The sequence below is a fragment of the Drosophila obscura genome, unplaced genomic scaffold, assembly GCF_018151105.1.
Source record: "Drosophila obscura isolate BZ-5 IFL unplaced genomic scaffold, ASM1815110v1 contig_109, whole genome shotgun sequence".
In the NCBI taxonomy this organism is placed as follows: Eukaryota; Metazoa; Arthropoda; class Insecta; order Diptera; family Drosophilidae; genus Drosophila; species Drosophila obscura.
Window position 1 is genome coordinate 1,090,761 of NW_024542690.1, and position 136,474 is coordinate 1,227,234.

The window sequence follows — 136,474 nt, forward strand, 5'->3', positions numbered from 1 at the left end:
TATATTGTATAATCCATAAACAAAGATGCTGAGCTGCTGACGAAAAGCCATCAGGCCATGTCCTGTCCGTGACTGTGTGTCGTGTACATGCATGAGCAACGCCCTTGCAGGGGACGGGGACTCGTCATCCTCAATACTTGTGACAATTTATTGACCAAATTTCGTCAAGCGATGAACCTTACAGCGAGCATATTCAATTTACCCGCCTGCCACATTCCCCATCGCCAGCCACAAAAGCTTCTCCCGCCCCCCTCCTCCACTGTCCTCTGGTCTCCTCCGGCAGGGCTGGGAAAACATCAAAGGGGAGGGACGGAACTGGATGGGGCGCAACGGGTCTGAATGGATGGACGGATAGAGAGTCGGCAGCACACCTGCCTCCTGCAGCCATGCCTCCTGACAGGGATGACGACGCCGTCGCCATTATCCTCTAATAAATATTGATTTCGGTGTAATAAAAGGACATGACAGAAGCCAACAACATCCTCGGCGGCATTAACGGCCATCGGGAGATTGCTTGGCCGGGCTGGGACCGTGGGAGTGGGGACAAGCAACGAAATATGTGGATTAGGCACGAGCGCTCCTTTACAGCCAGGAGCGGTGAGGACACGCTTCCCCGAATTACAATATAAACCGCCTGAAAATATTTGCAACGAATCCGAAGAATTACTCAAAATTAAATATAACTACCGCATTCAAATTATGTAAATTTGGTGCCGTTTCTCCTCTCCTGGTTGTTATCCCTGTTATTAGTCATTTTCGAAACGTGCCTTCTTGGCCACAGCGTGAGAGCTGTGTTGGGCGGGGAGGGCTTGGAAAGCTGGCCTTGAGCCGGACTCCCGTGTTGCGAGGTTACGATATGTATGTTTGGGCCGCACGAGACTCCCAGCACATGGAGACAAATATGGAAATGTCATGTTTACAAGCTCTGGCAATAAGTGCCATGCCAGTCGACAGAGGACAGATGACTGTAGACCGCATTGGTCCGCTTCTTTAGCTTCGCTTCAGCTTCAGCCTAAGAGAGGGAATTTCCGAAAGAGAAAATTTCCCCAACAAGCGAGTCACTTCAACATGCCGGCAAGCCGGCTGCCTGTCGAGCTTCTCTAGGTCTGTGAACACCTCGAACCCCACTCCAAAAACCATTCAAAATGGGAATACCCAATTACCTGTGACTATGACTGTCGCATTGTCCGCTGCATTTGCAATGTAACTTGCGAGTGGATTTGATTCTCCTGCACAATATACTCGTACTTACTCGTATTAGCATGCTAAAATCGGGCTGAGTGTCGCAGTTAGTCAGACGTCCGAGTTGGCTGGGCAACTCAACTGTTGCTTCTGGCACTCACAATGGGTGAAGCACCAGCACCTGCACCAGTAGGTACGGCAGCTCTTCGTTTCCGAATGTAGGGGATCGCTGGGCGGCCACGACTGCATTGCATGCATTTGGAGAGCGCAATTAACTTTCCACGGAGATGGCCCGGCTCATCATAATTAATTCATGGCTTATATGCGAGACCAATTTCCCGTCCTCGCATCCACACTTGGGGCACTTCGCCGAGACTCCATGGAGGTGAGAGTGAGCTAGCCACGTACCCGCATAACTTTTTCATTAGGGGGCGACGCAGTCCTTTCTTTTCTTCGCCGTCTCGACTCATTTGTGCGATGGGAGTATTCTGTGGTCCTGAGCTAGTCCTAGACAAGTGGGTGAAAACGACTTTGGCGCTGTCGCAATTAATAGACTCTCCATTCCCTTCCGCAGTCTGGATGCCAAGGCAGAGCGCCAGTCCTAACGCGTGTTCCCCATTAAAGCGACCTTAACATTCTTTAAGCGCTAAGCGCGCCTGCCGCGTGGGCTCTTCAGCAATTGGAATATTTAATGAACTGCCTGGCAGGAGTTGGCTCCACTCGGCGAAAGGTCAGCCTCCGTTTCAAAGGCAGGAAAAGTTCGGTGAATAGTTTGATCCTGCTGGATGATTTTTGGAAATTGGTTTGTTGCGCGCCCCTCAGCTAGGTTCCTTTTATGTGCACCTATCGGTACTTCATTTCCAAATATGCATGCCGGCAGACACGGGTTTTACAGACAGTACAGGCTGTACACTCGTACCGTACCGTGCGGTACAAGCAGGCACACATAGTAATTTCCTGTCCTGCTTGATAACGATGACAACGCCCATGGTGACGGCCACGCCCACGCCCATGACCACGACCACGACCACGCCAAAGTCCATGTGGACGATGATTTGCTGCAGCAGCAATTTATCAAGCATATAATTCAGACCATGGGCCCGATGCGGAGGGTGAGGGCGTTGCTGTTGGTGTTGGCCAGCAGTGAGTGGCAATTAAAGCAAACAACAACAAGCGTAGGAGCATAAATAATCCCACAGACACACTCAGCACGCACCCGTACTGGGCCGTACATGCCTAGTTCCGTGCTACGGGAGAGCGAAGCAGCCGCACTTTGGGTCTGTTGCACGAGCGGAGCTGCCTTGGCTTTGCCCCAGCCTGTTCTGCTGCTGTGGATTTTCTGCAGCACTACTGCGAATCTGTCACTCTGTCCGGCAACCCAAACGAAACCAAACGAATCCAAACGAAACGAAACGAAAAGAAGCCCATTGTCAGCATTTTGGCCCAAGGACCGGGCAGCCGAGCTGACGAAACAGGCGAAGGCAGTGGCTGAGGCGGAGGCGGAGGCGGATGCGGGACTGGACGGGACTCGGTGCGTATGAGCAATTTTATAAAATACCAGTACACGCTAACAGACGTCCAGACAAGGGAAGGTGGCGACGACCCAAAAACACACCCAGCAGTGGAAATTGTGTCGGAAATTTGGGCCAATGCCTTTGTGAACTTCGTTAGCAGGCGGAAAATAAAAGAATCTGCAAAATTAAGAGACAGAGACAATGACAATGACAACGGCCTCGCTCCGAGGCTGGATGATGCTGGCCGAAGGGATAGTGGGCACACGGACTGGTGGCCCCCCAAAACTCAAAAGTTTCACTCAGCTACTCATCAGCTGCTCACGTTTTCCCCAAATTTCCCATAAAGTTATCCGTGCTGGCACAACTGGCACAATTATGCTTTATACACGAAGCGAGTCGGAAGACAATTAGAAGATTTCAATTGGGAGCGCCAACTGCTATGGTCGTAGTTACTCTAGGGATAGCATAGCTGCTGACGATCTCCTAGAGGATATCTAAGTTCGGAGGAATCCTGGCATGTCCCCAATTGCAAGTATGTATTGTTTTCGACCATTCGTGAGCCCTGATTGTTTCAGACTTTTGTAGTAAATGCTGCAGAATTTCATAATAATAATTGTTATTACATTATTTTTCTTATTTGTTAACTGGAACGAGGCTGGTCGGTGGCTGACGCTGCTGCAGCTCCATGTGCGTTGACAAATAATTTGTTTCCGGCTTCGGGTTCGGCTGCACAAAATGCCACACATCCTGTTCTGGCTGGTTGGATCAGATTGTGGGGCAGCCGTTCCCAGCTCGACTCGGCGGAGTTGAATTATTTGGAGAGCACAAATGCGGCCAGAGACTTAAATTTCCTGCAATTAATTTACGAGTATAGCCCGAGTATGTATGTACAGTGCACATACGTTTACGTATGTGCCCAGCATTCAGAGTTGCAAAAGTGAGTGAGCAGGCCAATAACCTCCCTCTCCGTGTTCAATCGCCTCCTGCTTGCAGAGTTCAAGAAAGAGCCAAAAAGAATGGAGCACTCAGACATATGTACATACTCGTATGTACATACGTACATACATAGGTATGGTATGTCATGGATTGGAGAACGAAATGGGAAATACACACACACAACAGAGTCTGTGGCCCGAGCTTCTGCCCATATGTCTAGAGTTTCGGGAATGGAAGGCACATAAAACTTTTTGCTCCACGGTTGAATGAAGCAAAATTCAACAAATCATTTACGGCCGATGTCCGGACTGGGGCCCAGCCCCACTCGAGGAAATCGCCTCTTTAAAGTGCTTAGGCAAACTGTGCAGAAGTCAAACGTAGAGGCGCTCGATCCAGATGTCCGGCTGTTCACATGGTATATCGGTGTGGCAAGTGTCTGCCATGGGTGGGCTGAGCTGCTGGAGAGTACTGGTGCTGGTGCTGGTCCTTGTGCTGAAGCTGGTCCTTCTGCTGCTGTAATCCTGTTTGGGGGAGAGGAGGGAGGCGGAGACTTTGGCAGAGCCTTCGCAGTGGCAGCTCATTACGTGTGCGAAAACTTTGATGGCTCCCATTCAGGTCCATTGTGCTTGTATCCACATTTAATCTCAATCGAGTCCCGTCCCTGAATTGAGATCGAACAGTGGTTCAACATGATTGAGCAACCCACTCCACACACTCTCAGTGCTAGCACTTGCTAACACTCTTTAAACTCTTCACAGCGGAATAAGGGCATTAAATTCGCAATACCCGTGAGTTTAACTGGTATAATGGTTGACCTGGTGGCTCGGCCGGGACCTTAAAATCAACCAGACTAGCGACGACAACTACGCAAAGGTTTTTTAAAGCTCTGGCTTCCTTGGAAACAATACTGATCCATCACCAAATGTTGACCAAAGCAACGGCAGTCAGGAGCTCTGTGCTCGTGAAGGACGTGAAAAAACACGTTCTTAATGAAAGGTTAACTTTGGGTCTGTGTCTGCAGAGGCTCGGTAATCGAATAGAAATGGGAGCCAAGGACTCAACTACCTATAGTAACGAAAATTATTTATCAATGTGTTCGATACTGTTCTTAATTACCAGACATTTCGGAACAATGTTTGCAATGTTTTAGTTTCCTTTACATCGTCCCATAGCAAAGTGGCTTATATTCCGGTAATAAGAAAGACATTTCAGAGACTAAATTAAATTTAAGGATCACTACGACTATAACCAGGTAGTTATTAAGCAAACAGGAAAAACATTTACTGAAATTATCTTTCTTGTTCAAACAAAAATTCAGGGCTTCCAACGGCTTTCACTGGAGGAGTACTGTTGGGTCAACAGTTTCATTTATTCATTCATAGTTGAGTTTACGTGCCTTTGCCGGCTTATTAACAATTAGACGCCGCAAGCCAATCGGGCGGGAAAAATGGTTTAAATAGCGTCATTATCGGATATGGATGCGCCCGACTGGAAACTGTTAAATGGCTTGGTCCGACAATGCTACGATAGCTACCGTCGATGTTGGGCCAGAGATATCGGGCGGCAGGTGCTAACAGCGATACCAACGGCGAAAACTTTGCAAAGTTTGTGGAACGCACCTTTAAAAACTTATTGCCAGATAGCCGGGCCGGGATCGATGCAATTTAATGTCGATAATGGGTCGCACAGTTTAGCATTTTAGCAAACAATTCAACCGATTTACCATAAAATAAACACCACCCACAGACAGTGACATCCAATTGGGGTCGGCGACAAGTTCCAGCGCAAGTTTGTGCGCTATTCCAGACACTCCGGAGGGTCAAAAGTTATCAGCCACTTTCCGGGCTCTCAGCCGGAACCGTTCCACTTACGGTTGCCGCTATTCTCGTACTTCTAAGATGTCGCAAAGGGAATGCCATCAAGAATTAAAACCCTTCGGGAGACAAATGTAAAACTCACAACCTGGTCGCAAGGCCGATGAGTCAGGGCCGAGTGGCCTCCATCTTGGGCGTTGGACTCCAATCAGCAGCAGCTGGCCAACTTTCGGGCATTGTGGGGGAAGCAACGAGAAGGTTCGAGGGCGGCGTCGATAAAGGCTGCCAGAAATGAGTGAAAGCTCGTCGAGACTGTTGCTCGGCAGTGGAAGTGCAGACAATGTTTGAGGTGGGCTTGGCCTGGCCTGGGGAGGAGGCCGAGACCAGTGTGGCAGAGAGTCAGGGAAAGGAAATAAAAATTAGATTGTTGAATAAAACTGCTTGTTCGCCCCGAAACTGGCAACAATAGTTCTCATTTAGTTGCCACAAGTGTTTGAGCTCTCCCAGACTTACGAGGCGGAAAATGAACAAAAAGCAGTCAAGTAACCTAAGACGACGAAAGGCGAAGGACCTGGCGGAAGAAGACCAGAAGCAGCCATTCAAGGCTGGCCGGACACGCAGGAGGCAGCATAGCAGCATAACAATTGGAATTGGAATCAGCGGAAGGCACTCCAGTTTGTGCAATTTAATTTTGTAGTAAATTAAGCAGGGAACAACTTCAACCAGCATCTGGTGCAAATTCGGGCAAACGTTTGCTCGTTCAGCATTCCATCCGTCGATGAAGCATCCCTCCGCATCTCCCTCCGCTCGCTGTCAATGGGGCTGTCTTTACGGGACGCCTTTGCCACACTCCCTGCCGCAGTACAGGCCACAGATACTTGACTGCCACATTTACATTCTTCAAGAGGGCACCTCTTAATCTTCTGTTTACGCCGCAGCCTCTGCGGGGTGGGGAGCTCTTAATCAGCTGGGGCAGGACAGGACGATGGGTATTAATTACGCGTACAGCGTACAGTGTGCTACGAGTACAAAGTATTCAGCAAACGGCTCCTCGGCATGGGTCTTTCATCAGGAGAAGTGTAGCTTGTACGAGAGCAAACGTAGCAGTTGGGAGTACGTACGTAAAGAAAAACAACCAAAGATCTTCATTGGGGGGACCCACCATCCACCATCCACCACCCACTTAGCCACAAAGCCAAATCATCTCTTTTGTCCGCCGCCGTCTCCAGTGCAAAATGGATGAGGAGGAGGGAGGAGGAGGCCATCTAGGACAAGTTGGAATCATTTCCCCGTATCACTTTTGTCTGGAGACGGTTGGTTCTCTGCATGCATTTCATTAACGCCTAGCAGTGGTCGATTGCCTGGCGTCTCCGTCTCTGTCCCCCAGGGACCAGCGTGTTCCTCCTGCCAGTCCGCAATTGCGGGTAAGTGGCTTTTGATTTCCGCTCTGCGAGCTCTGGGAGCTCCGCTAGCCGCAACCACAACTTCTTGAGTACCCCAACCCACTCGTCACTCGCCACCCCATCTGCCTTGTAATTTCATACATTGTACTTTGTCTGTGGGCCCTTAGCTTTCCTACCGTATTTGATTCCGTCGTAATTGCTGCTCCGAGCGCTGAGGTATGGTACCGTACGGTACTGCAGAAGCACACTGGGCAGAAGCAGCACAAGTACTTACATTCATCCCAGCCCCCGCTGCAGCAGCAGCTGCAACAGCAGCGGTCGTTGCTAGTCCACTCGCTCGCTTTAATTGCTGTCCAACAAATTAATGCGATTATTTTTACGTGGTGAAAATAATCCGGCTGTAAGCGCATTTGACAGTTTCACGCGCACTCGTGTCCGATGCGACACGACTTCACACCAGCCCAGTCCAGTCCAGCCCAACCCAGTCCAGCCAGCTCCAATCAAATCCGCGCGGGAATCGAAGCCCCGCATTATTTCAAAGGAACTCGGAGCCCGACCGTTGTCACGAATCTTTCATTCCGCTCTGCGTGTAATGCGCAGTCCGCATGCCACTTAAATATTCTGATGGTTGACTTTGACTTTGACGTGGGCAACGTTTAATTTCGTTATTTCAATGACGGGGGCCCGGACCTGGGTCTGGACCTGGACCCGGACCCGGACCCGGGCCCTCTTTCATTCTGCTTCGGTTGGATGCATACGGCTGGGCCGCAGTGTGACACCGACTTTGTAGGTTGGAAATCTAAAATCCAACCTATTCATTATGTTAATTTATCTGACATTGTTAATACTCGTACTTGGTAACGTGGCTACACAACTGTGACAAGTGGAACCCTTTCCACCTCAACTGCACTGTGGCTCCAAGATGGAGAGATGAACAGGCCCGGGTGCCGAGGGGAGCACAACGAATGGCAAGAGCATAATTGATTATACATATCTGAATATGTAGAGATCTATGGCTTAGACCACTTAAATTATCCGCTCAGAACTTGGCTCACAAGTTATTGGTGGTGTGTGAAATGTGGTTGGCAAATTACTGTGCCTAACCGTATTTGCATGGTTCACCTGCGGCTGTTCCAAATGACACACACGTGTGCTCGTACGAATCTGATACTTGTTTTGAGGTTCAGGAAACAAATTTCCCAGCTATGTTTGCTTTTGGCAAGGGTAAATCAGATATTCCGATATCCGTCCGCCCAGCTGCCGACTGTCGATGAGCCTAGTCAAACACATCTTGCCTGCCTCAGTGCTTTCGTCTTGTGGGAAGAGTTAACGATATTGGCATAGGAATCCGAGGACACGCGCCCCCGTATATCAACTGTTTGCACTCGGTCTCTTAAGAATCCTTTCGCATTCGGAGACCGGAGACCCTTCGCTTCCCCGCGGGTCTTTGAACTTTTCAAATTTACACGCTCTACGGGCAGGCATTAGCAACTCTGCCGGTGACAGTAGTCGCATGCCCATGCCCATGCCTAAGCCTATTCCCATTATTCGCCATTAATTTGTATAAAAGCAAACAAAGCTGAGATTACTTTGCATACTGCATGCCACCGGGAATCGGCTACAGTCGGACGGTGTGGAGGTGGAGCTGGAGGTGGAGTCAAGCTGATGATTGAAGGCTGGATGCTGGATGGAGGATGGAGGATGGAGGAGGGATAATGATTAAAGAAACCCCTTATGCGAAATAAAACACCCGGGGACATCAATCCCATGTGCGCATACATAATTGACGTCGAATTCGGATTCACTTTAATCTTTGCTCTGATTCGGATTTGTTTTGCTTCTTTCTGAAATCCTTCGAGTGTGTTCCTGTTTCGTTCGCATGTCTGCTCATGAAAGATTTACATTTCCTCAACGCTGCGCCGCTCAGGGCAGGGCAGGGTACGTTTCTATCTTCATCACCGATTCCGCATCCGTGGCGACAGCCGGAGTGGAGTCGCCACCGCAACTGAGGCAGGAGCCAGCAGTGTCGAGTCGCCATTGTTTGTCTTTAAACACATTTCACCGAGACGTCTGTCTTTGGTTATCTTCAAATGTATTTGAATGGCGCTAGTATTCGACTGGGACTGCGGCTGAAACTGGGACTGGGACTGGAAACTGGGACTGCACTGACTCTGGGGAGTATTTCCAAAAGGCACTTTTAAAAAATTGTATAAATCAAACAGAAAGCAATGCCATAAATTCTTTATTCATTAATAACGTAGACACCAAACTGAGCTTTAAGCAAGCCATGGCCTGGGCCGTGGGCCACCGTAGACACAGATACAGAGCCATACCCAGGACGAGGACGAGGACCAGCCCACGGCATCAGTTGACTTGACGTGGGCCTCGCTTCGGTGCCAACCCGCTCGCGGTTTGATCAACGTCATTTTTCGATTCGATGATTAATTGAACGAAATTCAATATTCACAATTGAATTACTGCTGCCTGGGTTGCCGCTGGCTGGCATTGTTCGGGCTCAAACAATGCCCTGGATCCCTCGAAGCCCTCAGTCCCAGCGTCGGTGGCATTGCCGCCGGTGATGTCGCCGCTCTCGTTGTTGTTCATTTTCCGTGGCCCACTCACAGGAGGGCAAGGGCCAACAGTAAGGGAGCTTAAACTCAACCGCAAAATATATGTACAAATATGTGTACAAGAATTTCTTAAATTTGTGATATTTCTGCATGTTTCCAAAGAGGAAACGAGCCGCAGTGCATATACATATTTACTTTACTTGCGCGTAGTAGAGCTATCGATGTAGCCGTGTCCGGGCACCCATCATCAATCCGAAATTATACTTCGCTTCTGTCAGGCTAGCCTAGGTCTAAAATCAAAACGAGATGTAGGTCCCAGTCCCAGCATTCAGATACCAAGTATTTCCGTGTCGAGTCCAGTCAGTTTCGCCCAGTTACGAATACGTACGAGTACTCGTATTATGCGGAAATGATATGCCAATGCAAGAAATAAATGTGTAGTCGAAACATGGAAAATCCATAAGCCTGGATATGTTTGGAATTTTCCAGCTGAGCTCACTCCCCACGCATTTCGGAACGCCATATTTGAATCAATTTGCTTGCTATTGGCAGCAATGCGTTCGGTCCAATGAATTTCAAGGGTGCCCAAGTCCAAATAGAGAAGTACGAATTTCAGAGTGGACGAAATTGAAATGAAGTTCAAAATTCGCAGTCATTAGGCAAACTCATGTTTCGTGGTTCATCCCGATTCATCATCGTCGAACCTAGGCGCAAATATTTATACGAGTACGAGGGTGTACGACAGATGTACCAGTGCCTGCCCCAGTGTACTGTACCCGTAGTAGGAGTGAATGGCGGGTGGATGGGGTTGGGGTTGGGGTTGGGGTGTGAGTCAACATTTGTGTGCTCAATAAATGGGAATTATGCAATAAACTTTTTCAGCGCGCTTTTAAGGGGCGCTCCGTTACAAGGACTCTCCTTGCGTTGGCCCAGAGCGCGGTACAAATGGATCGAATAACTTGCCGGCAAGCAATATGGCAAGCAAGCATGGCCATCTGATTTCTGAAAAAACGAATCAATCGCTTGTGCAATGCCAAAGTGCTTGTATCTGAGTCGATGTCTGTATAAAGCTGTTATAATGACACAAAGCTAAAAATCGAGAGCGGTGACAAAGCGACACCGAAGCGGAACTCGAAAGAGGGCCGGCGGCGGCGCTCAATCGAGATCCGCGCTCACTCGCACATCCGTTTCCGGCTCGGCTTTTTCTCTATCCCCCTCGCCCCCTCCACGACGACGCACACCCCACGCCCCACACCCACCACTAACCACCCACGCTAGCCCGTGTCCCTGCCCTTTAGTCGTAAAATTACAACTGCGCCACTTTTGGCTTTTACGGTGCCATAAATCGAAACAAAAGTGTCGTTTAGCAATTGAAAACGAAAAACAGAAACGAAATCATGGACCTGGGACCGGGACCGGGACAGGGACCAGAACGAACTTGGATGGCTGCTGTCTGCGTAGGGTCGATGTCCCCACACCTCACCCTTAGGCACAGCACCACCCCCCGCCCCAATCAGCATTCCTATACCATCAACCTCGCCCTCAGCTGGCAGTGCGACAAATGTTGCCTCAGCACCGATGAGAACTCTTCATCCGAATTATAAATTCAAGTGGAGGAAAATGTTACTGGCTTGTTATGACTTTTAGTGGGACGATGGCCGGCAATCACAATGGCAATCCCAATCACCATTCTCGCCATTCGCAGCTCCGTTTGGTCAGCCGGGTCCGGCGTAATGAAATTAAATCACAGCCTGACCGCACTGAGAACCGAGTGCCGGGCACCGACTCAACCAAATGGGTTTACATGCCGTCAGTGGCCAGCAAAGGGCTGACGTCTCACCAACACTTAATTACTTTTGATACGTGACAGCTTAATCCTTTGACCGGGACGTTGCGACGGACCGAACACCGATGGCGACCCGCCACTAGAAGCAACCACTAATCGATGTGGGGTCGGAGATTCAGGAACATTTAACCAAAAACGGTCCGCACAACCGTCAATCCCAGCAAATGGTGGCCAATTGAGAGAAACCGCAAATCTGTGCTCAAAAGCACTGCTTGGAATAAGCAAATTAAACCTGGTACCGTTGCTTTGAGCATCAATCAACGACAAATGCCAAATCCCAAATCCCAAATTCAGGCATTAGCATATTCATTTCATAACTTCTCCGAAACAGTCCCCCGACTATTCCACCTCGTTGATAAATGGCGTAGAATCCGTGCTATCCAATCCCACAGAATTAATTTAATTAGTAACTGGTTACTTTGCTTACTAGCATAAGAGTGCAGTACGAAAGCTAGTCAGACTGAATATATACGGAGTAGACTATAAAGAGTGTCAATATTATAAATCCTTTTCTATGTACATATGTATGACTCGTATATTATACACTTTCCCACATTATGAGTGTAGTTGCGGAATACTCTTCAAGAAATTTCCGATCTGGGGGAACACTTTTTCGACTGCTTTAAGTTTACTGATTCGAGGGTTCACTGTACGAGAATGAGTGCTCAATGTGCCCTGTTGAATTTTCGATTGAACATCTTCTGATGAGCGACTGCTCGCTCTCAGGGTACATGGAAAATGCTGAGGACTACCACAGAGGGGTGTAAGGCGCCTCGGCAGGTCCGCAGTTCCGCAGGAGAGCGGAGTATTTTTTTAATCACTGCACTATTATTAATCATTCAATTGTAATCCCCCGGCAATTATGTTAATGCGCAGCACATTTTTAATTAACCGAAACACACAGGACCGCAGAATGTACGCAATCACTTTGTGAAGCCGCAGAGGCATGTGTGCGATGTGATAATGGCCCAGCAGGAGGTCACGGGTACGTACTACGCACCGTATGTGCTCCATATTCCAGTCGAATTCCTAGGTGCCTTGGAACTGCGATGAAAAGTTCAGTTTCAAACGAACTCTGACTTTCAATTAACCACGGCTTGTTCTTGAACGATGCGATTATGGGAGCCATGTGGGCACTTCTCCTCAAAGAACGTGGGCGTATCGTGATAAACTGGTTTTCGAACTTCATCCAAGGAACTGCGACAATCCGTTACGAATTACCCCGTTGTAAGGGCACAAATTAAGAAAAATAAATTAACATAATGCCAGCCAGCCAGCCAGCCAAACCCTGTGAAGAGGCACTTACGCAGAGTCACAATATAAATGGCTTCCCATGTCGCGTTGTATTGTTGTTGATTATGTTTGCGGAGAGTGCACACAGACCCAAGGACAATGCGGTGGAGAGTGGGCTGCCTCGGAGTGGTGTCTCTTAATATTCAAACGTCAAAATGTTAATTTCCCCGTATCTGCAGCAACTTTTAAGCGAATTTCACATAAAAGGGAAAACTTTTCACATAAACGACGGAGACCCACTCATGCTGGAAGACTTACAGCCCCCCTCCCCCACTACCCACCACACACTGGGACTGTCACACAAATTGCTCCGCATTTACATACTCGTATTTGCGGAAACATAATTGTCTGCCTGACATGCTTAGTTCGTACTCATACGAGTATCTCTGCCTGAAACGAAAGTATTGCCTTGGCCATGTGCGCGTCCGAGAATAAAATTTCAATGCAAATGAGCTGCCTCCGCTCCCCCTCCGCTGCCGCAGATACTTTTGATCTGGCCCCTCTTCCTTTCTCGTGCACTGTCCTGGCAATATCGAAGCTAAGAACCGAGTGAAGAAAGGAGAGTCAACATTTTAACAGCAGTTTCATTGGATATTTCTATTTTTGTTTCTTATACTATATTTACGATTGAGAAATGAGTAGACATGACAACATAAGTAGCATGTACAACATTTAGGAGTGCGAGTACATGTACCTATGTATATGTATAATTACTTCGTGTAAGTGCGTCGGACCACTGGTCATTGAATATACGCAGTTTCTTCTATACTTGGAAATCTGTGGCCATCGGTGAAAGCTCATAGGACAGCATCTTCCCCTGCATAAACAGTTTCATAGACTGAACAGAAAACCAATGTTGCTTGGGTTGCTTTTTTTGCATGGCGATCTGCCCAGAGCAATCCATTTGTTTGTTTGAAATGCACTCATAAACAAATTGCAATACATTTAAACGTGTGCATTTGACAAACAGAAAAACTTGGTCGGACGAGGGAATGGCTGGGGATAGCTGGGTATACACATATCCATACAGAGCTCCAAGGGACATGCAGAAATGCAAATCAAAGTTCGCAAGTTTGGCCCTGGGTCTCTCTTGGCCCGAAAGAAGGGGCACCTAAGTGCAGAAACTTGCACCTGGGGCACCGACATTTATACTCGTATATAAATATATGGATATGTGAGCTGCAGGTATGCAGATATCTAAATTGTTGGCAACGGAGGTGGAGGAGCCCGGGCACCGATTATTCAACTCATAAGGGCAATCGATTTTCGATTACCAGCAGCCGGAGCAGAAGGAGCAGCCGGAAGCCCCGCAGGGTGCAGAGCTCCTCGTCCATGAGCTCCAATTGAAATTTCCACCTGGACACCGAAAGCGCCACCCTCCGTCGAGGGTGTTGCATCGAAGTGTTGGGGCCTTCTTCGAATGTTGTGTCGAGATAAAAGTGGCAAACTATCGGTGAATGTTGCTCTAGCAACACGCACTTGCACTCTCGCCCCGGTACGAGAGCAGATGCAATGCCATGACACGTGTGTGTTGTTATCGATGGGGAAGCAGCATTGTTATAAATTTCACATGCATTTCGAATGGGTTTCGGCCAGGCCGCCCCGGCCTGTTTACTGTTTACGAGTATTGGCCAGGTCGACAATTGGTTGAAGTTAGCATTTGGCTGAGGATTATTGAAAAATAGAAACAAGCCAAATTAAATTTCGGCTTTCCAAGTACGTGACTGCAATGCAAATGGCCACAGAAAACAAAAGCCTGCGGCAGGCCGTTGTGGGCACGATAACCCACGTGACAATGTGCGGAAATGTCCTTAAAGCGATATGCAGAACGAGTATGTAGGTGGCTGTGTGCGACTCCCGTACAAAATCAACTTGCGTGTGGGAAATCCATGCCGGGCTAACGGAAAACCAAAGCTTTAAGCTACGGAATATTTACTACAGTGGGCCATTAACTTTAACACTGCTTCGGCCAGGGATAGTGGTAGTCACAGTCCGAATCTCCATTATAGTTAAGAGGCCATTAGGATTGAGGGACTAAAGGGGCAAAATATTCAGGGATATTCCATGCAAAATTTATGGGTTTAAATACTTTTCCGGTTCCTCTTCAGATCAATGGCGTATTTAAGCGTGCAATACACAATAGAGAGTCACTTAAACTAGCTGGGATACCCACACCATTAAAGTCATTAGAAAATCAGTAGAGACTGCTTCATCATCAGCGGCTGTGGATAGTCGACAGTCGACAGCCGACAGCCGACATCATTGTCGATGTCATTGTCGGTAGCATTTTAATTGCGCCAAGCAAGGACGTTTTCGCAATTTGAATGACACAAAGCCAGAACGTATACGGACTGTGGGCGACGTCGACCCAGCTCCCATCATATGCAATCACTTGCGGTCTGGTATGCGTGAATCGCTCGACTGCTTGTATCGACACTGGAGACCTGACCTGCCTGTGTCAAAAGCATCCAAATACCCGTACGTATAGTCGTACATATGTGATGACCCAAGCCCACCACCACCGCCGAGTCTTGCCTTGCCTCGCATTTGGAATGCAAATCAACAATGACGTTTGGGAGCACGGCCGATCCACGCTTTTTGTGCATGCTCTCGACTCGAGCACTACATTCGTCGAAGACTTTCAGCAACGAGCAACAGCAACACCGGCCGCAGCTAACAGTGACAGTGATTGCTCGAATACTGATTGGCCGTAGTTTGTTTGCCGTGGAGGCTTTGATTTCATAAAACTACAAATAGCCAAATGACAACGATGAGAAACGTGTCTGGCATCTGCACTCAGAGTGCGTAAATTCCACAATTAGTGCGGTTTAGTATACCCATTAGTTGAGCCAAAAAATATTTGCTTATTAATTTTATTATACCCGTACTCAAAAAAGAGTTAAGGGGTATATTAGATTTGTGGTAAAAGTGGATGTGTGTAACGCAGAGAAGAAAACGTTTCCGACCCCATAAAGTATATATATTCTTGATCAGCATAAATAGCCGAGTCTATACAGCCATGTCCGTCTGTCCGTCTGTCCGACTGTCCGTCTGTCCGTCCGTCCGTCTTGATGAGCGCCTGGATCTCAGAGACTATAAGAGCTAGAGAAACCAAATTTGGTTTCCAGACTCATGTGATATCACACTGCTACAAGTGTATTTCAAAATTTCGCCCCGCCCCCTTCCGCCCACACAAAGGACGAAAATCTGTGGCAGGCACAGTTTTAAAGATACGATAAAACTAAAAACGCAGTATCGTAGAGAACGCCCATATCTACCAGATTGCCGAATCTGAATCAGATCGGGTCATAATTATAGCCAGAATGAAGAAATTAATTTTCAGTTGCTTCCCCTCCCCCTCCCGACGACGACATCGCAGCTCATTTTCCTTCTCGCTCGCACACTCTGCCGCGTTCAGTGCGCGAGCAACCCCTAGCGGAGGAAATGTAGAATCTAAATGTTACATGTATAATCTACATGTTAGATGTATAATATACATTGTAGATGTAGATATCAGATGTAGCAAAAAAATGTCAAATGTAAATTTTTTTTTTAATTCTAAAATTCTAAAAAATCATATGCTCATCAATGTATATACTGACTGAGTACGGGTATAAGTAGAGTCGCGTCCCCAGAAGCGACTCACACGTTCCTTCTCGTTTTATTTGATTTTGTTATCTTGGATTAGAAATTAATATAAGTGTGTTTAAAAACTATACATTTAACAAAAAGATTTAATTTTCCTTTTATTGTAGAACAAATTTTGTGTAATTTTATTTACTAACAAAAAAAAAAAATACGGAAAAAGATACGGAAATCCGCTTAAAAAAACAAGCAAAATTTTGTTGCCCAAACCCATGCATGGGTTACTTCAATTTTGACTAGATAATTGCAGCATAGAAGGAAGTTTATCATATTCGACCTCATAATGTACGAATTATATGTATTCTAACAAAATTGTGCCACGAGGCGGGCCGAGCGGATTTTCCTTTCAGGTTGGGGAGGCGGAATGATAATGAAGGCTGCAGCCTAAACTTAGTGGCCTATAGTAGTAGTCTATTCCTTTTCCCCTGGTCAAAGTCTGGGCGTTCGAGATGACTAACGATAGGCTTACTATCGATAGATAGAGTCAAGGGCTCTAAGGGCGCTTAACTTAAAATTCGATATTTCGTTACAGGATGTATGTATCCGTATCAAAATCGGATGACTATCAAATTCCCACTTATCGATCTATCTACAAAGTTCTGGAAAGCTTTTGTGCGCGCAGCTTGTTTACATGTGTATTTATGCAAAAGCTGTACACGCACACAAGCTGTATCCATTACTACTATATCTAGTCAATAAACATACATTTAAACATAACCTTTCACATTTATTTCCCAGGGTCCATTTATCGGTAAGCTAACATTCAACTTTTTTAAAAGACTTTAAACTTATTAAGTTTATAAAATTTGTAAATTTGTAGAAAATGTGAAATGGGATACGTATCGAATAGAGGGAGATGGAGTCATGCCGGACTGTCTATGGAGATATGGATTTATAAGTTAATAAATTAATGTGTTCTACAAGTGCGAGAGTTCTGGAGGGCGCTATATGCCGCTTTACTTGAGTTGTCTTCAGCCAATTGTCAAAGCGATTTTCGTTTACTTTAGAATTCGTTTATGGATGCAAGTTGTGCTTTCTGTTAATTACTTTGACAGCAATCAAAGTTGTCCCCTACACTACATCAAGTAACCAAGTAACTTTTGCAAAACTTTCACTGCCAAATGACGTTCAAAGGACTGCACACACACTTGATGAGCACTCTCCGAGATGGCGCAGCAGCTCTTCGGAAGTCCTTAACTGCAGCCGGAAGGAGATTACAGTTGAAGGCAAAGTTTGTTAGCAGCCTCAATATATGCCAATTAATCACTTCCAATGCCATGGTTTCCATATGGCACACGACAGAGTCAGGGCGCGCATGTGAATACAGGATATTCAGAGACAACACAACAGTACTATTCGGAGGCTTTGTATCAGGTCGCGTCGAGTGCAGACGGGTGTGATATGACAGGCCAGGCCAGGCCACGTCTCAGTAATTTTACTCAATTTGAGGGATTTGAGGCTCCAGCTGCTACTGCTTGCTCTCCCTTCTCTCCCTTCCCCCCGTCGGAGTCTGATCGGAGGGTGGAGAATGCCTGGCGCCAACATGAAATTAATAGAGAGCGCTATCATCCGCAGCTTCTAAGCTCTGATGGAAAATTCATTGCTGAGCGGACACAATTTGAAACTGCTGCGGGTTGGCGGGCAACCGCATAAATTTAGAAGATGAAACACAAATATTACGAGCATTGCATCAGGGCCAGTAACGACATAAACTAATTTGTAGTAGAAATCAAGTTGCCGTTTGGGCAACTGGGTTATGGCCATTCCGCCGTACCCATATCCAATATTAAATCAGATATGTACGAGTATGTGAATTCGGATGGCGAAAAACTTCGTTCCCGGCTAAGGAGCCCTACATCCACACGGCCCCCACGCATACACAAAGACAATATAATAATTGGCAAGGCAACAAAATGCCTTTGTGATGCCCATAAAAATGGAGAAGAATGCGATGGGTGGTGGTGGGGGGATGTGCGGGCGCATGGTCTGGCAGACAGGAGATGCCGAAAGCCTAGGAAGCCCAAACGGGCAATCGAAACGGAAGAGACCGGCCTCATCATTATGGGAGAAAATTGTTTTTGAAAAAGTAAATCGAAGACAAAATGACCAACAGCCGCCGGCATGACAACGCCGCAATGGCCCAAATGAGACAGACAAATAGCCCCGAACAAGGACGGGCTAGGGGAGGTTGGAAGGGGTAGACTTAGGGGGGCGGATGTCTAACCATTATTCCCTACCCGATGGCCGATGGTCGATGCCCGACGCCCGACAACCGATGGTCGACTGCGATGGGTTAGCGCATTTATTTTTGGTCTTTGGGCTAAAAGTTTATTCAGCTGTGAAAAATTCCCTTAAATTGTTTGTTGTCGCTCCGATGGATGGCTGGTAAAAAAAGAATTTAACTTTGAGTTTCAGTCAAGCATAAATTCCATAAACATTGCTATTAATTTCCCCATATAATGCAAATTAAGCCATACACCCCAACCCCATCCGAACGGGAAACGGGGCCCATCCGGTAGCTTCTGGGGAATGCAACATGCAAAGTCCATTTGTTTCGGCACTCTCAATACGTTCGAGTACGGCACACTCGGCATCCAAGTACGAGTGCTGCTAAGCACACCAAATACTACCTAAGATGATAAGAACTCTTCAGTATTTCTCGCAAACTCGAGGCCCAATGCCAGCTCCGCCATAAGCGAGCTCTTCAATTTCAATTTTAATGCCAAGGCGCAGCTCGATTGCCCCGTGGATCCCATATTGGCATATACGGCAGCGCTCAAAAAACTCATGCATTGAGAGTCGTTAGCCAAATACGACACTCTTTATGCACACTCGGGCAATCACATTCACATTCGCATTCCTATTCCCATTCCCACCGCCATTCCCGCTCTCATTCGCCCACAGCCTCCGTAATGTAGTTTTCTGATGCCAACGCACGTGTGACAGGTGGGCGCTGTGGGCGAGGGGTGGCAGAGGGTGGGAGCGACCCAAGACAAGCATGGACGGGACGCCGCAAGGAGTAAATTGAAAGCAAACGCAGGGCAAAGCGATTTCATTAAAGCTCGTCAAATATTAAAGCGCATTCGGGGTGGCTGGTGAGAGGTGCCTACCCAGCTTTGGCAACACGTCTGGTAGGCTGGGGTAGGCTGGGTAGGTGCTGGGGTGATGGGGTCTGGCGTTGTTGTCCTTATGGCTGGCGTGGTTGTCGTGTGCGTGTCTGGTACGTGGTACGCAACGTCTCCGCTGTCATCTCGAGGGCGACGGCGAGTGTCTCGATGTTTTCATTCCCTTTGTTGTCGCTGAAGTCATCTTTTATTTCATTTCGTCTCTTAAGTGTCAGAGCATGGAACGGACAATATAATTTACATTCAGTATGCAAATGGACCAGCCCCACACGCACAATACAGCAACCGAGGAACCCAACCCGACCAAACATGTATCCGTGTGTCGCAATTGCGTTCGGAAATGGCAAATTTACAATAAGAATACAAAAGTTTGAATACGTAATTTTGTAGAAGGCAAGCAAGGCTCTGTTGGCCCTGTTAGCCCTCGGCAAAAGGGCACGACTCCTCCTTCCAGACTGAGGTGGGAGCCCGTTGGAGCGGCACCCACAAGTTTTCTTCCGACAACTCAAAGCCACAGTGGTTGGGTAAGCGGCAATCATTTTAAGCCACAATGATTTCCCACCTATTTTTTTAGTTTTCAGACTTTTTCCATTTTATAACAATAACCTCAATCCGAAAATCAACAAGGTATTTTGTAGCATCAGTCTGTAAGTTAGATAAATATTTTAGCAGTGTAAAATGTCTTTTTCCCCACTATGGTGCAGTAAAGTACATGCTAATAAATATAATAAGAACACTGAAGTGGAAGTGGACAACTCTATTATTAATTCAATTCATTCAAGTGGCTTGTTTTTTAATGAAAAACAAAGAGAACCAGCCGCACCAATTTCCTTGACAATCAGACCATGCTGATGTTTACCTCACATCCAAACTATGAATAAAGAATATTTAATAAAATACTGCCGATGGTCCACCCGTTGAATAGTCTCAAAGGGCGCACAGCCTGCACCATTAAGCCGCCCAGGATCGTAGGCAAAAGCTGCACTTGGGGTTGTCGTGCCATTTCGCAATGATCCATCATAGAACTTGGCACTTCTTGGCGATCAACCGCCCGCATAGGTATTACTATATATTACAGGAAAAGGTAAGAACAAATGATTTTGATTTGTTTAAACTCTCGTCTGCCACTGATCGAAGTGCAATCGCATGCATTACATTTACATGGGTACTACATAAAAGAGACCAGTGAAAATATTTAATGACCGACAGACAATGGCAACACTGGCGCCGAGCGCTGGGCCCATTTGCAGTTTTAAGTTTCATTAATTTACTCTCAAGCCCGCGCTGTTTAACAGGTGGCAGCACAAAAAAACAGTCCGCAATGTCAATATTTTGGAACAGGGTGTTGCTCTGGTCCCGGTCCCCAACTGCCAGCAACACGCCTGTTCGTCCTTCCAACTATATGATGCCTCGTAAATATAACGATTGTACATTTAATAAGTACATTATGTATGAACCTCATTTATTAGATATGGCTAAACCAGGGAAGGTTAGCTAACAACACCGCAAAGATTATTAAGCTTACGGGACTCTGAAACAACTTTCAGTATGAATATACTAGTTGGATCCCCTCATGCTCGTGCTGATGAATATGTTGATGATACTCTCACTCGTCCTCGTACTGTATGGGCTCAGGAATTCTTGTTTTTGCTAGTTATATCCACATACACTCCACGAGTACGGGTTACAATACACTGCGACCAACAACAGTCTGGAACAGCCCCCATCTGCATCCATGCCTAGAGCGGCAGTAGCAAGAGGAAACACACAAAAATGTAGGGCAGAGCGGGGCGGGGCGGGGAGAGCAACAATGGAATGATGGGACGAGGCGCCACAGACGAAGCGATGTCGGTCACGCCGCCGACACCACGCCCTCCCCCAGCACCCGTCGCGCCGAAAAGGCAAGTAAAACAAAGCCACCCCCGGCCAACGTAAACGCAAACAGCCGTGGTCACTCGATAAAAATCGGAACCACTAGCCGCACCAAAAAGCAAGGTTCGAACGGAAAAAAAAGCAAGGAAAGTCCCGGCGTTAAATTGGTGTGTTTGGCATTAGTCCCTCTCGGGATAATTTTAATTAACGCCGCATCGTGTACACTGCATCACAACCGCTCTCGAGCGTAATTAGCACCAACAGCGCGATAAGTTGTTCTGGTTGATACACCCAACGCCCTCTTAGCTAAGCGTTTTCTGGATCCGATCCATGCCCTTTATATTGTCAAATGTGCCGAATGAAAGACCAATAACACAATCATCGTTCTTCCTATGCATAACGTTTAGGTAATATATGGCTATATGAATATATATGAATGCTTTATAAAATAAATACAATTGGCTGGTTTCACATCCGGAAATTCCCCCAACAACTTCTATAAGCTTCATCTTATAATGTCAGCTCAATCATAGTGGTGCAGCTTAACGTAAATCCCATTTATTGTTCTTTATTTGCACTGCCCACTGTACATACTTATTGTTGACCGCATATTCTTACACTGATAGAAAAGAGGCATAGTAAAAATAACTACAATCATATTTGAATTTAAAATGCCATTTTTAAATACAAACATAGTAAAATATAATAGAATTCACTTTGATTCAAATATAAATGTATTAAAAATGCTTTTTTAATACGGTCATATTTAATCTAAATACAAAACACTTCAAAATAACTATAATATATTAAATTTTTAGTTTAATATGTTTCATATTTAAATTGAATATTATTATGACTTGATTTCAAAATTTTTCTTTTAAATCAAGGTTTATTTAAATATTCAGTTAAATGAAATCAAATATTTTTTGTATTTATTTTAACTATGTTTATATTATTTTTTTATGTCCCTCGAATTCCCAACTGGTTCCAGCTGCTGCCGCCTTGAATGCACAGTAAAACGAGAAGGAACGTGTGAGTCGCTTCTGGGCCTTCCCGTACTAGTCAGTATATACATTTTTGGGCTTATGATTTCTAAGAATTTTAGAAAAAAAAAATTTTACATTTTACATTTTTTTGCTACATATTCTATCTACATCTACATATACAATGTATATTCTACATCTAACATGTAGATTGTACATGTTCCAATTAGATTCTGCATCTCCCTCCGCAGGGGTTGCGCGCGCTCCCGCTGAACGCGGCAGAGTGTGCGAGCGAGATGGAAAATGAGTTGAGTTGTCGTTGGCTGGAGGGGGGGCAGGAAAAGCAACAGAAAATTAATTTCTTCATTCTGGCTATAATTATGATCCGATCTGATTCAGATTTGGCAATCTGGTAGATATGGGCATTCTCTACGATACTGCGTTTTTAGTTTTATCGTATCTTTAAAATTGTGCCTGCCACAGATTTTCGTCCTTTGTGGGGGCGGAAGGAGGCGGGGCGAAATTTTGAAATACACTTGTAGCAGTGTGATATCACATGAGTCTGGAAACCAAATTTGGTTACCCTAACTCTTATAGTCTCTGAGATCCAGGCGCTCAACAAGACGGACGGACGGACGGACGGACGGACGGACGCGGACAGACAGACATGGCTATATCGACTCGGCTATTGATGCTGATCAAGAATATATATACTTTATGGGGTCGGAAAATTTTCCTTCTCTGCGTTACACACATCCACTTTTACCACAAATCTAATATACCCCTTAACTCTTTTTTGAGTACGGGTATAATTATCTTAGCGCAGGGGCAAAATCACAACCAACGCAGTTCTACTCATGTTGCGATTATTTCTAGTTGAAAACTTTAACCAATTCACACCATGAGGACTTGAAATGTAATTTGCGTACGCAAAATAATAACCAATTAGTTAAAAATGAATATAAATATAAATATGAAACATATTTGATTTAAATATTAAACATATTAAATTTAAATATGAAGCATATTAACATTAAATAAGAAATATATTAAATTTGAATATGAAACATATTAAATTTGAATATGAAACATATTAAATTTAAATATGAAACATATTAAGTTTAAATATGAAACATGTTAAATTTAAATATGAAATATATTAAATTTAAATATTTCTATATTAATATCAAAATTTAAGTGAAAAATATTCAATTTTAATACAACCACTCATTTAGTCTTTAAATGATCGTCATAATTATCGCACTCATGTTCCACCGTCTTGATCTGGTCCTGAACCCGCAAGAACCCACTATACATACATAACTGCATATTTTCGGTCTTTTATACGGACATACGAATCGCGGTATACCTTCACAAAATAATCTCGATCATTGCCGGCCCTTCTACATAGCAATAAATAACTAAATACACTAGTCGACACGAGTTTCCCTTAAGGAACAAAACCAACTTTTTCTTAAAGATTTTGGGCTTAGAAATGGTTTGATGATATTTTTCTTGTTATGGCAGAACTTTTTTTGAATAATTTTTGAAAACTGTTATTTTTGTAAAGCTTTTTTCTGAGGTAGCGCTTCCTTTTTTCACATAACTCTAGTATCTTACGTCTGGTTGTATAGAACTTTGCTATTTTAAAAAGATAATTTAAACAGCTAGCTAGTTAAGCCCAAACACTGTGTGATTTCAGCTTACCGTCTGGGAAATATAAAGCGTTGAAATGCAAAAATTATGATTTTTGTGTGGTATTTCTTACGAAATTTTGACTTTAAAAACTCAGGAGAAGTCGAGGACACAGGATATAATTTTTTTTCAACAAAATTACGGGACGAAAATTCTTAAAAAAAAGTTCTGCCATAGAAAAAAAACATAAGTGCGGAGCCGATGCACTTTTTTTTCTTCTTTCCGACGAATGTCCTATTTTATTAGAATTTTAAATTATTTTATCTGTTTCCATTGTTACGTTATTTCATTACTCTCTCTCTCTCTCTCTCTCTCTCTCTGTTTTTTCTCACAACGAGAGACACTAGAGAGAATGAGCGCCGCGCATGATTTCCCAGTCCTATGGGACATTGTGCACCTGCGGGCCAATCCGGCCAAAAAGCATACGATCGTGGATACGGTACTGGACCTTTGATATTTATTGTCACATGTTTTGTGTAGACGCTGGAGCGACAACCAATTAGGACGACGAGAATTAATCAAAACGAAGGAAGACGGAAAAGTCGAGAGTATGGGAGCTACAAAGTCTACAAAACTAGTGGCAGTACTAGCAATTTGGCGGACCATTTAAAAAGGCTGCAAAAATAGAAAACATAAAACCATCGGTAGGTACAATCGAAACATATTTTCACCAGAAATATGAAACTGCATCTGGATATATAGTTTAAGCCAGATCTTGATTTTTTTAAGACATCGAAAAACATCGAGGTACGCAAACATCGATGTTTTTGCAGCACTACCACCCATCCCACTCCACCCCGGAGTTCCATTTCATTATCGGTCCTTTCCAGGGCCACCAATAAATTTGTCGGAGAGTGTACATATTTTCATATAGAAATATTTATATTATATTATAGTATAAATTAATTATTTTATTTTTTATCTTTTTTTATATATATATATATATATTTTTATTTTTATATTTATATTTTTTTTATCTATATATATATAAAAATGGAGAGAAAAAATGTATAGTGCTGGGCAGATTTGGTTTAAATTTTGTTTAGTTATTCGTATTTGCCAAAGAAATGTTTTTTGGACAAACCAATCAATGAGTTCTAAACTCGAGATATTATTCATCAATTGAGTTATAATATGCCTGCTTTTAGACGATCAAACCTTGGACGACGTGCACGTCGTGAAATAAGTAATCGGAATATCTCTATTAATGTAACAAAAGAGGAACGTGCAGAAGTAAATGAATGGACACGTGCACATGTTCGGACTGCACAATTAACACCTCAAATTCGACCAGTAGACTTGAATCGCGCTGTTTGCGAATACGATTGCACAATAGCCTGCCAAGATATTCGCTGCGTTGATATCGGTTCATTATCCGCTAGTAATTTATATATATAAAAAAAAATAATAATTTACTTATGTTATAATGGAATTTTTTTCTTATTGCCAGATTATTATAGCTTTAAAATTTTATTCATATTTTGTATATTTTTTATACCCGTACTCAAAAAAGATTTAAGGGGTATATTGGATTTGTGGTAAAAGTGGATGTGTGTAACGCAGAGAAGGAAACGTTTCCGACCCCATAAAGTATATATATTCTTGATCAGCATCAATAGCCGAGTCGATATAGCCATGTCCGTCTGTCCGTCCGTCCGTCCGTCCATCTTGTTGAGCGCCTGGATCTCAGAGACTATAAAAGCTAGAGAAACCAAATTTGGTTTCCAAACTCATGTGATATCACACTGCTACAAGTGTATTTCAAAATTTCGCCCCGCCCCCTTCCGCCCCCACAAAAAACGAAAATCTGTGGCAGCACAATTTTAAAGATGCGATAAAACTAAAAACGTAGTATCGTAGAAAATTACCGTATCTACCAGATTGCTGGATCTGAATCAGATCGGATCATAATTATAGCCAGAATGAAGAAATTAATTTTCTGTTGGTTCGCCCGTCTCCTCAGCCAGAGAACCGCTACTCATTCTCTTTCTCGCTCGCACACTCTGCCGCGTTCAGTGCGCGAGCAACCCCTAGCGGAGGAGATGTAGAATATAAATGGTACATGTATAGTCTATATGTTAGATGTAGAATATACATTGTAGATGTAGATATCAGATGTAGCAAAAAAATGTAAAATGTAAAATTTTTTATTATTCTAAAATTCTAAAAAATCATATGCTCAAAAATGTATATACTAACTGAGTACGGGTATAAGTCGAGTCGCGTCCCCAGAAGCGACTCACACGTTCCTTCTCGTTTTATATGTATATGAATATAAATAAATAAAATTAATTTAAAATAAACAATTCGAATTTCCGCGCAAACTTTAGCATTGAATTAACATGGACTTTCAACATGAACATTTCGACATTTAACGAGGTGCACAGTGCCATCTAGTGCTGAAGATCAGAACTAGAAAATCGACTGCGCCGTATGGTTGATATCTGTAATTAATCCTGAACTAGATGGCGCGACTGAAACGTAAGGAAATCCGATAGCTGGCGCCAGTTAATTAGTTTTATAAAACACGCTAGAGGCGCCCCAGCCGTTTTTCTTCCTATTTTTTTGTTTGAAAACCAGTTTAGCCGAGTTTCACACCACCGTCTGCAATATACCAAACAAATACCAGGCTAAAATGCTAGTAGTTCGGGCTAAAAAAATTATGAATTATTAATTTTTTTTTTTTTATTATTCAGTTTGGCGGTCAATTTGAAATGTGTCTCCACGAATTGAGAGCGAGTTTTGCAAACTCTCCACGAATTGAGAGCGAAAAATGTCAGTATTTTTGGTGCGCTAAATTGAGTTTGGCGGTCAATTTGAAATGTGTCTTAATATTTGGAAAAATAACTTGATTTGTTTTGTCGAGTGACCTCAGAAACCGACTGGTTCTCGATCCGGGGCTGAATCGTTCTCGTATTTCTCGAACAGGAAATAACCTACCACGAACAGGAGGTGGCCTGCGAGCAGCACACGCAGTGCGTAAATCTCAACGTGGACGTGTCCAAGATCAACTGCATAAGGCGCTGCATATCGCCATCCTGCTACCAGGATACATATATATGCCTTCAACGAGGTGAGTGGAATAACCAGAGGACTCGTTTTCGGAACTCTCATCCCCATTGTGTTTTTGCTTTAGCTGGAGGAGGGTGAAATCGATGTGAGACTGAACTCCTTCAAAGGGTGTGTCATCCAGAGAATGTAGCAAAAGTCCCCGCTCCTGCACCATCTATATCTCAGGGATTACCTGCAGGAGATGCAATGGAAGATCACCGAATACCTTCGCCAGTGGATCCCCCTGGCCTAACCCTCTAGCCATTGCCTAAAGTACTCAGAACGAGAGGGGTAGAGGGACAGAGTGCGAGTGACAAGCGTTTGGAAAATTAGCCAAATGCGTTATTTGGCCGACAAGCAGCACGTTCAGTCGCTCACGGAACGTCCTGGCGTTTGGCCGCAGAAAGAAATCAGCTCAGCCCCAGAACGGCACGGAATAGACCTCCGAGAACTGCGTGGGAAGTGTTATGTTACTTAACCATGTTCCATTAGAGCTGATTTAATGGTTGGTTCTCAACTGAACGATGTTCTTATTGCCATCCGAAACAACATCTGGACATAATCAACTGATAAATTTATCAATTAACTTGTCTGCTATCAGTCGCGGCTAACAGCTAATTAGATTGTGTGTGTCTGTGTGTGTATTTTGGTGCAACAGGTCTGTGTGTCTAATAAAATAAATATGCCAGATAATTGGGAAATGGAATGCATATTAATGAGTGCCCTGGGACTTGGACCTCCGCCTTCGCTTCATAAACTTCTGTTGGTGCTGCGCCAGCTGTTGTTCCTCCACTCCAGTCCACCTTTACCTCCAGTCTTAATAGGGCATAACCTGATGCCGACTTTTGATGAATCATAGCGAGAACCCGTGTGTCTAATAATTTCGTTTATGTTTGTACCTAATTATTCAGTTTTACTCATCTTTACCATACCTTACCGTGTGTTCTATCCAATATATCTATCTTCCGTATTTTTTCCCTCTCAGCCCACTCTCGTAATCATTTTATATCAGAATTTTCCAAATATTTTCCAAACAAAACCTCGAAATATATAGTCCGAATTTAACTAAATCACCGTGAACTATGTGAATGTTTGGTTGGATCAGACCACTATTTTATATAGCTGCCATACGAGAGGGAACGTTGTGAGTCGCTTCGGTGGCCGCGACACTGCTTTTATATTCAGTCAGTATATACAAACTACATATGAGCTCATGTCTATTACATGCTGTCATCTAAACTCTTATACCTCCGCAAGAGGGCGCACACTGCACGTCGAAATTTTGACATACCCTTGGTCTAGATTTTAGATCTAGGCGCTCATCTAGATGAACAGACTGACAGACAGACAGTCATGGTTATATCGACTCGGTGTTTGATGCTGATCAAGAATATATATACTTTATGGGGTCAGAAATGTTTCCTTCTGTGCGTAGCACACATCTACTTTGTTAAACCGTTAACCCTTAACTCTTCAACTACGGGTTTTTGTTTTTTTTTTGTATCAGTTTATTATAATTAATATAGGGTAACAGTAAAAATGGGAGAATATTTTACAGATCATTTAAGGGTGAGAAGGGGTGCCAGAATAACTTGCCGGACTGCAGCGAAGAGCCCTCTTTCTATGCCGTTGCGCAGCCGTTCCAGCCCTCTCAGCTTCCGCATGACATCGATGCGAATTCAGACACCCGTAGCATCTTGCTCGTGAGGACACCTACGCTTAGGTGTCGAGTCTCCACCTATGTCCAACTGCTCCAACTGCTTGGGCAGGTGAAGAGTATGTGCTCCGCGGTTCCCTCTACACCGCACGTCGGGCAGTTTGCATCATCGACGTGCTCAAATCCATGGAGAAAGCTTCTAAAGTAGCCGTGCCCGCTTGGGTTAGCCAACAAGGGAGAAGTTGACTTCTCCATACCTCCTGGGAACCCACCTACCGATGTCTGGTAGTAGACTATGCGTCCATCATTCCTTTTGTGAGATGGCCCAGCGGTTCAGCCATCTATCTAGGCTTTTTTCCCTCGCCGCCGTCTGTATACGTTTCCTAGCTGCCTGGGAGTGGTTTTTGTGTGGATACGTCGAGCTCCAACGAGATTTCCCTAACTTCCTCGGCTATGTCCACCACTGGAAGAATTCCGGCGATAACCAATGCCGCATCTTCCGGTTCTTCTGGTTCGATAGCCGCAGCAGACTCGCAGGGCTCATAACCGGTACGTCACGTCTAGCCCTCTCCTGTAGGACTTGACCTTGACCTCGCTGCCTCAGCCCAGATCGGGGCTGCGTACATCATGACCGACTTTCGGACTGACTAAAGCAGAGGTCTACTGCCTTGTTTAGGTCTCCTCGTGTTCAGCTTCAAACGGGACAGTGCCCCGCCTAGAACTGCTGCCTTCTTGCTGGATGCCTCAAGATGCTCGCGGAAGGAGAAGCTAGTGTCCAGCAGTGCCCCAAGGTAGCGGATTGCTCGGGTGGCTTTTGAGGCTTCGGCAGCAGGACTAGCTTCTGGAGCTTCCAAGGTTTTGGGAAGACTCCTTCACGGAGGCACATGTTGAATACTTGCGCGAAAGCCGATGGGTGCGCGGTCATAGCCAGCTTGACTCCGGTGTCGGGGATGCCATCCGGACCTGGCGCCTTGCCGGTTGGGGTTGCAGCAGCGGTTTCCACGATCCAAGAGTTCGCGACGGGCTGACAGCTGGGCCGACAGTGGGGAAAAGGCATTCACCTTCGTCTACGGGTATAAAAACCAAATAGTGTCTCAGTTTGAAAGATATCTCGAAATCGCTGATAGTTTGTGGGAATCGTCCGGAAGTCTCTATATTACATACATATACATACATATATATGTACATTAGGCTGGGACAAAAAAAAATTTTTTCGAAATTCAAACGTGCCACCCCCTTTTTTTGTTACCTTGGATTAAATAGTAATTTACATGTTTCTATTTTTATTTATTTTTTAGAGGCTGCTAACGAATTTTACAAAAAAGTTTCAATAAAAAAAAAATAAAAAAAATTTTGTTTGAATAAGTTGGATAATTGGTGAAATCTATTGCACATATGTATGTATATTGATACCATTCATATCTTCATTAATCAGTTATTGGCAGTAAAAAACCTGCACAAGTTTTTGCGAACTAGTTAACTGAATACAACTGTATATCAACCTCAGCTGAACTTCTCAGATTTTACCAATCGTTAATTTTTTAACAGTAACTAAAAATAAAAAAAAAATACCTGATTGTCAATATGAACAAGTTTCTAAGTTTCAATATTATTTGAAAAAACCGACGAATTCAATTTGTTTTAATGTATATTTACCCAAAAATTTGTATTTTCTTTTCGTGGTAGCAACCCCCAAACATTAAACTAAAAATTTGAAAAAAATTGTATAATTTTATTAAATAACGAAGAACAGAACTGGGGGGTGTCTCCGTGAAAAAAAAAATAAAAAATTGTTTGTTCAAATTTTGGCCCAGCCTAATGTGCATAGATGCTTGCTTTGCCAAGAGACTCCGACATTCTTGTGCAAATTAGACATAGAGACAGGTAGAATTCAATTGTGCCCGAGGACAGCCCAGCTGCCCCGCAGGCAAATTATTTCGCGGAATTAGGGATATTGGATGTGGATTATTGTGCGTACTATCCATTAGGTAGCCAAATCACAAGTGATTTACTTGCTTCACCTTCGAAAGAATCCTCCTTTGAAAGATAATACTTTTCAGCTGAGCTGCGAAGAGAGCGCAGACATTGTATATTACCTGCTCTCGTGCGGCGTACGTCGATCAGAAAAGAAACAGGTATTGGATCTGGTCTGGCTGAGAGCGTCGAGCGACTTCGACTTCGACCAGACTCAGACAGCGGCCTCAGATCGCGATTCATTCCTCAGTGAGACACGGTCGCGTGCACAAGTTCCAAGCGGTCGACGATCCGAAGACTCAAGAGATCCGAGCCGATCCGATCTGATCTAAGCCAAGCCAAGAAGGCCAACGAATCAGCAGACATTGGGCTACAACACCTCATTAGCATTCAACGGCTGAAAAGATCTATAAATACGCAGAGTGAATGCAAAACGGAAACCTGAAAATCAGAATCCCATGACGCCATATTTGTTTTTGACTTGATTGAGCGCCCGACCCGAGACTCTACTGTGTACTCGTACTGTGTAAGTGAGTCTCAATCTCAATCTCAATCTCTCAATCTCGAGTGTCTCCCCCCAGTGAGTGTGTTTGAGTGTACGCGAGTGTGGGACTGGAGTTGGAGCTAGAGCTAGAGCTAGCCGTCGCAACTAGACTATTCCAAGTGAAATAAACGCATTAAGAATTCTTAGAGCCAAATTTCGGGAACGAGAATAAAGAATAAAATTGAAAAGCCAAGCCAAGCCCAGGGCTGGCCTGTGTGTGTGTGCCGCCTCTTTCTACACACCGCTATGGACGAGTGTGCGTGTGCCGCCGCGAGTGTTGGTGTTGCCCCGATATTGTGTGTCAGTGTCCGTGTCCGTGTGCCCGTGTGGTTGTGTCAGTGAGTGCCCAAGAAATACCGCTTACATCAGCGAAAAGTTAAGAACGAACACACACACACACGCACACACAGACTTGGCCAACACAGAGAAAGAGAGAGAGAAAAAACCAGAAAATCCACATTGTTCGGGTTCGGGTTCGGTCTCCGTCTCCGTCGCCTCCGTCACTGCCACCCTGCTGCCTGCTGCCTGCTGCCATCAACAACCATCTCAGCTCGAAGCTCCGCTACGTAGCAATCGCAACGTAAGCCATCCCATCCCATCCGGTTGTGGTTGTTGGGGACGGACCTTTGTTCTCGCCCCTAGGAATCTTCCGAATACTTCTGAGAATGGGAGACTCCACGCCCATTTGCCGTTGCCGAGTGCTCTATTTGGGCAGCGCGGTGCCGCGCCAGAGCAAGGACGGGCTCCAGGGCATTCAGGAGCCGCTGCGCAGTCTCTACCCCTCGGAGGGGGCCGTGGGCGCCAAGGGCATCGACAGCTGGCTGAGCGTCTGGTCGAACGGCATTCTGCTGGAGAACGTGGACGAGAACCTCAAGCAGATCACGCGCTTCTTCCCCATCGAGTCGCTCCACTACTGCGCAGCCGTGCGGCAGGTGCTCATTCCGGAGCGCAACGCTCATCCAGAGCCGAAGTTCCTGCCCCTGGATTCGCCATTCGCCCGCATGCCGCGGGCCCAGCATCCGCCCATCTTCGCCGCGATCCTGCGCCGCACCACTGGAATCAAGGTGCTCGAGTGCCACGTGTTCATCTGCAAGCGGGAGGCTGCGGCCAACGCTCTAGTCAGGTGCTGCTTCCACGCCTATGCCGACAACTCGTACGCCCGCCAGCTGGAGACGGGCAGCACGGCCGGCGGAGGCGGCAGCAGCGTCTACGGCACCCTAAAGAGTGCCGCCGGCAGCAAGTCCAACGGCGACCTGGCCAACGGAAACGGACATGGAAGCCATCATCTGTCCCTCGCCGCCCAGAGCGGCTGGCGGTCTCGTGCCGGCAGCACCACGACGCTTAACAGCCTGGGGCGGGCCTCCAACGGCCATGCCCCGAACGGGTCCGCACTTGGCATGAACGGCGGCAGCACCGGCAGTGCCGCGGAGGGCTACACATCCGTCAAGAACTGTGAGTATCTATCTGCATCTGCATCTGCATATTGTGTGTCCGTTCAGTCTTTTGTCAAGTCCGCTTGCGTCATCTGCCACAGCATACAGTTACGCGGAGCTGGTACAGTTACATGCTGATGACGCGCCTGCTAATTATTGGCATGTGACGACGGCCCACCTTCGGGTGCTGGCCGTCGCCGAGATGAGCCTCACCTTGAACGTTGTTGGTACTAACACAGAGGTACAGGTACAGGTACAGGCACAGGTACAGGCACACCATTAGAGACCTGTCTTGGGCACTCGGACACACCTTTAACGCTGTTTTGGAAAATACAAATAGTTGGCCCGCGCTGGGAGTACTTGGGTGCAGTCCAGGCATTCCGTATTGACGTTCATTTGCTGGACACTCGTCTCCAGCGAGAGCAGGGCCCATCCCATAGACAGAGACAGAGACTGGCCGCGATGGATGGTGAAACGATGACGCGAACGACAATAGCTCTGGTGACGACTCCAAAGTCTGGCAACAGAGAGAAACACTTATCGGCTGTTTCGCTGCGTCCCAAACACTTTCCACTCATTTAAATTTCAACGATGGCGACCAGACAGAAAGACAGAAAGACAGACAGACAGACAGACAAACTTACGGACATACGGACAGACCAGCTACGCGGACAGAAGCCGGGATGAAGAAGGTAAAAACTCACCGGTTTACGACTCTGTTGTTTCTCTGAGCCCCATTCTCCGTTGCCCCGGCTATGGCAAAGTTATGATAATTACCATGTAAATTGCTGAAACTGAGGAAAGCAGCTCTGTCTCTGCCTCTGCCTCTGTCTCTTCCTCTGCCTCGTGTCTGTTTCCTAGCACATCTCTGACTGCCGCGAATGCAAACAAGCGCGATCGCGATCGCGATCTCTAGCTTGGCATTCGAATTAGCCGAATTTCGCTTTCGACTTTGACTTGGCTAATACAAAATCCCACTCCCCAGTCGCTAATTTCCATGTATATATGCACCGTATCGTATCGTCGCTGAGTTTGCATATAGAAAGCACAAAATATGAAAAGCATTATCGGCGGTCTGCGTAAAGTCTATCCACCAGATAAATATAATATTTTCGTTTTCATCAGAGAGTGAAACTACATCAAAGTACATACATATACATACATATGATATGTAATTGCTAATCACATTTAATGAAACTCGATGAAACTACCTGTTAACTACAACATTGTGTATTTACGAGCATTGTATCCACTTGGAGTCCCATTAGCTAAACTGGATTTTGTTTAATTGGCGGAAATATACTTAAAACGCACATTTCCTTCCTCTTATTGTAATTGTAATTAGAGTATTTATAACATTATTTTAATCCATATCGACCAGCGTAAGCTCCGCTAGCTAACGTGTGTATTTACATATGTATGAGTCTGTATCGATGTACATTTGTATGTGTGTGCGTATAATCGATGTCCACTCGTACGACTGGGGAAGAAAGGCAAGCGGTTGGGTCTTAGCGAACTATGGGCGTGACTTCATTCACATGCTAATTCCTCGGACTTTCGCATCTTCATCAGAACCGAATCAAGTGACTTGCAGCAAGCGGTCGCTAATTAATGAAAGCCCATTCCCAATCCTCCGCTAGTGATTTATTACAGCAAGACGTTTGTTTGCTTTTCTTGGTTCTCACAGCCTCTTGGCCACTCTCTGGCACTCTTGGCCAGGGACACCGACACCTCCGGCCTTTCTGCGCCATGGACGTGGCTCCTCGAGAACTTGGACGCGACATTATGTATTGCCGGTGCGGCAAGTTGAGTGGCAGGCTGAAGCTGAAGCTGTTGGGAACTGTGGTCGCGTGCAGATTACCGGTCGCCGACATTGGTGCCTCCAACGCAGACGCGAGGGAGCAGCGGAGACTGGAATTGGGATAGGTGGCGGGGACATGGGGCATGGGGCAGTGGTATAGCATACATATATATGTATAGTATACGCTTGGGGAGTACGTAAATCGAGATGAGCTCGTGAGAAAATATTCGGCTAGGGTTCGCTACTTTCTTATGAGCATGGTCTGGGGCCCCGCTTTCATGAGCCATTCGCTGCGATCGGTGGGAAGGCAGGTGGTACATAGCCATGCCTATGTATGTATGTATGTATGTATGTATGTATGTATATAATGGAAGTCGCGAGGGGGTCGACAAAACACGTCAATGTGTGAGTTTCTGAGTGAAACTTTAGACGAGAAATGATCAAATCTACCGTGGAGCACGCTCATCTCCATCTCCATCTGCGGCAATCCTCTGGTATACGAGTAGACAGCGTCTGTGTGCGAGTGTACGATTTTCTATTCATTAACATTTTTAATTTGCCGCTGGCTGTCGAGATCTTTGTGACTGGAACGGGGTCGGTTCTCTTCGGGTCGGGTGGGGTCGCATCATATCGGATCGAGGTGGGAATGTCAGGTAATTGCGTTTTGCTTTCATTAGAGCGACACTTACAGACTTGCAGTGGATCGTGTTAATTAGCCAGACCAATTCCAATGGATTTTAATGGCAAGAAAGCGTGCTGAGCTTCCCCTGCCAATTAGATGCAGATGCAGTCCGGCAAGTCCATTGACAATCCACAAGCAAACACTTCTGCTCACTTCTCTGCCCGCTCTCTGTTGATCCAAATAATTTGCAGGTGGCTCTGACGAAAGATCCGTGGTCACATTTTGGGGGCAGTGCAGCCAGTCAACAAATAGCAACCAGAAAACAAGTTTCTTGCTGCTCGCCACGAGTCAGGCTCCAGCTTGGGTGCAATCCGTAGACCCAGAAAACAAATCAGAGGCACGTTCAAAGCTCGACTGCTACTCTTATTCAATATTTGACATCTTGGCATTATCTTTTTTGTACGAATGGGAAAACATCTGACAAAACTTAGCCGTGGTGGATATTGTGCTCGTGCTTGTGTGGGGAAAATGAAGAGAAGACTTTTGCCTTTCCAGGGTGGCACCTAATGGGATTCCTGTCAGGGGTTCTACATTTCCGTTTGCAAGAGCGCAGAGTGTGGATGAAACCATTCATTAGGTTTGAAAGTGTCGCTGGCTTCCACTTGAGACTGGCGAATGCCCGACCACTTGACCATGACCAGAGTTGGTACTCGTACATTTTAGAATACTACCTGCTGGTGGTGCTGCTGCCCCTGTTTCTTGCCAATTCCTAGACTCCAGTTGCAGCCAGAGAGAGAGAGGGAGAGAGAGAGACTGGCTTCCGCTGGCGATGCAATATTTCTGCGCGGCTATTACGATCAGCGTCTGCATCCATCTGGCAAACGATCTCTGCGCTGGCTGCTGCTACTGTTGCATTATTATTATGCAAAGTGGCTGCAAAGAGATAGGGCTGGGGCAGGGGAAGGGGAAGGGGATGCTGATGGAGAAAATAGTAGTACACGAGGGGCAGCAACAAAGACGGCGGGACACATTAACCGAAATCCAGTTGCAGTTGAATGACTCGGTTGCATGCAACAGCCGGGCCGGCCCGGCCCGCTTGGCCACCTTGCAACATTGTGTTGCGGGTAGGCGCAGTCTCTTCCGAGGTGCTTTTCATCGTAACTCGATTATAAAAATCTGACTTTGCGTTCGAAGTCCATCAGATTTGCCTGTAATCTCGGTTCCATCCGTACATCGGCGAGTATCTCATGTTTGACCCACTTGCAGTTCCCATCTGAAATCGTGGTTTCTCTTTGTCTCTCTCACCCTCTCCCTCTCCCCCTCCCTCTCTCACTGTCTCTGTGTGTGAAGGCATTGTCGTTGACAATTGAGGTATGTACGATATACAAGTTTATGAACAAACATGCCTACATACATACATATATATATATGTATGTATATGCATGTACAGGTGTGTACTGGTATCTTATGATGAATAAGTAGCTCATGCACTGCCACTGCCACTGCCACTTTGCATAATTATTTTAATTTGGATGAAATGGCTGTGGAATTTACAGTCGCTCTTTTTAATGCGATCATAAGAAAAGTTGGCGGAAGACAATTCGTGTCGAAAGTGACCTCTCTCTCAAGGCATAAGATAAGCACGGGATATCCAAACGAAAGTTCTCGTATTCATTCATATTCATTCATTCAGGCCTTCTGGGATACGTATGTATGTATATACATACATACACTGTACATTCCGTTTTCATTTGATTGTTTTCGGATCACTCGTACTCCTCGTACCGATACCGGGCTTGGCTTGGCTTGGCTCTCAGAGTGCGGTGCAGTGTTGGGCTGTTGGGTTAGTCATTCGTCTGGCATTCCACGCCGCCATGTTCGGCCTAGATTTCGCTCTGCAGCTGCGCCTTTGGGTTCGAGCCCGCAGATCTCCAAAGGCAATAATGGAAAATGGTCGGAAAACTCGGCTTGCTCGCCGCTGCACTGCACCAACGAAAGGCGCAGTGGCTGCTGTTGCTGCTGTTGCTGCTGCTGCTGCTGCTGCCACTCCCCTTCCGCCGCCCGACCGAGTGGCTGGAATTTGAGTGGATCGGCTAAATGCCAGCGAATGCCAGTGTATTTTGGCGAACTTTGGATACGTGATATTTCGCCTCGAGTTGCCTTTTCCATACAGTATGCATATCGGCGGCTGGTTCTCTCTGACAGGCACCGAGCTCGCTCAGTGCAACGTGGAAATACGATTTTCACGCACGCATGCCCACAGGCCGCTCTCCCCAGTCTCCCCATCCCACCCCTACCCCTGTTCGTAAGTGAGAGTCGCAATTTTACTTTTAGCTGGAGCTGCTTCTACCGCCATCGATTATGACATAAGTCCAAGTGGAGTAGTGGGGAGTGGGGAGTATGGAGTGGGGGGACAGAGCAAGGTTGTTGAAACATTTTCGCGTAATGGCCCCGAACAAAACAAAACAGGAGCGCGCCAAATGGGAAATGATTTGAAATCGACTCCCCGGGAGTGCTCGGGCCAGGCCGTAAAAGTAATTAGCTCTTCGCACTCTTTTGTGAGCTCTGCGAGTCGGAGCCAATGCAGTAAGCTTGCCAGCTTGGCAGTCCGCCGGACTTCCGCCACTACTTACCTTAAGCGGAAGGAAACAGATACACATACATATGTATCTGTATATAGCTTTACGGTGTGCTAGACTTTTATGTTCCATTCATGGATCTACAACATGTCTGTGTGTGTCCCTGCGCTCATGAAACACTTTCCGCTGGTCGGAGAGTTTACTCCACTTACTCAGCACAAGCCAGAAGGCGACAGTGTTGTCCGCAGCTGGGGGTCAATATACCTCAGGCCGAGTCGAGTGGATCTCTCAGGGCGTATGAGTATGAGGCAATCGAGCCACTGAGTAGAATAGCCAGCGAAAAGCCAGAAGAGCCGAAAGCACACAGCAGACAACAGTGAAAAGACAAAAAGAAAACGCTGGACGCAAAACCAAAATTATGCCATGGCTGCCACGGAAGAGGCAAGACGCAAAATACGCTCACAAGGTGACTCGTCGGTTTGTCGTTTACCGAACAGAGTGGGCCGTGGGTCCGGGGCTGGGCTGGGCTGGGCTGGGTCCGGCGTTGCGACCAGACGCTCGGGACTGGTTGGCTCTGGGTCTGGGGCTGGGGCTGTGACTTGGACTGGAGCTGGCACTGACAGTGGACCGAATTGTGCTGGGTGTGTGCAGGGGGGGGGTCAGGCAGGGGGTGTGCGACAGACAGCTGCAGGTGTAGCCGTAGCCACGTTCAAGTTATTAAATTACCGTTATTTATTACAAAACCGTTGCCGCCGTGGCCCAAATGCGATGCAGAACCGCGACAACTGCGGCCACTGTGTACGTACACATGTACCCATGTATTTGTGTCTGTATATGTGTGTGTGGCTGTGTGTGTACCCGTCGAGTACGTTGTACGTTGTACGTTGCTCAACTTAACTGAACGATTGAGGCGGCCAAGAAATACCAGAGTCGATCGCACTCGACCAGTCCATTTGAATGCTTCTGCCGCAGCGGCGCTCGGCGGTCTTGGCCTGTTTCCGTTCACTTGGATTAGACGCGCTCAGCTAATTTTCAGTATTTTGGCTGATTTGTATTCCGATGCCTTGCACAGAGCTCCACCACCACCCCACCCTGAGCTCTGTGCTTGGCCCGTGAATCAGCGATTTGCCTTCAACGGCGACAAGTGCCCCCCCACCCGTTCACAAGGTTTCGCGCCCTTGTTAAATCCCTCAATGAATATCAATAGTTAAGTAGCATTCAGCATTCAGCATCCATCGGCCATGAAGGTCGCGAGAAGTCATACAAAGCTGCTTTTCCATTAGCACTTTGCCTCACAGAAGAGGATAAGTTTACTTTACTTTACTTTACTTTACTTTACTGTAATCACTTCGAACGCAAAACAGCAATTAATAAATAAATAGATTCGGCTCTGAGTCGTTTCAATTATACATTAAACTACGGGTTCCGGGGATCCGTGGGGAACCTCCACTTGTGGCTTCCCTACCGAGACACTTCTCGTGTCTAATTTAATTTAGTTTGATCTCCTTTATCCATATTGAAGCAACGCATTTGGTATTCTTGCAGTTTACGGGAGCAGCGCTGACCTGAATGTGACAGGGGACGACGGCGACGCTTCGCTGTACAACGGCGATGAGAACCACAAGGTGTGGAGTGGGTCACAGGATCAGCTGGACAGCATCGGGCCCGCTGAGAGTCCGTACGAAATTTACACCGGAAACACATCCACCCTGGGCAGGCCGCTGCGGGCCCGCCAGATGAGCGCCCCCATCGATGTGCCTCCGCCCCCAGTCAAGGAGGAGCGCAAGCAGAAGCGCGACAAGAAGACGTCCAAGTCCAGCGGGAGCCAGAGCCTGTCGGGCACCCTCATCCGACCGAAGCCTATGCACCCTGCCGCCATGCATCGCTCTGGCCTCCAGAGCTCTGCCGGTCCCGGCAGCGTCATCTACGGTCCCGTCTCCGGTCACGGACATGGGCCGCACTCGCACTCTGCCCGCTATCACACCATCAGTCATCGGGGTTTCCCGCCGGGCCCGCCGCCGCCCAGTCACATGGTCCACCATCCGCCGCCGCAGCTTGCCCACCAGCACCACATGATGCAGCATGCTGCACACCAGCATGCCAGCATGGGCGGCATGCCACCCCTTCAAATTCCTGTCATGCTGCCGCAGCAGTACGCAACACTGCAGCCGTCGCGCTCGACCAGCAAAAAGAAGAAGAAGGACAAGAAGAACGGGGGCGGCGGAGTGCCCGTCGGCATGCCCATAGTGCCCCCCATCTATGCCTACCACCAGCAGCAGGCGATGGGCGGCGTCCCGCCTCCCCAGATGGCGCAGTCGATGATTGGGGAGCCGCGTCCGCTGGGAATGTCCAGCCGAAAAATGGCGGCGTCGATGGGCAACGGCCTGGACGACTCTGGCAACTCGGGGGCCGAGTCCCCGTCGCCCGGAGGCACAGGAATCTACAAGGTAAGTCAACCTCTAGCTCCGTCTATCGTGGGCTCTCGCTGGGGGACAAGGCGGGCTCATCTGATCCCATCGATGGGTCTCCTACATGCTGTGATTCAAGTAAGTCTTTCGTTGCAGCGCAAGGGGCACTTGAACGAGCGGGCCTTCAGCTATTCCATCCGGCAGGAGCACCGCAGTCGCAGCCACGGCTCGCTGGCCAGCCTGCAGTTCAACCCACCGGACATGAAGAAGGAGCGCGAGATCGCCCAGATGGTTGCGGGTCTGGATCTCAACGAAGGAGAGCGACAGATGGGGCCGAGCACTCTGCAACGCAAACAGGCCGCCATGACGATGACGAACGGCGGAGGTCCAGGACAACATCCGCATCCCCACGCGCACCCCCCACATCCGCATCCGCATCAGCATCCGCATCCACATTCACATCCGCACGCCATATACGGGCCCCTGGGGCCATCAAGTAGCTTCGGCAAGCCTCGAAGATAGGACGGGGCGGGCGGATCCGCGTCCTGCCGTATATGCGTACATGCGGCTGGGACGACGCGAAGTGCATTGACATGTACATAGAATTACACAACGTTTAGCGATGCTGGTCAAATTAGAAAGGGAACCAATCGAAGCCTCGGTCCCCCACTACAGCAACAAGAAGCGGTCAGGTCATCCACCATACATACATGCATACATGCATACATACATACGGCAGATACATACATACATGTACGAGTAGAGAGCGGAGACAACGGCCCAGCGAGAGCGCGGTCCTGGGAATTCCGACATTGAATCCAACATAATCAATGAATATGTGTGCCTTATTAGGTTTATACTATAAGTAAATCAGCCAGCGGCTAACCACGAATACATATGTACATGCAGCACCGTACTCTGTACTCTAACCATCATAATACATAATGTAGAATAATATAACACGCCTGACCACGGCAAGCGAGCAGGCTCTGGCCGAGCGAACAAATGAACAAATAACTTCTGAGGGGAGTGTCGTGGAGCTTGTTCCCCTGGAGAGTGCTTGACTCGGATGAGTATCTCCTCGTGAGAACTCGCGCATATCGTTCTGTCCATATTAGTATCGTAAAGTAGGGTCAAGCAGCAGCAGAACTATCCATATACCAACCTATACATAGTGCATATACAATATTCGTATACATTTCAATATTTACAATAAATATAATAACTTGTTAACGGAAACACAAAGCACAAAAGCAGTCTTTAGCTCTCCTCCCGGTGCGTCTAGTGCTGGCCCAGGCTATCCTGTCACACCCACGAGCCAATTAGGATGCGGGAATGCGACGCTCAACACGGATTGATTGGCACCGAGCCTCGAGGCTCGGTCATGGCACATGGACTGGCCTCCCACAGCTAGCGAAGAATGCTGTCCCGACTTGGACTTGGGCTTGGGCCTAGACACTGTCAGCAGTCATTGTACAACCATCATGCATAATGCTATGCCTATGCCTATGCCCACTGCATGCAAATGCGCCACAGCGCTCGCATTTTCATTTGCATACGAATGCGCTGCGACTTGAAAATGATTATTTCTGAGGAATGTTGCCAGTGGACAGGTATGCAGGCGTCTAAAAGTAGCAGAGACCCGGGCCTGCCAGCGGCCCAGCACAAAGAAACCGTCGAAGCAGGAAAGCTAAGCTACAGCAACATACAGCGTCCCAAGGAGTTTTGAGAGTTACATACGTGTGAGGCTGGATGGGATGGGATGGGGTGGGGTGGGAGAATTTAGCTCAGGCTGTCCAACCGACTGTCCGATTTCACTTCCAGTTTCACTGTCGACCCCGAAGGGCTGGCCGAAGTTTTCACAATGTGAATGGGATGGTAGGGGGAGGGTTGAGGGAACAAGAGATTTGTTTACTTCGGGCAGAGGTGAAACTTGTGCTCCTCCATAATGGTCGCACCCGAGCACGAGCTGAGCTCCACAAGCGGCATTACCTAATGTCAGCAGGTGCGGGACTTACTGCGGGTATGTAATGTGAATTTCAGAAGACAATCACGTAAATCAAAATCTACAGATCGGAGAAGGGAGTTGCTGTGCTGTGTCTGCTCTCTGCTTTGGCGGTGTCTGTGCAATTTATGGGTCTGGTCTGTCTCCGTTCACGCATTGCGCAATACACACACGGGCATATCTTCGACCAAGAAACGCATATGCCATATCGCTTGCCGCTCCGAGTCTTGCCGTCGCCCAGGGTACGGGTACGCGCCTGGTCACTTCTCTCTGTGTGTCAGCGGCACACAGGCTTTATGGAAATTCCACATTTTATGAAACGAGAAAATGCAGCATTCCGTTTCCAGTTTTACTGGTAGCCACTGGTAGCCAACATGGCCAGCTGGTCAAGCAGGCAAATTGCCAACCCAAACGCAGGCCGCTAACATTTCCCACCAAAATCCAAATCCAGTCCAAAATCCATGGAACCATGGAAATCCATCCATGTTGAACCCGAATGAGCTTTAAGGACAAAAAAGGATGCTGCTCAGCTTGGCCACTGACATGAAGTAATAACAGCCAGACCCTTCATTCTTCTCACAATTAATCAGGTAATTGGTCTCCGCTTATCTGTTTTCGATGTGGGGCTAAATCTGCAAAGAAAGTTTTGAGACATGCACTTTGGGCGTCTCTCACGTATTCTACAAACTACCAGTACTGAGTACTCAGTACGACAGTTCTTCGAAGAGGAGCTAGAGAACACCTGCAACTCTACGAGTTCGAGTACGAGTACGAGTATGTCCAAAAAATTGACCCTCCCGCGGCCATTGCAAATACATTGAGTGCGTCCCAAAAGCCGTTTGTACGTTTGAGAGGGTCTAGTGGATTTCGTCTCGCTTCTGGTGCTCTCTGAGCAAGCCCCGCTGTGTCCGCTTCTTGGGCTTTTACAGTCTCAACTCAGATCCAACTCTTCGCCTGGTTGTCGACTATCCATTGCCAACTTACTCGTATCTGCTTGTGTTGTGTGTGTGTGTGTGTGTGTGTGTGTGGAATGGAGTGGAAGTTGGAAGTCGCCTAGACTGCAGCAAGCAGTGGGCTTGGGCTTGGATTGCGGTTTGTTTATTGATCAACCCGTAGATACTTTTCTGTATAGCTGTTAATTTGGTCTTTTGTGCAGACCTGTGTGCGTGTTTCTCTCTATGTGTAGAGACGAACTGTTCGATTGAATCTGTGGAATGCGGACAATCCGGTCGCCGAGTGGAATTCTTTACACAGTCACATATCGAAACTGTTCGGCGTGGCCGATAAGCAGGGGGTACAGGGACGGGCACGGGGACCAGCACTTGACACTCCAATCTTGACCAACGGAGACTGGATTAGCTTGGACTAGGCGGCTTACATTCGATCGCACCTCTTCTCAATGGAAACAGTCAACCAGTCATGTCATGACAATATTTTTCTGCTCCAAAACATGATTCCACACTTTGGTTCATAGCCAGTGGATTGCGGCTTGCTTTACATTAATTAAATCATTTTGGGTATCTCAAATTTATTTAAAAAAATTTAAGTGCATTATTTCTTGTTGAGATTGAGCAAAGATATTCTTTTGTACTGAATATGCAAATTTGTTGTAATATTTGACCTAGTTAGTTTCTCGCACTGTTCGTACACATACTTAATTTAAGGTCGATTGGACAAAGCATACTTTTTCCCACTTTCGTCGACAGATACTATTTCCAAATTGTGGAAGTTATGGTTAATAGCGTGTTCGCAGCGTAAAAAACTAACTTTAATTAATAGCAGGAGAGTAAGAACAACTCATCCCATCAAGATCAGAAGCAGAAGGCAACAATAACACAATCAAAGCCACTTGCGCTGTCCACCCAGTCCAGACAGCAGCAGCGACAACAGCCAGCTCCACAGCTCTGCAGAGGCGTCGGACAGAAAGACAATGCACGCTCTAATTTCACAGGGAGCTGAGACTACCCCCGCTGAGTAGGATATTTTTTATTCGGAATCTCCAAACAATTTGCTACAAATATTAATTTAATTTTTCCTTCAGGTCTTGGCTAGTGGGTCCATGGGCATTTCAGCGTACAGGGCCATCAGACAAGCAACGCACAAGGAGAAGGTTAGCCCGGCGCTCTGGACGCCAGATAGAGAGACGCAATGCCGCCACCAGCAGATGTCGGTGAAGGAGATGGACCTATTGCCCTAGATCTTATCGAACGCTTCCTGCTTTATCGGCGATATCCTTCGCAGGAACGATCATGGTAGTAATGTAAAACGGAACTGAAAAATCGTTTGCCTAAAAGTATGCAGCAGCTCATTTGTGAGACACTGAGAAAATTGTTTCTTCTTCTTTTTTCCTATTAGAAATTTCATGTAGCACTCATGTCCGCGACGGCCACTTCTTGAACTAACGCCTACCCTACAATTCTCGCTGCTATGAAATTTCAAGTTGTTATTTTTTCTCATTCTTTAGAAAATATTAATATTTATTATTGATTATAATCAGTAGGTTATTTTGTTGAGAGGTTAAAGCCACTAACATTAAACATTATCATTAAAAATGATGGAAAACTTCAATAAAATTCTATCGAAACAATTCAACCATCCTGTGAAAAGTCCTGCAAGATTTTTTTATTCATAAATTTTGTTGATACTGCGCTGTAGATGCCGATACTCCGATGTAGATACTCCGCCGCAAAATGGCATCGGGTGCAAGATTGTCTTGGCAAAGAGACAAATTACTCAAAACTATCAAAAGACACGCAACGCCAATGCTCCCATAGATGTACTTAGCAGCTAACTAGCATTCAATATATTATATAATAATATATAATTATAATTGCATTATTTAATTACTAGTTTCATTATTCTAGCAGATCTAGCTAAAATAAAAAAGGTTTGGTCGCAACGTTTGTATGATTTTATATTAATATGTATGATTTCTTTTTAAAAGCTAAATAGCTTTTAAACCAAAAAATAAAATGTATAATGTAGTCCCTAATCAAATATTTACCATAATAAGAACAATTTTATGGGCTCTTTGAAAACTGGAAACAATTTTTGTAAATTGTTACTTTTGGCTCTTCCGTCGCAGAAGGCTGCCATATAGATTTCAATATTTTTTCTCATAAGCCAAGGACAATTTAGTTATCTAATGATTTATTTAAGGCTCATGTATCAAGGATCACCTGGTATGGCTTGCAGTTTTAGAGCTTCAGAACTTACCTACGTACTACTAGTAGTAGTAGTAGTATTTTATTTTAATTTGTATTAAGGATAAATATAAATAATTAAATTAAATTTAAAATTAAATAATTAAATCGAACTATTCTGTTGGCGTGGCTACGTACTACTACAATAAGTATACTTTTAAATCCACATTTGTATATATGTATGTATATGTACAATGTACATATTAAATAACTTTGTTCTATGTTGCTATTGACAGTGGCAGGAAAATAAAAATCCAGTTTCCTATGCATAATAAACTATTCAAAATGCACATATGTATGTACATATATAGATTTGAAGAAGTGTGAATTTCTTTAACATATAATTTTCGACTGGTAAGGACAAAAAGTGTAGCACTTGTATGATTATTTTATTTACTTATTTTTCATGTATTATTTCGTGATGATGCAAACCTGGATAGCTACCACAGGAACTATCGTAATGACGGGAATGACTTTGGTGAAGGCGCATATAGTACTTTGTTTGGCTTCTTTGAGGCTCTAATATTTACACTTCTAAATAAAAATGTTTGCATAAATGTAAGTCGACGTCTGCACGTTTTAGACTTCGTCGAATTGACGTGTTCCTTCAGGACAGCAGCATTCTGTGCTTGGATGCTGATTTAATCAATCACGTCAATCATATGTCAAGCCCGCACAAGGCTAATTCGATTGAGCCGTACTCGTACTGTGGACTGTACTTCTGCGGCCAGCATGGCTGCGGAATATTAAAAACAGGAAGGGAGGAATTATCTGGGGGGATTCCGGATAAGTCCAGACGACAGATTTTCTATAAAAAGAAGATGTTTCTGGTGCAGTCAACCAGTCTTGTAAGGGCGAAGACGAGAATGGGACACAAGAGCTGCGTGCATTTGGCCACCTTGGCGATGCCATTCTGGGCCTTAACATTTTATCTTCTGGTGGTTGTGCCCGTACCGTCCCAGACAGCCACAGCCAGCTTGGAGGTCGGAAAGGAGGAACGGCGACTGCAAGATCTCGAGCCCAAGCAGGGAGCAGACGCGCTAAATACGGACGGACTCTCGTTGGCACGCTTCGGCAGCAGACGCCACCAGAGATCCATTGGGTTCGGGCACAGAGTTCCGTTAATCTCCCGGCCAGTAGTACCCATCGAACTTGACTTGCTGATGGACAACGAGGACGATCGGACGATGTCAAAGCGCTTTGATGACTATGGGCACATGCGGTTCGGAAAGCGGGGCGGCGACGACCAGTTCGATGATTACGGACACATGCGCTTCGGTCGGTAAACGCAACTGAAACTTTTGGCTATGGATCAGAGGTCCCTGAGTTGTCTGCTTCTGTAAATATTACCTTAAATTATTATATGTCCAATACCACAGTAACTATAGTAAACATAATATACAAGTAATAAATATGCGCATTCCCAAAATGGACTACTCACCCACAGTTTTAATTTATTTTTTGGTAAAATGGTAACAGCAGATCGCATTACAAAATAAATAATAAGTTAAGGTACATCATGATGCCGCTAGAAACTGACCGTCCCCCAGATCGCATCATAACTAATGACTAGAGAAATGACAGAGGAACAGATAAAAGAGTCGGCTGTGTTGATGCTTATTTGGGTTTCACTAAGCTCTGAAGAATATACGGTATATTCCCTTTGAAGTGATATAACAATCTACAAAGAAACATCGGAAACGAAAAACGTGCTTACATATCTTACAGCATCCTCGTATCTTATTACGTTGATGATCTTATCTTATTATTCATGTAACTTGTACAATATATTCCTGCACCCCATCCGGCCGTTATATTTTCTCACTCGAACGGCGGCGAAAGGAGGAGTCAGCCTCTTTTCAGAGTCTGCTCTTCTTTTTGTCACATAACTTATGTAAGTATCTTACATTTGGTTCTAATGAACTTTGCCATTCAGAAAAGCTTATTGTTGCAGCTATAAATAAGACCTCAAAAATGTTTGATTTCAGCTTACCGTTTGGGAAATATTATGTTTTCAAATGCAACGAGAAGGAACGTGTGAGTCGCTTCTAGGGACGCGACTCTACCCGTACTTTACGCGTCTACCCTATACCTTTTTTGTATTAATATAAAATGCTTATAAAAACATTTTATATTTTGAAATACAAAAAAATTTTTTTTTTTTTAATTTATTTTGAAAAGTTTTTAAGTTAAAAAATAAAAGTTAAAAAATTCTGCCAGATTGGCAGAATTGACCACTGTGCGATACTGCGTTTTTTGTTTTCTCGTATCTTCAAAATTGTGGATGCCACAGATTTTTGTCCTTTGTGACGGCGGAAGGGGGCGGGGCATAATTTTGAAAAAAACTTGATTCCTCTAGCTTTTATAGTCTCTGAGAAATAGGCGTCAAACCAGACGGACGGACGGACAGACGGACATGGTTAATATCGACTCGGCTATTGAATATATTTATTTTATGAGGTCGGAAACGTTTCCTTCTCTGCGTTACGCACATCCACTTTTACCACAAATCCAATATACTCTTTTGAGTACGGGTATAAAAATAATGATATTTGTGTAGTATTTTGTACGAAATTTTGACTTTAAAAACTAAGGAAAAGTCGAAAAATCCTGTGTTCTTTATTTTTTTGCGTATAGGTAATTCACCAAATGAATGCCATTTGGCGTCGTGTAAGGTATTGCTCATTAAAATCTATGGAGAGACGGCGAATCTAAAATTGGTTGACCAACCCTCCGAAAATCATATTTTACCATTTTTACTGTTGCTGGCTCACCAAGCCAGTATCAAAATTTGAATTACATACCAAGTAAAAAAAATGTATCTTTGTGATATATAGCTATATATATATGATATATACCTATACATTCTTTGAACACTTTTATTTTGTTATGAATAGATGCCGGTAAAAAGTTCATGTCTGAAAATAAAACCATACACTACGAAATTTTTAGTTTATTTTTTGTATTATATTATTATTTATTTTAATTTATAAAAGTAGAGTCGCGTCCACACAAGCGATTGTCAACGTTCCTTCTCTTTTTTTTAGTTATTTCAATATCTTCCTTTAATAGATTCAGAAAATAAAATCGGGGCAAAAGTAAAAGGAAATTTGTTCTTATTGACTTTTCATTATTTTTGGCCTGGTGGACCTTTTATCGGAACTGCCCATATGCATATAAAAAAGGAACCTCTCTTGTTACTCAGCTTACCTGGATTAAATATTCATTGTCTGGTCCTCTGCAGATTCGTACTGCTGCACTGCGACAACTCTGCCGGCAGCTACGTGTTTTCGTTATCCCGTCAGACTCTACGTGGTAGCAATTGCAAGTATTCCCACCAATTATCGAACTGCCATCTGATATTTTCCCCACGCCCAGTCGAACTGATAAGCTCGTCGACATGGGCTGGAGACCACAAATGGCTGGCTGGAAGTGCTCAGTAATCGAAGCGAGCCCGGAGCTCGTAGAAGCGTAGAGTGCGGAGCCCCAAAAAAACCAAAGCACCAGAGATAAGATTTTAATTAAAGCCAAATAAAGAAACCCGTATAAGATGGTAATCGGCTCAATAGCTAGTTGTCCAGAATCGAATTAAATATGCTCAGGATATTGTTCCCCTTTTGCGTGGTGCTAATCGCCCTCCACACTCTGGATGCCAAAACTGTCCTCGTGGAGGAGCTTACAAAGTGGACATTGAGGAACGCAACCTCTTGTAAGTAGCTCCGTCTTTGTACGAGTATACGCGTAATTGATTGAAGTATCCCATGTCGCTGCGATTGATTCATCATGGGCGGCGCGAGTTTTGCACGGGCCTGGCCTCCCCGGGAGTGTTTGTACTTGTGATAAGATTAAAGTGCCGTCGTCTACGTTCAGTCTGTGGTAGCACCCCATTTGCGCTAATTAATTGCTTGTAAATACTGCTCTCGCTAGCTCTGATTTGCAATCCAACTCTTTGTTTACCCACCGAATCACTCTGTATTTTCAGCACTCAAGATCGACGTTGCCCGGTTGCCGAGCGGTGTGTATACGGCGCTGAAGGATACATATGGGGACCTGCTGGAAACTGAAAACAATGTGGCCCTCAGCTGGATAGCCAACCAAACGTGGACTTACAGCACCACCTTCGACAGTAAGTAAATGGTTCGCTCTTCATTCATCCGCTCTGACCATCGATCTGCAGGCGTGGAAATGGGCCAGGACAGTTTGGTGAACCTCACGCTCCACGGAGTCGATACCGTATCCAAGGTGTGGCTGAACGGAGAGCTGATCGGCGAAACGGACAACATGTTTGTCCGTTACTCGTTCGCCATCGGGCACTTTCTGCTGCCCAGTCCCAGCCAGAATACCCTGGAGATCGAGCTGCTTTCGCCCCTCCAAGAGGCCCACAGACGCGCTCAAAAATTGGAGGAAGAGGGCTCCCCCAGTGCTCCTCCCAGCTGTCCAATGGCGCTGGGCTATGTCGAGTGCCACCGGAACATGCTGCGCAAAATGCAAATGAGCTTCGGCGGCGAGTGGAACCCTGCAGCCCTTTCGTCTGGCATATGGAAGCCAGTGGCCATCGAGTACTACATGGTGGGAATCCTGCGCGACGTCGATGTGGCCATCAACCGCAATGACACGCACTGGACGATGGACTGTCGGGCCTTCATCAGCTCACCTGCATCGGAGAACTTCTACGCCCAGCTCGTGGTGTATGCCAGGTATTCAGAGCTAAATAGAAAGTTTCTGTAGGCAAATGAAATATCCATAATAATGATAATGACATTTCAGTGAGCTCTTAGACGAACCACTTGTTCTGGATCAGCAAGAGGTTAACTACGCGTCCGCCGTTCTGGAGTTCAAAATACACATTCCCCAGGTACGTTCCAGAAGATGATGATTCTTTCGGTATACCTCGGTTCTATATACTCGTATGTACCTTCATCCCAGGACCGAGTAACTCTGTGGTGGCCAAATGGCTATGGCAAGCAACGGCTCTACCCGATGCTGTTTTCAGTGAAGTGCTTCACCAGCGAACAGGGCCCCAACCTGAGCTCGCGCACGGAGTCCCAGAAGCTATTAAAGATCGGATTTCGCACCATAGAGCTGGTGGAGGACATGGACAGTGAGTAGGATTAATTTTGCCCGTCCAATGATCACCTTCATCTCTTGTGTAGGGAGCGGCAGAACCTTCTTTTTTCGTGTAAACGGCCATCCAATTTTCATGAAGGGTGCAAACTATGTGCCGTCCAATACTTTGCCAGAACTGTCCGCAGAGGCGGATACGGGTGAGTAAGTGTTTAATATTGCACAGATGCAGAAGTTTGCTAATCAAAAGTTGCAACTCACAGTGAAGCACTTGCTGAAATCGGCACACGACGTCCACATGAACATGATCCGCGTATGGGGAGGCGGTCTCTACGAGTCGGAGACGTTCTACAACTTGGCAGACTACTACGGCCTCCTGGTATGGCAGGACATGACATTCTCTAAGGCAGCTTACCCCCTAACCGACGATTTTGTGGCTTCTGTGTGCCTGGAGACAGTTCAGAACGCGCAACGGCTCTCGTACCACCCCAGTCTGGCGTTGATTGCGACGAACAACGAGATCGAGCTCTTCCTAGTGAAGAATCGTTCGGAGTTCGGAGAAAATGCAACTCGCCTTGAGAAGGACTATCAGGCTCTATTTATGGGCACTCTGAAGCACGAGCTAAGTATCATTTCCCGCAATGATTTCAATCCGCGCCCCGGCCCATTGGTCTCCACGCCATCGCTGGGTATTGAAGAGTCTGGCAAGGAGCTGGCCAAAGATCCTCAAAATCCGAATTTCGGCGACAGTAAGCCAACTCTGCTCCCAGCTATGATAATATTAATCATACATTTTTGTCCTCACCTCAGTCCACTTTTGGGAAGACGACAAGGACGGCTTCGACTCGGAAACCTACCCACACGCTCGGTTCGTATCCGAGTTCGGATATGCCAGTCTGCCCATGCTCTCCGCCTGGCAGCGAGCGTTGGGCAATAGCACAGATGTCTCCGACGCACGCATAGCCTCCCTGATCCGAAGCCATCAGCACGATCCCAAGGGCTTCATACCGATACTTAAGCTGATTGCCCTCCAATTGCCATTCGTGCTTCACAATTGGGATGAGAACATTCAGGAGTTCATATATTTCTCCCAGGTCTCCCAGGCAATGTCCGCCAAGACGGCCGTCGACCTTTTCCGCACCCTGCGCACCGAGAACCAGACAATGGGTGCCCTAATGTGGCAGTTAAATGACGTGTGGGTGGCACCCACCTGGTCGTGCATCGACTTCTATGGCAACTATAAGATGGTCTACTACTGGGCCAGGGACTTTCTGGCCCCGACGAGGGTGATTGCCCTGTACGACAAGAGCACGGATAGCCTCAACGTGACGCTCACAAGGGAGGACTACATGGAGCATGCTGATACGCGCTTATACCACGTCCAAATATACACCTATCTCTGGACAGACTTCATTGCTAAAAAGACTATAGCCCGTGCGTTCGCTCTGGTGAGTTTACCCGTAAATATAGTCAGCCATTACCTCCAGAAGTAGACCCATCAAATATACTTACGTACGTATGTCTCCAGGGTTCCAATGAGCTGGAAGCGCGCCCAATACCTCTGGACACTTTTCTATATGAAAACCACCCGAAGGAGGAAATGTTTCTGGAGATTGTCTTGGAGGATAACAACGGTGGGACAGTGGCTCGAAACTTCTTCTACCCAGTGCCTATAAAAAACGTTAAAGGCATCAAAGATCCGGAGCTAGCGGTGAGTGCGGATGCCATAATATAAACGTACTTGTATTCCCATCACGTCTCCATTTATCCCCAACAGCTGGAAGTGGTGGGTCCCGACTGCAGCACGGCCAAGCAACCGTACACCAACAGTTTCAGCCTGCGCATCACAGTGAAATATCCTGCTCTGCTTGTGTACTTGGAACTCTCCCATCCTGACTATTTTAGGGAGAGACACCAGTTCTCGACGAACGGCTTCACCCAGACGGAGCCCAGGAAAACTGTGCACCTGGAATTTGAAAACTCTTCCGAGTGCCTGAAGCTGACAAGCGAGCACATCAAAGTGCAAACGATGAATCAATATTTAATCTGAGTACAACTCGCAGCATAAATTTGTACCGACTTAAAACATTCAGATCGCTGTAGCCCAATGTAGAAACTTCTTGTCGATCGTTTTAAAAATATATTTAGTGGATGAAATCCCGACATTAGCTTCATTCTAAACTATAAACTCTTGTGTTAAAATCGAGGGGTCACGTTGAGTCGCATATATTGCCGCGACTCTTATTTTATTACCCGTACTCACTCAGATTATGATTTATATGAAATTTTTAAAGAATTTTTTTTTAGCGCTGGAAAAGCCTGGGTTAGAAAGAGAAAATTTATTTCTTTATTCTGGCTATAGTAATAATCCAGCCTACCACCTACCCTTTTTTTACGATATATCTTTTTTCGTTTTCTCGTATCTTCAAAATTTCGTCTATTGTGGGGCGGGGCGAAATTTTTAAATACACTTTTAACAGTGTTATTAACATGTGTCTGGAAACAAAATTTGGTTGCTCTAGCTCTTATAGTCTCTGAGATCTAGGAGCTCATCGAGACGGCCGGACAGACGGAAAGACCGGCAGTAGTCGTGTCGACTCGGCTATTGATGCTGATCAAGAATATATATACTTTTTGGGGTCAGAAACGTTTACTTTTGTGCGTTTCGGGTTACGGGTATAAAAACTCTTTTTTTGTACAGTATAAGGAACAGATGAATCTATTTCTTTTGAGAGCCCGTGACTGACTAGAAAATTTAAACAATATAAAACAGAAGAAATCCCATTGCATTTGAAAATCGAAGAAATCAACGAGGTTTACAATTTAGGCTTTAATCATTTTTGTTTTCATTACGTCCTTGAACCGTCCGGGCAAGAATCAATAAGAGAATAACCCTTGAACCACTTGCCAAAACTTCTGGTTGAGGGATTTTCAGTTGCTACAATGCATTTTACGGATCCTCTTGAAAGGTATATATGTATGTATAGTAATGTATGTACTCAAAAAACAAAAAATCTGAATAAACAAATGTAATCATGGCTGTACACATACATATGTAAGTACGTAAATGAGTCTATAAAAATGTTGTGTGTCCAGACAACCGATATAAAATAATATATACATGTTAACTTGATGTTTAATTTAAGTATTAAATGTACTCGTAGGCTCGTCCTTTCATTTACAAGTGATTGACGACAACGATTAATTGTGCATTTTGACATACGCATTGGGCAAATAGATAACCATATAGTACATTTGTAGATGAAAGATTACCAATGATGATACAAAAAAAATAATTAGCTTGGTGGCATTTTTAAAAAATAAATATAACAAATTTCGTTTGGGCCTGGTTCTGGTTCTGCCCCGACAATGGCAAAAGTTTTATTATTTTGCTTTTATTCTGCGCTTCTGATAATATAACAAGTCGAAACATAAGTCTTAATGGATATCCTACTAAGCTCGCAAAACAAATAGGCATCAGTTAGCAACAAAATACGAGAAGTGACAAAGCCGCAGCACTGCAATTTCGTCAGATCTCAGTCGAAGCAGCAGTCGCAGCAGAACCAATGTTTCGCCTCGGCTTTAATCGCGACTGTAGTCAGAATATTCTTTGCTTTGTTAATATATTTATACCCGACCAAAAAAGTTAGGGTTATTAGTTGTGGTAAAGTGGTGTGTGTAACGCAGGGGACGTTTCCGCCCCATAAAGAAAATATGATCAGCATCAATAGCCGGTCGTGAGCCATGCTGTCTGTCCGTCCGTCCGTCCGTCCGTCCGTCCGTCCGTCTTGTTGAGCGCCTGGATCTCAAGCTATAGTTAGGGTAACCAATTTGGTTTCCAGCTCATGTGATATCACACTGCTACAAGGTCAAACCCCCCCCCTCCGCCACCACAAGGACGAAATTGTGGCAGCCACAATTTAAAGTACGTAAACTAAAACCAGTATCGTATAGTTCCATATCTACCAGCTAGATCTGAATCAGTCGGATCATAATTATAGCCAGATGACGAAATTATTCAGTGCCCCCCCCCCCCCCGCAAACGCAACACAACTCTTTCCCCGCCCCCTGCCCGTTCAGGCGCGGCAACCCCTAGCGGGGGATGTGATCTAAATGAACTGTACAATCTCCATGTTAGTGTAGAATAGACTTGTATATGTAGATGTATCTGTAGCAAAAAAATGTAAAATGTAATTTTTTTTTAAAATAAAAAATCATAGCTGTATACTGACTAGTACGGGTTGGGTCGTGTCCCCAGAAACGACTCACACGTTCCTTCTCGTTAAAATTTGAATACCCCTCACTGATATAATAGTATTTGTGATTTGTATACAAAAAGTAAGAATTTCCCGACTCAAACACAGTCAACTAGCACTTCATATCACAACCTATGATAACAGGCTAGTGCCTACACCTTATTTCTTACTCATAGATGGGTATAGGAGATGGGTATCTCATAGTCGAGGCACCAGTCGCTGCCACTTTAGAGAGTTCGCTGCTATTCTCTCGATCTTTCGCTCTCAAGCCACACAAAGAACAGCTGATGTGTGCATAAGAGCATGACACTGAAATTAATTTCATTATCGATATGAGCTCTCTCTCGCTCTCCCACTCTCCCACTCTCACTTCCCCATGGGCCGTGGAAAGGCAGACGATCAGTCGGCTGCCAGTCGCCGGTGCCAGTGTTCGCCATTTGCAGTTGGAGTGCCATTGGGGGAGAAACTTCGCGCTTCGTGGGACTGATTCGGTTTGGCGTTGGTTGGTGTGCGTGCCGCGAGGGGCTACATACATATAGGTTTCTGATATTATTTATTGAGGAGACGCAGCTACTTTAGTCTACTTTAAAATAGCCCCCAGTAAATTAGGCCGAATACTAATTGCCTGATGAAGTGCCGGCCTGGGAGTGGGTGCCGCGACGGGGTCGCCGCCTGGAGTCTGTTGGCTGTGGGACTATGGTGTGGATTTCTTGTTCATGGCATCCAGGGCGATGCAGTGGAAGTCATCGAGCTGGGGAGCAATTGGAGTATAACTAACCAGAACGGATGTGAGTACTGCACAGCTCCCTCCAGGGTGCTTATTGGCGAAAATCGGCTTGTCTAATCGTGCGGACCTGTGATTCTAAGATAGACCCTAAATAATAAATGAAATTACTGTGTTTTGTGCGCAATCAGCTGTACTTAGAACAGATAGCTCCAGCTGTTTGTTTACAAACCATCAAAGAACCCTTATCGAGGCGCCATTTCGGTGTGTGCACGATATGCCATCGGCAGCGGAGCGGAGCCCTCAATCCAAAATTAATTTAACTTTACAGCCCTGTCCATGGCCGACCAAACACTGCCCTCCGGCATATACAGCGCCTTTGGATCCCAGGTTCTAGAGTCCTACAATGACATCAAACTACGCTGGCTGGCCTACGACAATTTTACATACACGAATAGCTTTCAGTGTAAGTCATAACGTCTCCACACACGTATGCGTACAATGATAATAGATTCCCTTTTAAATTTGCATAGTCGACATTCATCACTACAAGCGGGGGCACATAAACCTGACGTTCCATGGGATCGACACCATAGCCGAGATTCGTCTGAACCATCAGCTCCTGGGACGCACGGACAACATGTTTGTGCGCTACTCGTACGACGTCAGTGCAATCCTCCAGCAGGAGAATGTCCTCGAGGTGGAGATAGTGTCGCCCGTGTGGGCGGCCCTCGCCAGGTCGCAGGCTCTGGACGCGGAGAGTTCTGTGCCGCCGGCCTGCCCTCCCATGCGCTACAATGGCGAGTGCCACGTAAATATGCTCCGAAAGATGCAATCGAGCTTCGCCTGGGACTGGGGTCCGGCGGCTCCCTCAATGGGCCTCTGGAAGAACGTGCAGCTGGAGATCTACGAGGTGGCGGTCATACGCGACATCGACGTGGACATCAGCCGCTCCGCCAACGGCTCGCACTGGAACATGCACATCCGCTGCTACATGGATGCGGTGGGCAGGCAGAACTTCTACGCCACCCTGATCCTCTATGCAGTGTAAGCGGCCTTGGCATAATCGAATTTCAAACTGATCAGAACCTGCTTACAGCGAGCTATTGGACCATCCGGTTGTGGTCAACACATACACCTACCAGCCCATCAGCTACTTGACGCCAGTAATTGAGTTCGATCAGGCCGTGCCAATTGTGAGTATCCCCGTAATTGCGTTGCCCGGCAATTATGACTATTATGCTGGTGACTACCCCGCATACACACACATACTCGTACATCTCGGTGTCTATTTCTGTGTCAAGTGAAATTGTTGATCCGCAGGAGAAAGTCACTGCCTGGTGGCCCAATGGCTATGGTGACCAGAAGCTTTATCCGCTTCACTTCACGCTCAAAGCCTGGCTAGGGTCTAACGGGCCCGAAGTGCGCTCAAAGACCAAATCGCAAAAGTCGCTTCGCGTGGGCTTCCGCACGCTTGAATTGGTAGAGGTGCCAGCGGCAGACAAGCTCGGCAACACCTTCCTCTTCCGGGTCAACGGACTAGAAATATTCATGAAGGGCAGCAACTACATACCCTCCCACATCCTGCCGGAACATCAAACGAAGGACCAAAGTGAGTGCATATGTTTGTGTTTATTATACCTTTTTATGTTGTGATATTTTCCCAGTTGAGCATCTGCTGAAGTCCGCCAAGGAGGCGCATATGAACATGCTGCGCGTGTGGGGCGGCGGGGTGTACGAGTCGGACTATTTCTACAACCTCGCCGATAGCCTTGGCCTGCTCATCTGGCAGGATATGATGTTCGCTTGCGCCATGTACCCGGTGGAAGAGGAGTACCTGTCGTCGGTGCGCGAGGAGGTGCGCCAGAATGCCAAGCGCCTGTCGCACCACCCCAGCATTGCGATTTTTGTCACCAACAACGAGAACGAAGCCGCGCTTGTGCAGGACTGGTACCAAACAGCCTACGCGGAAGTGCGCTTTGAGTCTGAGTACCGGGAGCTCTACCTGGGCAACGTCATCCACGAGCTAAAGCTTGTCTCCCACAAGTCACGCCCTCAGCCGCTCGTTTCCTCGCCGTCGAATGGAAAGGCCAGCGCGGTGGACAATTACATTTCTGAAAACCCCCAGGACGACTACTATGGCGACGGTACGAGTGTTCTTATCTGCTTAAGGAATTTCTAAATAATTTCCTTCGCACAGTGCACTTCTACGACTACCTGAAGGACGCCTGGGATCCAGGGATCTATCCGCGCCCCCGGTTTGCCAGCGAGTACGGCTTCCAGAGCTTGCCCAGCTTATATTCCTGGCAGCGCAGCAAGAACGATGACGACGACCTCCGCACTCTGATGAACCACCGACAGCACCACCCTCTGGGCAGCATACCCATCATCAGCCTGGTGGAGCGCCATCTGCCACTGCCTCTGCCGGAGGACGACAACTATGCAGAGGCGCTCATCTACTTCAGCCAGATCTCGCAGGCCATGGCCACCAAGGTGGAGACGGAACTGTATCGCAGCTTGCGGGACACTGCTCATAACACCATGGGCGCTCTCTACTGGCAGCTGAACGATGTCTGGGTGGCGCCCTCCTGGTCCGGTATTGATTTCTATGGCAATTGGAAGGTGAGCTTGCCCCAGTACTCCACTGGCCCAGAGTCCAGAGTAGTATTTACAACCATTCTTCCAGCTTCTACACTACTGGGCGCGAGACTTTCTGGCCCCCATCGCCATCGTTGCACAGCACGACAAGCCCGAAGATTCGCTCAACATCATCCTCATATGTGATGAGCCCCAGGTGGAGACGGAGGGGCTGATCGTGGTCGCCAACACCCATCTTTGGTCGCAGCTGCTTCCGAGCAAGTCCATCAATTGGACGGTCACACTGCGGCCCAACGGCGTTCAGTATGACAAGGTCATCCCCATCCAGGATTTGCTCCATGGGGAGTACAATAGGCGCAATGCCTTCGTGGAACTGGAACTGCGTCGTCGCCAGGAGGTGCTCTCCCGCACCTACTTCTTCCCCAGCAACATTGCCGCCGCTGTCGGACTCGAGGATCCCGGCCTAGAGGTGGGTATTCCATGAGCCAATGAGCTGCTCGTCGTCTTAACTCTCCTACGATTCTGCAGTACGAGATCGCCTCGCGGACCTGTCTCACCACTGGCAACGTCATCCGGAACAGCCTGAGTATTACCATCCAGGTGAAGCGGCCCGCGGTTTTCGTATACCTCGAGCTGCTGAAGCCCTATCAGTACAGATTCTCAGAGAACGGCTTCATGCTGACCACGCCCGTGCACGTGGTGTATCTTACCTTCGATGCCACCTCCTGTGCGCGACTGCTGCGCAAAACAGACCTCAGGGTTCTGACCGTAAACGACTTCATGCCCTAGACCCACAGACCGCCGTGCGTCTTCCTTTACAGGTTTAGTATAACATTTATAGATAACTTAAACAATGAACAAATCAATAAATAGCATAAACATATATGTATGTACGTATAAGTAATATACGCGTGGGGCCATCCTGCCCGGCACACTCGTAGTCGAGCACTAAGCACCCACAACCGAAACGGGAATGGAATCCACTTCGCATCCATGCCTTCGCATGCCTTTGCTCATCTGTCGAAGCTGGGCATCTGGACGCGGGGCGGCGTGTAGCCCTCGGGATATGGCACCAATTGATTGTTTAGGACTCGCGCGTTGCGCCACGTCTTCACCTTGTCCTCAGCTGTGTCCGGCACTCGGACGCCTTCGATGAGCGTCACGGCGGGTCCGTCCACTACGCTGTGGGTGCTCTGGCCGATGGGATTGCGGTGCGGACTCCCACTATGAACTGCCCCCGGCACTGGTTGCCGCCTGCGGCTGGGCGTGGCTGTGGGCGCGGCCACGCCTGCACTTGCTGTGACGACCACGGAGTGCGGCATGTAGCTCACGAACTTCGACTTCTGCGGCAAGGCGTTGTAGTTGTGCTTGGTGATGATATTCTGGGGACGGTACCTCTGCGGCGCTGGCGATCCGTTGCTGGGATAGGAGCGCGTGTCCCTGACGTTGGTAAAGTACTGCCCTGGCTCGGAGGCAGCGTACTGCATGTCCTGCGGGAAGCTCACGACCGGCCCTTGCGCCTGACGCTGCACCCGGGGCTGGGCCTCCACCGAGTCGGCGAACATATACTGCTGCCACTGACGGTCCGCCGCGAACGAGAAGTTCCTGCGAGGACTCTGCTGCGCCGGGACATATACTGGCTGCCAGGCCACATCTGACCCTAGCTGCCGGCCTCGGCGGGAGTCGCCCTGCACTGCGTGCTGCTCCAGAATCTTGCTCTGCGCCTTCGCCAGCTGCAGCTGAATGAGCTTCGCTTGGCGTTGCTCCACCTCGGTCCTGCGCTGGCGATAGGCCTCCATCTGCTGGGCCAACTCGCTTTGCTTGAGCAGGGCCGGGCTGTGCTCGAAGGTAAGTTGGCGCCCGCTGGCATTGCTCTTCGGCTGTATTACGGGGCGCTTGACGTCCGAGCTGCGCACGAAGAAGGAGCCGGACGCCTCCTCGGCCCGAGCCTTGCGACTGTTCTTGCCGACCAGGATCTCCACATCATCGCCCTTGCTCGACTTGACGCTGACGACTCGCACCTTGGATGGGTCCAGGTTGCGACCAAAGCGCAACTCCGTCCGGATCAGGGCGGGCTTTCCGGTCACGCTTGTGCTGCCACGGCCATTGTCGTTGCTGGCGTAGCCGTGGGCCGCCACAGAAAGGCACACAGCTAAGCAGCCCATCAGAGCCACAGCACTCCATGCCGAAGAGCTTGTCCCTCTCATTTTCAGGTCAGTGCTCTGTTGAATACAAAGAAAATTATGGAAAATTAGTATTACATAATTGAGTGTGTGTTTTTTGCCAACTTATTATATCCGCCAGCCGCAAAACACAATTGTGTCTTCCACTCATATAAGTCATACATACATATGTACATACTGTGTATGTGCTCTTTTAAATAAGTATCTAAGTGCCCACAGCGAATAGTAAAGGTAAGTGTAGTCAAGTACAACATATGCCTGGCCGAACTCTGAATCAGCATCTACAATTTAAATCGGGTTAGTGTTACGACGGAGGAAAGAAAGGATTACAAGTCCAAACTGAACCGAATAGCTCCTCATCCTGATCAAGAACTGGATGGGAACATCTCAATCAATGAATTAAAAGACTGTTACAATTTAATATATATGTGAAAAAAACCATAAGTAATATTTATCAAATTTTCTTAGTCTATTATGCTGCTCTTCGTCCTTTTTGTTCTTCTAAGTATTTGGCTTCCTTATTATTTGTACTGCATTTAAAGAACTTCAGTCACGTCAATCAGCAGTGGCCTATAGCAGATGAAGCATTTCAAAAAAGAATTAAACAACAGTGCCGTGCCCCTGTAAACACCAAAGATACTCATATGCGTACGAGGGCTGTTCAATAAGTTCGTGCCGTTTTAAATATCCCGCCTCTTAATTGATATGGCATTACTTTTTCTACCAAAAGGCTGATTCTAGCTGATTCCTGTCATTTGAAGAAGCTGAGCCAGTTTGTTTGTGGTTAACAGCCATTGATGGTAAGCTGCCCTTATTTTTTTGGGGCAAAACCATGGCGAAGTGAATTAAATTTGAAAAATATGATTATTGGCAAAAGAAGGGTTTTCCAACAGGACAGTGCAAGGGTGCAGACATGGGCAGTTTCCATTGCAATAATCCATGAATTATGCTTCGAACTGCTTGAAGAGCTAAAGAAAGACTACGACTCGTATGTTGAAAAATGTAATCATTTTTTGTCCAAAAACCTGTTTTTGAACCAAAAGGTCACGGACTTATTGAACAGCCCTCGCACTATTATGAATGTCCATCGAATGTCACTTTATGACAACACAACACCCCATTAGACAGTAACTAGCTTGTTGGGTCGGTTCCCACCGATCCATCCGTCCCTGGCACTTGTACGAGTATGTGTATGTGTATGTGTATGTATCCAGCTAATGAGCCGAGCGTCATGCATGCCCCACTCTGTGGCGAAACGGGCACCTGGCCGGCGCGACGAGTGATCTCCTCCAACACCTGCTCGGATTCCGCCCCCCACTGCCGGTAGTACTCGAGTACTCGTAATTTAATTATCGACAAGAGGCGCGATTGCGGCTGTGGCCGCGACGACGGATGGTTGCACGACTGCATCGCCAGCTACGGAGCTCTTGTTGCACTTGCGTGTCTGGTGCTGGGTGCGTTGGGCTCAGAAAGCGAAACATCAATTAAAAACTGCAACTTTCGATTGCAGCTCCGGCATGAGGAAATTATTAATAGTCGTAAAGTCGCCGGCATGGGCGCTTGTCCAATGACATTTGCGACGGTGACAATAACCTTTCCTACCAAGCCGAGCATCGCGAACATTACAAATATAATTATCTAGCTTGTTGGGCAGCTTGTCCTATATTGAAAGCATGTCCTATATTGAAATTATAAAAATAATCGGATGGAGCTCTTGGAGTTTAATTTTATTTAAAATCAGAATATGTCAAATACATAAAGGTAACTACCGAAAAGTGGTAGCCTACATACCAAATAAATTCAGATTTGGCAATTAACGTACGATTATCAACATTGATCGAGCTTATTTAAAGTTGTAAACATCTAAAAAGACCCATAATTTAAGAAAAAACACAACTTTATCCTCCCCGCATGGAAGATCGATTGATCGTTGCATGAAATAACCTAACCTGACCGACGAGTGGCTCAATGTAAACTATCGGGGGTGTTTGTGTGACGAATGTGCAACGTTTATCTGCTGATTATCCAATTTTGTGATTGGGTGCAGTCCATCAATACGAGTATTACGCATTAAGCCACTAATGAGGGAAAATTTGCCGACAAAATGCGAAAAGAAACAATTAAGTAAATTGTAAATTGTAAATTGCAATTTCAATATAAACGCGCGCGGCAAAGTTCACGGCACGACAACGACTCTGATTGGGATTGGGTTTGGCAGAGGCTGGAGCTAAAGCTGAAGCTGAAGCTCTGGGTGGCTAAGTATGGGACTGTGCGCGCCGGCCCAAAACGCGACTTTCACTTTCAACTCGATGCGGCCGACTGCGCCGACTCGCGGCTGCTCCCCAGTGAACCCGCTCTGGCAGCGGCAGCGAAGTCTTTGCTTTGGCTTTTTGCTTTTCCATTTGCTTTTGTTGTTGTTACGAAACCGTCCCACTGTAACAGCAACAAAATGAAATAAAAACGAGTTTTGCTTTTTGCACTGCCGCAGCAGCACCAACATGAGTCAATGTTTGCCATTGAGCGCTTGGTCTCTTTTCCGCTCCTCTTTCTTGGGGGGGGGGGGGTGGCTTTCGCGTTGGTCAGCGTTTTTAGGCCGCTGGCCGGCAACTGCAGTGACGTCGACTTCGGCGTCGGCATCGGCATCGCTGCGCGCGCGCTTCAATGTCACGATTGTTTTTTTTTTTTTTTTTTTTTTTTTGCTTTTTCGGCAACTCTTGCTCATCGGCAGTTACGTCACTCGGTGGGCTATGAATGAGCGCCATGTGCGTAGCGTAGAGACGGCGGCAGTTAAACGTTTTCGGATCGAGTGTTGAAATGCAGACTGCAATTATAATCCGATCTGCCGCGATTTGTTTCGCTATCCGAAGAGCTTCAACTTCAGTGGGAGCTCGGCTCGCCCCCACACGTGCTTCAGTCGCCTTTCTTTCCAGCTGCCATGCCTGTTGCATATAAACTGCGGCGTGACAGGCGACGCACAACTAATAAGAAGGCGAATTTCTCGTCCGATGGGGCAACTTTGGCTCGAAATCTCTAGGTGAACTGCGACTCTTGCCTCCATTCTGTGGCAGCGCAGCGAGGGTAGAATCTGTGGCCCCAGAAGGGCAACTCTCACTTATCTGCCGACAGCCGGCGGGGCCCTTCCATTAACTTCTTCGGCCTCTTGTCAGATTGTCAATCAACTTCAACATCGCGTCTGACAACAAAGGCTGAATTGAAATTACGGTTACGCCCACAAATTGCTCTCCACTCTACTCTACCCTACCCCCTAACCGCCGCTCCAGAGCAGTGCATTGAATGCATCCAAATCAGGGGGAATTGAAGTGGGTAGGTGCTCGGTAGGTGCTGTCATTGGTAGTCGGGCCGATTCCGAAGACGTGGCCGGGCAGCAATTGAACGGTCGCTGGCTCCGCCGTTTATTGTTATCAACGATTGCTGTAATTTCTGTTGCTGCTGCTGCTGCCGCTGCCACCGCTGCTGCTGCTGCTACTATCATGTGCGAAATGCAAATGTGGCGTGGCTAATGCGGTTTATTGCTGCTGCTGCTGCTGCTGGTGCTGTCGACACTGTATTAATTTCACTTTTACTTTTCGTGATTAACATTTCCCACCCAAAAGTGAGAAACTTTACATGATTTTTTCCTGCTGTTTGCCTATCCCCACCCTCCCCCTCCTTCCCCACCATTCCCATCCACATTCGTACTGGCTGTGCCTACTCCCCACTCTCCCCTTCGGCGGCCGCTGCTGCAATGAAATGTGAAATTTCATAGATCGTAAAGTTTAGAGATGCTGTGCACTTGCTCTTGCTCTTGGCCTCTGCGTCTGCCCCTCCGGATTATGGTTTTTGCCAGCATCTTTTTTGTTTCTTTTAATTACATATGCGGTTACTCAGCACCGCACTGTGGATGATGATGATGCCCTCTGCAGCTTAGGATAGGTCCGAGCTACCCCGGGTGCCGGGTGTCGCAATTGAAAGTGAAACTCTTCTTACTTTCGGTGCGAAGTGCGAAGTGCGGCATCTGTCTTTCTATCTGCCTCAGATTTGTGGGTTTGACGTCACTCGACACTCGTCACCCGGCACAAAGCGGTGCCGCCGCCGCTGCTGTTTCCTCTTCATCTTCAGCGTAATCTTGGCCCACGCGCCGTTCAAGGAGTGAAAAGTTATCATAGCATGGATGGGGGCAATGGAGAGCCCTCGAAAGCACTCGAGAGCAACGAAATTCGAAGCGGGGATTGAGGTAGGTCGGGTTTAATCCGAAAAAGCGGGGCAACATCTTCTATAGGAAGCTCAACGGAAACAGCATCAAAGGAGTCTTCTTAATTATCTATTATCCCCATTTATAAACGAATTCCTGCTTAGGGGCGCTCCAGTGCACTCCACGGCAAATATTACGCATACGACACTTTGGCCGATGTCAACTTACATTTGTGTCTGGTCGCTTCGGATGGGGGATATTCCAATATAGTAGTGTTCACCTCTCAGAGTGGGCTCCTAGACGCTGCTGCTGCGCTGTGGGGTACGAGGGACTTGTTTCCTGGGACACGACGACGAGTCTACTGAGGTGTGCGACAGATCGCGGCGCGAACCGAAATACAACTGACGGCACATGAAAAACTTTTGCTTGCAAGTAAAAAAGCAGCGAGCTGGAAAACGACAGAAAAGTAAAAATTATTATGTATACACATGTATGTTTGGAGGCCGACAGCGACGCAGCAGCAGTAACAGCAGCAGCAGCTAAGGCTGAACCACTGATGCCAACGCCACCAACACTCTTGCCAGTACTCACACTCACGCTCACAATAGACCGGGCCGATACGATACGAGACAAGTCGAGACGAGACGAAACGAAGACAGGCTATCTCTCTAGCCAAAGCAAAATTACTCTCGAGCCCAGAAACAGAGGCGGAGAGGCGGAGATGCGGAGAAACATTGGCCGAGACTGCAAACAAAGCCGGAGTATGCCAAAATAAAAGACGCAGTCGAAGTGAGCGAGCAATTGCGCAATTGCCACAAGCCCCAAAAACGACATGGGCCTCAGCTGATCTCCAGCCCCAATGCGCCAAAGTTGTTGGTGAAGAGTGCGTGTCTTTCTCTCGGAAACACAGCCTCGCTTAGCTTTTTGGCAATTCGAAAAGAGGCTGAACGTCCTGCCACTCAAGCACAACATGTTCACTGCACCTGGCCGATCCCTCAAATAGTAGGTTTCCTTTAAAGCAAATTGAGTGAGCTGCGCTCTACAATTGCCTGTGTACTCTCCACTTGCTCCGATCTCATGGTCCATCAGCCATCAAAGAACATCGTTATTCCCCACCGACCATTTGTGTCTTCTTAGCTGATCATCATGATTACATCCAATTAGAATATGCAACAAAGCTATCACTCTTTAGCTTGAAGCAGGCAGAGGGTACGTACTCCTCTTAATGACTTGGACAAGAAACCAAAAGCAGTCCCCCGGGCCATCTGCCGCGATCTTAGAGACAAAGATTAAGCAAAAACGAATTAATGTTCAAAGATGCAGAAAGAAAGTACAAATTTAAGTTGCGTGGGGCCGAAATAGCCAAAGGCTACTAGGGAAACACCACGGAATGGATGTCAATTAATCAAAGTTAATATAACATTAAACTATCACGCACCAAATATAGGGCAGAATTTTCACAGTCCAGTTGTCTGTCCCACACAGACCATCTATGATCATATATAAATGGCAGATCATCAATTTATCAGACGTATTAATTAGTATTAATAAAATATGTTGGACTAATCTGTAATAATTTATTCTACTCGAAGCTTACTGAACTCGTTTTTCATGGTCTATTCGGTATGTCGTAGGGACACCCTACGGATCTACCACAACAATTTAGGGGGTCGAAAGTCTGCGTCTCCGTCTGGGCCAGCCCTAGCCTCGCCTCTCCTCCATTCGGAGCATAAGTAGTCAGGCAGAAGATGCCTCAGATGAGTGCGCCGATAGCGACCAGAAAAATAATTGCCATGTGCGCGCTCGTTAACGAAAGTGGCCAGAAGTAGGTGTGTTGTACGAGTAAGAGTAAGTATATACTATATTGTAAGTATATTTTACACTCTCATGCAGAGCAGAAGCCTGGGTGCACAGTGTGTGTGTGTGTGTGTGTGTGCCATGGCTGAGATACAAATCTGAGGCAGTCGCATCATCGCTCACACAAAACCGAAGTAAGGCTCGAGTTTTATTGGCAATTTTCACAATTTTCATAGCGCTCAGTTCGTCAGCGCTGGTGAGGTTGGGGCTCGGAATAAAAAGCTTTTTAATTAACAGAAATTTCACTTTTTCACTTAACGTGTAATACTCGTAGAATGAGGCATGGAATGGAATGGATCATGATGAAAAATGGTAGACAACAAGAGAAAGACACACATTAGATGGGATGGAAATCCAAGCGGCTGCCAGAGGCCAATTTGTCATTAGCGAGATTGAAGCGCTGGGAGCCCTGCTCTTGTGCTTGTGCGTCCATTTTCTTGTCCAGCTCCACTTCCACGGCCTGGCCTTGGCCTTGGTCCTGGTCCTGCTGTTGCGAGTCGGGCACAAAGTACACTCCATTGACTCCAAAGCGGATGCAATTGAAGCGATACTCGAAGAACTGGCTGACCAGCACCTTGAACACCACCGAGATGCAGACCTGCACGTTGCCCTCTCCGTAGGCCTGGATGTCGTAGAGCCGTAGGCAGCTGAACAGCGGGAGCGGCAGAAGCAGCGGGACGCAGTAGTCCGGCGGATTGCGGGCCGAGAAGCCAAAGTTGGCCACAGACCGCTGGTTAACTTCGATGTTCAGGCGGAGCCCCAGCTCGGCCCGGCTGTACTCGATGGACGTGCACACTCGCTGGTTGAAGGACTCCCCGAATCCGAAGACCAGGCCGAGGCAGCACCGACAGGTGAACTCAGCGCAGGAGCAGGGCTGCCACAGCTGCGGCAGCTCCACAAGGTTCCCACTGACCTGCTCCGCCTGGCGCCTTGCCGCCCCTCAGAAAGGACATGTATCGCAGCGGCTCCAGCTGCTGGCCATTGAAGGGGTTGTAGAGCAAGAAGCGTTGCCGGTGCTCCACTGAGAGCTCCGGTAGATTCGTAGTGGCCGGCACCGGCATTGCCATCGGGTAGTAGAACTGAGCCTCTGTCCCATGCACGGCCAGAGCTACCGTGGCTGCCAGCAGGTAAAACATTCCAAGGATACCTCGCAGGTGTAAGCTCATGTCGTCCGACTGTTTCTGGGCTGTGCTCCACTTAACTGCGGCTGGGAGGTTGGACAGCTGTCCAGTCACAATGTGATGGGTTTTTCTGGGCGCGTGCTCCACGGCACAATTGTCCAAACAGAATGACTTTTTTGTTTGCCCCCCGTAGAACACTTTTCGAGTGTTTGTGGCTGTATTCAACCAGCCGCTAAATGGCTCGGAAATATTTATTGACTTGCATTAGCTGGCTTTGGTCGGGTACTGCGACATGGCCCAAAACGAAAATAGCCGAAAAATGTGTCAATGCCAGATCACCACGATCGATAGTGAGTGTTGTCTCGAAAGCACATTAATGAGCGAGCTCTGTGCGTTTTCCCCCGCTGATAAGCCAGTGCATAATTTGCATTTTAACGATCTTAAGGCGTTACGTGGAGCGCACAAGATTGTAACAGAAAATTGCACACTTGACACTCTAAAGTGTGTCAAAATTACAGCACAGCTCAATTTGCGCAAACCTGCGGCAACATCAGCCGCCAGCCGCCAGCCATCAGCCGTCAACCATCAGCCATCAGCCATCTGCCTTAAGCTGCAGTTACAGCCAGAGACAGAGACAGAGCCAGAGCCAAAAACACAGCAGCAGCTATCATTGGGCCAAACGTAACGTAACGAAAACGGCTCAAACAAAGAAAGACAATTTGTGCGCTTTATTGCACGTTCAGCAAGCGGGGGTCTGGCAAACGCCCTGAAAAGGTTTACAAGTCATATTCCGCCTTTCCCCATGCCGCCATCCAACCGAGGTCCACGGTCCCATAGCAAACAGGCAATCAAAGGGGGCAATGGAAGGTAAAGTTGGTGTTGGTGTTGGTTTTTCCAATGATTTGTGGATCTGTTTTAAGATTTCATATAGGAAACTTCAAATTTGATTGCAGCTGTCGAGGCATATGTTCGAAGAGTGACCTCGCCTCGGTTCAAAGACACATGTGGCTCGAAAAATGTGAAACATACAGGCATTATCGTACTTGTATTGCTACAATATTTTCCAACCAACGCAATGATGCGGGCAATTAAAGCTTCTATCATGGTCGAAACATGCGACAAAGACTCTTCAGGAAAACCGATTAGAGAATATTTTTTGTCGCCTTGAAAGTTCATTTTCATTGACTCTTGGTTTTGATATTATCAATTATGGTAAATGTACGATATAAATATGTACGTGCGTATGCTCAAAAGAAAAAAGAATTGAAATTCCATTAGGGAAGGGCGAGGTTTTTACCAACAAGAATAAACACCCACCAACCCCCCGCGCCGCCGGCCCTGCGCCCCGCCCCCCGCGCGCCCCGCGGGCGCCGACCAGCATAAGAGGGCAACCAAATTTGGTTTCCAGACTCATGTGATATCACACTGCTACGTGATCACCCCCCCCCCCCCCCCACAAAGGACGAAACTGTGGCAGGCACAATTTTAAAGAAACGATAAAGCCTCACCAGACTGCCGAATCTGAACAGATCGGATCATAATTAAGCCAGTGAAGCGGCCCCCCCCCCCCCCCGCCACACCACCTCCGCCCCACCGCCGCGTTCAGTGCGGAGGAGATGTAGAATATGAATGGAACATGTACAATCTACATGTTAGATGTATAATAGACAAATTTAGATGGCAGTGAGCAAAAAAATGTAAAATGTAAAATTTTTTTTTTTTTCTAAAATTCTAAAAAATCATAAGCTCAAAAGTGTATGTATATACTGACTGAGTACGGGTATAAGTAGAGTCGTGTCCCCAGAAACGACTCACACGTTCCTTCTCGTTAAATTTCAGATCAGTGAAAGACGAACACTTTTTTAATTGGATTCACAAGGAACTATATTGTTTAATTATTCCTTCCGCTTTGTAGATCTAACTATTCCTTACATGAACCGCTTAGGGCCTTTTGCTTGGATTATAAATCTTTTTACCACATTGTTTCAACTTATAATTCCCTTCATCTTCATAAATTAAACCAGCATATCTTTCCCATAATTAGTAATAATATTTGTAGTTTTAGATGCAGACATAGCTCTTGTAGTTCGGGTTAGTTTTAACTTTCCGCGACCGGACAGGATGTACCAGGATAGAGATGTATTTACAGGAATCAAATTTAATGCATTAAAAAGTCAAAAAAATGTTAATATGGAAAAAAATCATTATTACTGATGATTTAAAGAAGCTTGGAAAACATAATTTTAAAAATAATTAGAAGGAAAATAGACAAATATCCATACTCCATAAATATGTAGTTGATATGTAGCAAATGTGTAGTTAACATGTAAGAAATTTACATTTATGTACACCTATTTTTGCTTAAACAATCTAACAAAATAGAATTCCTTAAACTTAATTAATCGGATAAAACTATATTTTCAGCGCTGAAGACCCTATATAGCTAGTAATATTAAATTGAATATCAATATCGAGGATATGTATGTCGTGTCCAGCAGTATATTTAAGGTATATTTTGATAATGACAAGGTATATTTGAAAATGACCGCCAAACTCATTTAGCGCACAAAAAATACTAACATTTTTCGCTCTCAATGCTCTCTTTTCAGAGGTGAAGAGAGCGTTTTCTAGGTGACTTTTCGTGGTGTGAGAAACATGTATCTTACGGGAATGAAGTCTTCTTTATTGTTATTATTAATATGATATAAACATTTAGCAATGAATATTTTTTTGGTTTTCAGCGAAAAATATTCGGCACTATTTTCTTGTTTCATGGTCGAAATTTTTTTGGACTTTTCCCAGAAAACCACCCCAAATGTTTACAGAAAACTTCGAACGATTTGATTGGCTGAAAGTTAAAAACGCGTACGGTAAACCGTTACTTTTGTAATGCATTTTAAAGCGAAAAGTATTTTTTGGGTACACAAAGTGGAGGCCAAGTCGGGTCTGGCGTGGATTAATATGGCCAAATGAATCTGTCGGACTACCAATATAAAAATAAATGTACGATTCTCAAATTTAACAAGATCCCACTTCAATACCTAACTTTCTCTGATCACAAAATTAAGGTTTTCTAAGGCGCGGGCGGGGCCCAAGAATGGTACATATGTCAAATACACGTAAAATTTAATCAAATTAAAAATAATAGTAAAAATAGTCCGTGGAGGGAGGAAATTCTCCGATCCTCTCCAGCTTGTAGCTGTTGACATTCTCCAGGTTAAAAGGTATCCTATTTAGGGACGCACATTTTCCGACGGGTTGAAATGAAAATAATTCCCTTTTACCAATAAATACTGAAACTGTACCAAAAATCTAAACCATTTTTCATTGGTTGGTGCTGATTATTTTGAACGTAGATTCATTGCTGCGTCATTCCTACGCGTTCCCGTAAGATACATTTGATTTGTATGGGAAAAAATTCAGCAACATGTGGAAATGAAGTGGCAGCTTTGTTGTGCAACTTTGGCACGGGATGAGCAACAATCTGCATACCTTGGGAAAAGGGATATTATGGACTTGAGATATTGTTTGTAATTTCAGGCTCCAATTAATGCAAAAACTACTCAGTCTCTGTTCTAAAGATTTTAACAAAGTTTTGCAGCTCACGACTACCAATAATAGGTATCAGAACCGGTATAAATGTATTTATAACACACAAACATGTGCATTAATATGTAAAAAACATGTCAATCTAGGATAAAATCATAAATAATGTTTCAATGGAGCTTGGAACAAAACATTTATTAAATTTGTTAAACACCAATTAAAAGAAATAAGGTATACAAAAGTACATACGCATAGAAGATACTTGGTTAACCAGCAACACTGACATAACATTTAGTCAACATTTAAGTTTTATGCTTTGGCCGTTTTTGTTTGAACCTTAATATGTAAACAATCCAATGAAAAAGAGTTCTAAAAACTAACCAATCCTGAACAAAATTTATGTATCTATCGGATAAAATTATTTGTTTACGGCTGACAGTGCCAAATAGCTAGTAATATTAAACGGAATATTAAAATCGAGTAATATCAACGTTGAATGTTTTGAAAAAAACAATCGATACTGTCGTAATAGAATCAGGCTGAAATAATTATTAAAAAACCATTGAAACCTTTTAGGAACTTGTCCATTGTAAAAATTAGATGCCACCTGTCGATTTTTTTACAAATTTGTCTTCGTATTTTATAGCAGCCAATCCAAACATATCAAAAGCGCAACGACTGTAGCTCGATACTATCATGATAGTCGCAAAACCGTCGATAGTAGAGGCTAGCAGTAAAATATCGATACTATCGATAGTGCCATCGATGGTTTGACACCTCTACTGGCCATTCTTTGATTTTTTGTTTGTGGTCACAGCAAAAATGTTTAAATTCTGTTAACAAACAAAAGATAGTTTGAATTAAATCGCTCGCGCTAAACAGTTTTAGACAGTCTGCACCATCGTTAGCCAACTGCACAATGGGGGAGTTCTTCAAGTCGCTGAACTTCAGCTACTTCAATACCAGCGACGGCAACACAGCTGCCAACGCTGCAGGAGGAGGAGCTGCAGCAGCCACAAACAGTGGCAGAATGGACAACGAATACGTCGGCCAGGTCGTCGAGGTTGGGGGCCACAAGTTGCGCACCAAGTGCGTCATAGCCGAAGGTAAGAGGAGTGGGAGGAGCCACCCTGCCAGATCAGAGGCAACAAGGAGAGCACACAAAAAATCAATAGCAAGTGCAGCCAACGTTTCGAGTCGTGGCTTGAAGGCGACAGATCATCGCGATGCAACGCGAGGGGCGTTACGCTTTCTGATTTTGTCTTTTCTTCAAAAACTCTCGCCTTGCCGAGCGGTAAATGCGATGGCAGCCCAACGTCCTTGTCTGTTTTTTTATTGAAGCATTGCGCTGGCACCAAGCATCGCGACGCAGCCTTTTTACATTAATTTACTCGCACCATCATTCGCGTACCTTCAACGTTCCCTGACCTATGAATCACGCATGCACAGACATACAGCGATCACAAACCAAACTAGTCTGCGCGGCTCGTTTCTTATATAAGAAAGAGCTTTTCTTACCAGCATTCGGGCCGAACATTTAGAAAAGGAACTAGGGGATTTATAATATAAAGTACGCTTGGCCCCTTCTCTTTTGGATAGACAGTCGACGCGGGGTCATTGTCCATCCCAGAGCGTGTTCACTGTGAATGAAATTAAAATGCCTTCTTATCAGAGCTGTGTTATCAACTTCCTCACCCGCTCGTTTCCCTTTCCGTCTCTTTCAGGCGGCTATGCGTTCGTGTATGTCGCGCAAGATGTGCAAACTGGCACCGAATACGCCCTCAAGCGCTTGATTGGGGCCGATCAGCATGCATGCAGTGCCATCGCCAACGAGATCGACGTCCACAAGCAGCTCTCGGGGAATGGGAACATTGTGGCCTTCATCGGATCCAGCTATGTGGCCCCGGCGCCGCAGCAGCCCCAGCAGGGCGTTCAGTATCTGTTGCTGACGGAACTCTGCAAGGGTAAGCGATTGAAATTGCTCGGTTTGGTGTCTTACATTTCCCGTTGGATTTTCTTGCAGGCGGCTCTCTGGTGGACTGTTTCAAGGTGGACAATGGGGCCATTGACCCACCAGTGGTGCTGCGTATTTTCTACCAAATGGCACGGGCCGTTGCCTACATGCACGCCCAGGAGCCGCCCATTGCCCACCGGGACATAAAGGTGAGCAGTCCATCCGCATTGCTATCTGGAACCCCTTTATCCGTTTGCCTTGCAGATCGAAAACTTCCTTATCGGCAACGACAAGCAGATCAAGCTGTGCGACTTTGGCTCTGCAAGCAGAGAAATACTCTCGCCGACATTCGAATGGAGTGCCCACCAGCGCAACATGTTGGAGGACCAGCTGAACACTGTGACGACGCCGATGTATCGCGCACCCGAAATGCTGGACACCTGGTCGAACAATCCGATCGGCACCAAGGCGGATATCTGGGCCCTGGGATGCATTCTCTACTTCCTGTGCTATCGAAGACACCCGTACGAGGATGGCGGCAAACTACGCATCATTAATGCCAACTACATCCTGCCGCCCGAGCCAAGATATCAGTGCTTCCGTGATATCATCAAAGGCTGCTTCAAAGTCAATCCCGTTGAGCGTCTGGACATCTCCATGGTACTCGAGCGTCTGGCGGCTATAGCGGAGACAAACAACTGGTCCCTGAAAGGGCCCTTAGACCTGCGCGGAATTCCAATCAATTCATCGCCGACTGAGAGTCCGGCCAGAAATACACCCACACAATCAGAATTTTATTCCGATACACCGCCTGCCGCTGCACAGCAAGCGGCTCCCGCCGCAACCACCGCAGTCCCCGCAGCCGCTTCCAGCAATGGACAGGGAAGTCTTCTGTCATCGCTACGCGGAGGAGCTGGAACGCTGTTCAAGAACCTCAAAGACACCTCCACTAAGGTCATGCAGACAATGCAGCAGTCGATAGCGCGTAACGATCTCGATATCAGCCACATTACCTCGAGGGTTTTGGTCATGCCCTGCCCATCGGATGGCTTCGAGTCGGCCTACAAGACGAACAACATCGAAGACGTCCGCCTGTCCCTGGAGAGTCGCTTCGCCCCTCAAAAGATTAGCATTTACAACTTTGGACAGCGCACTGTGCCCCGCCTCCCGCCCCCTGTGCGAACGGTGGAAGCAGGGTCCGTTTACGGTTGCCCCCAGGCACATGCCCCCAATCTGCAGGTGTGTAGAAGTACCTTACATGCTGCTCTCTCTTTCTCTACTTCGTCATTCCTTTAGGGTCTCTTCACTGTGTCGGCGGACATTTACAACTTCCTCAACGCGGATCCAAAGTCGATTGTGGTCGTGCAAACTGGCGATTCGGGAGGATGCACAGCTGCCACCGTGATCTGTGCGTTGCTCATGTATGCGGACCTTCTTCACGAGCCGGAGGACGCTGTGCAGGTGTTTGCGGTCAAGCGACACACAATTAATCTGCGTCCATCTGAATTTCGTTTCCTCTATTACTTTGGCGACATCCTGCGACCGACGCCGCTGCTGCCTCACTACAAGAACACCAATCTGGTGGCGCTCACCTGCCAGCCCGTTCCACGAATGACCAAGGCACGGGACGGCTGCCGAATCTATATGGAGGTCTACTGCAACGAGAAGATGTTGCTCAGCACACTGCAGGACTACGACAAGATGCGGTGAGCATGCAGCGAAAGAGCCAGCCACTGGTGACGGTAGGTGACAAAGGTAATATTTCGTATCTTCTGCAGTCTGCACCTGGCCGGTCCCGGAAAAATTGTGCTGCCCATTAATCTGACCGTATGCGGCGATGTTACAATAGTATTATACCACGCCCGGAACGCACTCAAGGGAATGGTGCGGCCCCAGGGACTGAAGATCTGTCAGCTTCAAATCCATACGGGCTTCATCCCGGAGCCGGAAACCTTGATTACATTCAGGAGTCACGACCTTGACGACTTGCCAGATCCGGAGCAGGTGACGCAAAACTTTTGCGTCTCGCTATCGCTGGCTGTGACAGAGTCGGAGAGCCCGCCCAGTCACAAGCCCCCATGGATACCAGCCAAGCCAAAACGATCGGCACACACCTTATTCAGTTCCGACCTGGAATATGCCGAGATGCTGGATAACTTCGGTAGGCTTGTTTCTGCTCCTGGACTGCTATCTACTACACGATTTCATTTTTAGTGACAAAGCCAACAACGCGTCCTTCGCCGCCAGCGGCGAGGAAACCAGAGCGGTCCAGCTCTCCGCTTGTGCTGCCCGATGTCACCGAAATAGCTCATGATACTCCCGCTGCTGTGCCGGAGCCCTCGCCGCCCATCGATTTGCTAAATCTCAACCAGCAGCCGAGTGACGCACCAGCAGGAGATCCCCTAGCAAGCGCAATGCCCAGCACTGATGCCAGCTTTGACCTGCTGGGAGCCTTCGGCGATGATGACTCCACTGGCATTGGGTCGACGTCAGTGCCAGACATTCTTCCTCCACCGCCGCAGGCGCAACTGCCAAAAATCAACGCTGACCTGTTCGACATCTTCGGCTCAGCAGACCAGAACAGTACTCCTAGCCTAAAGCCCTCGACCAGTGCAGGACTTCCACCGTTTGTGGGATCTGTTCCTGCTTTTGCAAGCCAGCCAGCTCCTGCCAGAAAGAATCCGTCGCCCACGCAGTCTCAAAAGCCTGCGGACCCCTTTGCGGACATTGCAAACCTAGCTTCTGGTCTCAACATAAACTTCAATCGCAGTACACTGAGTGGAAAGTCCCCGGTGGGAAACAGTCCGCAGCCGACGCAGTACTCAAGCCCCACGCACAAGCCGGCTCAATCCCAGCAACAGGCACAGGCCCAGCCCCAAACAACATTTGTGAAGACGCCGCCTCCGCCGCAGCCGCAGCCACAGCCACAGCCACAGCCCACATTTGTAAAGACTCCTCCGCCACAGCAGTCCACCACTGCTCAGGGGCGTGCGGACTACAGTCGCGCGCACTTCGATTCACCAAAAGCACCTCAGCAGGCGACAGCTGGCGGTGCTAAGGGCTCTGATATCTTTGCAGATATCCTGGGGCAACAGGGATACTCGTTTGGCAGCAAAATGAGTCACGGTCCGCGGTCCATCAACGAAATGCGCAAAGAAGAGCTCGTCAGGGACATGGACCCCAAGAAAGTTCGCATAATGGAATGGGTAAGGACAATTGTAATGATTACAATGCATCCTCATGGTCATGGTCACTACATACTACTTGCAGACTGATGGTAAAAAAAACAACATTCGGGCTCTTCTCAGCTCTATGCACTCGGTGCTGTGGGAGAACGCCAAATGGCAGCGTTGTGAAATGTCAACTATGGTGACGCCCGCCGAGGTGAAAAAGGCCTATCGTCGTGCCTGTTTGGCCGTGCATCCTGACAAGGTAAGTGCTGAAATTTGCAAATTGTTCATTGATCATGTGCTCTGTAACATGCGAATCTTTCAGCACAATGGCACAGACAACGAGGAGATTGCCAAGCTCATTTTTATGGAACTGAACAATGCGTGGACAGATTTCGAAAACGATGCCACGCAGCAGAATATGTTCAATGCGTAAAACGCGTCCTATGTCTATAGATATGCCTATCATATTTAGCCCTAATTATCCTACCATTAGCTGAAACTAGTGTAAAGCCATTTAAAAGTGTAAGCTTAAGTATGTAAAGTGAGAGTACGAGACGAGTATTTGCCTATGCCGCCAAAGGCTTAGGCTTAGCCCAAACGAGCCCCCTTATGAAATGTTTAACTATTTATGGACAATTTACTTAATTTTTATACCAATCAAGCCAATGCCTATACATTCCCCGCCCCCTTCCAAACACACCATGCTCCATGCTGATGCTGGGGTAAATTGAAGATTATCATTTTCTTAATTGTACGGAATTTGAGTTCTCTCCTCGACCTGTAAGCAACGTACATATACTTATGTATATTCCCCTGAAAATATTATCGTTCCACAAATCAAACACTTAGCTAAAACTAATACCTGTCCGTGTAGCCCCTTTAGCCAATATGTGATTATACTACATGCGACTACATGCTATATACGATGGCATTCTGAGATGTTAAGAAGTTACATAGTACCACACAGCTGTATGAAACTGTTTTGAAATGTACAAGGTGTATTTGAAACTGTTAGTGTTGACTCCATGGCAATCCTCCAAGTGTACATAAATGAGTATATATATAGATTATATGTTATTTAGAAGCGAAGTTTCGTTTCAGCATTTACGATTTGTCCGCAAGATAATAAATTCTCTATATTCGTTTCCTTGTGAAATGCAACTGTTACCTTACATTCCGATTTCCCTACTTTGACTCGGGTGTTTTGACTCGTTTGCCGGCCACGAAGACCTCTACTATATTTCGATCGTTGCCAGTGTAAATGAATTTCTCGAGGAGCTCATTGACGTTGAGCGGACGCACTGGTTTCTCCACGACGCTGACATCCACCAGCAGGGCATCAAATTCCTTTCCCAGGACAAAGTTGCCCGTCAGATGGTCGAGAGAGAGGGCCTTGGCGCCACCAAGTGTGGCCAAGTAGAGTGCCTGCTTGTACTTCAGCTGGACATACTTCGGATCGGGGCTTTTGGCTTCGCCCGTGCCGCGAATGTTCTGCTTCTTGAAGAAATCCAAGTGCTTGGACACATCCAAGGCGCGCAGCAAGGCATCTTGGATGGAAACAGAGTTCCCCCCCGACACGTCTGTTCCGAGTCCGACAGTTACGCCGGCGTTAATCAGGCGCTGGACGTCGCACAGCCCGGAGCTCAACATCGTATTCGATGCGGGGCAATGTGCAATGGATGTACCGCGCTGCTTCAGGAGTGCAATTTCGTCGTCCTCGAGATGTACGCCGTGCGCCATCACAGTCTGTCGACCAAAAAGATGAAAGCAATCGAAACCTACACTCCTACACCGACCGACTTACCTTTTTGGTTAGCAGGCCAGCGTCGTCGTAGGCCCCAGCATAACTGGTTTTGAAAATGCCTTTCACTACCTCCACCTCTGCAAGGTTCTCACTGATGTGACTCTGAACATGGACGTCCAGACGCTTTGCAATGTCGCCCAACTCCTTCAAGAGTTCTTTGCTGCAGCTGAGTGCAAACCGTGGCGTTATCGTTGGAAGCACAAGGGGGCTCTTGAGACCCTGCAACTTCCCAACGAATGTTTCCGTCGCCTTTGTCGACTCCTCTGTCGTTTCCCTGTAAGTAAAGTGCTTGAGTTGATTGGCCAAATCGATACCTGTGACGGCTGTACGCTGTACTCACACATAGTAGTCGGGGCTGTTGCAATTGGAGCATACTTTACCGATCAGCGCCCGCTGGCCTTGGCGAGCTGCTTCCCGTGCCAATATCAGTGTGGATTCAAGGTTGTTGGTGGCGAAATAGGAGGCCAAAGTGGTTCCACAGCGTATCGTTGCTTCCTATAGGGGGTAGTGGTATCGGATCACATTATCAGCACTGCAAGCGCCACAATCAATTGCTACATTTGTGAGAGTGAATCGGATGGATGGGCAATCAACGATAAGCGGGAGGCCGCGATCGTCGGTTTATGTACGAGTATGGTATGGGAGTGTGTGCGACCGAATACAAACAGTATGGTTGGGGGAATATTAATTGACGCTTACGACAACGCTCTTGTAGACTTTAAGGGCATAGCTCTGGTCGGAGAACTTCGCCTCCAGAGGAAACGTGTACGTGTTGAGCCAGTCCAGCAGTGGCATGTCCAGTCCTAGGCCATACTGCGCGTATTGCGGTGCGTGTATGTGGCAGTCTACAAATCCCGGCATCAAAAACTGGTTCTCCGACAGACGCACCACGGACAGCTCCGTGGGGCTCAACTTGTTGCTGGACAGCCAAGAGTCGTAGTCGTTGCCCACGCCAATAATCTAAGGGAAACGAAACACTGCTTAGCTGGAGCTCACTTTGAAACTCGCATATATCCATACCTTGCCATCCTCAGCTACGGCCAAGAATCCATTTTCAAAGGACTCGAAGTCATCGAAAGCCTTCGTATGTACAATCGTTCCACGGTAAATAGTCGGCATGACAGCAATTTATTATCAACGTGTTCAAGAAGCGCGAGCAGCTGGACAGCATATTTAAATTACGCCAGGGCTGTAAAACCATCGCTGGCACTATCGATAGTATGGTATTGGTTTATAATTGTCAGATAGATCGATGGTTATTTCCGACCATCGACCATCAGTGAAAAAGTAGGATTTTGAAATCTAGATAATGATATAGATAATGATACGGAGAACCAATCTTCTAACGAGAAATCTTCAACCACAAACCAAAAATAATTGTTTGTACAATTTTGTTGAGGAAAATTTCAGTAATTTCATCAACCAATTAATTGAAATTTTCTCCCAGGAGAACGATCATCAGACCTGAAGCCGGGCCTGCACACAGCCTGGCAATCCATAAAAAAAATGACTTTCCAGTTGAAGAATGGGAGGCAGTGAACGTCCACTTAACAAGGGACTGACAACAGTTGTTCTCCTGAGAATATCCCACTATAAGACAGTTCCAATCGAATAATCTTTTGCTAATTCTTTATTCTAAAATTGGAATAAAATAATTGGAGGTTTCCTTTGACTTTATTTGAAAAGTAATCCAGTTTATATAAAAATTGCAAATTGCAGTCGTCATTAATAAATATTATTTTTTCAGGGCGCCCATGCGGGTGGCATCCTGACTTGGATAGGGCACTTGACCAGGTGGCGGAGGAATCGAGATCGAGTCAAGATTCACACCAGAGGTAGATGTTGCCGTTGCGCTTGTTCCGCTGTTGGTGTTGCTGTAGGGCGCCGCATAGGTTGGCTGTCCGTACATCTGGTACGCGGAGGCCGGCACCAAGTTTGAGGGTAGCTGGTGGAGCTTCAAGCCAGCGGGCATGACATTTATCTGCTCCTGTCGCAGATTGAAGTAGTCATTCGGCTTGGCGCTGGGCGGCGGAATGCCTGCTACATCAAAGCGTCTGTCCGTCTTGGCCGCAGTTCCTTGCTTGGCCTGCGAGTGGGCCCACTTGATGCTCACCTTGCGGCCATGGATCACCAGCTTGTTGAAGGAGCGCTCGGCTGCCAGCTCGGCGGCGCCACGCTTGGTGTACTGCACAAATGCGCACTGCTGTCTTGGCACCAGTGCAATCGACCGAATCTCGCCATACTGGTAAAACTGGTCGCGCAGTTCCGGCTCGGTGATTTCCTCGGGAAGATTGCCGACATAGAGGGTAGTTATGTTGCGGTCCTCTGGAGGTTCCAGCGTTGGCAGCGAGGCTGCTCGCTTCATGATCTTTTCGGCAACTGGATCGTTGCGTCCATAGTAGCGATCCTTAATGTTTTGCTCGCATAGTGGGTCGTCGGGCTCGTTCGGCTTGTCGTGACGGTACGGACACTCCTCGCCACGCTTGCACTCACCCTTTACCCAGAACGAGCAGATGTGGGGTCTGTTCCGCTTATAGTAGGGTGCAGTGCGTGCCAATTTGGACAGCATCTCATTCGCCGCCAGAGAGCGGCCCACGGCGCCAGCTGCCTCAGTGCCATCGCCATCCTGAAGCTGGGCGTCGATGTTCTGTATGTAGTATTCCTTGTTAACGTCACTTTGGGGCATTGTGTCTGCCACCTTGAGGGCAGCGTCTCGCACTTGAATTGGCAGTCCGTACTCCAGGTCTAGCAGGCATGTCTGGCAAACATTTTTTAGGCGTGCACACGTCTGGCAAATCTCCGTTTTCTTGAAGCGCATACGGGCTCCTGGACACCAGCGGAATATTGTAAACGGACGCGTGCAAATCTTGCATTCTTTACCGAATCTCTCTTTTATCATGCGTACGTACGGATTGTCCCCCAGGCAGGTTTGACACAAAATCGGGAATTCCGCGTCTTCCCAGTTCTGTCGATTGTAGGTGTTTGTGGTCTTGGACATAGACATGACGACGCCACTTTAATTTATTTATTTTCTTAAAATTTTTAGATGCAGTATGACAGACCCTCAGAAATATACAGAAATATACCTTCTAAGTATAAAATATACCGTAAATATACCGAAAAAGGACTTAACCCATATAGCCCCCTCTAATAATAGAGGAACACTTTTAGTAAAACTAAAGTTAAAATAATACTATTTGTCTCCTGTCTCCTTGTAGACCCATCATTCCTCATTATTTAATTCTTAAGGATTCTTAATTTTTTGTGGGAACTATCATCTGGTCGCCAAAGGGCTAACTGCATGAGGGACAAAACGCCAAATAATTGTTCATAGCCATTGGTTTTTTTTTTGGGATGACGGCTATGTTGTTATTGATATTTTTCTGGGTTATATCAACAACGAAACTACTCTTTTCAGCCATTTTCGAATTTAGAAAACACTGCGTTTTTGTCAAATGCAATAACGCAGCCCTGGGGTAAATAGCCTATCAAAATCAAAATCTTGACATCGATATCTTAATATCGACAATCGTCAAACAACCATCGTATTGCATTTGTTTACATTTTTTACTATATTAGCTAGTTTCATAAACAATTAACACAATGGCAAATGTAAAGAGATACAGGAGAACTTCAAAGTCATCCGATGACGGAGCGGAGGATAACGACGACTATGTACCGTATGTTCCTGTCAAAGAGCGGAAAAAGCAGCACATGATGAAACTGGGGCGCGTCGTCCAACTGGCGTCCGAGACGGCACAGCCCAAGTCGTCTAGCGAGAATGAGAACGACGACGACTCGCAGGGTGCCCACGATGCCGAGATCTATGGACGGAAGTACAACATCAGCCTGCTGGACCAGCATACGGAGCTGAAAAAGATAGCGGAGGCGAAAAAACTAAGCGCTGTAGAGAAACAACTGCGGGAGGAGGCAAAGATCATGGAGAGCATTGCCCAGCAGAAGGCTCTGATGGGAGTGGCTGAGCTGGCCAAGGGCATACAGTACGAAGATCCCATAAAGACCTCCTGGAGACCGCCGCGCTACATAGAAGCGATGCCCGAGGAGGAGCGACAAGCTATCCAAAAGCACCTGAGGATACTCGTGGAGGGCGAGAATCCAAGCCCTCCCATACGCAGCTTCATCGAGATGAAGTTCCCGAAGGGCATCCTCGATGGACTTGCCGCCAAGGGCATTAAGACTCCCACTCCGATCCAAGTTCAAGGCTTGCCCACCGTCCTCGCTGGGCGCGATCTCATTGGAATTGCTTTCACTGGCTCCGGAAAGACACTGGTCTTTGTGCTGCCCCTCCTCATGTTCGCGCTTGAGCAAGAGTATAGCCTGCCCTTTGAACGCAATGAAGGGCCATATGGACTGATCATATGCCCGTCGCGGGAGTTGGCCAAACAGACGCACGAAATCATTCAGCACTACAGTAAACATCTTCAGGCTTGTGGCATGCCTGAGGTGCGATCCTGTTTGGCCATGGGAGGTCTGCCAGTTAGCGAGGCTCTGGATGTAATCTCCCGAGGCGTCCACATTGTGGTGGCGACGCCTGGACGACTTATGGATATGCTGGACAAAAAGATCCTCACGCTGGACATGTGCCGATATCTATGCATGGACGAGGCTGACCGAATGATTGACATGGGCTTCGAGGAGGATGTCCGCACAATTTTCTCCTTCTTCAAGGGCCAGCGCCAGACCCTCCTGTTCTCGGCCACCATGCCGAAAAAGATTCAGAACTTTGCCCGGTCTGCGCTTGTGAAGCCGGTCACCATAAATGTTGGGCGAGCGGGAGCCGCTTCTATGAATGTCACCCAACAGGTGGAATATGTGAAGCAGGAGGCAAAAGTTGTCTACTTGCTCGACTGCCTGCAGAAGACTGCGCCGCCCGTGCTGATTTTTGCCGAGAAGAAGCAGGATGTGGACTGCATACACGAGTATTTGCTGCTGAAGGGGGTCGAGGCGGTGGCCATACACGGCGGAAAAGACCAGGAGGAGCGCTCTCGAGCTGTCGACGCCTACCGCGTGGGAAAGAAGGACGTGCTTGTGGCCACAGATGTCGCCTCAAAGGGACTGGATTTTCCCAACGTGCAACATGTCATCAACTACGACATGCCAGACGATATTGAAAACTATGTGCATCGCATTGGTCGAACGGGCCGTTCGAACACCAAGGGATTGGCCACCACTCTTATCAACAAGATTACCGAGCAGTCTGTACTTCTGGATCTGAAGCACCTTCTTCTTGAGGGCAAGCAGGAGGTGCCCGATTTTCTCGACGAGCTGGCGCCAGAGGCCGAGCACCAGCACCTGGACCTGGGCGATTCGCATGGTTGCAGCTACTGCGGCGGTCTTGGCCATCGCATCACCGAGTGCCCCAAGCTGGAGGCCGTGCAGAACAAGCAGGCCTCCAACATTGGACGAAGGGACTACCTATCGAACACTGCGGCCGATTACTAGACATTATTCTTAGACTACTTTGACGAATGGATTGAAATAAAGCTGGGAATTCCTAAGCTTTCATTTAGGTGAAGCACTGCCCGACTTTCAACCTGAATTCCTAGTATTATCAACTTTTGTTTTCAATCTGTTTACAGCTTGTGTGCGGGTAATTTTCACTTGTACTTATCACACTCTGCTCACATTATCAACAATCTACGACGGCACAACAACGGCAGCATGCGAGCGGCAGAGCCACACGGCGCGAGTGCGACTCGGCTTTGAGCGCGGCCTGCCCGGCCCGTCCCGGACTTTATAAAAGCGAAGACGAGCTTTGCCTTTCGTTCAGTGTCTCGATCGGCCGTTTGTTGCTCACACCTCTCTCCAAGTTCCCGTGTACGTTCTCAGTCGCGCATTAAATCTTGGTTCGGTTCGGGCAGTTCGTATTGACCTAAGAGTAAGTGTTTACTTGTTTGCTTTGCCTCGGTGAGCATTCGATGGTCACTTTTCGATAGCCTCAAATGATAACTAGCTGAATACGTGTCGGTTTTTATAATCCTTTAAGAAAGTAATATAAGTCCCAAGACACTCTGGAGAGGCCCGCTTAATTGAGCTCAATTGATGGTTGATGTCTGATTACATAAATGCAGTTTATAGACTCAAACAATTACTGCTTTAGAAAATGTGTAGACCTCATCTAATTAAATTGGATGCTGATTTGGCTTATCAATTGTTTTGAAAAATATAAAATGATCTCGGTTCTGTTCTGACCTTTCGATGTGTACTACGAGTGTATGTGTACATATGTACAAGTGTATACAACGGAAACGGTAATCAACATTCAATGTACTGTTTGCTCGTACATCAAATGTACTTCGAAATGCGTATTTATTTGAGATTCTGTGTGCCTCTTAAGCTTCATCGTCTTACAATATTGTTGATAGATTAGCATCCCCAGAAACTCTGTTATTAATGACGGTCCTAATGGGCATACCTTTTGTTCCACCAACTCAACTCTTTATTAATTGTGATTGATGGGTTTGTTGACGCTTTTTGTCATGTGTAAACTACAATGCTTGTGGATACGTACATACATATGTACTTAAGTACGGCTAGTTATGACTCCATATATACATACATATATCTTTAGGTATTCATGATTGATACCCGAAACACGTTTACTATATTTGATATTCACTCCATGAGGACAGACGTCAAGCGAAAAAAAATGCGAACTTGAAAACGGCACAGAAAGTGCCCCAAAAGGCAGAAACCTCCAATTAAATATAGACATTTTTCCCCCTTGCTTATGATTGTGACCCACTTGCAGAGAAAGGGCTCGTTGGGCTTGGTGTTTGGTATCAGCGATGATATGCTACCTTACCAGCCCCAGACGTGTCGTGTCGTCATGGCGCAAAACTAATTACTTGAAAGCAATTTGCCAAAACATGCGTGCAGCCTTTTGATTCACAGCTTCGCCGGATGGCCTCAAGATCCGATCAGACATCACAGCATACATATCTACATACAACTGTATGTACATATGTAAATAGTGGCCGAAAAAAGTGTACGTACTCGCTCGATGCCGAATTGTTATCTCCAGAATAGAGTGGAATGGGAAAAATAATGATGCACTTTTGTTTCATACGCAAATATCTCACGAAAGGAAGAAAGAGAAAGGTATCGGTCAGTTCTTTATCTCGTTGGGACCAAGTGAGGCTTTGGCTGTTATGTGGAACTCCTGGGTTGGCCACAGACTAATCCCTGACACTGTACATTTGTGTGAACTAATGCGTGTACGAAAATGATATCATAGTACAAGTTGGCAGCCACTAGGAATTTTTCTCTGACAAGATGCTTTGCATAATGGGAAACTAATGATATTTGATATTATTTGATTAACTAAATAATATGACTTAGTTAGTATGAACAAACGTGTTTTGGGGGTTAGTTAACACATTAATTAGCAGCTAACTATTCTCCAGATATGTCTGTTTATCGGGGTGATCTCTTAAACACTCTTAACAGCTGACGCTAACTCGTTATTTCTCTTACAATTACAGTTCACACGCTCTTGCCTGGGATCAGCGCGGACAATCATCTCTGTTTGAGAAAAACAAAGCGAATATACATCCAAATTCGAGATAAATATACATACATACACATTTATATACTCATAACAAAAACGAATACCCAGACACATCGGGGAATACGCGGTATACGCGCAACTTGTTATATTTATCGCAACAATAAACAAAGCGGCGCTGCTGTCGCTTCGGCACGGGACAGAGGCGATACGCGAAATGGAAACTTCGGGCGCCGCCAGCATGGCAGTCATCTCCAGGTAATGCAAGCGAACAGTTCTCTTCTTGGCTAATGGGCTCCCATAGAACTCTCGACAGCAAATATAAGACAGTTTAATTAGTGCAAACAGTTTAGAAAGGGGTTACTCATACGACGCGCGTCAGAGCTCTCATCTGGCTTAAAACGTAAGTAGGGGAGAGTGTCTTTCGAGCATATTGTCTATACATGGCAATTACGAGCGAGTTTATCATATGGAACGCCTCTGATGAAAAGCTTTCGCCGCCATGTGACATTTATGGCCATTTATAGACATTTATGGACCTGACTCACCCGAAGGCTGTCGGGTGACTGTTTTATCGTCCTTGGGCGGGGTTCAAGTCATTCCACAATCCCACCGGACAGACTCTGATTCTCTGACATCGTACAAAACTGATTGAGACTCGGGTAACCATTATCTGTCTGCCTTCCAGCCTGCTGGTGTTCCTCGCACTCTCCACCACTCTTTGCTCAGCGGGTACATTCAACGCCCGCCCCGCGTTCCCTGTGCAAAACCAGCCAACTGCCGAGAACAGCAAGCAGCCCGGAAGACGCATCATGAACCCAGCCTTTGCCAACGCCGGCCGCGCTCCCGGCCTGGAAATCTGGCGCGTTGAGGTAAGTCAATATTTCGAGTTTTTGATTTCACTCTCGCCGGTGCCAGTGCCAGTGCAAGTGCCAACGCCAGCTGTTCCGAAAAGCGTATAAATAGCTGGCGCTTGTTTCATCTTCTGGGGGAAAGTTCGCAGCGCAGCGCAGCTCCCACGCACGACTGACTGCGTTGCTCGTGCAGCGGCAGCGGCAGCCTGTGGCATCCACAACCCAGCGGGGAAACAGCTCTAGCAGGCATGCATGGTCCCCCGCCATCGCAGCTCTTCAGCTGCCCAACCGGCACGCAATGTGGGTGCCACATGTTTATAAGTGCCAGCTATACATAAATACGTCTATAGCTAATGTTCTGTTAATTAACTGAATTTATTAGGTCCGGAATGGCCAGCGCTTTTTGTTTATAATGGGAAACGGTCAAAACATTTATCCCAGACGCAAAATTTTGTATATTCTCGTAGAACACATCTTGAATATTCCACGCATGTGTGCAATATGCCTGCACGAATTTCTTCTATCAATTTTTATTCATTTGACTTTCTCCAGAATTTCGAGCCGGTGGCCTACCCAAAGAATAACTACGGAAAATTCTTCACCGGAGACTCCTTCATTGTGTTGAATGTAAGTATGAAATAAGGTGGAAGGGAGCTCTGTACCGATCATAAGGGGATGTTCTTGGAAATGGAATCTGTACACACATATATCACATGTTTACCCATGAATCATCATGCGCAGAATTTCTGTTGAATCAGTGACAAATGTGGAACTCTTGAATTTAATTCCAGACCATTGAAAGCAAGAAAGACAAAAAACTCTCCTGGGATGTGCACTTCTGGTTGGGCTCCGAAACGTCGACCGATGAGGCTGGGGCTGCTGCCATCCTGACCGTCCAATTGGATGACCTCCTGAATGGCGGCCCTGTGCAGCATCGCGAGGTGCAGGATCACGAGTCGCAGCTGTTCCTGGGATACTTCAAGAATGGTTCGACAAGCTCCCAAAGCCTTTTTACACAGTCAAATAACCAAGCCACCATTTCAGGCGTTCGCTACGAACAGGGCGGTGTCGGAACCGGCTTCAAGCACGTAGAGACAAACGCCCAGGGGCAGAAGCGACTGTTCCAGGTCAAGGGCAAGCGGAACGTGCGTGTGCGGCAGGTGAATCTGTCAGTGTCCTCGATGAACCAGGGCGACTGTTTCATCTTGGATGCGGGTAGCGATATCTACGTCTACGTGGGATCGCAGGCCAAGCGCGTGGAGAAGCTGAAGGCCATCAGCGCTGCGAATCAGATCAGAGATCAGGACCACAATGGACGTGCCCGTGTGCAAATAATCGATGACTTTAGCACCGAGGCAGACAAGCAGCAGTTCTTTGATGTGCTCGGATCCGGATCCGCCGGCCAGGTTCCCGAGGAATCCACCGCAGAGGAGGACAGCGCTTTTGAGCGTGCCGACGCTGCAGCCGTGACCCTCTACAAGGTGAGTGATGCCAGCGGCAAACTACAAGTGGACACCGTCGCGCAGAAACCTTTGACCCAGGCCATGCTGGACACTCGCGATTGCTTCATTCTGGACACTGGCTCCGGCATTTTCGTGTGGGTCGGACGAGGCGCCACTCCAAAGGAGAAGACCGACGCGATGGCCAAGGCCCAAGAGTTCCTCCGCACCAAAAAATACCCTGCCTGGACCCAGATCGAGCGCATTGTCGAGGGCGCCGAGTCCGCACCATTCAAGCAATACTTTGCCACCTGGCGCGACGCTGGCATGGCGCACACACGCCTCATTCGCTCCGCCCTGGATATCGGCTCAGACGAGTCGCTGGATGTGGACGAGATCGACGCTGTGGTGCACAAACTGAAGAGGAGTGGTGGACGGGCCATTGGCTTTATGCCGGACCACGGACAGAACAGCATTGAGAGCATCACGCAGTACGTCAGCAAGCCCGATTCGGGCGAGGTCCTGGTCCACACCGTTCCCTTCGAGGAAAACCTTCCGCTTCTGGGCTTTGGCTCGTATGTTCTCACCTACAACTACGAGGCCAACAATGGCGACCAGGGCCCCATCGTTTACGTGTGGCAGGGTGCCAAGGCCAGCGCTGCTGTCAAGGAGAGAGCCTTCCAGGAAGGCCTCTCCATGGCTGTGGAGAAGAACGCCCTGCTAGTGCTGACCGCTCAAAGCCACGAGCCGCGCCACTTCTATAAGATCTTCAAGGGCAAGCTTCTGGCCTCGTACACCGCCCTGCCAGTGACGGCGCAGCTGTTCCGCATCCGGGGCACCGTCGAGAGCGATATCCATGCCAGCGAAGTGCCCGCCGATAGCTCGTCACTGGCCTCTGGGGATGCTTTCGCTCTCGTGTCCGCGAAGTCGCACAAGATCTTTATTTGGAATGGCCTGGGAGCGTCTAGCTTCGAAAAAACTGCGGCCAATGAACGCTTTGCGCACTACTGGAACGACGCTGAGGTGGAGGTGGTCGAGGAGGGTGCAGAGCCCGAGGAATTCTGGGAGGAGCTGAATGGAGAGGGCCAGTACGATCGCAGCCTGGACGACCATGGAGCCCCCCTGCTGGAGCCACGTCTCTTCCACTGTCGGCTCACCCGCAATGGGTTCGTGAAGGTCGAGCAAGTGGCTAAGTACGAACAGGAGGACTTGGACACCGACGATGTCATGCTGCTCGATGCCGGCGATGAAATCTACATGTGGGTCGGCTCCGGAGCCACCGCCGAGGAGAACAGCAAGATTGTGGACATGGCAAAGGTGTGTTCTATCCGCACACGGCTGAAATTTTCAATTATCTTAATTAATTATTCTCTAATTAATATCCTGCATAGCGCTACATCCGAGTGGAGCCCACCGCACGCACCATCGATACCGTGAGCATCGTGCGCGTCGCCCAGGGCCAGGAGCCACGGGCCTTCAAGCGTATGTTCCCGAACTGGGAGGACAACTACTGGCAGGTTAGTGAGACGGAGGTTGACGCTGCCAACTAGTCGCCGCATGAATACATACATAATCGTAACAATCTGTAATTGCTTTCATCGTTGTGCATTGCTTAACCTTAAACACGTCACTAAACATACTAAAATATTTCGCCAATGCCGTCCGTGAGTAGAACACTAATGCATTAGTCGCATGCTTGAATTTGTTGAAGAAAACTTCATCTCGTTTATGTGTAATTAATCGCCATATTTTGATCGCCCATCCACAGACATTGCCTTCCTACGAGGACGTCAAGCAGCAGGTGCTTGATGCCAACAACGAGGTCTAGAAAACCCACCCGATGGAATCTCAGCAAAATTTACCAAATAACTTTTTGTTTTTACCCTTTGAAAACGTGCATCGTTCGAGTATGTAACTTTATAATAAATTGATAAAATGTATAAAACCCATAAGATGTTCTCTTGGGCTCCATCCACGAATGCACAAACGAAATTCCAGTTCTTAAGCTACGAGGCAAAGAATACTTTATTAAATTGCGCACCTAATCATTTGAGTCATTCCACGTTGTGCCCTCGATCCAATCCAAGAAGGACGATACCCGCGTGTACACCGACGGATAGCTGCTGCGGCAGAACACTCCATACGACGTTATGCCAATGAGATGGTAGTGAATATTTTGGCGACGACGCCGACCCGGCAGATTCAGCTGCAAGGGACCACCTGAGTCGCCCTGACAGGTGTCTCGGTTGAGAATGTAATCCTGTGCGCAAATTTGACTAGCCACCACGCCGTTCGGGGTCTCGGAAATGGGCGGCAGCCCGTTGTTGCACTCGGCATTGGGCACAACGGTCAAGTTCAGGTTGGTCAGTCGATTCGTCATGGGCTTCGCAAAGCTTGTCGAGCCATATCCCATAGCAAACGCAATGGAAGTGGGCAGCTCGGAGAATACCCACAGGCGTATGGGTCTCACGTACACAGTCAACCTGTAAGATGCTGCAGACGTAGCTCTCAGCCGATACTGGTTTGTTTAGTTGCCTGATTACTCACTCCACCTCTCCCTGCAGCCGTAGCAGGGCGATGTCGTTGTAGTACAGCTGATTTGTGTAGTTGGGATGTGTGAAAATGTCCTCTATCTGCATGAGCTGCGGCTCCACTGTTCGCTCATCGGCGACCAGATTCAAGTCCCCGATGCGCACCCACTTCGGGGAAGTGCTGAACGAGGTACATTACACACGTGAATACGTATGTATGTACATGTAAGTAAGGCCAAGAGATTTCGACAGGCGGAAACTACGCTCACTCACCCGTATATGGAAGTACAATGGGCGGCGGTCAGCACAAAGTTCTCGCTTATCAAGCTGCCACCGCACTTGTATTGGATTTGCCCTGTGTCCGCCTCGAAGCCTACTGCCGCCTGCGAAAACAGATTTGATGGTTCAGGTTCCAGGTTAAGCACCATCGCAGAGCCAGTTTATCAGCATCAGCTCGAGCTGGATCTTTACCATATGTGGGTATTCACCAGGCCTCGCCAGTATGCGCCCATCGAAGTCGGCGTCGTTGGCGTCGTCTGCTACGGCGGTGTCATTGGGAAAGATACGTTCCACATACTCGGAGTATTCTGTGGGGACAGAGACGCATTGGCGCAATGCATTGGCCGATTCGAGCAACAACTTGTCTCCGAGGCACTTACTCTGCTCACAGATGCGACGCCGTCGCCTGTTCTTCTTCTTTTTGAAGCCACCTGGAGGCGGTGGAAAGGGCTGACCAGGACTAGGCGGGGGCATGTGATGCTTGTGCTTGGGCTGGGGCAGATTCTCGACTCGATCGAAGTGGAACTCGCTTATGTGGTACCACATCTTATCCTCCAGCTCATTGGACCCGTTCGCGTCGGGGAACAATATGTCTCGTTCGATGGGAAAATAAATCGTGTCTCTGTTCGGAGGGGGTCCTTGGGGCCGCTGGGCATGGCAGCAGAGCACGAAAACTGATATCAGGGACAGCGCGGCGGCACGAAACATTCTCGAAACCTGCGAGCGCGGCGAATGTCAGAGGCAGACTAACGCCTCACTCGGTCAAAACAGTCCCAAGAAACCATAATCGCCCCACCTTATCAGCGTTGGAGGAGCCTTGGAATCATTAACAGTTTGAAATTTATTTACGGAAAACATTAAATGTTAATTCTTAAGCTGGAGGGATTAACAATGTGTGCAACACGGGGAGCGTGGACTTGGGTTGAGCCACCGATCTGCTCGTACTGAGCAATGATGGCTCGCTGGATGGCCTCCAGCTCTCGATCGTTGCTGTAACGCAGCACACTCACGGTGGGATCATTTCCAGCGGGTTGCGGTTGGGGTGCTGGAACAGGTTCAGGGGCAGGGGCGGCGTATCCCATGGCCAGGAGGGTAACGAACAGCAGCAGCTGAATGAGACATGCAAGGTGTCAATTAGGCAAAAAGAAGATTCCCTCTCTAGAACAATCGGAACTCACGCAAATCGTCTTCATGTTGGCGACAATCTTGAAGCAAACTAAACAGCGCGCCCTAGCCGGCACTCGCTTTTATAGTCAAAAACTCAGACGGCAAAACCTATCATCGTGATAATTTGCAGCAATTTGAACTTGAACAACTTTGGCCAAACACGTTTTCAATTTGATTTGCTTAAAATATATTTACATTTACCCCTCCTAGAGCTCTGATTTTCCGCAATCGCAGAAACCGACCCGTTTTTATCCAAAATTCGGTGTAGTGCTGCCGGCAGACGTTAGATCTGATGGCGAACACTTCATTTATGCATAAATTCGCCTGGTTTTGTTAAACTGGATTCAAATCTGGGTGAGAGCTTCGATCGTTATGGCAATCTCAAAACAAAAGCAGCAATTTCATTTTGTTATTATAAAATAGAACGCGTTCTTTCATCGATGGGGAAAGTGTCATACTACACCTCTATAAATATCTGAATAGTACGTGGATATGACTTGGATGTGGGTTATAAACCGTGTATTTGTTAAACCTTTGCACACAGAAAATTAAAATGGGACAGAAGTTTCCGACGCACAAAAGGAAGCATCTTCATTGAAAGATATTTAAATAATTTAATCAACTTTTTCATTGTAAAACATAAAACAACAACAAAAAATCACATCTGTTGACTGTCCACATTCAGTTGACCGCTACTGTATTTAAACTACATTTTTCGGAGATGTTCAAACTGGTGACAAAACAAAAACAAAAAGAAACAACAAAAATATCTCTAGTTGTAGACTAACATGTACATATCTATAGTTATAAATCTATTTTTACTAATGGGCAGTCCCGCCAAAAGGTCCAACAGTCCAAGAATCATGAAAAGTCAATAAAAACCGATTTCCATATAAATAAAAAAATAATTTCATTAGCTTTAATGCGAAACCCTATTAAAATTAGCAAAAGTTCACGCTTTCGGTATTTTTATAGTCTTGTTATCTTTTACTATTATCTCCTAGAAAAAAGATGATTCTTGATATATTCTTGATTTGGTAACGTCCGCCGACTTATAGCAAAAAAAAAGGGAAGGTTTTTTCATTAAATAACTTTGAAAATGAACACTTCATATTTCATATACATGCACAAACAATTTGTATACAGATAGACCTACCCAATTCGCAAAGTTTTGCTATTTTGTACTCCAACCTCGAAAACCACTTCTGTTTTTTGTAACGCAACTTCTGGTCATATTTTAGCTATATCTTTTAAACCGTACGCTCGACCATTTTTTTTTTTTTTGTGAATAAAGGCTTTTCCTATTACTATTTAACAAGGATAATATTTTTCCAAATTTTGTTTTTTTAATTATTTTTTTCAACATTTTGTCGAATCTAGCGTAACGCGTGACTACAAATAGATTTAAAAATTTTCTTTTTCGAACGATCCGGATTGCGATCCTTTCTCGCTCTATATACATACATACAAATGTACATATATGTACATGTATGTATACATAAATTGTTACGCTGTTTTTTAACGGATTGATTTTATATATTTATTTATTTATTAATTTTTAAGGGTGAGCACACAGATGTTGTTTATCTTTGGGGGTTTTGTTTTTTTTTTCCCCCAGGGGGGGGGCTTTTTCTTTTAAAAAAAAAAAAAATCCCAAAAAAAAAAAAAACGTTTCATGAACACAAAATACAAATTATGCCAGGCTAGTTGTTGGTCAGCGAGGGGAAGCGCACGCTTAAGGTTTCCGGCTTCTGCTCGTCGGCTATTGGGGTGATGATCGCCCCCTCATGCTGGTGGCCTATACTCATCCTACCAAAAATGAAGTAGCGTGCTACGACGAAAACTTAACCGGGAGATACTACCTATCCCTGAATACAAGAAAAAGCTAGGGTCTGTGCTGCGAAGAGTTTCGACTCCGTCTCTGGTGTTAATGAGACTGTCTCGCCCGCCCTACCTTGGCCATTCCAAGCCGCCTTCATTGAAAATGGAATGGCCCCTTCTGCCTAGGGACGCCTACATGGGGAGGGTGCTAGCTAAGGCAAATAAAAAAAGGAATTAAAACATTATAAAATATATTCTGAATTCTATAAAAATGAACTTACTAACATACTTAAACTACGATATGCACGAGAAATAAATAATAAAATGAACGCATATAAATAAATAAGAACAAAGGATGAATAAATATGAATAAATACGAATAAATGATCAAACCGCTGATCGTTGTTAGGACAATTTTCCCGATCTGCGACCATTGGCTTGCAAAAAGTGTTACGCGTAAACTTTGATGGCAGAGGATGGGCTAGCGCATGATTAATTATGTCCGCGAATAAATATATTTCTGCTGGTTTTGGTCTGTTGTTAAAAAAACGCAGCCTTATGTGGCCATAACAGCACTCACCCTTGTCAGGAATCCATCGACGAAAGCGCTCTCACCGACGTATTGCTTAACGGAGAGAGGGGAGAGAGAAAAAATATCGAGATGGAAGGAAAATATTCTAAGCGCGCACTCCCTGACCTCTCGCTCTCATCGCTTACTGCCAAAACACTCTAATCTTGCTGGGACACCAACCAAAACGTTAAAGCTTAAAACTATTTTTTTTCTTTTGAACTAAACGTTACAAAAATCACACAAAACAAAATTAATCACAAAAAAAAATGAAATTCTCTTGGGCATCTGGTATGCCTCTGGCCACCCGCCGTCCGGATCCACACGGGGGTCTCTCGCGATTCCTTTGCGGATTCCCTCGCTCCCAATAGCGCAGGGTCGCCGACGCAGCTGTCTCTCTGCAAGGTTCACGGGCACTAACTAGCCATCCGCTGAGCACTAGCTCTGCCTGCTAGAACTTCGGCTAATCTTCCCTCTTTCCCTTTCCCCCTACGCTGCTACTTGCGAGCGCTGCTGGTATTTGGCGTATAGGGAGGCACAAGGGAGACAAAAAAATGGGCTCGTCCGAGCTCTGCGCGTGTCAACTGCCGCCTATATGGGTGATGGAGCGGGACTCCTCTGCTGATCTTCTCCTGGACACGGGAGCGATCCTCCAATCCAGTGTCCAACTGAGGGCACCTCTTTGCGGCGTCGCCTGTGCCCAGCGACAGCTAACGAGCGCCAAGATCTGCACGAAGCGATGGAATTAGGCGTTGCCGCCCTCAAACTTTGACTATCCATGCTCACCAATTCAACGCCTCTTCGCCAAATAAATCTTTTCCTTCTGGACTTTTTCACCGTCACTGTGCACTTTACTTGTGCGTATACGCGTATTATAAAATTAAGGGAGTTTTTCCACTCCGCACAACTGCACTGACTGGGGGACCAAAAGCGAAAGACCGAGCTAGACGCTTCCGTTTAAGCGCCAACCTCATGGTCTCGAAAAGGTTAAAAGGGCCACTGAGTGAAAGGCCTGACATTTGCCCCTGTTACTCTCTTTTCCTCCGAAAATTCCTTGACCCGATCATCCAATCTGAGCCCTAGAGGGCGCCACCTGACCTTCCCCTGGCCGACAGAGAGCGCCACCCGCTAACACTCTAGATGCTGCTACAAGCGTTACAAAAACCCCCCGCCAAAGATCAGACTTGGGGGTCAAACTCCCAAGGATGACAACAAAGCAGCTTGAAGCAGCTGGCTTACTGCCGCATATCTTTCGCGTGGAACCGACCTACAAAACGACCCTGCAAATCTTCCAAATCATAGTAAGCCTGCCCTATCTTCTTCTTGACCCTAGCCTTCAGAAAGGCAGGACCCAATTTCGCACTGTAGCCTGAGGGAAAACTACTCTGCCTGAAATTCTTCCTAAAAACTTCCTGTCCAACATCGTAAGAAATGTCCCTTGATCGTAAATTATACTGCCTTTCATTTTTATGGTTCTGCTTTTTCATGACTTCTAGAGCCCTGCTCCGGACCAAGTCCAACGAATCCTCCCGAGAGAAAACTGCTGACTTATCATCCACCATACGCAGTGCTCTCAGAAGCTTATATGTGGCTCCTGAAGTGATGAAGTGCTGTCCAAACACCATGTAATACGGAGTGGTATTAAGACTGGCATGCACTGCTGAACGCAAAGCGCAACAGATGCTGCTGAGCTGCTCGTCCCAGTCCTTTTGATCCTCGCGTACGTACGATCGGATGGCAGCGATTACCGAGCGATTCACCCGCTCGGAAGCATTAGCCTGGGGTGAATACAGAGCTGTGAAAGTGTGTGCAACCCTATACTCTCGGAGAAGCTTTTGGAATGCCTCGGACTTAAACTGCGTGCCATTGTCAGACACCACTGTTTCCGGCACACCAAAAGCGTGAAAGAGATCTTGCTGCATATATTTTACCACCACATCCGCAGTCAACTTCTTTACCGCCTTTAGAAAAACATATTTGGAATAGTGATCCAAAACAATAAAAATGCCTATGTGACCACTTCTTGACCGGGGATATGGTCCGAGGAAATCCACGTACAACTTCTGGAAGAATCGCTGCGACTCGGGAGCAACCCCCATTGGCGGTCTCTGGATTGTGTTTGGAGCTTTGGTTGACTTGCAGCTATCACAAGCCTGAATGTGCTTCTTGACATCTGCAACTAACCCTGGCCAGTAGTAATACCGCCGTATCCTCTCCAGAGTTTTGTGTATGCCTCCATGGGAAGCCAAAGGATGGTCATGCGCATTTCGCAAAACTTCTCCCACTAACCCTTGCGGAACCCATAACTTCCAAATGAATACATCATGCAGCACCTCTCCCTTTGCATGATCTGACTTACGATACAGTAAATTGTCCACAATTTTTAGATCTGGCAACTTGTCGTTATTGGCCCTAACCCTTTCTACCATCTCTACATACTCTTCTGACTTAAATTCCGGCGATTCCAAGTCCACCAACAAACCATGGCTCGCATCCAAAGTCGCCAACTCCTCTTCATTTACCCGAGACAGAGCATCCGGCACCACATTGAGCTTGCCACTACGATGCTCGATCCTAAATGAGAAACTTTGCAGCTTCAACGCCCATCGAGCTAGCCGCGAATGCAAATCGGTTTGTGACATGAGCCACTTCAACGAGGCGTGATCCGTGATTACGGTGAACTCATGCCCCTCGATGTAAGCTCTGAACCTGTTTATACAAACTATGGCGGCCAAACACTCTTGTTCAGTGACCGAATAGTTCTTTTGGGCCTTGTTGAGTTTTTTAGACACAAACGCGATTGGGTATTCATCCCCTTCAAGCGTCTTCTGCACCAACACGCCGCCAACGCCTGTTTTACTCGCGTCGCAGTGCACGTAGAACGGTTTGTTGAAGTCGGGACTTCGCAGAACTGGTGCTGAACAAAGCATTTCCTTCAGCTTTTCAAAAGCCTGCTGACCCTCTAGAGTCATTGAAAACTTTTGCTTAGGCTTCAACAAATCCGTAAGAGGCGCGGCCACGGAAGCGAAATTGCTTATAAACTTCCGGTACCACCCAACCATACCCAGGAAACGCCGCAACGATTTTAGAGACTTTGGCAAAGGAAACTCTGACATCGCCGAAATTTTATCCGGATCTGTGCGAATCACTCCTTCGCCGACAATGTGACCCAAATAACGCACCGATCTCATACAAAATTTGCTTTTCTCTACGTTAAGCGTTAATCCCGCCGTTTTTATATGTCCTGCCACCACACTCAACACCCTCATATGCGACTCGAAACAGTCCGACACGATCAAGAGGTCATCCAAGTAGACGAACACCTCATTTCGTAGGCCTGCCGGAATGACCTTATCCATTAGCCTCGTCATGGTCTGCGACGCATTTGTGAGGCCAAACGGCATTACCTTGTATTGGTATAGAGGTTTTCCGGGAATGGTAAAAGCTGTTTTATCGCGTGAACTTGGCTCTAATGGGACTTGCCAATAGGCATCCTTAAGATCAAGGCTCGAAATAAACATCGCCTTTGGCAGACGGCCTAAAATGCCGTCAATCTGTGGTAACGGGTACGCGTCCTTTTTGGTTACAGCATTGACTTTTCTACTATCCAAACACAGACGCACCTTTCCTGGCTTCTGCACCAAAACGACCGGTGAAGACCACGCGCTATCCGACTCTTCTATTACCCCTAAACTAAGCATCCTGTCTATCTCCGCGTATAATAAACGTTCTACCGCAGGAGATACAGGGAAATGCCTCTGCTTCACGGCTTTTGCATCCCCAACATCAATTGAGTGGGACAGCAAAGTAGTTTTTCCTAAACCGGAAACGGCGAATGACGGAAACAACTTAATGATGGCTTGCAGTTGTTCCATCTCCCTTTCACTGAGGTTTTGTGACTCCTGAGCTATCTCCGATATTGTCATACTGGGTGGCAATAACTCAAAGCTTGACCAAAAATCAATCCCCAAGTATAAGTCCTGACTCAGTGATGGGATTATGTGAAATTCAACGTCTTTGACCAAATCCTTATACTTCACAGGTGTCCGCAATCGACCCACTACCTCCTGCTTTCTCCCGTCAGCCGTGGATGCCGCTACCATACCCCTTTTAAAAGGAATACGGCTTTGTATTACCCGCTCAGCTAAATTTCCGCCTATCACGCTTATAGCGGCGCCAGTATCTAACAACCCCAGCATCGTTTGGTCGAGCAGACGAACTTCCGCATATGGACGCTTATCTCGCTGCTTGTAGCGAATGCAATTGATCGCCTTTGCCGCCTGCCAAAACGCTCTCATCCTTTTTGCACTTCTTGCTGAGGGCCTGTTTCTGGGTTCGTCCTCTTTAGGGTACGTATGGAGCCTGGACGAAACTATTTGTGGCCACACTAAGGCTTGGCCTATGTCTAACTCTGATTTCTCCGATACGCACTGGGGGATGGTATCATTTTTTCCTACTGGGAATTCGCCTCTACACTTAACTGCTTGTGACGCTGAACACCGACCGGCTGGCGAGGCTGGGTGTTCGCTTTGCCGTTTTTTTGGCACTTGACACAGGAAGGCTTATACTTGTTAGGTGCTCCACACCCGAAACAAAACACCTTTCTCTTGCTATCACAGTCATGATAGCGATGCCCCTCTTTTCGGCAATTCCAGCAAATTAATGCCATGGCTGCAACCTCATCTTCTCCCTCAGCGTCCGAAAATTCAGAGGCATCCTCCAACTGGACTTCCTCTATCAATTCTGCGACCTGTTTCCGGAAAGGAATCGACTTCTGGTAACCATGACTCCGCTTCACGTCATCGAGAAAACCCTCTCTTCGACGACAGACCTCTCTCAAACGGTCCACCGAATCTATTTGTACATTGAGAAGCTCATGCCTGATCTCGGGTCGCAAATTTCGACGTAACGTCTCAACTATGGCTTTTTCGGACATGGGAGTTTCCAAATCGTCCATTAACTGTATTAGGGCGTCATGGAAGGAGTCGAAATTTTCTTTCTCTTTTTGTTTCCTATCCCTAATTGCTTCCCTAATATCTAGATCCGTTCGCGAATCCCTGAATTGCTTCCTTAATGCTTGGCATAAGAGATCCCACCTCATTGTAGTGGCAGACTTATGGAACCGCCAATAAAAGTCTCTAGCTTTTCCATCAAAAAGCAGACTGGCGTTGCTACACAGCACCGAAAAATTCCCTTCCAGAGTCTGATGTGTCAAAGCTTCTACTCTGTACAGAAAATTATCCACGCTTAAACCTTCTTGTGTCCCATTAAACCGCAGCTTCCAACTGTTGAGGATATGGCCAACTTTGTCGGGTCGTTGACTTAAATCGGAAACTGCACTACTTGGACGCTCATAGTGAGGATACTGCGAGGAAAACTGACTGTTCAGTCCCCGCCGACCTGAATTCTGACTTTCTTCCCTTCTGTCTTGTGGGGCTGGATCAGTCGACTCTCCACATCTATTACCCTGAGAAGAGCTGCTGCCTCCCCGCCTGGAAATGATCTGCCATGCTGGACTGTATAATTTGTGCCATTCTATCCGTTAGCTGGGCTACCACCTCATCTTGCATGGTGCTAATAGCCTGTGTCACCATGCCACTTACTATTTCGGAAGTCATAGCTGCTGTCTCAATTTGCTTGGCTTGTGCCCTCGTATTATGAGGAGTACCCTTTTCGACACATACCGCCTTACATGTGGGACAGGTGGTGTGGGTCTTGACATATGCCTCTATGCAGTTTTTGTGGAACTCGTGACCGCACTTCGTTTTTAACGTAGGAGCAGCTGCCAAGATCTTCCCACACAGCTGACAATGAGGCGCCGAACCCGATGCCGGGTCATCCTCTGGTTTTCCCATCGCAAACAAAACAGAATTCTATTTCTTCCCAAGACTATGAAGGACTTGACGCCAGAAACACAAAAGCTAAAAACTCAGAACAAATTACGTAATACAAGTAGAAGACACGTATTAACCAAAATCTTAAACCAAAAGTGAACGCAAAGTAATAAATAAAATAAATAAATAAATAAAATAAATAAATAAATAACTAATAAATAAGTGCAAATGAAGTAAACAGATAAGTGTAACGATAATTTGAATAAGCTGAATAAATAACTAAACGATAAAAATGCTGGGAAACCTCAGAATGTATATGTTTTAAAAAAAATTGAACAAAACTGTTGTTTTTCGGATTTATTTGGCTCCACTTTGTGCGTTGCCGGCAGAGGGTCAATGACCGCCGCAACAACTACAGCTGTTCGCACAGCGAGAGAGCCGAGTAGTACTCACAAAATCCCAGCATTAACAACGCTTTGAACCGAGTACACGAACATATATCGAGCAAAAACCACAAGAATAAAACGTAAAGAATGAGACAAGACAAAATAGAGTCATAAAAATATTTGCCTATACGCATAGCTAATCCCCATGCAAAACAGAACCTATGCTATTGGAGACAAAGACCCGCAAGCACAAAAGGAAATAGAAAGAATGTGTGCGCGCAGCCGCCGTGCACTTGTCGCTGCAAACATAAACCAACAACAAACGCAAGCGCGAGCCGTGGCCAGCTGCTGCTTTATCTACACCGCTGTAGTCCAAACGTCTCGGCTCTGCACTCTACACCAAACAAAACGGGAATGCTTCTTCTGATATCACTCGTGGCCTGGGGAATTTCTTTGGTCAAGATCAACCCTAGTATGTCCAACTCGACGACAACTCATCAGAAGCAATGGCTAAGCCTCTTGCATCAACTTTCAAACGTGGCCAGGGTTTCGTTTATAAACGAGATTACCTCTGTCGTCCTATGCGCCCGAAAGACCATGCTTATGAAGCTTGCCTAAGAAAAGTAGGGTATAATTGAGATTATTGCACTTTCGTAATGCACTTCAGACGTGGCCGGATGAGAAATCGAAACTTCTTCTTCCGTTTTCCGAATCGTCTGATGGGCACTTTACTAGGTGCTGATTAAAGAAGATAATATTCAACAATGACAGCCACAGCTCCCCAAATGTTTGGGTAGCTGCTCCACAAGATCCAACGATCTATATTGGGCTCTGCTGCCTTTGCTGAATTGGAAAATTTTGAAAATGGAAAAGGGATGTAATAGTATATATGGTGTCACACCTGAACAGGTGTGGCCCCACGTTGGGCGCCAATTTTTAATTATGATGATTTATCTTCATAATTCATAAATGTAACGTTTCATGAACACAAATATACAAATTATGCCAGGCTAGTTGTTGGTCAGCGAGGGGAAGCGCACGCTTAAGGTTTCCGGCTTCTGCTCGTCGGCTATTGGGGTGATGATCTTGCCCCCCTCATGCTGGTGGCCTATACTCATCCTACCAAAAATGAAGTAGCGTGCTACGACGAAAACTTAACCGGGAGATACTACCTATCCCTGAATACAAGAAAAAGCTAGGGTCTGTGCTGCGAAGAGTTTCGACTCCGTCTCTGGTGTTAATGAGACTGTCTCGCCCGCCCTACCTTGGCCATTCCAAGCCGCCTTCATTGAAAATGGAAAGGCCCCTTTTGCCTAGGGACGCCTACATGGGGAGGGTGCTAGTTAAGGCAAAAAAAAAAAACATTAAAACATTACAAAATATATTCTGAATTCTATAAAAATGAACTTACTAACATACTTAAACTACGATATGCACGAGAAATAAATAATAAAATGAACGCATATAAATAAATAAGAACAAAGGATGAATAAATATGAATAAATACGAATAAATGATCAAACCGCTGATCGTTGTTAGGACAATTTTCCCGATCTGCGACCATTGGCTTGCAAAAAGTGTTACGCGTAAACTTTGATGGCAGAGGATGGGCTAGCGCATGATTAATTATGTCCGCGAATAAATATATTTCTGCTGGTTTTGGTCTGTTGTTAAAAAAACGCAGCCTTATGTGGCCATAACAGCACTCACCCTTGTCAGGAATCCATCGACGAAAGCGCTCTCACCGACGTATTGCTTAACGGAGAGAGGGGAGAGAAAAAATATCGAGATGGAAGGAAAATATTCTAAGCGCGCACTCCCTGACCTCTCGCTCTCATCGCTTACTGCCAAAACACTCTAATCTTGCTGGGACACCAACCAAAACGTTAAAGCTTAAAACTATTTTTTTTCTTTTGAACTAAACGTTACAAAAATCACACAAAACAAAATTAATCACAAAAAAAAATGAAATTCTCTTGGGCATCTGGTATGCCTCTGGCCACCCGCCGTCCGGATCCACACGGGGGTCTCTCGCGATTCCTTTGCGGATTCCCTCGCTCCCAATAGCGCAGGGTCGCCGACGCAGCTGTCTCCTGCAAGGTTCACGGGCACTAACTAGCCATCCGCTGAGCACTAGCTCTGCCTGCTAGAACTTCGGCTAATCTTCCCTCTTTCCCTTTCCCCCTACGCTGCTACTTGCGAGCGCTGCTGGTATTTGGCGTATAGGGAGGCACAAGGGAGACAAAAAAATGGGCTCGTCCGAGCTCTGCGCGTGTCAACTGCCGCCTATATGGGTGATGGAGCGGGACTCCTCTGCTGATCTTCTCCTGGACACGGGAGCGATCCTCCAATCCAGTGTCCAACTGAGGGCACCTCTTTGCGGCGTCGCCTGTGCCCAGCGACAGCTAACGAGCGCCAAGATCTGCACGAAGCGATGGAATTAGGCGTTGCCGCCCTCAAACTTTGACTATCCATGCTCACCAATTCAACGCCTCTTCGCCAAATAAATCTTTTCCTTCTGGACTTTTTCACCGTCACGGCGCACTTTACTTGTGCGTATACGCGTATTATAAAATTAAGGGAGTTTTTCCACTCCGCACAACTGCACTGACTGGGGGACCAAAAGCGAAAGACCGAGCTAGACGCTTCCGTTTAAGCGCCAACCTCATGGTCTCGAAAAGGTTAAAAGGGCCACTGAGTGAAAGGCCTGACATTTGCCCCTGTTACTCTCTTTTCCTCCGAAAATTCCTTGACCCGATCATCCAATCTGAGCCCTAGAGGGCGCCACCTGACCTTCCCCTGGCCGACAGAGAGCGCCACCCGCTAACACTCTAGATGCTGCTACAAGCGTTACAATGGTAGGAAAAGCAACGGTACATAGCGTTTTGCCGTGCCGAAGATAGCAGATGCAAAAACTTAAAATTATTGCATGCCCATATTGCCAAAATTAAAGTTATTTGAAACGAATTCTTTGTGGTGTTTCTCACATCGCATGCATGCAACCGTAATGTGCCACAGTGAATAGTGGCAAGGTGTTTATTATGTATATGATTTCTTATTCAGGGGGCAAGGCTCCAAATGGAAATTTCACATAATTTCTACACAAAATTGGTCGATAAAAGTATGCTATGTGTTGCCTTCCCTGTTTGGTATCATGACAAGGCTCCAAGTCAATTGTTTGAATTCATTTTTGGTTTTTATAAAGTACTTTAATCCTTGACTAGTTGAAATAATTATTGTTTCTCATCGTCGAAATATGTTGAACTCTCACTGTTGAGCTACTGTGCTTCATAAAGCTTTATAAAGCATAGAGCTTTATAAATAATGGCACAAGATTTGGGTTATTTAAACGTATATATATGTATATGTACATATGTGTTTATTTCCCGTGGGAGGCGATGGGGTAATTAATTAAACAGGCGAACTTGGAACTAGACCGTGTTTATGTGATAACAATTACTTTTAGTTAGTAAAAAATGCGTGGCACTCAGATCACTGAGCCAGCTCGCGACAACGAAAGAACCAACTGATAATGTCGACGATAGAATTGAAGACAAACTGCCATTCAGACGAGCCTCCTCAGTTGACGAAAGTCGAGACAGGATAACTGAGAGAGTAGGCAGAGGCAAGCCAACAATTTTAATAATAAAAAATACGTTATTTACCGTATGCTAGAAAAGAGTTAGATGAAGTTCAGTCTTAAGAGATAGTTGTCTTGTGGCTGCCATGGCCGGCGCTTAGCCGAACACTCACTTCCCGCTAGACATCGCTAGATAGGGTATTTCACCCTGGGCTACGGCTACGTACGTCTTTGGATTGTGTTAGCGGATTGGCACTCCTGCACAAAATTGTACACCAATATTTACACCCTGTTGGCAAATATTTAAAGCATATTTATTTATTTATTTAGCATATACATTCTATATATCATTTAAATTAAAATAAAATTTAAATTCAGAAATGATGACTTGAATGGCTTTCGCATTGTACTCAATCTTACACTCATTGTTAATCTCTTCCATTACATTTGTCATGAACTCACCACAGTAGATGTTTATACTCAGTGCTCATACTCCTGGAAACATAATAAATAATTATTGACTGGTACTCAAACGAACCCCATCGACTTGTGTTTATTCACGGATTTCTTCGGAGTTCTTCGCATTGAATCTAATTCGTTTATTGAAGATTATCACAGCCCCAAAGTGACCAAAGTTTGCAACGCACAGAAGGTAATATCTCCGACCCTATAAAAATCGGAGTCTATATAGCCATTTCCGTCAATCCATCCGGCAGATAGTCTCTTAGTTTTAGATAAACGTTGTAAGTACTAAATTCCTTTTCAAACATGGCATTTATTCGAATGTGTCATAAGGAGGTAAAGGTTACATTTTATAAATAAGCAAACACCCATGCACAGGGGGAACATAGGCACTCAGATAATCATGTAAGAGTACGGATATACGAGTATGCATATGTCATTAATGTTTCGATGCAATATGCAAATGAAAGGCAAGGGTTTAAGCTATTACGAGTTTAGCACACCCAACTCTCTGATTGCATAAGCCTGCATTTCTGAACAAGTCGGTGCCGTCCCGTCCCGTCCCGACTGCCCTGCCCTGCCCTGCCTAAATCACACAGCATACGCCGCCTAATTCCCTAATTTGAATAGATTTACACATTCTGCGCCCTACAAATGTGTAAAGTATTTGATCCAATTAAAAATCGACGGTCAAATTAACTGGAACATGCCGGAAAATGAAACGAAATTCGGCCGATTGAATTTCCAAACCACCTGCCCCACACCGTTGTGGAATGTGCATTTTCATCTGCGGCCAGAGAGACACTTGCTGCAGTATAAATACGGCCCGCGGTGCAATTTTGAGACAAAGGTAGCTAGACAGCCACGCAGCACACACATCCAATCTTCCCAGCCTTCTGGTGTGCATCCCTCAAACACTCGTCCAATATGCGCGCTTTTCTGGTGAGTTCTCAGTCTAGAGTATTTCCTCTGAATGATGGTCTCTAATGTAAAACCCAACCACCCCAGATGCTTTGCTTGGTGGCCATCGTCCGGGGCCAGTACGACTATACGCCCAGTTCGCATGCCGGGGACGGCAACGGAGGACTTATTGGAGTGTCCAGCAGTGGTGCTGCCCAGCTCTCCGAGCCCATACTCATTGCCAACGAGTTCAACAAGGAGTTCTTCTCATACAGCGCCCCAGAACAGGAGTACGACAACCCGCACGCCAACGAGCAGATTGCCAATTCGCTGAAGAAGAACCTGCGAGTCCTCTTCATCAAGGGGCCGGAGAACACGGGTCTAGAGCAGGCAGCACTCCAGCTGGCCACCTCGGCCTCCGACGACCGCACCGCCATCTACGTGCTCAACAAGCAGGCTGACATTGGGGATCTGACCAACAAGCTCAACCAGATCAAGGTGCAGGCAAACAACAAGCCAGAGGTGCACTTTGTCAAGTACCGCACGCAGAGCGACGCGGAGAATGCTCAGCGGACTATTCAGGCTCAGTACGACTCGCTGCCTGGTCCTTCCAGCAACCACAATGCGGGCTCCTCGTCCCCGGTCCTGGACTTTGCCTCCAAGGGTGTTGTCAGCGGCATCTTGGGAGGTTCCGGTTCTGTGCCCACTGGCGATCTAAATGCACCATCGACTAGCGCGTATTTGCCACCACCCAACCGAAGGTTTTAGACATAAGAAACGTATCCTCTAGATGTATATTAGTAATAAAATAAATTCTTATTTGTATATTAAAGAAATTGATGAGCTAAATTGTGGAATGTCTAAGCTAACTAAAGCTAAATTTCAGCAAACAGGGTAAGCCTGGAGGGCGAAGAGACTCCGGAACATATCCTGGAAAACTGCCCAGCAGACAGCAGATGTGTGAGTAAATGTGAGTATTTCGTATATCTCACAGTCGCGTCTAGATGTGGAGAATTAACTAAAAATAATCATAACATAAATAATAAAATGTACCCGTACCATTTCCAAGTTCATTATCAATCCGACAAGTATTAACGTAGAATCATAATTACGAGGGAAACAGCCGACCTAACCACTAAAATAAAGAAATTTTGGATTTTTTTCTTTTTATCTTTCAAAGTAGGATCCTTTTGACTCCATATGATTTTTCCAGAAATTTTCCCATTTTTTTATCCTTTTCCAAAATTATGATTTTTTGAGGTCTCCAAAATATGCATTTTTGTGAGATGACTTTCATCATTGGACTGAAATCTCTTACCGCCGAGTCATTTCTTAAGGTTTGGAAACAAGAAACAGTCATTAGGGACTAAATCCATAGAATAGGGTGGGTGAGGGAGCAATTCGTAGCCTAATTTATAGAATTTCGCAATGGAAACTGGACATGTCTGCACCCCTGCATTGTTCTGGTGGGAAAGATTTTTTTTCTTGGCCAAGTGCCGTCGTTTATTTTTCGAATCCTCATTAAATCGATCCAATTAGTTGGCATAAAATTCGGCATTGCCTGTTTTACTCTTTCTAACGGTAATCAATAATTCTGAAGAAAACCCCACCTTGACCTTCTTTTGCCTAGAATCACCCTGAAAAACCATACTGTTTGACTGCTTTCGTCTCTGGTGTTTTGTGGTGGATCCACGTTTGCGAAACAGTGAAAAAACTCGTCCTTATTGTGGTTAAACAAAGCCTAACACTCCTTCGTAGTTGTCACATTTATGCTTTTTTGATCGATTGAAATGCCTACACATCCAGCTAACTCAAGAACTTCCAATCGCCGATCATCCAAAAAACATTTTTTTAATTTGTGCCACCATTTCTGATGAGCTCACCTCATTTGTTCACCCATTACGATGTTCATCTCGCAGCTCGAACGACATCGCTTAAACTCTTCTAGCCAATATTTTATTGTTCTTAACGAAGGAGCAGAACCACCCTAGACAAAATCCTGCTCGGCTTATTTTTGGTTGGACTAAGACCTTTCAAATGAATGTATTGAATCACAAAACCATGACCAATTTGGTCCATGTTCTAAATCAATTTAGAATATTCTCTTTTAAAATCGACCCAAAAAAACTGCGCAAGGTAAGGGCACCAAACTCTAAACTTAGGCTTTTAATAGTCGGTACTTCCTCTTTTTAATATTTTTTGTAAGCAATTTCAAACGTTACTATGTTACGTCGGCTATTTCTGGGACGGCCCTCGTAAGTGCCTGAGGGGTAAATTAGATTTTTGGTAAAAAAGAGAAGAAAACGTTACCGACCCCATAAAGTATCAATAGTATCAATAGAGTCGATATAGCCATGTCCGTCTGTCCGTCCGTCCGTCCCGATGAGCGCCTAGATCTCGGAGACTATAAGACCTAGAGCAACCCAATTTTGTTTCCAGACTCATGTGATATCACACTGCTACACGTTTATTTCAAAATTTCGCCCCGCCCCCTTCCGCCCCCACAAAGGATGAAAATCTGTGGCAGGCACGATTTTAAAGATACGATAAAACTAAAAACGCAGTATAGAACGACCATATCTACCAGACTTCTGAATGTGAATCAGATCGGATTATAATTATAGCCAGAATGAAGAAATTCATTTTCAGCTGCTTCCCCCACGCACTCCTGGAAGAAACACGCTACTCATTCTCTTTCTGCTCGCACACTCGCCTCGTTATGTACGCGAGCTCCCTCTAGCGGAGAAGATGTAGAATATACATTGTAGATGTAGATAACAGATGTAGAAAAAAAATGAAAAATGCAATATTTTTTTTAGATTCTAAAATTTTAAAAAAATTATAAGCTCAAAAATGTATATACTAACTGAGTACGGGTATAAGTAGAGTCGCGTCCTGAGAAGCGGCTCACACGTTCCTTCTCGTTGTTTCCAGACTCATGAGATTTCACACTGAATCAAGTTTTTTATTCAATGTTTTAAATTCACTAAGGACGAAAATCTGTGGCATTTACAATTTTCAAGGTACGATAAAACGAAAAACGCAGGATCGTAGAAAATAACCATATCTACCAGATTGCCGATAACAATGGATTATTATCATAGCCAGAATGAAGAAATTAATAATTAATAGCGAAACCTCCTCCAGCGCTGCAGCCGATACTGAATCTCTTTCTCGCTCACGCACTCTGCCGACTCTGTGCTCCCTCTCGCGGAGGAGATGAATAGTCTAAATTGTAGATGTAGATGAAAGATTTAGCAAAAAAATGAAAACTGATCTTAGTACGGGTATAAAAGTAGAGTCGCGGCCACAGAAGCGACTCAAAACGTTCCTCCTCGTTATTAGTCATTAAAGTTTTACAAAAAGCTATTTCCTTTAGTACAGAATAAAACAGACTGAAATCAGAAATTTTTCTGTGCTAATACTTAAGTTCGCCCATGTATGTAGTTGGGCAATAAACATTGGGCAACATGTCTATATTTCCAAATAAAATGAAAAAAACCTCTTGAAGACCAGCACTTCGTTAAAATAGTATCTAACCGCTTATTAATGCTTCTTGATCTAAGCTAAGAATAATAATTTCAAGTACTTGTACAGTACAGACAACACCCTCATCATCCTCACCACAAAAGTCTGATAATGTTAAACAGAAATTGGATGTGTGACGGAATGAAATCTTTTTCACCGTGAATAGTTTTATTGAAATTAAAGCAAACAAAAGGTGGGATATCCCGAAAGCTGCTTTCTTTGGCCACAAACAAAAGTTTGGTTATTTCTGCGTTTGTCTATTGGTTTTGTCTGCGCTTTGGGTTGCAAATGTGCTGATGATTTTGTACACTAAATACATTTAGCATAAACTAATTTATGTGCAGGGGACTACGCTAGGGGGGGAGGAGCTTATCTGGTCCGGACTGCTCCCCACCTCTCAGCGTATAAGCAAGCCGGATCGTCTCCCACGACTTGGGCGCACCTGCGTTCGTTTCGTGTGTGCGTGATAGGGTCTGGTCTACCTGTCTACAGACATGCATAAAAAATGACTTTCTTTCGGTCTTCCTCGTTTTGTCAACCGATGCGAGTCTTTAGCTATTAATTTTTTTGCATTTATTTAGATTCAGCGATGACAATGGAAAATATTAGACGATTATTCAAATTTAAATACGATGTTGGTGTCCGAGATGGAAGGTGGCGGCTGGCGGCTGGAGGCTGGAACTGGGCCCGAGTTAGATAACAGCCCACATCGCCTCTGCGATGCATCTTCGGATATGGATCCGTGATTTGCCAACAGCTAACGAGGCGGGTTACATATTCGCTGCCGCCTGGCCTGGGCGACAATAGATTCGATAATTTTATAGCAGTGCATAAATGTTTGTTTCTTTTTTGGGAAACGAAATGGCATTTCTAAAGCCTCGACTCTTTCCAGTTGGAGTCTTATAAAAACATTGCTGTCGGGCAGCCAGGGCATCAGTCGACCTCTGCAGTTCAGCCAGTTCGAAGTGAAAATGAAACAGTTTGCTGTTCTATTGGTAAGTGATTGCCTCGAAGAGGTGTCCCGTACCCCCCGCAGCTGCTCATGCTCGTTCCTCTCGTTTGCAGTGCATAGCAGCTCTCGCTGCAGCCGCCCCCCAAGGCTACAAGTACCAGCCACAGGGCCCTGCGCTTCCCATCGGCAATCTGCGTCCGCAGACGCCCCTGTCCCCTAGTGGAATATACTCATCCGCTGCCGGCCCTGCCCTGGGACAGATCACCGTGCAGTCCCAGCAGCCAGCTATCCAAACCGTGCAGACTAGTGCCCCCATTCCTGTGTCCCAGCCCCAGGTTCAGCAGACATTGATCAACTCTCTGCCACAGCAGACCGTGTTCAATACCGTGCCCCAGCAGAACCTGATCCACAATGTGCAACAGCCACAGCAGCAGCAGCAGCAGCAGATTGTCTACCAGCAGCCCCAGCAGACCAGCAGATCCAGCAGATCCAGCATCAGCCCCAACAGATCCAACAGATCCAGCAGATCCAGCATCAGCCCCAACAGATCGTGCAGACACAGTACGTGCAGCGTCCCGCTATCGTCACCAAGGACATTTACATTCACTCCGCCCCCGATGAGACCGAGGAGATCCGCCAGGACGAGCCCCAGCTCGACAGCCTGCCCATTCGCAAGAACTACCGCATTGTGTTCATCAAGGCGCCGTCTCAGAACCTGAAATACACCGCCGCCGCTCTGAAACGCGCCCAGTCGAGCAACGAGGAGAAAACCGTCATCTACGTGCTGTCGAAGAAGCCAGACCTCACCGAGATCCAGCAGCAGCTGCAGGTCACTCAGACAGAGTCTAAGGTGCACAAGCCCGAGGTCTACTTCATCAAGTACAAGACCCAGGAGGAGGCTCAGCGCGCTCAGCAGGAGATCCAGGCTCAATACGATGCTTTGGGTGGCGCCACCCATATCTCGGACGAAGGCGTTGCCCCCATCACCAGCGTCTCGGGTGGCTCCCTCAACCTGGGCCACATCTTGTCCCAGGTGCAGGCGCCAAGCATTGTCCAGCAGCAGCAGCAGCCCCAGATCCAGACCATCGTTCAGCAGCAGCAGCAGCAGCCCATCCTGCAGCAGAATTCCTATGTGCAGCAGACCTCCTCCTTTGCATCCAGCGTGCCGTCAAGGAAGTATGTGCCGGCGAAGAGCTTCAAATGAGCTGAGTAGGCGCAGCCCTGCCGCCAGCCGCATATCGTCCATTATTATCAACAGTCGCCACATTCTAGCTTATTCTAATTTATTGTAAACGCGATTATCGAGGCAAAATAAAGCAATATTCAACAAATACTCAAAAAAGCTATACACACTCGTAGGGTCTTGGATCTGTGTAGGGGAAACCTGGAATGCTGTTAATTTTAGTTTTGTTTTGTTTTGATGCCATCCACGTTGGTGTCAATGAGGTTATGTAATACTCGATTTTTACCTCTCCTCTAAGCAAGATGCTCTGCACCCTGATATGCTCATTTAGTAGCTGCACCGATAATCAAGATTTCATTTCGCTTAATCGACATTATGTAAGACAAATCATATGCTAATTAATGCGACCGGTTTCTCTTGCTGCTCGCTGCTCTTGGCCGTTAGCCATTTATCATTGGACTAATGGATATGTGGTAATGTGAAGCCATAGAAAACCATTTTGATCGACTCTTTTGACAAATTTTTGGGAGCCTATGGCTGGCCCATAAATAGTCACAAGGGAGCATTGCCCAATCTCCCATCTCCAATCTTCCATCTCCAATAGCAATAATTGTGAAACATATGAATGCTTTGAGAGCTGTCGGAGGATGGAACAGAATAATATGTATTTTGGTCTTAATATTTACAACATAACATTGGGATACTTATAAGTATGACAGTCAGCTTAAATTACGTTTGCCTATTCCTATGCGCGCAGGTGGGCGGGCAAATATCTGTTGGGCACGACGCCCGACAGCCCCCCGATAGGTGCCGGTGCCCCTCTGGTACGCTGACTATCCAGAACTCCAATCACCGACGTGACTGGCGCCACTCCTTCGTCCGACACCTGCGAAGTTCCACCCAGCTGGTCGTATTGAGCTGCAAGAGAGAAGAGCCATCAGTGAGAAATGTGTCTATGGTGAGGGAGTGCGACGCGTCGCAGCATAATGGACGCGATGACAAATGCTGCGGCCTTCGCCTTGGTCTCGAACAGCAAACAGCAATAAAAGCTCGATGCATATTAATGAGGCACTCAAGAGTGGCTGGCACGGTGCGGGTGAGGGTGTGGGTGTGGGTGTTGCCTACCTTGGATGGTGCGCTGCGCATGCGCAGCTTCCTCCTGGGTCTTGTACTTGATGAAGAACACCTCTGGCTTGCTGGGCTGCTTGGGCGCGACCTCCTCCAGGGCAGTCTGCAGGTCCAGAGGATCGGGCTTCTTGGTCAGCACATAGATGATGGTCTTCTCCTCCACTGGGGCCTGCTTTATGCGCAGTGCAGCCTTGCTGACACTCGGCGTTGGCGCCTTGATGAAAACGATGCGGTAGTGCTTGCGTGGTGGCGCAACCGGCAGGGCGGGCTGTGGATAGTGCTCCTCGGGATCCTCTGCGGGCGGCACATGAACATAGATATCCTTAGAGACAAGATGTTGCTGTTGCTGTTGCTGCTGCTGCTGATACTGTTGCTGTGGTTGCTGATACTGTTGCTGATGGGGCAGCTGGTTGTACGCAAAGTTTCCATTCAGCTGCGTTTGCTGTGGCAGGACGGACTGCTGCTGTTGCTGCTGGTAGAGCGGAGCCTGGATCTGCTGGGGCGCCGATGTGTAGCCTCCAGACAACACCTGATGCACTCTGGGGGTCTGCAGCGCCTGCTGAAGGAGGTTCTGCTCCGCGATGGTGGCGATCTGGGGAATGGCGGGCAACTGCAGCAGACCAGCACCAGCCTGCGACAGTTGGGTTTGCTGCTGCGCCTGGTAGTTGTACCCTTGGGGCACGGCCACAGCCAGGCCCAGAAGGCAGGAAACCTAGAAAATGCAAGGGCAGAGTTATCTCTGTAAAGCTGTATATTGAGGCAGGGCAGCGGCGGCAGTGGTCCAAGGGCTGGCTTACAATGAAGGCACGCATTTCCGCTAGTGATGAAGAGAGATGTCTCGGCTCAGGCTCAGGTATGTAGCACCTGGACGCTTGGCAATCGCCGTTCAACTAAATGCTAATCACTGTCCGCCCGGACTTATAAGGCCCAGACTCGAAAGTGTCGCTCACGAAAAGTTTTGCCGATGAGACGAAGAGTTTAAATGAAACTGAAACTGAATCTAAGTCTGAGTCTGTGACCACAAACGCACCACCAAACCACACGAAGATGAAGACCACGACGAAGACGAAGAGCGTCTGCGAACACTGCCACTGATTTTTACAAACTGGCTTGCGTTTTCAAACAACCTTGAGATAGCGGTGACTATTGTGACCAGTCCAGTTACCGAAAAGCCTCTCGAAACACTCTCCAACTCCGCTATCGATCCGATCCGATCCGACACGCAAAGCCCTGCGTCATCTTTTGGCTCGGACTTGGACTTGGGCTCGGACTCGGGCTCAGACTCGGACACAAAAGAGCCATCTCGCCGGAAGTCATATACTCGAATGTGCATACATGAGTCCGAGTGTACGTATATACGTACACATGAAAGACTTTGTTGGGGTTCAGAAATTTTGCTAGCTTTCATCGCTTTTCGTATTCGTGATTGCAGATAGCCATATACATATGTACCTACTCGTACCTACATATATACATATATGTATGTACATATGTTGATGGCCGATTATGACTGACGAACCATTGGGATTAACAATTTTCAATAGTCACTGCATAAATCACACGATAGATAATTCCATTAGCAGTGGCGTCAACTTGAACAGCTTCGACTTCGGCTTCGGCTTTGAATTCCGATGACCCAATTATCGAGGATCATGGTTCGTTTAGCTGGGCTTGCAGATTTAATTGGACCAAACTTGGTTGCATAACTGGGGGCGACGTGTGTTGCCTTTTTGCAGCAAACAATTAAGGTAATTTTTGGCAAGCAGCCGCCGTTGCCGGCTGAATGGATGCCCATCATGGACTATGACGATGTGGGTTACATTTGCAGTAGGCACAGCATGGCAAGATGAATGATGATGATGCCCTGATGGATGGCTGCAGATTAATCAAAGCCCAAATGGTATCGGGGGTTAAGATGAAACACAATCCCCTCAAATGACCGCGTGGCGTGCGCTCCTATCTCCCCTTTCCCCTTTCCCCACCTACTTTCCTACCACTCTCGTGTGTACAATTCATCTAAAGAGCGATTGCGTAAGGGCTTATGTTGGGTTTTGTTTGTGTGGTGTGTGGTGTGTGGGGGCGTTACAAGGGGGGCGGGGCTGTGCAGTACGCAAATTGTGGCCATCCCCGACTGCTGTTCTCCCCACTGCTCGGTTTATTATTTATAAATACCAAATTGGACCGTCATTGGTTGGGGAATTATGCAATGATGCGAGTATTAAGACTCTGTCTTCGCTGGATCCGTTGCATAAACTTTGAATCCGAGACAAAAGTACTTTGTCTGCAGCGCCTCGCACTTTCGCATTTCGGACTTCGGATTTCGAACCACATCATTTTCTCTTTCGGGGCCCTTCGTGTGGGGGAAATTAACATGGTCAAGGCTTAGATATGTTAGATATGTATGTACATATGTATGTATGTACCAGTATGCGCAGACGAATTAAATAATTAAAATATTATAAAAGTGCCAAAGCGAAGGAATAATAAATTGGCAAAGCCATTCCAATTCCGATTCCAGCTGTCTGACTGGCGATGCACCCAGTGGCGTGGCTAAGTGTGAAAATGTGTTGAATGTGTTGCCTTAAAAATCAATTTCTCATTTTATTAACTCTGATACTTTAGTTTATTAGTTTTTAATTTTCGGTTTTTAATTTCGAAATCACGTTGTTTGCATAAATTAACATCCATCACATTCCCCATCCATCCGCAAGACCCCAATCGAATTGAAGCTACAACTTTCTAGCCACACAAAACCAACCCCCTTGTGGTGGGGTGGGGGCCCAAAGCTCAAAGTTTTCTTTATCATGTTTGGGTTCGGGCATCGAATAACAAACAGCCCATCGACGAAGCTTTCTGATGGCTGAAAGCTTGCCCATAAACTGTTCAAAATTAAATCGAAAAAATATACTATTCCGAGGCATGTTCGTGGAAGATATGATTGACTCTATGCGTTCGTTACGCGGACCCATCTGTCCGTACCAACAGGGAGATATCGGGCAGGATCAAGGTAATGAATTGGGCATGTAGACTCTAGACTTTAGACTCAACGTGAGTACCCATGTCAAGTCAAGCCTTGTCGAAATCAGCCAATCGAAAAACCCCTTGGAATGCTTCATTATAATCATTGTGGCTGCAGCACATAGAAGAGAGGGAAAACTCAATTAATATTCGATTGCTCATGAGCGATTAGCGCGGCTCACCTCTTATCACTTGTTTTTGTACAGATATTCTACTTCTAAGTCGTTTGAATGATGGCATTATTTGAATAGTTTGTGCCTGGTGGCTTCCAATTAGATTTCATTCCCCTTTCGTGCATCTAAAATTTGATGTATCGTTCAAGGTTCTTTAAAAGAATAATAAATACAAAGTCGACTTAGGTACACACCGTACCTGCATACATATTCGTTCATATGTATGTATGTATACTCGTATTGGAAAGTGCAAAACTAGTCGGTGAAATGACGAGCAACATCAATTTGCCGCCAATCATCGAAATATTTCCCAGAACTTGTTAGCTGAAGCGCTCGAACACATTTTCGGGCTTCGTTTCCCAATGGCTTGTCGTGTCAGGTGGCTTAAGGCCATGCCATGTCCCATCACCCAATGCGACTGCTTTGACTGCGTCTGAAGAAGAGTGAATATGGCATATTCATTAGTCTGCCTCTCCAGGGGGATGATGCAGTGGTGGAGGGGGGGGAAGGTGTCCCTGGCCCTTATCCCTGTTCATTCGTGTAAACGGCTCATTACACAAGCCGCAAAGTGTTCAGTGGGCCCAGCAGGGCCGCCTCAGTACATGAATATGAACAAAAGCGTTTCAAGAAATAATCAAATTTTCAAGAAAGTTGGGGCCAACCGCTAGACATGATAAATGGACATGGCGTTGCAGCTGATGAAGAAACGATCGCCAAGAAAAACACAAGCAAATACTCGGCCCGGCGGTTCATTAATTAAGCCTGACAATGCGCAGCGACTGAAGCCGGGGATGGGGCCAAAGAGTTGGGCTGTTGAGTAGCCGCGACACACGGGGCAGGAAGCCGAGATTCATGATTGACTCATCAGTGGTGGGTGAGCGTTACAGTTTCTAGCATTGGCTGCTAGTCCATGCTGAACCAAAATTGATTAAATGTTAAATGTTTGTGTGCAATTTCACTTTTAATAACTTTAATCGATGCGCTGTGCAGCAGTTGCCAAAGGCCCGAGTTGCGACTCGCAGCGTAATGACACCGGGCAACGTCTGGGCATCGAGGTATTGAGGGATCGGGGCTAACAATTAAGCTCTACAACAAAGAGTCGACTAGGGGAACCACGCTAATTGGCCATGTATCTGTCCGTCTGTGTCTGTGTCTGTGTGTGTGTGTGTGTGTGTGTGTGTGTGTATTGCCGGCAACTACAAGCAAGTCTTGCCATTTAATGAGGGATCCGAAGAGCGAAGAAGAGCGGCCCCGCGAAGGTAAATGGCGAAGAAGAAGAAGAAGAAGCGCCGAGCCACATGGAAGATGGGAGGAAAGCGAACTAAGACAAATACAATGAACATGCAACAAATTGATGCTGTGTGTGCTCTTTTTGGCAGCTTTGGCTCATACCTCGACTCCGACTCCGACTGCGACTCTGCCCCTGGCTCTGACTCGAATCTTTGCTGAACTTCACCTATTAAGTCTTCGAGTGCCGGCGTCGGAGCTGGAAATTGCGGGTGATGTATAAAAGCCGAGCGAACAGCGCATAAGTCATACAGTTCACAGCGAACAACTAAGGAAGTTATACATCCGTCCTCCTAGACCCACTCAAGCAGCTCAACCAAGCCCAGAAATGCGTGGATTCATTGTAAGGCGAAGGACGATGGACGAAGGACTGCGGCTAATTAACGGACTTAAACCTTATCCTCCCTTCTCTTGTTCCTCATTGCTAGGTCTTGTGCCTTTCCGCCATGGCGCTGGCTGCGCCCCAGGGCTACAACTACAATCCCGGCCCATCCGGCTTTGGCGGGGTCAGCACCGCCAGCGGCGGGTCCTCCTTCTTCCAGGGCAGTGCCCAGGCCGCTCCCGTGCAGCAGCAGCAGACCTTCTTCCAGCAGCCGGCTGTGCACCACCAGCAGCAGGTGCAGCAGGTCCAACAGGTGCAGCAGGTCCAGCAGCAGCACGTCCAGCAGCAGCAGCAGGCTATCGTGTCGAAGCGATTCTACATTCATTCGGCCCCGGAGGAGGCAGAGGACTACAAGGAGCGCCACATCACCGTCGGCGTGCCCAAGCGCAACTACAACGTTGTGTTCATCAAGTCGCCGCAGCGCAACAACAAGAAGACCATCAAGATCAGCCCCGCCTCCAACGAGGAGAAGACCGTCATCTACGTCCTGAGCAAGAAGGGCGAGAGCGACGTCCAGGCCGAGGTCGTTGAGCAGGCCAGCTCCACCAGCAAGCCAGAGGTCTTCTTCATCAAGTACAAGACCCAGGAGGAGGCAGCCCATGCGCAGCAGCAGATCCAGGCCCAATACGACGCCTTGGGAGGCAGCAGCCAGCTGACCGACGAGGGTGTGGCCCCCGTCACCTCTGTCATCGGCGCCCTGGGCGGAAGCGATGGACATGCCGAGGCTGGCGGTCTTGGCGGCACCGGAGCTGGCCAGATCATTTCCTCCGGCTCCGCAGGCTCGTCGCACACAGGCAATGCCTATCTGCCACCCAACTTCTAATCGGTTGAGCTGAGCAAACTCTAAGCAAACCCCTTCAAGCCCCAAAATTGTTATTAATAATAAAATGAAATCGTTGTTGAATTTAGCCGCTGACTTTCAATGGGAAAGAAAAACGAACTCGGCTCTCAGAGTCTCATCACTCAACCGAACCGAAATCATAATTGCTTACTCCCCTCCAAAAATGAATCCATTGCGAGACTACCACGAATTCGACTGTGCAAAAAATACCTCATAGTCATCATGGTGATTGAGGTCAGGGATTGAAGATGCGTAATAGTACAAATCCGAGTGGAGCTCCGGTCAATTTGGACGTGGAAGACTCATAGCAATATACAAAAAAGCGATTTGTGTATTTTATTATATTTTTAACTCTCAGCCGAAGCCTGCCATTGATTTGTCGCTCCTTGCCCATTTATTAGCCCTGGATATTGGAGAGACAACTAACACAAGACCAGTTGGAAATTGTTCCTTCCTCACTACTCGCATTATACCTGGTACCAATTAGCTATGGATTAGCTCCAGTGTACCTACATTCAAGTAGGAATATTAGGATAGGGCTCCCTTCATCGTACCAATTTTTCAATCAAAAGACTTTTTGTCACAATTATCACGTCAACATTTCATCGATATCGGGGCAATTATGGTTATTAGTTGAGAGCTAGGGGAGTCGTTGGCAAAACAAGTAATTAATTAATAAATAGGGTAATTAAAATATTCAAGCCGTGCGAGTATATATAAATAGCAGGTGTAACGGGCTTAGGCAACAGCCTACTAAGATAAGTCATGGCTCATACGAGTACACGTACGAGTACTAGTATATTCAAGCTGCAGGAGTACTGCCTGAGAGCGATGGGACACAGCCACGAGCCGGACAGCTCCGGCGGGTGGGCTTTGAGCCTCAAGCACGTTGTCTCCCTGCTCTTTGCAGCATCAGCGCAGTACCCCCTGATCCACAATGTGGTGCACCACCGCAACGACATGGAGCTGGCCACGGCCGGCCTGAGTGTGCTGCTCACCAACTTGCTGACCCTCTTCAAGATAGCAACTTTTCTCGTGTACAAGCAGGACTTTTGGCGCATGATCCAGAGCTTCAGGCAAATGCATCAGCAATGTAAATATGATTTGACATTAATTTATGCGCAATCTGTTCCCAATGCTAATTACAATGAGCCGCAAACTTTTGACAGCGAGTCGGAATGTTGGAGACGGCTACGGCTACGTGGCCGAGGCAAACAAGGTGGCCTCCCTGCTGGGCCGCGCATACTTCATCTCCTGCGCCGCCACAGGACTTTATTTCATGGTGTCGCCTATCCTGAAGATTATAGCCAACAGCTGGCTTGGCACAACATACGTTAGGGAGCTGCCCATGCCCTTGAGGTGAGCACACAGAGGCATTGACAGTCGGTGGAACTGATTCTCTAATTGAATCATGTTATCCGCTTCCGAATTCGCTCCCGGCAGGCTCCCATTCAACTATGTGGATAGTCCCGGATACGAAATCGGCTTCGTGTACATTTTGCTCGTTACCATCGTCGTTGTGACATACGCCTCTGCCGTCGATGGCCTGTTTATTTCGTTCGCCATCAATCTGCGAGCTCACTTTCAGACCTTGCAGCGCGACATTCGAGCTACGGACTTTGCTCTGCCCGAACAGCAGGTCCAAGAGGGCCTGAAGGACGTGGTCGACTATCATGTGCGACTGTTGTCCCTATCCAAGCTGCTTCGTGTGATGTATACGCCAATTGTGTTCGGGCAGTTCTTTATAACTTCAATGCAGGTCGGCGTCATCATTTACCAGCTCGTGACGGTGAGTAGAAGGATAGTAGGATAGTAGGATAGGATGCACCTGACCCGCGGGTAATGCTGTCCACGTTGTCCACTTACAGAACATGGACTCGGTCATGGCCCTCCTGGTGTACGTATCATTTTTGGGCTCCATCATGCTGCAATTATTCATATATTGCTATGGCGGAGAAATCATAAAAGTCGAGGTACCCCAAGGACACACATCCTGCATTGCTTCCTTCCTTCCTTCCTGGTTTTGTGGTAATATTAATTTGTGCTTGCCTTACAGAGTCATCGGGTCGATGTTGCCGTCCAGCTCTCCAACTGGTATCAGGCCACCCCGAAGCTGCGGCGATCCCTGGCATTCATCATACTGCGGTCCCAGCGGGATGTGCTCATCAAGGCTGGGTTCTATGAGGCTTCCCTGGGCAATTTCGTTGCGGTATTGCTTTTGAAGTGCGTAAAGCTGTCGTAGTCACATTCCTCTCCTTGCAGATTTGTCGGGCTGCCTTGTCGTTTATAACTCTGATCAAATCCATTGAGTAAATGCCGATCAAATAAGCACCAAGTAGCTGCTGTTATTAAAGAAGAAACTTGATAATATACTCAACCTTAGTCCAGATCCACCCTCATTCCCAATATTATATGACATTATATTGTATATTTAATCGGGCGGTGCACAATCTAAATAAATAGCGAAGCCAATACCCTCAATATGTATGCACAAATCTCTTATCGGTTTGTTGTCGCTCGTTAAATATTTAGTGGGTACATACGAGTATGTAGAGAGTAGAACGTTTACTACGTTATGTAAACGTAATCCAAAGGGGGCATATAAAGAGCAGCTCGTCAGCTCAGAGCTCAGCTCAGTTGAATACTCGTAGCATCGATTGTCAGTCCAGCCTTTGGGATGACCAACAGTGGGATAGCTTGGACGAAGGCGTTGAACCTCTCATTGACTCGATTGGAATTCTTGCAGATCTTACTCTCGCACTGTTGCAATTGCCGGTGGGCCCTGATGTGGCATTGAACGTGCGTCGAGCGGCGGAGGGCGTTGCACGGCTGAAGGCGGATAATCCGGAGCTGCAGCTGGCCATTCTGCCGGAGAGCTTCAACGCGCCGTACGGCGTAGAGTACTTTGCCAAATACGCCGAGTCGATACCGGATGGGGCCACATGCCAAGCGCTGTCGCGCCTCGCCCAGAAGCTGGGCATCTACATTATTGGGGGCAGCATCGTGGAGCGCGAGGCGGGGAAACTGTACAACACCTGCACCGTATGGGCGCCCAACGGCAGCCTCATCGGAAGGCATCGCAAGGTAAGCCGCCGCGGGCGCTCGTATCTAGGCAGTCCAAGTCCAGGGACTTACTGTTATCCTTGCAGATTCATCTGTTCACCATGAACATTGAGGCCGCTCACGCTGGGGGCGTGCAGTTCGACGAAGGGGCTGCTCTAACGGCTGGCTCAGAGCTGACGGTGGTGAAGATTGGCCAGCAGAAGGTCGGCATTGGCATCTGCCACGACAAGCGCTTCGAGGAACTGGCTCGGCTCTACCGCAACATGGGTGAGGCTTTAGTTCGCATACCATTAACGATAAGATAATGGATACAAGTTTCCCCCAGGCTGCTCCATGCTGGTCTATCCATCCGCCTTCTGCATCTGCCAGGGGCCCATGCACTGGGAGCTTCTGCAGCGGGCCCGGGCCACGGACAATCAGCTCTTCGTGGTTACCTGCTCGCCCGCCAGGGACAATATGTCGGGCTATGTGGCCTATGGCCACTCGATGATCGTGGACCCCTGGGCCCGGGTGCAGCGCGAGGCGGGCGAGGGATGTGAGTTCATCGTGGAGCGAATCGGTGAGTTTGGTCACTCGTACTCGTACGTGCCGCAGGCCTGACTCAGCAGAGCACTTTCTCCCCCGCAGACTTTGACATGGTGGAGCAAGTGCGTCGCCAAATTCCCATTTACCAGCAGCGGCGCACCGATGTGTACGCTGCGGCCAGAGCCGACCCTTAAAGCTCGGCCCCACAGCGAATTTCAATTAAATAATGAATAGAGAACAATTAATAGCAGCGGGAGAGCAGCGGAGCAGTTCACTGATACGACTTGACATGCTTATCGCCACAGAAACAGAAACTGAAACTGAAGCATACAAAATTATGAAAAACAAAACGGAACGCTACGTTCGTACATATCACATTATATTCCGACTTGAAGGTACCCGCTATACATCTATGTAAATTTGCTTTCTTGGGAACTCTGTGGGGCGTATGTACAGGGTATTCAGATGCCCGAGTCTGGGCACGTAAGACGAGTGGTATCAGCATCAAGTCCAGGCTGCAGCAGTCCAGCGCTCGCTCTCAGTGCCCTCGAGTACGCGATTGAAGAACGACGCGACGCTACGCTACGCGGCCAAAGTCAGCTAAAAGCGGGAAGAATGAAGTCTTTGGGATTGGGATTGGGAGCGGGAGCTGCCTCTGCATTTGCATTCGGCCTACTTTGCTGTGTTTGGTGGGGCACAGCGCAGGCGCAGGTTGCCTATGTGCGGCATCTGTCAGAGCTGCGGATCAACGAGCTCAATGATCTTGCCACTCGAATTGGGGACTCGATCAACCCGGAGATATACGCCTGCGACAGCTACTTCGACTACGTGTGCAGTCGAAATCGGCCACTTTTCTCGATTATGGGTAGGTACAGTGACAGGGTGGTTCGTATCCCGTATACGAATATGTATATCCGCAGGTCACATGCCACAGACAAGTGAACTCATCCAACTGCTGACCCAGCTGCAGAACGATCCCGAGCAGTTCGAGGCGAAGCAGAAGCTAATGGACTTCTTCATCTCTTGCAACACCCTGCGCTCGGTTGAAGACTGCTATCGCGAGACATTTGAGTTCTTCAAGCCGCTGTTCGGGTTCATAATAACCAAGAATCTGGTGGAGTCCAGCAGCCACGAGCTGCGCGACTTTCTGGAAGTCCTGGACCGCTTCGTCGCCAGGTCGAAGGAGATCTTTCGCTCGGACTCCCATCCCATTCTCAGCAAGCTGGCCACGTACAAGGAGAAGTTCCGCACCCCTGGCATCTACTTCCACTCCGGGGATCTGAACCGGGAGTACAAGGCCCTGCGCATCTACCGCGAGAGCTATGAGCACAACATCCGGAACCTGGAGCAGCACCGCAAGAGGAACTCCACCTACGAGCTGGGCGTGCAGCGCACCATGCTGGACTGGAGCCTGTACCTGTTCCAGAGCAGCAACAAGCCCATGTCCTACTTCTACCCCACGTTCACCGTCCACCTCTACATGACACTCTTCAACAGCACCGAGCGGCAGCGGGACTTCACGCGATTCCGCGAGGAAGTCGAGTGCCTCAAGCTGCCGCAGTTTGTCAATGTGCTGGATGAGGCCCGCATGCTGGCTGTAATCTACCTGAAGAGCTTCCGCTACGCGTGGCACGACTACAGCGACTGGATTATATCCATGACGACGCACCGGGAGATCTACGACCACGAGGACACAATACTCAAGAAGTACCACCTGAACAACAAGCGCATCTTCTTCACCCTCTACGCCCAGAACTTCTGTGAGTTTGGCAAGAATCTCGCTGAATCGCTCTTCTATGTGGGACTCAAGCAGAACGCGGACTTCATCAATAGCTATTCGTGTGGCTATCAGACGGAATCATCCAGCTGCGTCTGAGCTCATTTAATCCTTACTTTTGTCGCGGCCTCTGCCTGTTGAAATATATTTTAGCTCTGTATACTCTGTAAACTTAACTTAAAGCCCTCTCATTAGTAAGTTCCTCTTCCTTCCTTCTTTATCCTTGCACTATTCGCGGAAATCCTTTTTTGCTGCTTGTTCGAGTGGCTGTTCCTTTGCTGCCGCTGCCGCTGCCGCTGCTTCTGCGGTCGCGGCTGCCTTTTCCAGCCTAAACTTTTGCACCTTGTCAAAGTAATCCCGTGCCTCCTGCCGGCGATAAAGTTTCGCCAAGTCGCTGCAGGATTTGCCGACGCCATCCACAGCCGCCAGGTCTGCCCCGCGGGTAACGAGGAGTTTGATGAGCTCCAGGCCCGCGTCCATAACCACTGCAACCGAAAGCCAAGTTAAAGTTCCAATTGATAGAGTCCTACCTCCCTCCCTCCCTAGCCATACCCCCGCGCATAAGCAGAGTCCAGCCACAGGCGTCCCGAGCCTCCAGGTTGGCGCCCGACTCCAGGGCGAACCTCACCATTTCCAACTGATTAGCGTCGACGGCGCAGTGGGCGGGCGTCATGCCGTTGCAGTCCGTCGCCTCCAGCCGCGCCTTCTTGTTCAGCAGGATGCGCGCCGAGGGCAGGTGTCCGTGGAAAAAGGCCAGCTGCAACGAGAGCGGAACAAGGCTGTCACGGGCACTGTCACTGGGCACAGGAGACAGCACTACCAACATGGAGCGGCGTCCGTCCGTTGCTCGGGTTGCCCAGATGCACGCTGCAGCCTGCCGAGAGGAGCACATCGATAATGCACATCTCTGCCTGAATGATGGCGTTGGCCAGCGGAAGACAGCCATTCGGAGCCGGGTATTCTATTAGGCTCGGTCGCCGGCGCAGCATGCGCTTCACCAGGAACTGCTGCTCCTTTCGAATGGCGCGGTTCAAGCAGCTGGTGGAGGGCAGCGCCGCCTCCGTGCAGGCCTATAAATATATGTAAAGAAAGAATAAACTGAGTGGCTGTGACTTTTCGTACTAGTCTGTGTACTCCGGGAAGCAATGAGAAAAATCCAATGAATCTGCAACTGAAGCGCTTCCGCTTGTGCCGATTGTTGCGTTTCCCTCAGCCAAAAACAGAAATATCTCCGCCATGAGCTACTCAATTTCCGTTCCGTTCCGTTTCAGCGAAAAACAAAGTGGGATGGGAGTCCCAGCCTTAGAATATTTACAATCACATCCGGCGAGATGGCTAGAGTCACGTAGCAGCTGCCGTCCTCAGAGAGGTTCAGCGCTTTTATGCGCAGTCGGTGGCCAAAGTTCTCCTCCAGGTTGGCTATCTCTATGGGAGAGCTGCTGCTCCAGTGCACCTGCTGCCAGCCGCGGCGCCTGTGGTACTTCTCGACGCTGTACACCAATGCATTTTGGAGTGGCGCCCACTCCAGGGCCACGCTGTTGATCGTCTGCTGCACAATCCGCGGCTCAAGTCCGGGCCACCGGGGTTCCACACTGGATTCGCATTCACTCGCTGGCCCCAGCTGATTTTCAATACTTGTATCGCTCTCCTTCTGCGACTGTCTATTGTCGGATATGGGTTCGGACATGCTGCAAGCCGTTTATTCATATTTAGCCAATTTGCCAGCCATATTGGCTTTCCCAGCCGCACGCCAGCTAAGCCTCGCCAGTGGCAGAGCCAACGGCAAACAGCCAAATGCCATGGCAACGGCAATGGTTACGAAAACTCCTCGGGCGGTGGTGGGAAGGGGAGGGGAGTAGATTTGGGATTTTTGTTAAATCAATAAATGGGTGCAATGTCGCTGGTGATGGGGTCCGGGTCAGGAGGGGCGGAGGGGCTGTTGATTGCTGATTGCCTGATCCGGGCCCGTTCACTCGTTCACCCGCTCACCCGTTCGCCTGTCCCTGGCAGACGACTCTTTGTGTTTGCGGCGTCCGATGTGCTGATATTGCCACTGTGGATGAAGTGGTTCTGCTGGTGCGGTGGGGTGGTGGGTGGATGGATCAATGCATGGGTGGGTTCGGTTCGGTTCGGTTCTCTTGGTTACATAGTTTCTGATGTGCTGAAACTGAAACTTTTGTGTCCCTGGGTGTGTGTGTGGTGTGTGTGGGTGGCAGCTTACTTACTTAACGAGCCTTTGACATACTCCGTGCGGTGATGACTCCGGAAATTTCGGTTGGAGACTCGGGCTTGGTGTTTATCTGCCCGGCGCAATGTGCCAACTCACCGACCGACACAGAGATACGAGTATCTCACTCGCAGCCGAGCTGGAGGCGGGGACTGCTCGACATGTCAGGCACAAAGGCTGCCACATACACATACACAGGCACATGCACATGCAAAAAATTATCATTTGTCAAAATCACAACATGAAACCGTTTTAAATTAAGCCACTCTGCCAGTCATACCCTCACGCCCCCATGCCGCCATGCCACCATGCCGCCACTTCGTCTCAACTTACTCGCAGAAGCCTCATCCCGCCGGGCTTGGGCTTGTGCTTTTGCCGGGCCGGGCCGGGCCTTCGAGCTGGCATTGTCTGTGGATGAAGTGAAGTTCAGTTGTCATCTTCGCGGCGGCTGCTGTTGAATCCTCATTGATTGAAAACGACCGCAAGAGCCTTCCAAATGGGTGGTGGGGAGGTGGGTGGATGGAGGGTGGAGGGGAGCGGGCAGAGCACTCTCTGTATTAGACGGGGGGTATTCAATATCATTATTTCGTGAAAGGGGATCAGGGGAAATACAATGTAAGCATCGTTCCGCGGCTGGCAATTCAAAATAAGGAGAAAGATTCATAGTACGCTGGAAATAAACCTATTGATGAAACCCCAAGGAATCCATTCCTACTGAGATAAAACATCCCACATCCCAGGGAATACATGGATCAATGGACCAATGCTCTATCCATCTATGACCAGCACGATGAAAATGTTTCGCAGTGCATCAGGCATCAGGTACTGATATATGTATGTATGTACATATCCATACCATACCCAAGCCATATGTACATACATCATCGTACATTTATGTGGACCACAGTACACGCTGGTGACGAACCCATTACGTTTGCTGCTAAGTCTCTAGTTAGAGGCAAAGGTGCAACCTTTTACATAAATTCAACGCAATGATCTGTGACAAACTTTTTACTTTTATGCTTATTTATATGGACTCATTGTGGACGTAAAACCTAGCCGAAAAACAATAAAGCAGCTAAAAAGGACACCCCACAGCGTCGGAGCCAATATAAAGAATATATATTTTCTGTACATACAGGCAGAGGTAATTTTATAAGGCTGTAACGTAACGTTTTACGATTATTCGGAATATTTTGCACGTCGAGTGGCATGGCAATAATTTGATATGACTTGTTCCAACAGTTCGTGGAGGTTTTTTGTGTTCATCTCGGCCGAGCTATTGAACTAATGATGTGTAATATTCCAGGAGAATATTCCAGAGTGCATACTCGTACAGTTTTTATATTTGTATTGAGATAGTTGTTCCCCGGAACACCGGATGATAGCGTGGGACAAATGCTTTGCAATTGTTCCCCAAGGGCATCTCCGTTTCGGTGCTTGTCTCACACAATGACTGCGTTGTCTTGCTGTCTACGCTGCGGAAATCTCCAGGCGAATGGGTCTCCCGGCAGTCATTAGGGTCCAAATAAGCTGGAAACGGCTGCCATGCGCCAAATGCGCCCAATTTGCCTGCCGCCCGCTGAACCAGGGAAGGAAGAGCAGGCGAAAGGCGGAAGGCAGTGCCAAAAATAATCATAACCAAACCAATAGACGATGCGGAGCGCCTCAGCAAGTTCTCCTGAACCGAGGCAGGCAGGAGGAGGGGCGCCGGAGCTGCCAAACAGGTGGCATAAAGCGAAATGGGTTTGATTTTAATCAAAATAATGGGCTCCGGCACCGCATGATGACGTGTATGGCTTAATTAAATAATTTATATATGTACATACATATATTACGCATACGCCCTGTGTACGCACACACCCACAGGAAGCGCGTATGGAGGTTCATGTGCAGCAGTGGCCCTACGAGCAGGCTCGAGTGGCAGCAGGGCAGCAGGGCAGCAACAGGGCCTAGTCCTAGGCGCCTGCCTTATCAGCGCCCCGCTTACACTCGATATCTTCCGGCTGGTGCGTGAGGTTTACAAGCGGAACAGGCCCATAAAAGGCAGCGCACATGGAGCCAGAAATTAGCGAAGCCAACGCCTGTCGCCGGTTCCTGTATATCCGGCACATCCGTGCGAGCATCCACCCGTACTCGGCGAATGAAGCTATTTGCTTATCGGACCAAACCCCGAGAGCCCCGCGAGCCCCGCGAGCCCCGCGACTTATGAAATCATACGAGTACAATGTTGGTGGGGGTGGGGCAGGCACAGGGAAAGGCACAGTCACTGGCCCGCATCGAGCAGATATACTTGCAGCTACATTTACATACGTCCACACTTGCAGCTACATGAGGGAAAAGTTTGTTATTAGCTGGCTGGCTATTTGGCTGCAAGCTTTTGGCCAGCAAGCTTTCCTTTTGGGGGTCTGGGGGGAGGGAGTCGGCTGTCAAAACTGACAGAAGTGGGCCCAAATCTTGCTCTCCTCTCTCTCTCTATTTCTGCCTCTCTGGTCTCGTGCTACTTGGCCTGCTCGCTCTCTCTCTCTTTCGCCGTCTCTCGCTTTGAATGTTATTGCCACAAAATTTACACTGGCTAACAGTTTGGCATTTCGCTGTACGTTTTCGGCAGTTTCGTGTAGTTTTTCACCAGGAACAGCGCCAGAGCCGAGGCAGAGGCACAGGCAGCACCAGCAGCAGCAGCAGCACAGTAAACATTTTTCGGTATGTATGCCTCGTGGCCGAACCCTCCTTCAGTGTGACGTTGCTGTAGTTCCGCGCGCCTAGTGCCTGGTGGGGAATTGTACGAAATATTTGTAGTTTTACGGTGCCTTCGACGGTTGTAGGTAAGCCCACTGACGCGTCGTCCCGCCAGCAGTTGGAGGGGAAAATTTCTAATCACATTTCCCTGGTGCTATCAGAGAAAAAAGGTAAAATATTACTCCGAGTGCGGTTTCGCGTTCCATCGCTTTTCTTTAGCGATACCCATACCCTTACCCTTACCCTTACTTATACCCGTACCCCCCTCCCACGCGTACCCGCTTCCGATTCCACTCCCGTACTGCCGCACTCCGTGTATTACCCCAGAGACAGCAATGCCGTGGTGGCCAGGACGTGACGTTCATCTTAAGCAGGGAGCGTCCGTCGCTCCGTGGGAGCGGGAGTAATAAGCAATTTGTGGAGGAAAAGTTAAATCGCGCAGCGCAGCGAGCACTGGCGAGAAATATAATTGATTGGTATATAAAAAGCGGAGCAAATCCAGTTCCAGTTCCAGCTCCAGCTCCAAAGCAGACAGCAGAAAGCAACAAAGCCAGACTTATCCACATAAATATATACTCATACATATGTACACACTATATATACCTACTAGAAGGAAGTCCTGCGAATTGGTGGGAAACTATAATTGATTGAGTGGAAAACAATGGAGTCCCAGCCATTGCGGATGGCACGGGGACGGCTGGATTTGTATCAAACTAATTGGAAATCTACGAGGCTGCTTTTCGAGATCGCTTCAAGGCAATTGATGCACTTGTCACGGCTAAATGCCGACCACAGACCACCGGACGGGCGGACGGGTGGACGGGTGGACGGTCGGACGTGGCCAGAACTTTGCAATTTCCGTCTTTCAAGCTGTGCGCTTCCGACGCTCCGCAAAAGTTGTGGATGGATGTCTGCCCAGAGTCGGAGCTCCATATGCAAACAAACTATAAAGGCCGCTGACAAACGAACAAAGCCAAAGACGATGTCGGTGGATGTGGATGTGTGTATGTGGGATGTGGGATGTAGGATATGGAGTGAGACTGGGGTGGCAATGATGATGATGATAATGATGATGATGAGATGGTTTTCCACAACTCGTTAGCATATGCCCCATACGGGAAAACAGCAGGGAAAACAAAGCGATAACAGGGACAGGCAGCATATTATCAGAGTGTTTTGGCCTTTTGGCCAAACCACGAACACACACGGCCCGACCGACAGCGAGAGCCCAAAACACGAAACGAAACGAATCAATATCGTATCTCCTGCGGCTCCGGGCGCAGGCGCCAGCGCACAGATGTGGGCAACGCTGTATTTCAATGTCAAAAAGTCAAGAGAGTGGGAGAGCCAGAGAGAGATTGGACTGGGGACAGGGGACTGGGGACGGGGAGCGGATGACAAAATTATGTAATAGACAAAAAGTAGATGCAGATAAATATATTATTAGTCGAAGAGAAAGGCAAGAAGCCAGCGCCAGCGGCCATTACATAAAGGCGGGCATCGAGAACAGCAACAAAAGCACAGAGGAGCAGACGAGCAGACGAGCAGATGTGCGAGGCTCTGAGCGCTCTACCTTTACGAGTACGAGTATATGAGCGCAATTCGCGCACCGTACCGTACCGTACCGTACCTACTTTCCGTGCGTTAGAGCAGGGCGGCGAATGCCTCTCTCGCCCACTCAACAAGAGGAACCCCACAGACACGACGCGATACGAGAAACACTCAGGCCAGGCCATGCCAGCTCAAAAGCTTCGCTCTTGCGTTGAGTGGTTTCGGCTCGATTATTGGATTCTAGGGAGGCAGAGGGGAACGGCAATGGCGCTGGCGCCGACTTCGCTGCCTGCGCCGCAGCAGCCTACAGCTGGTCGCCGCTCTGGCTCTGGCGTTCTGGCGTCGCACGAGCCGAGTTTTCCATGTAGGGAACACGGCAGTGTGCTGCAGAAGAGTGCGAACATAGCATGAAGTAAGAAGCGCCGAATAAAACATAGCCACGGCCTGGGCGCAAAGTGGAAAACCAAAAGTATTAAAAAGCCCACACTGACACTCACACAAACACAAACAAACACACACTGCCACACACACATGTGCGTTTGTTGGTGGCTGTGTGAGTGAGTGTATGCACAAGTGCACTACATACTGGCATACTGGCACATAATGTACGAGTATGTGTGCGCATTGTATGCACACATGTACATAACGTAGTATAGGCCCAGGCTTAACAATCAAATAAATCGCAAATCGGGAGACAATCGCGAGCCCCCTACGCACACCAACTGTGATCACAGTGGCCCACCCACCCCCCACCCATCGCCAACACTGTTAAACCATCAAAATGGTCCACCGTTCCGCCGACAGTCGAAATGGAAAACTAATTCAATTATAAGCAATAAATTCTTTCGAGCTAATTCAATTACGCTAAAAGCTGGCTGTGGGAACAGCTTTATGTAATAATCAGTGGGCAAAAGGCTGCGCGAGCGAGCGAAAAAAAATGTTTCGGGCCTCTGGCACACACTCCAGTCCGTTGTCGAAAAACGTATTGGATCGAATTTGTTGCTGTGCCTGTGCCTGTGCGTGTTACGTAAAAATGTTGTTTTCCTGCGGCACCAGGAAAACCCCCCCACAGCACACCCCACCCCACCCCCCTAATGGGCACTTACGTGCACGCTCACACAAAAGAAACCCTAATAAAGAAATATCGATAGAGGCAACAAAGCCAGCGACAACGACACTGCGCCTCGGGGTCCCCCTATTCAAGACTGTGCGAGTGTGGTGTCCACTATTTTCCAATTAGATGACATGCCAATAGACCGAGTGAATCGAGATCATACGCGACTGAATATAGTATGTCCTCTGATGGCCACTTTTGCTTCTCTTTGCCTTGCAGAAACCCTGTCTGTCTAGTGCTCGCTCTTCTCTGCGGACTTCTTTGAAACAAACACACTTCAGCGCCAACGATTTCCAATCTCTGCTCCTCCTGCCACCACCAACAGCAGCATCCACGGTAACGCGCGCACACACAGGAATCTCCGGCGGCAATCTCAAAGGAATACTTTCCCAACTAAAGTCAGGTAAGTGACTGAGTGAGTGAGTGAGTGGGTGGGTGGCAAACCTTTCGCAACTTCCCAAAAGTGTCCAAAGTATGCGCAAAGTATGCTCCAAACTTATACGCGCTTTACGTCAAATGTTTGCGCAAACTTTTCCACATTTTCACGCGTGAAGTGCCCGACGCGCGCCTAATGCTGGAAAAGTGGTGCAACCTCATTATACAATCTGCTGAGTTCCCAAGGAGATCTGCGATTTCGCTTGGACTCGATTCCGTTTGCCCCCAGCTGGCCCTGTTCCCAGCCGACAAAGCCAAAGCAAATAGGTTAATGCCAACTCTGCGCATACTTGATATTCTGCTGAACCAGCTAGGCAAAGGCAAAGGGTAGCGCGGCGTATACTTGATATTTGCTGACCCTTCCCCGAGCGGTGAAATACTCGTAGCACACAGTCGAACCCAGCTTATTTGCGTGTTTATTGGCCTTGACTGTGGCTCCGGCTCCGGCTACGGCTCCGACTCTCGCAGTCGTATCAAAAGAACTTCAAACGTAATTGGATAGCCATCCGGTCGGGGCTGTTTATTTGCTGAGGGAGAAGGAAACGGGCTATGTTTCTGCTGGGGCCACACCTTGAGCCACCTGCCCATAAAATTCTAAGCACGAATGCCATAAATTTTCGCTTTTATTTACATATATTAAGTCGGGCATGCTCGTCCTTGGTGGAACACGCTGTCCACACTGTCCACACTAGCCACCGACGGTCTGTCCACCCGTCAACCCCTTTCCATTACCCATTTTCAGTTTCTGGGAAGCTGGAGATTAAAGTGAATTTTCCAAACTGCAAATGCTCTGGCCAATAAACAATTCCGACGTTTGCTGACTGACTGCTGGCCACAGGGCCCCGAGCCGGAGCCGGAGCCGAGCTGGAAATTCCTTGCAGCGCCAGCTTAATTCATTAGCTCGAACAGGAAGTGGAGGCAGCGCCAGCCCAGGAGCAGATACTGCCTGGCACCGGGACCTGGGCCCTGGCAGGGCCTTCCCGCTGCCAGTCGTCCGACGTCCGCCCGCTGGCGAATGCTTTTTATGTCAAACTAATTTCGTTGCTCGTTTGCTGGTGTTGTTTTAATTTGCGCAGCTAGCCAAGCCAGAAAGCAGGCTGCCTGCCGCCCTCGGCTTAAGTTCGTTAGCCCAATTTGCGCAAATATTAATACATGGCTACAAAGACAGAGACACAGACACAGCACCAGCATCAGCAGCAGGATGCTTTGCTGAAAATGAAGCTGGAGCCGAGGCCAAAGCTGATGCTTCCCCGCCAGCGGCGTTAATAAAATTGAAAATTTTTGGCTGGGAGGCACTGAGCCCACATTCATTACGGCATTATTGTGCTAGAGCACCCGGACCAAGGCTGGGATATTAGATTTCCCCGAATTAAGTACAGCATCAGGGGCGACAGCGACAGGGCCGACAGCTGCAATTGATGGAGATGTGGCAGCAACTGAGTCCCCAACAGAAACAGACACAGAATTGAAATGGGAAAAGAAGGCGTTAGGGAAGGGAGGGAGGAAAGGGAGTTCTTTCCTCATCTCGAAAGCGGTTCCAAAGGAAACGTCAACGACGGGGCCGCAAAGGCATCCTACCAACGGCATTTAAGCTAAGCGGCTTAAAGTATCAGGCCCGGCCAGGTGACAGGCCAGCTCGGCGGTTCGTCGGCGGTGGCCCCTGGCCCTGGCCCTGCTCTTGCCCGTCCTGTCGCATCTCAATTTAATTTGCTCTTTTCTCTTTGCTGTCTTACAGACAGAGGCAGAGGCCAGCGCGGACCGCGAGTGCACTCACCAGCGACCGGAACTCTCCGGCAGGAACGGAACAGGACAGGACAGAACCTTATCGAGCCACGCCTATAAAGCTACAGCCCCAAGATGGCGGCCTTCATAGCCAAGCAAATGGTTGGAAACCAATTAAGTGCCGTTAAAGGTAAGTCAGGCGAAAACGCGCGCACAGATACCATACTCGCCCGCACACTAGAGTCCCCCCGCCGCGGCGGTGGTTGGTTTTATTTTTGGCACCCGATCAATATAGGCGTACCCTTCCCCATGGGATATCCGGGAATGTATACATAATTCATTTTCAAGCTGCTGCGCAGCAACAAAAAATAACCACACATGAGCGGGAAAGTGGCCAACGCTTTTAGGCACACACCCTTCTCCCCTCCACTCCACTCTCCGGTGGGGCATTAGGTAATGTCATTCGGTCCCATTGTTGTTGCTGCGACTGCGGCTGCTGCTGCTGCTGCTGCTGTTTAATCAGCGTCTGTGCAATCGCTCGGAAAATCATTGAATGCTTTCAGAAAGGAGCTAGAAGCAGGACGACGATGACGATGACGATGAGGATGAGGCAAGGATATTCAAGCTAAAATGCTTATCAACCAGCCACACGCGAGCACAGCCGGAGCCCCAACGGAGCATTTACATAGAGCCGCCTTCTGTCCCAGGCCACAATGCCCCTCCACCCGTCCCGCTATCCGTATTCGATTCGATTCTATAAGAAGACCCGTTCAATTTGCAAGCGCCGACGCGATGCTGCTCCTGCGCCAAGGCATCGCCATTACGCGCCTGGGGCTGCAGCCGGAGTGGACCGGGTGCACATTACCGGCTCCCTTATCGAGCGCAGAGATTCTGCACGAATGCGCCGGCAAGTGGTTTCAGCAAATTGATACACTTAATTGTATAGATTGATGTTGAATTTGCTGCACTCCTTTTCTTTCTCTTTCTCTTTCCCTTTCCCTTTTCCCTTGCTGGGGTGGGCTCAATCATTTGCCCCCGCCACAGTGCGCGTCCCCGACGGAGCTTCCTTTGTCGAGCTGTCAGCTGCGACTCAGGTCGAGATTGCGGCTAATGCGCCCCGACCAAGCCCGTCCGTTGGGCCGTCTGTCAGACCTGGCAGTGACGTGGACTTACCAAGTTCGAGGAACACGGAAACGCTATTAGCATGGGCGTAAAGTGCGAAAACCCGAATCAATTCGTACGTACGTACGTATGTATGAATGTATGTATGAATGTATGCATGTGTAGGGTTACGTTTGTGTGGGATATTCAGAAGTACGCACACTCGTACGTGTGCCAATTACCGAGATACTCTTACTAAGTTGCAGATATCCGCATCCGTGGCGGCTACTTTCGGCGCTCAATGGTGCAGCAAGCAGCCACTTAAAGTTCTCCATAAAACTGCGGATGAGTGATGAAAACGAAATAAAATATCCCCATAAAAGCCATATTCAGGGAAGCCTCTCGTTCCCCTTGATTCCTTCGCCCTCGTACTGGAGACCAAACGGAGTCCAGCCCCCTTCTCTTCGCTCACATGAAGAAACATCTTTTCTGGCTTCGAATTCGATGGAGCGAGTGGGGGGTGGAGGTAGGAGTGGTAGGAGTATTAGGAGACGGAACGGTCCCGGCTAATGCGTTTCCATTGTCAACGACTGCTCCCGCAATCAGACAATTTATTGGAGCTCGCCCCGAGTTGGCCTTTATTACTATTGCCTGTCTTACATAAGGATAAGTTATGGATTTGTTGTATCCGCTCGCAGATTTGTTGGACTTCGCGCCTGGCGATAGTAAAAATGTTCGGGCCTACTGTGATCCAACATCAAAGGGCTTTCCGATAAAGTATTGCTTAAGCGACACAAGTTTTCCCCATTCATACCCCCGTACATTGTACACACATGCATACATATGTATGTCTCAAAATAATAAGCTCCCGGCTGAAGGAAGTTCAGCCAAGAGAAAATATCCAGAGGGATAAATTATACAAATTCTGACTGCGACTGCTACACTCCATCCAAATCAATACTTTCCATAGCATTATTTTTTTTTCTCTTACGGTTTTTTAACAACTGAATTTTCTTTAATTTTCAGGTAAGCGTTCGCCAGAGAAACTCCCATAAGAGCATCCCATAAAGTTGCGTAAGTTGCGCTATCGCTCCAAAGCCCCGCTCCCACCCCCTAACATAACGATCCAACAGATTTGAAAAGTTTCGGTAGCATACATTAACAATATAATCGAATAATATTAATAGTCTGAATCATTGTTTTGAATGGCACAACCCGTTTAGTTTACAGTTTACAATTTACAGTTTACAATTTACAATTTACAGTTTACAATTTACAGTTTACAGTTCACGCTTCTGTTTCAGTTTTGAATGGACGCACGGTTTTGGTTTCGGTTGATTGGCAGTGGCATGAATACATGATTGAAATTTACGAATACTCGTAGTACCCATAGAGCCGTTCAAGATTGAAACTCCGAGCAAGGTTTTCAATACGAATCGAATCTCAATATATTTTTGACCTAAGCTTAGCATTGCACAACACAAATAGCCACGTATGTTTCGAATAATCAGCGCATATACCGAGTATATACCCATTTGCATATGCACTCCCTGTACATACCCCACGCCATCGACATCCCCTCCCTGCATAACCCACGAAGCTCAAGGCTCAAAGCATCAGTGTCCTACCAAGATCATCGAAGTAACCCTTGGTACTCCAAGGGTTCCTCCCGTCCATTCCACCCCCAAGTACCTCTGAAAACTCCCAAAAACTACGTATTTTTATGCAGTTATCGTAATTTATGTAAGCTAAGTACACTCACAGATCATATAACGTTAATCCCAACCAGCATAAGAACCTCCTCTTCGAGACACCAACGGAAAAGAAAAGAAAAGAAAATCAAAGAAAAGAAAAGAAAAAGAATGAAATTTATTTGTACGCTCCTCCAATGCCTTCACAGCCGAACTTTACCTCATTGTAAAACACACAAACACGAGAGCTTGACAAACACACCCCACCCAACCCAACTCCACCCCACCCAGTCCAAGCACCTAGGACGACTCCCAAGTGCACAGCAATTCTACCCCAGGACAACCCCAAGCCACTCCACTCCACTCCACTCCACTCCACTCCTCTCCTTCATGCAACAACAGCAACAAATACAGCAACAATGCGAACACCATGAACAACAAAAGCCAGCAATGAGCCCAGCCCAGCTGCCATCGCCCCGATAGCAACAAAAAAAAAACCAAACAGAAAACACAATTCAATTTCTTCTATTACACTTTCTTCCTGCCTACCAGAGCTCGTCTCTCTTTACGCTCTTTATTTCGTACTCGAACATTACAATGACTGCCACGCCCATATCCTTATACACCCAAACACCCATGCACCCACCCATACCTCCATCCCATCTGAAATATAAAGCGGAAATTTAAACCAAAGAAGAAGAAAGACTGACTGGGTGCTTGGCCATCCAGGATCTATCCAACAATTCCATATTGGCAACCTCCTCCACGAGTCGCACACACAGTCACAGTCACAGTCACAGTCTCTGACAGTGACAGTGACAGTCACACAATCACACAACACTCCTTCCTATTAAGCAGCTCCTCGAGAACGTTTTTCTACTTATTCAGCTTCTCCTATGATTATGATATATTCGTACCATTACCCACATTTAACTTAATACTCCACTGTATTCTCCTATATACATATACTCTTACTCGTAATCACACAAATGTCGCAACTTGCAACTCGCAGTCCATAAGCCTAGCAACTAATCCCAACAGAGAGCGGAATATTAATGGAA

The 136,474-nt window shown here is 47.2% G+C and overlaps 22 protein-coding genes and 1 pseudogene across 32 annotated transcripts in view; 15 read left to right on the plus strand and 8 right to left on the minus strand.

The window, feature by feature from the left end:
• The first annotated feature begins 24,230 nt into the window (after positions 1–24,230).
• LOC111068834 lies at positions 24,231–27,119 on the plus strand (annotated as a pseudogene).
• A 4,508-nt stretch (positions 27,120–31,627) lies between these two features.
• Positions 31,628–40,812, plus strand: LOC111068884 (ecdysone-induced protein 74EF). Its single transcript, XM_022358659.2, has 3 exons — positions 31,628–32,556; positions 39,085–39,986; positions 40,104–40,812. The coding sequence occupies exons 1-3, from the start codon at positions 31,770–31,772 to the stop codon at positions 40,467–40,469; spliced, it is 2,055 nt and encodes a 684-aa protein (XP_022214351.2). The 5' UTR covers positions 31,628–31,769; the 3' UTR covers positions 40,470–40,812.
• A 5,197-nt stretch (positions 40,813–46,009) lies between these two features.
• On the plus strand, positions 46,010–46,583 carry LOC111068904 (drosulfakinins). The gene has a single exon (XM_022358687.2). It carries the CDS (start codon positions 46,022–46,024, stop codon positions 46,439–46,441), a length of 420 nt encoding a protein of 139 aa, XP_022214379.2. The 5' UTR covers positions 46,010–46,021; the 3' UTR covers positions 46,442–46,583.
• Positions 46,584–48,580: 1,997 nt separating this feature from the next.
• LOC111068866 (beta-mannosidase-like) lies at positions 48,581–52,403 on the plus strand. The gene is made up of 10 exons (XM_022358624.2): positions 48,581–48,864; positions 49,138–49,281; positions 49,333–49,852; positions 49,923–50,010; positions 50,082–50,256; positions 50,309–50,419; positions 50,483–50,968; positions 51,030–51,667; positions 51,748–51,930; positions 51,997–52,403. The coding sequence occupies exons 1-10, from the start codon at positions 48,750–48,752 to the stop codon at positions 52,267–52,269; spliced, it is 2,733 nt and encodes a 910-aa protein (XP_022214316.2). The 5' UTR covers positions 48,581–48,749; the 3' UTR covers positions 52,270–52,403.
• A 2,478-nt stretch (positions 52,404–54,881) lies between these two features.
• Positions 54,882–58,682, plus strand: LOC111068879 (beta-mannosidase). Of its 2 annotated transcripts, XM_022358650.2 has the most exons (10): positions 54,882–55,014; positions 55,070–55,263; positions 55,531–55,665; positions 55,733–56,246; positions 56,299–56,395; positions 56,523–56,811; positions 56,867–57,346; positions 57,400–57,821; positions 57,886–58,266; positions 58,326–58,682. In XM_022358650.2, the coding sequence occupies exons 2-10, from the start codon at positions 55,104–55,106 to the stop codon at positions 58,584–58,586; spliced, it is 2,739 nt and encodes a 912-aa protein (XP_022214342.2). In that variant the 5' UTR covers positions 54,882–55,014; positions 55,070–55,103; the 3' UTR covers positions 58,587–58,682. The 2 variants fall into 2 exon arrangements, with proteins under 2 accessions (XP_022214342.2, XP_022214341.2); XM_022358649.2 differs by having other exon boundaries at positions 54,882–55,263.
• LOC111068880 lies at positions 58,609–64,552 on the minus strand. Of its 2 annotated transcripts, none has more exons than XM_022358654.2 (2): positions 64,401–64,552; positions 58,609–60,019 (listed from the first exon to the last, which is right to left on the minus strand). In XM_022358654.2, exon 2 carries the CDS (start codon positions 60,002–60,004, stop codon positions 58,811–58,813), a length of 1,194 nt encoding a protein of 397 aa, XP_022214346.2. In that variant the 5' UTR covers positions 60,005–60,019; positions 64,401–64,552; the 3' UTR covers positions 58,609–58,810. The 2 variants fall into 2 exon arrangements, with proteins under 2 accessions (XP_022214346.2, XP_022214343.2); XM_022358651.2 differs by lacking the exon at positions 64,401–64,552 and adding an exon at positions 61,244–61,722.
• Positions 64,553–65,780: 1,228 nt separating this feature from the next.
• LOC111068893 lies at positions 65,781–67,195 on the minus strand. Its single transcript, XM_022358668.2, is given in 2 exon segments — positions 65,781–66,942; positions 66,944–67,195. Coding segments are annotated over 2 exon segments (828 nt in total). The 3' UTR covers positions 65,781–66,366.
• A 4,279-nt stretch (positions 67,196–71,474) lies between these two features.
• Positions 71,475–76,738, plus strand: LOC111068852 (cyclin-G-associated kinase). The gene is made up of 9 exons (XM_022358606.2): positions 71,475–71,802; positions 72,421–72,660; positions 72,720–72,859; positions 72,915–73,889; positions 73,947–74,356; positions 74,429–74,811; positions 74,865–75,856; positions 75,921–76,082; positions 76,146–76,738. The coding sequence occupies exons 1-9, from the start codon at positions 71,616–71,618 to the stop codon at positions 76,254–76,256; spliced, it is 3,600 nt and encodes a 1,199-aa protein (XP_022214298.2). The 5' UTR covers positions 71,475–71,615; the 3' UTR covers positions 76,257–76,738.
• Positions 76,739–76,801: 63 nt separating this feature from the next.
• On the minus strand, positions 76,802–78,814 carry LOC111068853 (guanine deaminase). Its single transcript, XM_022358608.2, has 5 exons — positions 78,648–78,814; positions 78,327–78,587; positions 77,968–78,122; positions 77,628–77,901; positions 76,802–77,569 (listed from the first exon to the last, which is right to left on the minus strand). Exons 1-5 carry the CDS (start codon positions 78,744–78,746, stop codon positions 77,009–77,011), a joined length of 1,350 nt encoding a protein of 449 aa, XP_022214300.2. The 5' UTR covers positions 78,747–78,814; the 3' UTR covers positions 76,802–77,008.
• Positions 78,815–79,261: 447 nt separating this feature from the next.
• Positions 79,262–80,703, minus strand: LOC111068854 (pre-mRNA-splicing factor RBM22). Its single transcript, XM_022358609.2, has one exon. The coding sequence runs from the start codon at positions 80,629–80,631 to the stop codon at positions 79,363–79,365; it is 1,269 nt and encodes a 422-aa protein (XP_022214301.1). The 5' UTR covers positions 80,632–80,703; the 3' UTR covers positions 79,262–79,362.
• Positions 80,704–81,025: 322 nt separating this feature from the next.
• LOC111068842 (ATP-dependent RNA helicase abstrakt) lies at positions 81,026–83,323 on the plus strand. Its single transcript, XM_022358585.2, has 2 exons — positions 81,026–83,158; positions 83,228–83,323. The coding sequence occupies exon 1, from the start codon at positions 81,231–81,233 to the stop codon at positions 83,088–83,090; it is 1,860 nt and encodes a 619-aa protein (XP_022214277.1). The 5' UTR covers positions 81,026–81,230; the 3' UTR covers positions 83,091–83,158; positions 83,228–83,323.
• Positions 83,324–85,327: 2,004 nt separating this feature from the next.
• LOC111068841 (gelsolin) lies at positions 85,328–89,397 on the plus strand. Of its 2 annotated transcripts, none has more exons than XM_022358583.2 (7): positions 85,328–85,413; positions 85,844–86,027; positions 86,562–86,636; positions 86,801–86,996; positions 87,054–88,765; positions 88,840–88,965; positions 89,217–89,397. In XM_022358583.2, the coding sequence occupies exons 1-7, from the start codon at positions 85,373–85,375 to the stop codon at positions 89,274–89,276; spliced, it is 2,394 nt and encodes a 797-aa protein (XP_022214275.2). In that variant the 5' UTR covers positions 85,328–85,372; the 3' UTR covers positions 89,277–89,397. The 2 variants fall into 2 exon arrangements, with proteins under 2 accessions (XP_022214275.2, XP_022214276.2); XM_022358584.2 differs by lacking the exon at positions 85,328–85,413 and adding an exon at positions 85,432–85,558.
• On the minus strand, positions 89,333–91,020 carry LOC111068843 (serine protease snake). Of its 2 annotated transcripts, none has more exons than XM_022358586.2 (5): positions 90,639–91,019; positions 90,451–90,566; positions 90,253–90,362; positions 89,996–90,160; positions 89,333–89,931 (listed from the first exon to the last, which is right to left on the minus strand). In XM_022358586.2, the coding sequence occupies exons 1-5, from the start codon at positions 90,964–90,966 to the stop codon at positions 89,490–89,492; spliced, it is 1,161 nt and encodes a 386-aa protein (XP_022214278.2). In that variant the 5' UTR covers positions 90,967–91,019; the 3' UTR covers positions 89,333–89,489. The 2 variants fall into 2 exon arrangements, with proteins under 2 accessions (XP_022214278.2, XP_022214279.2); XM_022358587.2 differs by having other exon boundaries at positions 89,642–89,941; positions 90,639–91,020.
• Positions 91,021–91,088: 68 nt separating this feature from the next.
• On the minus strand, positions 91,089–91,541 carry LOC111068844. The gene is made up of 2 exons (XM_022358589.2): positions 91,437–91,541; positions 91,089–91,367 (listed from the first exon to the last, which is right to left on the minus strand). Exons 1-2 carry the CDS (start codon positions 91,449–91,451, stop codon positions 91,116–91,118), a joined length of 267 nt encoding a protein of 88 aa, XP_022214281.1. The 5' UTR covers positions 91,452–91,541; the 3' UTR covers positions 91,089–91,115.
• Positions 91,542–104,937: 13,396 nt separating this feature from the next.
• On the plus strand, positions 104,938–105,751 carry LOC111068921. The gene is made up of 2 exons (XM_022358714.1): positions 104,938–105,018; positions 105,085–105,751. The coding sequence occupies exons 1-2, from the start codon at positions 105,004–105,006 to the stop codon at positions 105,742–105,744; spliced, it is 675 nt and encodes a 224-aa protein (XP_022214406.1). The 5' UTR covers positions 104,938–105,003; the 3' UTR covers positions 105,745–105,751.
• A 3,724-nt stretch (positions 105,752–109,475) lies between these two features.
• On the plus strand, positions 109,476–110,660 carry LOC111068836 (bromodomain-containing protein DDB_G0280777). Its single transcript, XM_022358577.2, has 3 exons — positions 109,476–109,499; positions 109,570–109,869; positions 109,944–110,660. Exons 1-3 carry the CDS (start codon positions 109,476–109,478, stop codon positions 110,658–110,660), a joined length of 1,041 nt encoding a protein of 346 aa, XP_022214269.2.
• A 703-nt stretch (positions 110,661–111,363) lies between these two features.
• LOC111068936 (transcription factor SPT20 homolog) lies at positions 111,364–112,644 on the minus strand. Its single transcript, XM_022358734.2, has 3 exons — positions 112,565–112,644; positions 111,765–112,479; positions 111,364–111,557 (listed from the first exon to the last, which is right to left on the minus strand). The coding sequence occupies exons 1-3, from the start codon at positions 112,577–112,579 to the stop codon at positions 111,385–111,387; spliced, it is 903 nt and encodes a 300-aa protein (XP_022214426.2). The 5' UTR covers positions 112,580–112,644; the 3' UTR covers positions 111,364–111,384.
• A 3,699-nt stretch (positions 112,645–116,343) lies between these two features.
• Positions 116,344–117,450, plus strand: LOC111068922. Its single transcript, XM_022358715.1, has 3 exons — positions 116,344–116,588; positions 116,674–116,880; positions 116,917–117,450. Exons 1-3 carry the CDS (start codon positions 116,574–116,576, stop codon positions 117,448–117,450), a joined length of 756 nt encoding a protein of 251 aa, XP_022214407.1. The 5' UTR covers positions 116,344–116,573.
• A 783-nt stretch (positions 117,451–118,233) lies between these two features.
• LOC111068837 (odorant receptor 82a) lies at positions 118,234–119,838 on the plus strand. The gene is made up of 6 exons (XM_022358578.2): positions 118,234–118,561; positions 118,638–118,827; positions 118,912–119,257; positions 119,337–119,441; positions 119,525–119,677; positions 119,731–119,838. The coding sequence occupies exons 1-6, from the start codon at positions 118,234–118,236 to the stop codon at positions 119,779–119,781; spliced, it is 1,173 nt and encodes a 390-aa protein (XP_022214270.2). The 3' UTR covers positions 119,782–119,838.
• A 209-nt stretch (positions 119,839–120,047) lies between these two features.
• Positions 120,048–121,463, plus strand: LOC111068916 (omega-amidase NIT2-like). The gene is made up of 5 exons (XM_022358709.2): positions 120,048–120,155; positions 120,215–120,552; positions 120,618–120,798; positions 120,857–121,090; positions 121,159–121,463. Exons 1-5 carry the CDS (start codon positions 120,146–120,148, stop codon positions 121,248–121,250), a joined length of 855 nt encoding a protein of 284 aa, XP_022214401.2. The 5' UTR covers positions 120,048–120,145; the 3' UTR covers positions 121,251–121,463.
• Positions 121,464–121,521: 58 nt separating this feature from the next.
• Positions 121,522–122,947, plus strand: LOC111068915. The gene is made up of 2 exons (XM_022358708.2): positions 121,522–121,921; positions 121,977–122,947. Exons 1-2 carry the CDS (start codon positions 121,522–121,524, stop codon positions 122,930–122,932), a joined length of 1,356 nt encoding a protein of 451 aa, XP_022214400.2. The 3' UTR covers positions 122,933–122,947.
• A 114-nt stretch (positions 122,948–123,061) lies between these two features.
• Positions 123,062–124,520, minus strand: LOC111068838 (ankyrin repeat, PH and SEC7 domain containing protein secG). The gene is made up of 4 exons (XM_022358579.2): positions 124,149–124,520; positions 123,658–123,903; positions 123,386–123,590; positions 123,062–123,318 (listed from the first exon to the last, which is right to left on the minus strand). Exons 1-4 carry the CDS (start codon positions 124,518–124,520, stop codon positions 123,062–123,064), a joined length of 1,080 nt encoding a protein of 359 aa, XP_022214271.2.
• A 3,224-nt stretch (positions 124,521–127,744) lies between these two features.
• The window catches only part of LOC111068931 (complexin), a 25,269-nt gene continuing 16,539 nt past the window's right edge, over positions 127,745–136,474 (plus strand). For 2 of the 7 annotated variants that reach the window (XM_022358730.2, XM_022358731.2), the window contains exons 1-3: positions 127,786–127,885; positions 130,684–130,867; positions 132,635–132,811. In XM_022358730.2, the coding sequence (XP_022214422.1) occupies positions 132,757–132,811 (55 nt within the window). In that variant the 5' untranslated portion in view covers positions 127,786–127,885; positions 130,684–130,867; positions 132,635–132,756. Of the gene's footprint in view, positions 127,764–127,785; positions 127,886–129,678; positions 129,763–129,798; positions 129,820–130,268; positions 130,367–130,683; positions 130,868–132,634; positions 132,812–136,474 lie in introns of those variants that run through there. The other 5 variants (XM_022358729.2, XM_022358725.2, XM_022358726.2 and 2 more) reach the window with 5 other exon arrangements.

Excerpts from the sequence above, each read along its gene's own strand:
- LOC111068884 (XM_022358659.2), top strand. The coding sequence starts at position 31,770 with ATGGGAGACTCCACGCCCATTTGCCGTTGCCGAGTGCTCTATTTGGGC. Across the intron at positions 32,557-39,084 it reads CTACACATCCGTCAAGAACT|TTTACGGGAGCAGCGCTGAC; the intron begins GTGAGTATCTAT and ends GTATTCTTGCAG. Across the intron at positions 39,987-40,103 it reads GAGGCACAGGAATCTACAAG|CGCAAGGGGCACTTGAACGA; the intron begins GTAAGTCAACCT and ends CTTTCGTTGCAG.
- LOC111068904 (XM_022358687.2), top strand. The coding sequence starts at position 46,022 with ATGGGACACAAGAGCTGCGTGCATTTGGCCACCTTGGCGATGCCATTC.
- LOC111068866 (XM_022358624.2), top strand. The coding sequence starts at position 48,750 with ATGCTCAGGATATTGTTCCCCTTTTGCGTGGTGCTAATCGCCCTCCAC. Across the intron at positions 48,865-49,137 it reads ATTGAGGAACGCAACCTCTT|CACTCAAGATCGACGTTGCC; the intron begins GTAAGTAGCTCC and ends CTGTATTTTCAG. Across the intron at positions 50,969-51,029 it reads AAATCCGAATTTCGGCGACA|TCCACTTTTGGGAAGACGAC; the intron begins GTAAGCCAACTC and ends TCCTCACCTCAG.
- LOC111068879 (XM_022358649.2), top strand. The coding sequence starts at position 55,104 with ATGAAGTGCCGGCCTGGGAGTGGGTGCCGCGACGGGGTCGCCGCCTGG. Across the intron at positions 56,247-56,298 it reads ACCCTGATCCTCTATGCAGT|CGAGCTATTGGACCATCCGG; the intron begins GTAAGCGGCCTT and ends ACCTGCTTACAG. Across the intron at positions 57,822-57,885 it reads ATTTCTATGGCAATTGGAAG|CTTCTACACTACTGGGCGCG; the intron begins GTGAGCTTGCCC and ends CCATTCTTCCAG.
- LOC111068880 (XM_022358651.2), bottom strand. The coding sequence starts at position 61,390 with ATGCAGTCGTGCAACCATCCGTCGTCGCGGCCACAGCCGCAATCGCGC. Across the intron at positions 60,020-61,243 it reads TCACTCGTCGCGCCGGCCAG|AGCACTGACCTGAAAATGAG; the intron begins GTGCCCGTTTCG and ends TGTATTCAACAG.
- LOC111068852 (XM_022358606.2), top strand. The coding sequence starts at position 71,616 with ATGGGGGAGTTCTTCAAGTCGCTGAACTTCAGCTACTTCAATACCAGC. Across the intron at positions 74,812-74,864 it reads CGAGATGCTGGATAACTTCG|TGACAAAGCCAACAACGCGT; the intron begins GTAGGCTTGTTT and ends TTTCATTTTTAG. Across the intron at positions 76,083-76,145 it reads TGGCCGTGCATCCTGACAAG|CACAATGGCACAGACAACGA; the intron begins GTAAGTGCTGAA and ends CGAATCTTTCAG.
- LOC111068853 (XM_022358608.2), bottom strand. The coding sequence starts at position 78,746 with ATGCCGACTATTTACCGTGGAACGATTGTACATACGAAGGCTTTCGAT. Across the intron at positions 78,588-78,647 it reads CCGTAGCTGAGGATGGCAAG|ATTATTGGCGTGGGCAACGA; the intron begins GTATGGATATAT and ends CGTTTCCCTTAG. Across the intron at positions 77,570-77,627 it reads CTGGCCTGCTAACCAAAAAG|ACTGTGATGGCGCACGGCGT; the intron begins GTAAGTCGGTCG and ends TTTGGTCGACAG.
- LOC111068854 (XM_022358609.2), bottom strand. The coding sequence starts at position 80,631 with ATGTCTATGTCCAAGACCACAAACACCTACAATCGACAGAACTGGGAA.
- LOC111068842 (XM_022358585.2), top strand. The coding sequence starts at position 81,231 with ATGGCAAATGTAAAGAGATACAGGAGAACTTCAAAGTCATCCGATGAC.
- LOC111068841 (XM_022358583.2), top strand. The coding sequence starts at position 85,373 with ATGGAAACTTCGGGCGCCGCCAGCATGGCAGTCATCTCCAG. Across the intron at positions 86,997-87,053 it reads CCTGGGATACTTCAAGAATG|GCGTTCGCTACGAACAGGGC; the intron begins GTTCGACAAGCT and ends CCACCATTTCAG. Across the intron at positions 88,966-89,216 it reads GGGAGGACAACTACTGGCAG|ACATTGCCTTCCTACGAGGA; the intron begins GTTAGTGAGACG and ends GCCCATCCACAG.
- LOC111068843 (XM_022358586.2), bottom strand. The coding sequence starts at position 90,966 with ATGTTTCGTGCCGCCGCGCTGTCCCTGATATCAGTTTTCGTGCTCTGC. Across the intron at positions 90,161-90,252 it reads CATTGTACTTCCATATACGG|CACTTCCCCGAAGTGGGTGC; the intron begins GTGAGTGAGCGT and ends TACCTCGTTCAG. Across the intron at positions 89,932-89,995 it reads CGGCTGCAGGGAGAGGTGGA|GTTGACTGTGTACGTGAGAC; the intron begins GTGAGTAATCAG and ends AGCATCTTACAG.
- LOC111068836 (XM_022358577.2), top strand. The coding sequence starts at position 109,476 with ATGAAACAGTTTGCTGTTCTATTG. Across the intron at positions 109,500-109,569 it reads AACAGTTTGCTGTTCTATTG|TGCATAGCAGCTCTCGCTGC; the intron begins GTAAGTGATTGC and ends TCTCGTTTGCAG. Across the intron at positions 109,870-109,943 it reads AGCAGAACCTGATCCACAAT|ATCCAGCATCAGCCCCAACA; the intron begins GTGCAACAGCCA and ends CAGATCCAGCAG.
- LOC111068936 (XM_022358734.2), bottom strand. Across the intron at positions 111,558-111,764 it reads TGCGCAGCGCACCATCCAAG|CTCAATACGACCAGCTGGGT; the intron begins GTAGGCAACACC and ends TCTCTCTTGCAG.
- LOC111068922 (XM_022358715.1), top strand. Across the intron at positions 116,881-116,916 it reads AGGTGCAGCAGGTCCAACAG|CAGCAGGCTATCGTGTCGAA; the intron begins GTGCAGCAGGTC and ends GTCCAGCAGCAG.
- LOC111068837 (XM_022358578.2), top strand. The coding sequence starts at position 118,234 with ATGGCTCATACGAGTACACGTACGAGTACTAGTATATTCAAGCTGCAG. Across the intron at positions 118,828-118,911 it reads GAGCTGCCCATGCCCTTGAG|GCTCCCATTCAACTATGTGG; the intron begins GTGAGCACACAG and ends CGCTCCCGGCAG. Across the intron at positions 119,258-119,336 it reads TCATTTACCAGCTCGTGACG|AACATGGACTCGGTCATGGC; the intron begins GTGAGTAGAAGG and ends GTCCACTTACAG.
- LOC111068916 (XM_022358709.2), top strand. Across the intron at positions 120,553-120,617 it reads TCATCGGAAGGCATCGCAAG|ATTCATCTGTTCACCATGAA; the intron begins GTAAGCCGCCGC and ends TTATCCTTGCAG. Across the intron at positions 120,799-120,856 it reads TCGGCTCTACCGCAACATGG|GCTGCTCCATGCTGGTCTAT; the intron begins GTGAGGCTTTAG and ends AGTTTCCCCCAG.
- LOC111068915 (XM_022358708.2), top strand. The coding sequence starts at position 121,522 with ATGCCCGAGTCTGGGCACGTAAGACGAGTGGTATCAGCATCAAGTCCA. Across the intron at positions 121,922-121,976 it reads GCCACTTTTCTCGATTATGG|GTCACATGCCACAGACAAGT; the intron begins GTAGGTACAGTG and ends GTATATCCGCAG.
- LOC111068838 (XM_022358579.2), bottom strand. The coding sequence starts at position 124,520 with ATGTCCGAACCCATATCCGACAATAGACAGTCGCAGAAGGAGAGCGAT. Across the intron at positions 123,591-123,657 it reads ACGGACGGACGCCGCTCCAT|CTGGCCTTTTTCCACGGACA; the intron begins GTTGGTAGTGCT and ends CTCTCGTTGCAG. Across the intron at positions 123,319-123,385 it reads GACTCTGCTTATGCGCGGGG|TGGTTATGGACGCGGGCCTG; the intron begins GTATGGCTAGGG and ends TTTCGGTTGCAG.